The following is a 141516-nucleotide window of genomic DNA, read 5'->3' as shown; positions in this document are numbered from 1 at the left end:
AACCTGTCTCTTAGGGCTCTTCAGAACAGGCTGTCAGAGCTAGTGAGACAGACGCCTCAGTGGCTGGAGCACTGGCTGCCCCTGCAGGCACCAGGCAGGTATGTGGTCTCCCTCTGACACGACACAGAAGCCACAGAAAGCAGTAGCCAGCACATTTCTGCACAGGCACCATGTCGCTGTGGGGGAGGGCATCCCCAGCCAGCCCCGGCTGCTCTCCTGCTTTTCTGATCCAGTCACATTACATCTCCTTCCTGTATTTGCACCAGGCAAATCGCTGTAATAAGAGTGCATGGCCAGCCTGGTCTATATAGAGAGCTCCAGGCCAGCCAGCACTTCATACCGAGACCCTGCCTTAAAACAAAAACAAAATATAATGGCTCAGTGGTTAGGAGCACTGGCTACTCTTTCAGAGAACTTGGGTTTGAGCCCAGCACCAACACAGTAGCTGGCAGCCACCTGTAAGGCCAACGCCCCTTTGGGCCTCTGTAGTCCGCCAAGCACACAGTGCACACTCCATACCGGCAAACCATCCCTAAGTCAAAGTTAAAACTAAGGAAGCCACCTTGGCGAGCATTCAGTATAGAGACCCACAAATGTCAATAAAGCTAAAACAAAGAGTCCTAACTGGTGACCAGGCGGTGACAGGCTGTGGGGACTGCAGCAGGCACAGGCCGGCATTACCTCTGCTGATCTCCAAGTCCACAGGGTACTCGATGTTCTTGACGAGCTTCTGGCATCCGCCCGTCTTCTCATAGACGAAGCGCTTCAGGTGGAGCACAAGGACAGGGGGAAGCTTCTCCAGAGTCACTCTACGGCTGACTTCAACCTGGGACAAAGTAGCCTGGGTCACAGGCCCGCCTGGCTGCAGCAGCCCCCCTGTGGGCTTCCACAGCAACTCCCAACAGCTCCCCAGCCATGCCTGTACCCCCATGGACCCCTGTAAGGAGCCCATCTGTGGCCTCCAAGCGAAGTCTTTGGCTATGTGGCGACACAATGGCCGGAAAGACAAGCTGAGTGCAGAACGGCTGGAGCTGGCATGACCAGCCTGCGTCCCTTTAGTGCTTTCAAGGCTCCTGAATCTTTTAAAACATCCTAAAGCAGCACCAACAATGAAACTTAATGCAGTGTAAGTCGGAAGATTGCGGACGGCCCTGCTGCAGGATGAGTCTCTCTGCCCACCTGCAACTGTTCCCGGCTACGCCTGGTGTTAGGGTTTCTTTTGGTTTTCTCCACCAAATGTATCTTCAGTTGCTCACTCCTTACTTGACCCTGTAGCCTCTGCACTCCACTGTTCACAGCTTTCCAGTACCACGAACTCTTCAGAAAAGCGCCACCCTAACTACCCAGCATTCATCCTGCCTTGTGACCTCAATGCCAGTCTGCAAAAGACCTGAGAGACAAGACGGCCTCCCCGCAGAGCAGAAGAGCAGGCCACTGAGAGCCAGACAACAGCCTCTCCACAACAACAAGGCCAGCTCCTAACTGTCCAGGACGGGACACTCAAGACTTTATCCTCGTCATCACACTGAATAGTCGCCTGACTGTCCCTAATGATCAATGCTTTTGCAACACAGACGTGCCTGGAACTCCCTTCACATCCTAACTCTTCTGCTGGAGGTAGGCTGGCTGCAGACACCAGGTGGACTGAGGAAAGGAGACACGGAGCAGGGTCAAGGGCAGAAGGGAGATAATTCCCTCAGTCACGAGAGCCAGAGCTGCAGAGCAGCTGGGGGGCCATATGGTTCAACCGCTCCTTCCTGACAACCCGGGGCTTCTCAGTAAAGCAACTGCGTGAGAGGCGGACTCAAGTCAGCGTCCAAGCATCTAGAAGGCTCCTGGTCAGCTGTGCGGGAGCATACCTCCTGCTTGGTCTTGGTGGTGTAGCCCTGGACAGACTCTCTTGCCACCAAGCTTTCCAAGGCATCCTGGACTGTGCGAATCTTGTCGGACTGGATGTCCAACTGCAGTGTGAAAAATGGCTGCAGCGTGGCAGATTCTTTGGAACTCTGCTGGTAAACCACAGACCTAAAAATGCAACGGAAAACACAGAAGAGTAAGAGGCCACTGTCTGTCATTTTCCCTTAAGATTAACTGACAGAGAAGGAATCAATACTCAAGTACGTTTACTCAGTATCACAGGACCAGGGACAACAGAACAGCCAAAACCACCCTGAATTTAAAAATAACTCCGCTGACTACCAGACCCTGTGATTAGCAATTGATCTGCACATTCTCCCGGCTTGGCTGAGGGGCTTCGACTTCCAAACTCTTCACTTGCACAGCAGAGCACAGCACGCACCAGCTAACAAACTCAAGCAGAGTGGGATGGGGAGTGTTTAACTAAGTGTCACAGCCTGTTCTAGTGAAATGGGGACGTGGGGGGATCCCCAGGGGAGCAGGACTTTTAAGGCTGCTCTCCTGCTATAAAAACATCAGGAGGAGGAAGGGTAACAAGCTAAGGATAAAAACCACGTTAGCGATCCGGGAAGAGAGGTGAGCAGCCTCGCAGCTAAGGCACTCAACCTTGTTTTCTTACTTTTTTTAATTCATCTTTCTTTTCCTCAGTTCTGAATAAAAACCATAAGTATGTCTCATCTCTCACTTAACCTCATCCAGGGAACGTTCTGAGACTCAACAAAGCAGCCTGAGTCCTAGTTTATGAGCAAAGCAGAGCTGTGGGAGGAAACTCCAACTTAAAGGGACAGATAGGCACCCAGCCGAGACCCTTTCAGAGTCCAATGCCCCAGCCTTCCTCCAGAGTGCCAGGCAATGACTGACACTCCTAGGGTTCCCAAAAGGAAGTTGAACAGCATCAATGAAATTAAAGCAGGGTGGGGTGGCGCACTCCTCCGATCCCAGCCCTGGGGCAGTAGAGGCGGACAGATCTCTGAGTTCAAGGTCAGCCTTGTCTACAGAGTGAGTTCCAGGACAACCAGAGCTACACAGAGGAACCATCTTAAAAAAAAAAAAAAAAAAAAGTAAGTGCAGAAATCAAGACCCTCTTGACTCCAAAACCTTTCATTCATCAGAAAAGGACCACCCCCTCCCCCCAAAAAAGGGTCTCTCTAGGGAAACTAAAAACTGCAGAAAGACAGTGACTTGGGGCCGTCCCTGGTCAGAATGAAGACTCTAATTCTGTCTGAAATGCAGTTCAAGTCATCAGGTCATCCGAAGTCCTCATTAGCTGGGTGCTCAGAAGGCTGAAGCAGGAGGACTGCCATGAGTTTAGGCCAACACGGGCAGTAGAGACCTTGCCTTAGATAAACAAAACAAAACTGGAAAGAACTCCTTGCCTAGGCCCAGGGTGCTGCTGGGATGGACCGTGCTTGCTGGTGCCCATGATGCTGGGTTCTAACCTCAGCACCTCATAAGCTAGGGTAGGCTGCATGCCCCTGTAATCCCAGCACTTGGGAGGTGGGAGAGCAAGGATGACTAAAATTCTCAAAATCATCCTTGGCTGTGGCCACACCTACCGTTGAGTGTAAGGACAGTCTGGCATACATGAGACCCTGAATAAAATGAAAATAATAATTTCTTATCTCTGCTTTTGTTCTTTGAAAAAACCATGAAGTTGACCAGAAAAACCTCACGGAAGCTACTGAAGCCAGGGCCAGCACAGAGGCTGAGGTGAGAAGGGCAGCCTGGCTTCTTCTCTGCTGTCACCCTTAGGGAAACAGCCCATGTTGCCCCTTAGTGCAGTGTGCTGTGGCAGCCTGTAGTCTGCTGTCCCTCACTGCCCTGACTCCTAACTCGGGGCTGGATGGCAAGAGCAGCAGAGGGTAGCTTCGTTCCTCTGTTGCTCACCGACCTGCCTATTTATTCCTCCACCGTGGCTCGACTCAGGGGGGCTGTGTCTGCCAAGATGAGTCACAGTGGCGACGTGTAGGCAGGGATTCCTAGACCATACCAGATCCATTAGCCCCATGAAGAACACCAGAGGAAAAGGGGGCCTGTGCCATGTCAGCGTGGCTCAGCTGGGTCCTCAGCCCTCCCCATGGGGGCCACAGAAGCAAAGAGAAGCTTCTGAGGCAGGGAGTGCAGACTCTGCTGAAAGGAGCTCAGTCTGCTACTGAGTGGACTCACTCATTTGGCACTGGATGCCTGAGAAGAGACTGGTTTCCAATACAGCATCCAGGAGATCGCACCCATTGAAGCCCACTGACTCATCTTTAGACGATAACTCGGGGCTTCTGAAGTAACTCTAAAGTCTTTCAGAAGGATGTCATGAACGAGCAGAAAGCTGTCTGAAGGACCCCAGGTCACATGTCCTCCTGGGCCAGTGTCTCCCTCCGATCCTGTCACATTCTAGCTCATGAGGCTCTGGCCTCTATTCCGTCTCACCCATTCAGTTATTTCCTAGATAAACAGTCTATGTGTCCATCAAAAAGCACATGGATAAAGCCACTTAGGTGGGAATATGTAACGGAATATTACTCAGTCTTGGAAGAGGAGATCCTAACATTCGTCAGAACAGGGATGGACTTGGAAGACATCATACTAAATGAACAGAGCTGGACACAGGACAGCCATGTGTGCTCACGCTGCTATAGATTTAAAAGCAAAGTCACCACAGTGATGTGGGGGAAGAAAACAGGAGGTCCAGGACACAGGGCACAAAGCATCAGCCCTCGGGGTACGCGGGTATACGGAGGTGGGGGGAGGGGCAGAGCACGGCTGCTTTCATCTGACAGGGAGAGGGGCACCATGGAAGCGGGGTTTCTGTGCTGACCAGTTTTCCATGGCCAACACTCCACTACCTGTGTGCATAACATCCTTCTATAGACTTTAACACATGCACTTAATAAAAAGTACAGTGATACAATGCCTCCAGTCGGACAGGAGTCTCTGTTACCAGAACAATCAAGTCAGTTTGGCTTCCTGACTTCAAGTGATGGGCCAGCACCCTTGGGGGCACTGAGGCACACAGCCCCTGAGAGCCAGGCCTGAGGAAGAGCGAATGAAAGCCAGGCAAAGCAGATGGCAGGAGGAAGGATACAGACACTCACACTCTCTCTCTCTCTCTCACACACACACACACACACACACACACACACACACACACACACACACACACCTTGAGAACATGGAAAAGCACAAACCTGATGTGTCCACCGAAAATGCCAGTGATAGGCGTCTGAACGAAATCCGCCTGCCGGGTGACAGACGTCTTGTTCTTGGGACCCACTTGCTCCCACTCGTCCTCACTGCCCTCGCCTGTGTCTTCCAGCTCCTCATCCTCTATCAAGTGGCTTCCGGGCCCATTAGAAACAGAGTGCTCTGAAAAGAAGAGGATCTGCTGAGTCAGCTTTCCTCAGAAACAAAATATCCAAGCAAGTGCAATTCTGTGAGAACTGGCTAAACAGATTCATGAGGATCCGCTGAGAGGCTCAGCCGGCGAAGCCATGCTCTCCAGACCTGACAGGTGAGTTTGATTCCTGGGACCACATGAAGAAGAGAACTGACTCCTCCTACAAACTGTCCTGACCTTGTCACCCTCTCCAGTATACGTACGTATACATACATACGTGTACACACATACGTGTACACACACACACACACACACACACACACACACACTCTAAAAGAACCAAAATAACAACAACAAAAATGCAAAAAGCAAACAAACACCCCAAAACCAAAACAGGTTGTCAAGCAGTGGTGGCCCATACCTTTAATCCTAGCACTTGGGAGGCAGAGGCTGGCAGATCTGTGAGTTCAAGGCCAGCCTGGTCTACAGAGTGAGTTCCAGGACAACCAGGGCTAGAGAGAAACCCTGTCTAGAAAACCACACACATAAAAAGATCTAGTTATGCTCTACACTTAAAGTCACGGTAAGCAATTAAAGCAGCCAGCCACTCTGGACACTGGGCTGCAGTGAGCACTGTGTGGTAGCCATGCTCAGACACCAAGCTCTGGAAATGCCAAGTGCGGCAGGGCACAGAGAGTTCTGGGCCAGCCAGAGCATCAGAGAAAGACCTTGTTTCAAAAACCAGAGGCATTCACATTCTTTGGACAACTGGAAAAATTTGAAGACACTCTGTAGTAAAAGTGACACGGGGTGAGACGCTTCATCCTCAGAGGACGCTCTCAGCACAGGACAAAATCTCAACTGCTTCCTCCAACTTCCCACCCCTAAGACAAGCGGGTACCCCGGAGTGAGCCTGTGCCCACAGGGCCTCCAGCCCTGTGTTGTGTTTTCCTGTGTCGCCGCTGGCATTTGAATGTGAAATGACCAAGGGCTCTGGAGCTCAACACTTGGTGGCACTGTCTAGGAAGGAAGGATATGGAGCCTTTAGTAGTAGAGGCTGGGGAAGTACATTACAGGGGGCTTGGTTCTGAGGGCTTAGGGCCTGGCTCTATTCTCTGTCCCCCCTCTGCTCCCCGTGTGTGGGTGAAATGTGGTCATTTAGCTTGCCACAATGCCATCCACTGCAAGGGGTGCTACCCCTCCGGAACCCAAGCCAGAGCAAACCCTTCCACGGCCTCAACCTCTCTCTCAAGTAAAAACTGGAGCAAAGCTGCACGAGGGGATACAGCTCAGGAATCCGAGCCTCTTTCTCACTACTGTGCTGGGTAACGGGAAGTAGCTGCTTATCTACGTAGCTAAGTGCTATCGGTGTATGCGTGTGTGTGTGTGCGCGCATGCCTGTGCACGGGTGTGAGTGTGTGCGCGCGCCCGTGTAGCATGGACACGCGACCTTTAAGCCGCTCTCAGGCAAACAGTCTCACACAGAAGAACCTACTTTCGTGCGTGGGTGAGAGAAGCTTCTTCAGGCTCAGCATCTCCTCGTGGAGTCCATTGAGGATGAAGCCTAGGTACTCCTCGGCGTCCTCCTGTCGGCCCTGAGGACAGACATGGTCACATTAATTCCAAATGGCTGGAGTGAGGCCCGTAGAAGCCCCAGAACCTACACCTCTGACGAACGTTCCAGACCAGCGCATGCAAAAATGTTCTGTCCTTTATTTTTGTAGCTGAATTCCTAAGCATAGAAATTACTTTAGTTTTAAAAAAAAAAAAGGCCAGGCACAGTTGTTCTCAGCATTTGGGAAGCAGAGGCAGAGGAATCTCTGTGAGTTCCAGGTCAGCCTGGGCTACATAGTTAGTTCTAGCCCAGTCAGGGCTGCAAAGTGAGACACTGTCTCAGGATGGATGGATGGATGGATGGATGGATGGATGGATGGATGGATGGATGGATGGATAGATGGGTGATTTTTTAAATGCTTTAAAAATACACCATAAATAAGACATTGAAGGCCACTTCCCAACACAACCTGAGTCACCATCCGCACTCACACTGTCATCCCTCACAGCATTCACACTCTGGGCAGGAACCACGGGAGAGGACCCAAGCCCTGAGTACAGGGCTCCAAGTACTCAGCTGACCTAGACACTCTCTCCACCCGCAAAGCCATCTGGGGCATTGTAAGGCCTCCTGGCTCGCCTGCTGACCTGCCCTTAATAACTTGTATTTTAGGAAAAAACAAGAGGCAATAGCCAAGCTGACGGAATCGTCTCTGTGGCCTGAGCGTGACTAAGGTGAAGGCTGACTCCAGGACTGGGAATCTCCCCCCTGCCCAAGAGCAGCACAGCATTGAGGAACAGACTGAGAAGCCAGGCTCTGCTCACTAGTGGTGGATTCACAGGCTGGCAGAGCTGGTGAAACTCAATCCTTGGTACTCAATGCCATTAAATGTAGGCAATCAGAGCACACTAAGCCACCCAGTGACTCCACCTAGTCCTTACACCAACAAGTTACAGCACGGAGCACACGCAAACAACGGTGCCTCAGGCTCATCTGCAACTTGCTCTGTAGCCCAGGCTGGGCTTGAATTCAGAGATCCTCTTGCCTTAGCCCCCTATGCTCCAGAACTCCCAGCATGTGCCCTCTCCCAGATCTGGGAGCAGTTTCTATCGCTACCACAGAGCACCCCAGACCTTTTCAGACAGGCTCGACTTGATGACTGTCAGGAGTCGATAAATGTATGTGGGTTCAAAGGCAGCTCCTGGGCGGATATCTCTCACGATTTTATCCCCAAGAGCTGCAAGAAAAACAGAATATTTGGTAACTAAAAAGACAGCATAAGGGAGAACAAAGCCACCCAAACTCCCAGCACACGGGGAAAACACCTAGATTTAAATAGACACTTTCTTTCCAATGAAGACCCGGGTTCCTCCACCCACGCTCCCACTGACAAGGTGTCCCAGCTGTGCACGCCCACTCACCTTGGCGGGGTTTGGGAGGTACTGGCATATTAGTAAACTCGTTCATGAGCCGAACACTAAGTGGAGAAAGAGTGAAGCAGAGCACACGTTAGAGGCGGGCCTGGGCACGGCAGCACATTAACCAGCCAATGTAACAGCACCCAGGGGCTCTTATATTAAAGTCTACACATATTATTTCCAATGGCATTTTAAGTTGCTAAATGGTACAAGGAAGGTTTCCTACTGAATCTGAAGGATAGAGAAGCACACTCTCCAGTTACAGCCCAGTTTAACTTCCATAGAAAATCCCAACAGCATCTTCCTTTAAAGGAGAATTCCAGAGGCTGGAGGAGTGGCTTGGTGGTTCAGAGCACTCACTGCTCTTGCGAGGGGCTAGGGTTCAGTTCTCAACACCCAGCGGCAGCTCACAACTAGCTGTAACTCCAGGTCCAGGAGATCCAAAGTCTTCTGACCGCCATGGGCACTGCACACGTGCGGGGCACTTACATATATGCAGGCACAACACTCATACACATCCACTTAAAAGCAGGGCGGGCAGATATTCGAGCAGTCATCTGTAGCAAGTCAGGAACTGAGAGCTGGGCTCAGCCCCGGGAGCACGTACTTGGCCAAGCTGCTCCAGTTCCCATCACCACAGGCAAAGCCCCCAACCACCGACACATGTGAGCACCTTACTTACAAGCTATCTATCATGGGCGTGGACGTGCACGGCCTTTGCACTTTTGAGTACAGAGGAATGAACTTCATCAGGTGATACATCGGAGGGCAAGCCACCAATGCCTGCAGGGTCTAAATGTCGCAGTAAGGAAGTGTAAAGGAAATGAAACAGACACAGCAAACTTTTCTAAAGGCACATAAACGAGATAAGCCAAGGACACCCGACTACTTGGATATGTAAACACAAAGAGGATAAACCAAATAAGACAGCTGCTCACTAATAAACTAACGGCCATGTAAGGTTCCTGTCGGCCGGCATGACGTTCATGAACTTAGCTGAGCAAAATGCTCCCATGAGTTAGAGCAGAGCCCCCAGTTCTCCGTGGTCATTCTGTCCTACTGTCTACGACCACTCCAATGAGAACAGAACATGCCCAATTCTGTCCCTCACAAGTCAACAGATCAATCCTCGGACAGGGGGCGGAGGGGCTCCAGAGTACCACCGACTATGAGGTAGGCAGACCAAGTCATGGCCCAGTCTCCGTGTTCAGAGTCCAGGCCAGCAGCCCTATGGACACTGCAGTAGGTCAAATACACCCGGAGAGGAGAGCTTGTGTGGTGACCGGGCAGGGGTAGGCAGCCAGGAAGGATACGGCATTAATGTAGCACCAGTTTCCTTTATTGATCAGCCCACGGGGTTGCAATGACACTGGCTTATGTACTAGGGTTACAGTCTCCAATAACTCTGTAAGAGTGAAGAAGAAGCAAACGAAGACATTAGCAACACTGCGGCCAGCAGCACCAGAATCCATGAGACTCCTTCAGGAGAGCGCGTCCTCCGAAGCCCTTCACTTGGCTCAGCACCAGCTTTGAGACTAAACGGATTGTCTTTTCTAGATACATTTTCCTCTGAATGTTTACTTATCTTCTCAGCTTGCTAGGAAACTCCAGGACAGAAACACTGACACAACCGCTAGCAGAGAGCAGATGTGGAAGACACTGGCTTCCCCACCAAGACTGACAGCATGCCCCACCAGCAGCAAATCTCCCGGGTACCAGTTTCAAAGAACCGTGGACATGAGTGTGCCTCCCGGGCTCACAGGAGACCCAGCAGATCACAGTAGGCGCTCGATGGCCATATAGTAAGTGACAGTGGCTCCTGCTGGTCACGGTTCCCACTGGAGGTGAGAGCCCATCAAAGGTGAGATTGGCGATTCATTTGTTCTGCACACTAACTCCACATTCCATTCAGAAGCGGGGTCTCTCTCCTAACACTCACCCCTGAAACCACTCTTTCCAGTTTTAAGAAAACCATGAGCTGTGGAAGCACAGTGAGTGATTTTATAAGGCTCGTCCTTTGAGAAAATAAACCATTTTAGGCTCCAGAACGCATCCAGTGAGAGTAGTGTCAAGCTTGCTATCCTCTAAGTAAAAGGCATATAGATCATCCTCCACCAATCCTGGAGCTGCCTGTTATCATTCAACTCCATAGTAACTTTGCCAAAAAGGCGCCCATATTACAGATGAGAAAACTTAGTCCCAGCCCTGGGCCAGATGCAGCTGTGGATCCCTGGCTGGCTCTTTCCTCTCCACTGCGCAGTGGGCTCTAATGCAACTTCTCGTCACAGACTACTGAGGTGGCTATGCAGTTCCGGGCACTTGCTGCCAGACCTGATGATCTGACTTACAGCCCCTAGTGGTGGAAACAGGACCAACTTTCAGTATCTGACCTGACAAGCACAACACATTCATACACACAAACATGCTTGCAAGCACAGAGGGAACAAATAAATCCAAGGAAGCAATGTTCTTAAATATCTTTTCTGTAAGGAGGCGCTCGCTTCCCCCCTCCCACTTGTTCTTGGGCTACACACAGATCCACAGTACAGCCATGATCCCAGTGACCTCCAAACACACGCACGCACGCACGCACGCACGCACACCCTCAGAACAATGCCACAGGTCACAGCGGCAATCAATTGTAAGCTATTACATGATTAGAAGCTTGGTCTTCCAGCCATAGCTGACCTCTGGATGAACAGCTAATGTGCCCTGTGTGTACAGAAGGCTACAACTAGCCCTGCCCTAGGCCAGCTCACAGACAAGTAACAAAGGGCTCACTGTCCCAGCTGACAGCGCCCACCACACACTGCAAGTTCAGTTGAAGAGGGTCTGGGGAGTGTGCTTCACGCAGTCGAGGTCTGCAGACATACCGAGAGAGCAGCTACAGATGGGACAAAGTACACACGTCAGAAGACAGGCAGTGAGGGGAAGGTCTGTCTGCCAGGAGGAACAGACAGGATTGCATGAACACTGTGAATCCTGACTTACACATAGGCTTCGGCATACCACATTCCTAATACCCCCACGGTCATGGTGCCCTGTGTACAGAGTGCAAAGTACACACTAATGTTATCGATATGAAGCCAGGGGTCTGGGTTAAGAGTGGAAGCTAGTGCACACTGCTCAGTGGGAGGCCTGGCCCAGAACTTAGGGCCACATGGGGGTTGGGGGTGGGGGGATTCTGTCTTCCTGCTGGTGTGAGAGGCAAAGCCTTCTTGGGTTGGCTGAAGGTGGAAGGAATGGGATGCCATGACATTCACACCTGCTTTGGCACAGGCACTGGAGGAAGTGGGAAAAACCAACAGGGGACAGGCATAGAGATCCACCTGAACCTTCCCTCCTCTTATACCCACTGTTCTGAGCAGCCTCAACTATGAACAGCGCGCGGGGGGTGGGGTGGGGGGGCGGCAAAGAAGAGGGCGCAAACCCAGAGGCCTGAGTTCAAATCCCCACGTCAGAAAAGTGAACCAGGGGGTTGGGGGTTTAGCTCAGTGGTAGAGCGCTTGCCTAGCAAGCACAAGGCCCTGGGTTTGGTCCCCAGCTCCGAAAAAGAAAAAAAAAGTGAACCAGGAAATCCACATTTTTAAAGAGCGGGAGAAGCACGTGATGATGCTCGCCTGTAATCCCAGCGCTGGGGAGGCAGAGGCCAGTGGGTATCAGGAGTTCATGATCACTACACGGCAAGTTAGTTCCAGGGCTACAGAGAGAGAGCCTGCTTCAAACAAATCCCAGCATTCCTATGGAGACCACAGGCTGAGATGAGCATTTCCCCAGACCCGTGGGCACCTGACCTGGGCAGAGTGTGTAGTGAAGCAGCAGACATGAAAGACACTGCGTTAAAAACAAAATAGGTCCAGCTCCCCAAAACCTGACCTCTGACCCCACCAGATAGGTGCCTCTAGCAAGCATGCACACAACCCGTCCACACATACACTAAAGAAAACACGCCATATGACTCGTGTTCTCTGTGTACCGCATCAGTGTAAAGAACCCGGCGCCACGTATGACAGAGCTAATTCCTTTTCAAGAAGGGACCTGGGTAAGCTGGCTGTGCTAAGCCCTAGAACAAGCTTCTGTGGACCAGAGCGACCTCAGCAGCCTGGGGGTTCCTACAGTCGGCAGAGCCCTGCAGACCTGAGACTGCAATCCATCTGAACCAACTACGATCGTTCCTTTCCAATGAAGAAACCGCATGTTAAGAGCTGGTTTCTACATGGTCCTTCCCTGGAAGAGTCAGCAGGTCAAAAAGCAGTTCCCATTTTCCTCCCAAGATAGCAAGCCTGTCTCTTAGCGCCACCCAGTGGTTTGTCCAACACCTGCAGGCAAGCAGACCTGGACTACAGGACAATGCGTGCAGCAGACAGTGCTCAGGGGCAGGGTAAGTCTTTAAAAAGACAGGCATAGAAGAGATACTTCGATTTTTTCTTCTTCCCTAAAGATTATCCTATTCTCTTGGGGCTAGGGAAATGGCTCAGCACCTTAGGGCCTCATGTTCTAAGTTCTTTGAAAACAAGACCCTAACGCTGGTACTTCAAGAGGACTCTCCATGCCTTTGTCTGGGGCCCCAGTCCTGCTGGCTGCCTGTGGGGGTCCCCACAGCAGTCAGTCTTGAGCATCCTGCAAGCTCATTTACTCTGAGGGTGATGTGCGTTCCTCTCCAGCCAGCAGATACCAGTTCCACGACTCTTGTGTTCCCTTCCACTGTCCTCCTGACTCAGTTGCCCCACTATGGCCAGTATAGGTGGGCAGCAGTGGGCACGCCTTCAGTCCAGCACACGACAGACGGAGGCAGAGGCAGGAGGATCTCTGAATTTGAGGCCAGCCTGGTCTATAGAGAGTTCCAGGACAGCTAAGGCCACACAAAGAAACACTGTCTTGAGTCCATCACCCCCAAAAGGCCAATACGTCTTTTGCTGTTAGGAATTCCCTGGCTGGCACAGACGTCAGAGAAAGCCACCTCTAGATTAGGTTGCCTCCCAGCATCTCCCAGAATGTCCTTGTCTCTGACCCTAATGACAGCTACAGGTCACAGCTTGTTGACATGTATGATGGAGATTCAAACTCAGATCCTCTGGCTTGCAAAACAAGTGCTCTCGCATACTGAGCCATCTCCCAGTCCTGCAACAAATATATTCTAGAAGAAATATATCCCATATCTATTCAAGAAATCAGACAGGGGATGGAGCAACCAGCACTGGGGAGGCTAGCAGGAAAACTTTACAATTGTGAAAAGCAGGAGACAAAGTAAAACTGAAAAAAAAAAAAAAAGTGGGCTGGAGAGATGGCTCAGAGGCTAAGTGCACTTGTTGCTCTTGTAGATGTGGGTTCAATTCCCAGCACCCACATGGCGCACATGCAGGCAAAACACACATAAAATAAAATAAGTTTTTAATTAAAATTAAAAAAAAGAAGAAAAAAAAAGTGCTGGGGTGGGGTGTGCAGAAGGAGATCGTTTCCTCGAAAGCTACAATCCTCAGCAGGTGACACCGCCAGCTACCACCCCAGAGCCGGTGAGACTTCCAACACCCACAGGGTTTACAACAGACTGCAACTCTAGTGTGAGGGGATTTCTTCTGGTATCTGCTGGAACAAGCGCACAGTGTTGCCTAGACATACATGAAGGCAAAAGACCCATATACATAAAAAGTTAAAATAATAAATAATGTTCTCCACAGAGCGAGTTCAGTGGTGCACCTGGTGATCCCAGCACTCAGGAGGTAGAGCAGGGAAGAAGCCGCTCTGAAGGTAGCTTGGGCTAAAACAAGTACAAGACCAGCCTGGGCTGCTTTGACAAGATGCTGTACCAACTACAAACACGGCATACAGAGAAGCCCAAAATAATAAAAATAAAAATTTCATCAACTTTCTCATTCGAAGGGACCCCAGAACACTAAAATACTCAGAACAGTATCATCGCACATACAGAATAAAGTGCTGCCACCTCTGTTTCGGCTTCTTTGAGACAGCACTGCTACTGAAGCCGGCTTGGCTTCAAACTGCCACTCCCTGCCTCAGCCTCCCGAGAGGCGCAATCACACGTCCTGTGTCTCCGACGTGATTAAAAGCCTCTATTTGTCAACCCCAACCATCACGAGGATCTGCCCCTTACATCTGCGGGAGCGCTGAGCACTCCAAGGGCTCACTGCAGCCGTCTCAGGAGCTGGGACCCGAGGACCCGCTTCTGCACCCGCATCCAGTGCCTGCCTGACTCCTACCCTTACTTTGGTGCTATAATTCTGACATAATTACGATAATATATGATATGATGTAATAAATAATGTACAATATTGAATGATGAAACCCATCACTGAACCCACAATCACTAAGGGAGATAAAGAGGGGGCGGCATATTTCTAGAGCACCTTTTTCTGTAGATACACAGTGAGTGGAAGAACTGAGGAGGCTCATCAGACCTGAGGGACAGCCTGGCTACAGCACAGGGCAGGTTTGTCACACATGACCACACTATAGCACTAACATGGACATGAAGTCTGTCTGTCAACAAAGTCGTAAGAGACATGGGCTTTCCCTGCTTACATAAAGGCATGGCCTCTCCTCCATCTTCCTCCCTACACCTGCTATTTGACTACTGGGCAACGTTGTTAGCACACACAAGTCCTTCACTGCTTGTTTCCATACAGGTCGGCTACTACCCGCTGGCACCAACAGACTGCTCCCCTGCCCACTCAGCCTGTCAGTTAACTGTACCTGCAATCTTTATGGCTACGGGGTCCTCTGACACGGGAACAAGCCCTTCTTTGACTTCCATCTGTTTTTCAGAGGCCAGGGGGGACGGGACAGGGGGGGAACACTTAGTTTCCACATACGCCACGGGTGAGGAGGAAGAAGGCTTAGAATCATGAAAGAGGCTAGCCCAGGACTTTGCAGGTTGGCTAATGGAAATGGCGCCAGAGACAGAGAGCGCACTTTCGGCAGGAGGTGACTGGCTCTCAGGCTTCGCAGGGTCCAAGTCTGCACTCTCATCAGTGTGCAGCTCTACCCCATTGGCAGCAGCAGTGCCCTCGCCCAAGGATTCAAGTATTTTTCCATTAGCAACTGCGAGGTTCTCAGTAGTGTCGGCGCCAGCGTTGGGCTGCGTCACAGCTGTCCTTAGCAGGTTGTCTGTAGGGAGGCAGGGCTGCTCAAAGTCAGTTTCACGGCAGCCCTCAGGCAGTCCTGCAGTCCTGGCATCACCACCTAGTGTCCTGGGGAAAGGACTATCAGGGACAGGGTCACTGATTAAGTCCATGGGGTTCTGAGGGCTGTCACAAGTCCTGGGCATGACTGAAGGAAGCATGTCCACCATGAACTCAGGATCCTCCACACCCTCGCTGTTCGTGCCCACTGACGTGGCATGGCCGTTGACAAGGGCGGCCGGGGAAGCACCCTCTTCACTACCATCTTTCAGATAACTGTAGTACCCAGGGGGCCGCTTCTTCTTCTTCTTCCGCTCCCTCTGACCAAGACCACCAGCGCCACTGTCATTCTCCAAGGTCTCGGCCTCTGCGTTAGAGCTGCTTTCCAGAGCCAAGGCTGAGGCCGGGTACTGATCAATGGAGCTGTAGGTCTCGTCTTTTTCTATGTCATCAGGGGTCTTCTTGGAAGTTGGACAACCAAGGATAAATTCAGGTGCCTGAGGGTTCAAGGTGCTTGAAATACTGTAGCTAGGGGCTCTCTGCAGACCATCACTGGGTTCGATGACTTCGTCTACACCAAACTCAATCCTCTGATGTTCTTGTCCTGCTGAGAAGAGATGATCAGTCAGTGCCTGTCCAAGCTACATAGTATCCAAACCATGGTCCCTTTGGGAGGTGATACTTGGTTTTATTGTCTAACAGGGCTATGACAGGCTTTAGCCTAATTTGTTGAAAACCACATGTATAAAACAAGACCGCATTGGGTGTATAAAAATAGAAGCCTATCCTTATCCTTGGAGATCTGGGTAACTAAGAAAGAGTTTAAAAAACAGAGGGTAGAAATTAAATTAAAAATTACTGGGGCATGTTGTTCCAGGCCTGGAGTGGCGGAGGTAGAATTAGGAATTCAAGGTCACCCTCTATTCCATGGTGGCCTCTGGCAGCTTCGCTGCACAAAATCAACACATAAGCATTCAGTGGCTTAGAAATGTTCCTCAGACACTAGCTCAGCGCAGACAGCACACTTGTCTGGAGTCACTTGCATCTTGATTTGTTTGTTTGTTTAAGTAAGAAGAGACAGGCAGCCAAAGGGGGAGAGGGAGGGAGGGAGGGAGAGAGGGAGAGAGGGAGAGAGGGAGAGAGGCAGAGATAGATGATAAATGATAGATAGATGGATGGATGGATGGATGGATGGATAGATAGATGCTGGCCCACACCTATAATCCCAGCATGCAAAGCTGAGGTATAAGAAGCCCAAGTCCCAGCCTGGACTACATAGGAGATCTCGCCCCTCCTCGAAATCCTCATGCCCCTCTATGCCTGGGCAGAGGAAATGTGGGCTCTGATGGGAGGCAGACAAGAAGAAGGTTCTTAGTCATTCAGATACATGATGAAGGGCCACAGCATTCTAAATAGACATCAGGCAGTGACAGACATTCAGAAATGGATGTGGTCCCTGTCAATCACTTCTGGGCCGTCTCAAGGGAGGCAGACTATGGAAGCCGCTAGAGCAGTGGTTCAACCTTCCTGATGCTGTGACCTTCAATACAGTTCCTCATACTGGGTTTATCCCCAAATGTAAAATTATTTTGGTGCAACTTCATAACTGCAATTTTGTTACTGTTTTAAATCACAGTGTAAATAGCTGGTGTGACCTGTGCGGTTGTCACTCAACCCCATACAGGGCCCCGACCCACAGGTTGAGAACTACTGCTCTAAAGAGAGAAAACAAAAACTACAGATTTTAGAAGAAAAGAGACTTTAAGTGGTTGTGCCAACTAACTGTGCAAACGGGCACTAAGAGCCTGGATGTCTCACCACAGGGGAATGACTGACCACCACAGGATGAGCATAGACATGCACAAGGCACACACATGCCCAGGGACCCACATGTGGAGTTGGACAGCAGCAGATTAAAGAGCAGTTCCCTTCGACAACTGTGTTCACTTTGTTAACTGTACCAAGCGTGCCCCGTCCCTTCAGATGTCCCATCACAGTCAACTGCACGCTGCTAGCATTCATTCCCTCTCACTTTCGGAGATGGTGGCTGCCTTAGTCTTTTCTAGTTCATACACCAGCCTGAGCTATAATTAAGTCCCTATCACAGGTCTGACATGCTAGCTCAGCATGGAATCTAATCCCTGGTTCTTTAAAACAAAACAAACCTTTTTTTCTTGAAAGCCAAGAAGCTGAAACAATCCTAACTATCATTTGGGCCTGCGATGACTGCATAGCTGAGAAGTGTGAAACCCACCTCAGCAACAAACACTGCTGCACCGTGATAAACACCAACTGCCCTCTGCCATCAGTCAAACAGGGCTCACGCCAGAGACCAGGCAGTGGAACAGACATGAACACCAACTGCTACAACAGCTCCACAGGCCCTGGACCTGGCACAGCCATGTAGAGAGCGACACCCACACCAGGGCCTGCTGAACTACAGACTGGAGCACCTCTCTCCTGACCACAACTCACCATGCCCAGGGTTCAGGAGCATGGCACAAAGTTGAAAGCACACTGTTGGGGCTGGAGAGATGGCTCAGCGGTTAAGAGCACTGACTGCTCTTCCAAAGGACCTGAGTTCAATTCCCAGCAACCACATGGTGGCTCACAACCATCTGTAATGGGATCCGATGCCCTCTTCTGGTCTGTTCAAAGACAGTGACAGTGCACTCACATACATGGAATAAATAAATAAATCTTTAAAAAAAAAAAAAAAAGCAAGCAAGCACGCACTGTCGATCTGAGTGTCTGGGTGGTTGGCATGAATACACTTGGCCCACAGGGCAGGGCCCTGTGGAGTAGGTGCAGCCTTGGTAGAGGAAGTCTGTCACGGCAGATGTGGGCTTTTGAGGCCTCCTAGCTGCTTGCACAACAGTCTTGTCCTGCCTGCTTCAGAACAACTACAGAACTCTCAGCTTCCCAGCGCCGTGCCTGCCTGGACGCTGCCCTGCTTCCCACCATGATGATTACGGACTGAACCCCAGAACCTGTTCTGTAAGCCTGCCCCAATTAAATGTTGTCCTTATAAGAGCTGCCTTGGTCATGGTGTCTCTTTCCGAAATGGAAACTCTACGACAGTAGTTAGGTGAGCAGAAGCTTCAAGCTCCAGTGAAATGCTGACTGCAGCTTGATATTGTGGTTCCAGGGAGGCTGAGCTAAGATCACCAACCTAAGCTGCTAAGCTACAGAGAAGATGGGACACGGCATGGACAGATCAGGGAAACAGCTCAGCTGTCCAACGACCTCAGTCCAATCCCCACCTCTGACCTCCACATACAAAGGACACACTAATATCCTCGCACATCATAGTCTTCCCCCAAATAAATGAATTAATAAAAGGTTAGGTTAAAAAAAGGTGACCCAATGGAGGCCATGCTGACAGCCTCCCTGCCCACCCAGTACATGTGGCCCGGCTCACCGTCCAGAAGTTCCTCTTCAGCCTGAATGCCACACTGAGTCCCACTGTATGGAGGGAGCTGCAAAGAGAAACCAGAAGACAAATCTGAACAAATAACAGAGTCCACAGCATCAACTCGACACGTCCTTTACGCCCATGACAGCAACGTCTATGGCATCCCTTTCCCAGAAACACACAGGTTCTCTAAAGTCGGAATCAGGCAGTGCAGGAACGCTTCAATTATTTGCTGCAAATACCTAGTGTGTGATCCGCCAGGCTGCCGTGAAACCCTTCCTGCCCTTGGCTGTCTTCTTTTTTTTTTTTTTTTTTCCGGTGCTGGGGACCGAACCCAGGGCCTTGCGCTTGCTAGGCAAGTGCTCTACCGCTGAGCTAAATCCCCAACCCTTGGCTGTCTTCTTACTACAGTGTCCCAAGCAAATGAGTTAATGGTTTAAAGTCACCTTCCTTGTTAGGAAAGAAGGAAGGAAGGGAGGGAGGGAGGAAACATAGGTCTGGCCACTTTGTGAAAACCTGGAAAGTATTGAGCCTCTCAAATACGTCTTCCTACAATTTCACTTAATTCCATATTTATTTAGGTTTTAGGGTTGTCTGAGAAGTGAGTCAGCTGACAGAACAAAGCCCCGAACACCACCGTGCTGCAGCATCTGTCTGGTCACTGAAGTCCAGGACAAAGTACACCAGCTTCAGGTGGCTCTAGCTGGTGCCCATGACAACCACTGTGACTGTGGCCTCCTAGGCTCATGTCTCCAATGAACCCTACCCAACGGATACAGCAGTCATAGCGAGGTAAGTCTACTTCCCCAAGATAAAGTGCTAGGATCTCTCCCCAGATGGCAACAGCAAACAGCAGGAAAAGACACAGGCACAGTGGCTGGAAGGAGCCCAACCACTCAGGACCTGGCAGCCCAGGACTTAGCACCTTGACACACAGAGAAACTCTTCCCCACGCCATCGCTGACAGCACACTGAAGCAGTGTGGTGCAGCAACATCAACCAAGTCCTGTCTCTAGGTCACAAAAGAAGGGGAAGACACCCTTACAGAGAGAATGTCTGCTCTGCAAATGAAACTAGGGAGGCCACTGAGAAATGTATATAATCCGGATGCCTAAAAAGGTGTTATAAATCAAATCCATTCACACAAGCGAGCATCACCATAACTGGGAAAGAAACCTTCTGATTGCAGAAGGGACAGCCTAGGTGGACGAACAATGGTGCCCACACCCACTGGGAAGGTAAAGCACCCAGGAATCCACACTGCCTCACTGTCAAAGTTTCACATCAGTGTGGTTAACATCTTCACTTGTAATGTGCAGAGATGGCTCTCTGCGAAGTAGAAAAGGCAGACAGGTTCAGGACAGAGACAGAGAGGATAATCCCCTGGGACCTCAGTGGAAGGTCAGATCAACACAAGCCACCAAGACCCCCCACCATCAGACTTTGTAAAGCAAGCGGCTAAGCAGCTCTTCTCAAAACTGCCAGCCAGCCTCCAGCAAAACATGTTAATGGCACCAGCCACGTACACAACTGGCCAAGGGCTCCTAACACTCCTGGTCAAGACCTCAGGAAGGGGTTCCTGAGACAGCAGAGTAGGAAGTCAGGCTAAATGTTCTCATCACTGGGGCAATATGACAATTTCATTTAAGTGTCTTTTACATTTTCATTTAACCACTACTTGGGGTTTGAGGGTCAGATCTCTCATGACACCATGTGGGTCCTGAAGACTGAAGTTCTCAGAGCCATCTCTCCCGCCTTACGACCATTTTCAGTGAGGATATTTAAGGCATTTTACTTTGGGGTCTGGTGAGATGGCTCAGCAGATAAAAAGGTTACTGAACAAGTCTAGCAACCCGAGTTTAGTCCCTGCAACTGACTTCACAAAGTAGTCCTGTTTGGTCTCCACAAGTGGACTCCCATCACGCCCGCCCTCGTGCACACAGACATTCACCTGCATCTGCTTGGGACAAAAGTGTGTACCTGTACCACCAGCCCAGCACACACTGGTTTATTTACTTTAGACTGGCTAGATGGCTACCATCCCTGGCACTCACACAGCAGAAGAAAGCCAGCAAGTTGCCTTCTATGTCCACACACACTCAGACACACACACACATAATTAAAATTAAATGTTACAGCTGGTTGTAGTGGTGCACTTTAATCCCAGCATTTGGGAGGCAGAGGCAGGTGGCTCTCTATGAGTTCAAGGCCAACCTGATCTACTTAAGTTCCTAGTCACAGTGACCTTCATAAACAAGGTGGGAGAGGGATCTGTGGGGTAGAAGGCCATAGATGTGAGACACCACAACAGACTCCCTCAGAAACCCATTAAGCCAACCAGGATGACCCTAGAAATAAACACACACAAATACACTGTCGCAAACATGTGTGTGTGATAGACTGTGCTATGCAGTGAAAGTCAGAAGATGGGCCAGAGAGCGGCTCGGCACTCACTGCTCTTACAGAGGCCCGAGTTTAGTTCCCAGCACTCACAACACTGGCTCACAAGCACCCCTAACTCTAGTTCCAGGGTCTGCTGTCTCTTGCAACCTCTATGGACACCAGGCATGCAAGTTACATACATAACAGGCACAGTTCTCTTACACATAAAACAAATAGTCTTTAAAGTAATTAACAAATAATAACAAAAACAAAGAATGTCCGAGCATAAGCGCGGAGAACACACGGGCTGCACAGCACTCAACACGCCCAGTGGACAGAACGCTGTCCACCCATCCACCCAGCAGTGCTACCGCTGGGGAAGCGGCAGGAACAGAGAGGGGTCGTGTGTGTGTGTGTGTGTGTGTGTGTGTGTGTGTGTGTGTGTGTGTGTGTATGAGAGAGTGTGTGTGAGTAAATCTGTTGTGTGTGAGAGAGAATGTGAGAGAGAGAGAGTGTGTGTGTGTGTGAGTGTGTGTGTGAGAGAGAGTGAGAGTGAGAGTGAGAGAGAGAGAGAGAGAGAGAGAGTATACTTACTTCTTTGAAGTCTAAAGCAAATAAATACAAGAGCCAGCGAGCCGGCCCAGCACACTCCTGGTGTAATCTATACTCATCTATGAGTAAGAACTCTTAACTAAAATAAAAATGAACTGTCAATCACCTCTACAAATACGTTCATGACAATTTTTCTTACCTCGACTGAAGAGCGGGGAGTCACAAAAAACTGATTGAATTCATCAGGGCTGAAATCGCCAAAAATATACTGAAAACAATAAGAACACTTGATTACATATAATATACACATGACTTATCTTTTTAAAGCCACATATTTTATAGTGTTTGTCTTCAAAAACATTTATACTAGAATTTTTCACATCCTTTTCAAGTAAGAGACACAGGGCTTTTCCTCTGTAAGCGAAGGTTCCCAGGGCAGGCGGTATTTTCCCATGACATACAAGAAAAACTTCAACCAGCTTTTTCTGTAAATTGTCCAAGAACAAGGTTGAAAAACCTTTTGAAGCGAGCCAAGTGTGGTCCCTGAGCATGTAGGTTCCTGCCTTTGGGGAACTTCCTGGTTCACCTTCTCACCTCCCTTTAGCTTCCTGCAGAGTCAGGTTACCGACTACTTCCATTTCTTTTTTCCCCACCAAAGGATAGGAAAATTCACGGGGAAATGTCGGCAACCCTAACATTAGGAGACAATGTGTCGTTTATTATAACCACAGACCAGAACAGGACTCAGACACCGTCTTCTAGCTTCATAGTGCTGGATGTGACTTCACTCACAGATCTAGTACAGCACAGGTGACTCCTCATGGCTGCCAGCTCTGAGGAGTTTCCAAGAAGTCTGCCACTAACAAGTGTCACTATGAAATGTCCACAGCATTCATTTGTTCATTCATTCATTCATTCATTCATTCAGTCACTCACTCACTCATGTTAGTCAGTCAGTCAGTCCATTGGCAGCCGGCAGGCAGGCAGCCAGCCAGCAACATACATGTTAAGACTCAGGACTGGGTCCTGAAGACAAGCAGAGCTGTAACTTCAGTTCTATTGCAGCTTAAAATCTAGCTCAAAGTGGCTTTGACTTGCAGGAAGTTTACAATCTTGCCTTGTATAACTAAGTAGGTAGATATTATTCTTACTATGCAAAAAGCACTTTTGGGAAGAGTAACAAGGAGACCACCCTGAGCTACTGAGCTGCGTCTACTAAAACCACAGCAAACCCTGAGGACAAAACTGTCCCCTCATGTAGTGCACACATATCCTGGACCAAGTCTACAAGAAGACAGTGGACTGCTGTCATGGTGGAAACACTGAGATTCCACATGGTTTAGTTTTCTCATGAAATGCTTTAGAACAGCCTCTTACCCACTGCAACATTAGCCAACTGCTCACAGCATGAGAAAGCTTACATTAATATCACTCACAGCACAGTATGTGAAAATGAAACAGAAGAACCACAGTAAGAACTATTTTCTCAGAGAACAGAATGAATGGTGTGAAAACCAGACTAAATTCAAATTAATTGTTAAAAATCTCAACTGGTGTTTAGTGGCAAGCAGGCGGTTTTGAAAATTCAAGAAAAAATGCTAAGCTCTTATTTCCACCGAATTGCATCCCATCAATTTTTTACTCAAATGTACAAAGTATACTTAACATTCTTGAGGGCCATGGATGCAGTGGATAGTTGTAAAGCGCACACAAGTCTGGGTTGAATGTCATCATTGGTTAGGACATCCTGACATCTATGTGAAGTTTGTAAATCCCATTAAATGAACTATGGTGACAGACAGGGATGGATACAGAAGTAGAAGTCCATGAACCTCAGACACTAAAGAGACCACAATTCAATCTCAAGGGGAGCAACTCTCAGAAAGCCATCCCACGCCCACCTCCCCATGGATCCTCAGGAGTAGGGAGGACTATAGACTCACAATGGACGAAAGGTATGTATGGATGAGAATCAAATCAATGTGACGTGTTCAAGCTATGGGTGTCTAAGTTGCCTGATGTGGTGCTGGGAGCTAAGCCCAGAACAGTGGCAAGAGCGCTAACCACTGAACCACCTCTCTAGCTCAGAAACGTTCATTTAAACTACACTTAGAAACACATTTTCTAATTTGTTCACATACAGTCAACTTTTTTAAAGGGCTGGTTAATTCGGTAAGGGCTAAATCTTGGGAAATGTGCAAACAGAGAAGGAGGAACCAGGTTCACGTGCCTTCCAGTCTGGATCGCAGAATTCGGGCTCCTTCCTGGAGGAAGGACTGGGTGGAGAACCCAGTGAGAATCTCTCCTGGTACTTACACTTAGTTCACTATTTGTCCTGGGCCACTTGAAAAAGTCTGCTAGAGTGTTTTTCTTACAAATTTATTTGCCTTTAATCCAGGCCTGTTAAAGACAGACAAGAAGACAGCCACGTAAAGCTGAACAAAGAAGCCCCACCCACCCACACCCACACCCACGTGATGAGAAATAAAAATGCACACAGAGTTTAGAAACTCTGGACCCATAACTTATCCAGGTCTGACCGAGATCTATAGAGGGGGACAGCTGGAGGGGAGTGTTATCAGGGTGTATTATTTTAAATCATGTTCTATTCAACAAACTGACTAGGAGCTGGAGAGATGGTTCCGCGGCTAAGACCGGCTACTCCTGAAGAGAACCTAGGTTCAATTCCCAATGTCTGCATGATGTCCCACGACTGTCTGTCTCCAGTTTCATTACATTCTTCTGGCCTCCATGGGCACCAGGCATGCACAGACATACATGCAGGCAAAATAGAAACTAATTATAAGATGTCAGTATAGGGCTGAGAAGCAGAGGCAGGTGGATCTCTAGGAGTTTGAGGTCAGCCTACAGTCACTACAGAGTGACTTCTAGTACAGCCAAGGATGTGTGGAGACCACATCTCAAAAATCAAAATACAAAGAAAAAAAAATATGGTATAAAGAACAGATTTCAGGGGGCTGGGGATTTAGCTCAGTGGTAGAGCGCTTACCTAGGAAGCACAAGGCCCTGGGTTCGGTCCCCAGCTCCGAAAAAAAGAACAAAAAAAAAAAAAAAAAAAAAAAAAAAAGAACAGATTTCAGGCTGGAGAGATGGCTCAGTGGTGAAGAGCACTGACTGCTCTTCCAGAGGTCCTGAGTTCAAATCCCAGCAACCACATGGCCGCTCACAACCATCTGTAGTGGGATCCGATGCCCTCTTCTGGCCTGCAGGCATATATGCTATATACATAATAAATAAATCTTTAAAAAAAAAAAAAGGGCTGGGGATTTAGCTCAGTGGTAGAGCGCTTACCTAGGAAGCGCAAGGCCCTGGGTTCGGTCCCCAGCTCCGAAAAAAAGAACCAAAAAAAAAAAAAAAAGAAAAGAAAGAAAAGAAAAGAAAGAAAAGAAAAGAACGGGAAGAAAGACAAAGACAAGGCATCCTGCTCAAAAGCGGTCTCTTCCCATGGAAGGTGGGAAAATGGCCTAGGCTCACCTGCAGGAGTGCAGACCAGTATTGCAGGACTGAGGACTGCCACTGCTGCGTGACACTAGGGGGCGCTGGAGCACAGCATTCTCAGACCCTAAGCTTCCAAAGATTTCATCTCTAGAAATCCAACTGAATATGTCTGCTACCCTAAATGAATGCTCCTTACCTTTTGAAAAGGCTCCTGGTGATATGAGAAGCGGCTCTGAAATAAGTAGTCAGCTAATGCTTTGCTCTGTTCAGTAATTCTCATTTCAAGGGAGATAGGTAAGCACTTAGTCTCCCACTGCAGTGCACATCTATGGGAGCAGGCTGAAGGACCTTGTCACAGCCAACACAGGAGACAAATGCCACCAGCCTTTCTACCTAGGAGGTCTGGGCCATCCTTTGAAGCAACAGATGCTATGAGGGAGCAAAACCTTCCTTCTCTCTGCAGAGGATGAGCTCACTCACAAAGCTCCAGACTCCTCAGCAACCACAAGAGCTCCTGGGTCTGACTAGGTGGGACTGGGGTGGTTTGCCTGGCATTTGTGAGACTCTATCCTGTGCCAAGCATGGCAAACACAAAACAACACAAGCAAAACCAAGAAAGGAGGGAAGCATGGACCTGGACGCATCACACCAATACCTAGCTGCTCAACACTAAAGTGTAAGAGAAGCCAGCATTGAAAAGGGGAAGTAAACCGGGCACAGAGACACACCCAGCACTGGGAGACAGAGGTAGACAGGTCTGAGATGCCTGCCTGGTGTACAAAGAGAAACCTTGTCTCAAAACAAACAGATAAATGAGGGAGGTTGGAGAGATGATTCAACTGTTAAAAGCATTGATTCTTCCAAAGGACCCAGGTTCAATTCCCAGCATCCACATGGCAGCTCACACGTGTCTATAGTAACTCCAGTTCCAGGGCTTCTGACACCCTCACACAGATATACATGCAGACGAAAACCAATGAACATAATAAAAATTATAAAAGTTATATTAAAAAAGTCAGCTGGGGGCTGGGGAGATGGCTCGGCGGTTGGGGGCGCTGGCTGCTCTTCCGGGGGTCCTGAGTTCGGGTCCCAGCAGCCACGTGGTGGCTCACAACCACCTGTGGTGGGATCTGGTGCCCTCTTCTGGCACACAGCCACATATGCAGGCAGAATACTGTATACATAATGGATAGATCTTTAAAAAAAAAAAAAAAAAAAAAAGTCAGCTGGACAACAGAGTGGCTCACACTCAGGAGGCAGAAGGTGGATCTGAGTTTGAGGCCAGTCTGGTTTACAGAGGAAACTCCAGGACAAACCAGGGCTAGACAGGAAAAAGCCTCTTAGAGAAGAGGAAGAAGATGCTAAGCCCCACCCTAACCAAGCAGCCATTTGCCAACAGATACCCACTGGGGAAGGGGAAGTCACTTTCTCCATGGAGTGTCATTGTGTCTGTCAACTACAGTCCATCTTCAGGCCTGTGCCCAGGCAGACTTGGCCACCATAGAACAAGCTCTGACTGTTTGGTTGATTGTGTTTTTGTCTTACTAGCTTTTTGTTTGGGGGTGGGAGAAAAGGAGAGAACATGATGTAGGGTAGGTAGAGGATTGGGGAGATTCTGGGAGGAGAAAAACATCAAAATAGACTGTATGAGAAAAATAAAAACTAAACCTGAAGAAGTCAGACAGTAAGTAAGGCTACTGCCTGAAGCTCCACTCTCATGGCGTGTGGGAATAGGCAGGCAGGCTTCTCCGGGGAAGGAAGGGAGTAGCACAGAGAAAACTGTAGGCTTCTAGGGGACAGCGGACTGTTCAGAATTGAGCATGGTGGTGGCTGTATGTATTCCTTAGGAAGAGTGTCATACCACTGTCCCACACAGTGCTGTGGTAATGAGCCCCAGACTGAGGTGTAAAGCATTGGTTGCTACAGTTCAAGGTCGATGCTAACTGACTTCAATAACAGTCACACTACACAAACCACACTCTGCAGAGTGGTGTGATGGCTTGGGGATACCTGAAGGTGACACTACTCAGGCCATGCAAACCAGGAGTCTCACTGATATCACAGTATTCACACCGTTATATCATACAGCTCCTCATGATGAACTGTGTGAGACTGAGGATACTTGATACTGAAGACTCAGGACATCACAACCCTCAATGGCTGTGCAATGTCATTTCCCTGACTGAGCTGCAGTAATCCTGCTTTGCTTCCCTGGGAAGAGCTCAGGGCACCAGAGAACAAAGCCATTAGCATTACAGAGCCTCTCGGAAAGTGGTGTTTCAGTTCGTTGTCTACTTTACTTTGTCTGCATATTTTATTCCTACTAAAGTCTTGTCAGGCTTTCAGCAGGCTGGCTACTTTCATTGAAAATTTGAGCTAAGTTGTTGCTACAGATGCAATCTCAGAATTAGAAGCCATGATTCATTTAACAAAAGCTCACTGTTAGCAGTCCTGTCTGCGGCACAGCAATGGATGCTCGCTCATAAAGTACACTCATCAGCCTAGAACTGCTAACAAACGCAACTGGACAGAGCAGGAAGCAAGTCCCACCTACTTTCCTATTGCCAAAGACACCTTAGGCCAGTCTTTAGAGAAAGGGGGAATGAGACACATGTATAAAAGGACAGCAGGTGCAGTCCCAGGACAGGGCTGAAGCTGCGCACTCACCAGCAGATGCTACTTGCCTCGGACAGTGGGAGCTCTGGGACAGAAAGTATTCTCTAACTCTTGAGAGTTACGGGCACATGTACGATACAGGACTATAGCTCACACAGGGCTGTCTGCCACTTCACTGTAACGGCCTGCTCTCCTTGAAATCCCTACAGCCCTAGGCCAAGACCTCACCAACTAACTACTGTTTTAATTCTGCACAAGCAGAAGCTTGCAGGTGGCCTACAGGAATCCCCATTGATGGAACTGCTAGAACCAAACCAACAAAGCCTCAACAGTTGAAGGTCAACAGCCAGGAAGGACGTCCCATCAATAAACCTGCAGGCCACTGGCTTCCCCAAAGGTTGGTTTAAACACTCCCAAGAATCTAGAACAGCTGATTAAGAAGCACACACATCTTCCCACCTTAAGAAGGCCAGTATAGAATCTCCCCAGTAGGTAGGGCTGGCAAAGGCTTCAGCAGGTAAGGTGCTTACTGCCAAGCCAGACAACCTGAGTTCAATCTTAACTTTCTAATGAGGGAAAGAGCCGGCTCTCAACGTTGTCCTTTGACCACCCTGCTACAAAATAAGTAACTGTTTAAAAAAGAGAGAGAAAGAAAAAATTTTACACTATACAGAAAGAAACCCTGTCTCAAAAACAAAAATGAAGTTTCTAGGAGCTTCAGAAATGGCTAAGTAGTTAAGATCACTGGCTATTCTTCCTCCAAAAACCCAGGTTCAATTCCTACCACCCACATGTGTCTCCCAAGACAACCACCTGTAACTCCATTCCAGGGAACTGGATTGCCCTCTTCTGACCTCAGAGAGTACAAAGCACACATAAGTTTCTTATTTGTTTTGTTTCTGTAGAAAATGTAACCTGAAGCCTCAGGAAGTCTCTGGAGGGAGTACATGAGGTGAGGATCCATGAAGCTAAAACAAATCCAATGGCCCTCAGTGCTGTCTCCTGCACAGAGAGGCAGGAAACCGGCCCCTTAGACTTGGAGCACACAGGCCAGGTCTGTATCAACTCCATCAGTGCCTGGAGTGAATGGAGTCCAGCCCTCATTCCAGCTTTTAGACACACTGAGCTGATTGATTGGTTCTAACTTACTTGGGTTCAGAATCTCTCAATGGGGGTAATCCCAGGGCCTGAGTGGAACCTATACTACTGTCAGCCCAGACTGAGAAGAGTGGGGAAGACTAAAGGGAAACAGAGGTAAGAACTACTTCTCTGTGGAGTTATCTGGCCCACTTATTCAATGGATGGTTGGACGACAGAGTCTTGAGCCCTCTTGACCATTAGCAAAGGTAGGAGAAAAGGACGAGCTAAGGAGACAGAAGGCTGGTGCTGAGGACACAGCACAGTAGAGTGCTTGCATAGCATGCAGGAAGTCCTGGGTTCCATCCTTAGCACCACAGAGCAGGGCAGCACTGCCTACACAACCTGAATCCCAGCACTACAGAAGTGGAGGAAAATCAAAAGCTCAGTCACTCACTCTCAGGTACAGCTCTGAGCCACCTGGGCTACAAGAGTCCCTACCTCAAACAACACCACACAATCTGGAACAGAGACAAGGACAGTAAAGACGTGTACACACAATGGCCATCCTTCAGCCACCAGGAGAACAAAGCTGTCATTTGCAGACAGACGACTCTGCTGGAGATCATATAAAGCAGCCTCAGAATGACGACAAAACATGATTTAAAGACCAAACCTGGGGGGCTGGAGAGATGGCTCGGCAGTTAAGAGAACTTTGCTCTTCCAGAGGTCCTGAGTTCAATTCCCAGCAACCACATGGTGGCTCACAACCATCTGTAATAGGATCTGATGCACTCTTCTGTCATGCAGGCATACAGGCAAATAGCATTCATGTGTATGGATAAATCTTTAAAAACAAACCTGGGAGAGATGGCTGTTCTAAGATAGCACTTGCTGCTTTTGCACAGGACCTGGGTTCAATTTCCACCACTCACATGGTGGCTCATAACTTTTCATAATTCCAGTTCCAGGGAATCTGAAGCCCTCCGTGGGAGTGGGGCTCATGCACACATGTGGGCAAAACATCCACACATCTAAAAGGAAGCCTTCAAAACAGAGGCTCATCAGCCCATCAAGGCAAGAACCAGCCCACTCACCTACCATGCTCCCTTCACTCGCACACACCATCCCCTGGGAAGGCCAGGTCTCCCCAGTGAGCTCAACAATGGACTCAACCCCCCAGGGAAGGGTCTAGCCAAGTCTGGAGACAATAGTTAAGATTCAAAATGGCTCTGCAATTAGCAGGCACAGATGCTGGGGATATAAACCATAATAGGCTGCAACAAGAGGAACCACTCAGGAAGTAGAGGAACCCAAAGCGCCAGCCTGTGAGAGCCCGGAGACATCCTGAGGAGGCTCATCCAGTGCCAGGAGCTACCCAGGCCCTACTGCTATCACCCAGAGCTGTGTCCAATTCTGGGGATTCCAGTCCAGTGGCTTCAAATTCAAGCAGTGCTCAGGTAACAGTATGAGCCTGAGGGCCTAACTCGGGATCCGAGGCAGCCCCTAGCCACTGTCTGGGGGACACCTATAGCCACAACAAATGAGCCCCAACAAAAGCAAGAGACAGAACACAAAGCTGAGTAAATGTTTGCTGAAAGGTATCAGTTACATAATGACCCACAAATAAAACTGATTCCACACTGAGGACCCAGCACACAGACCTTCACAGTGGCAAGACCGCAGGCTCCTCAGGGCCGGTTCTGCCTACTGCAAAGTGGACAGCAGCTCTGAGAGAGCAAGGCTGTGTTTTGTTGACTTCACATCACAGACAGGGGCATTAAAGCACACTTCGTGGCAGGGCATGGTGGTACTTGCCTTATACCTGGCACGTGAGACAAAGCAGGTGCATCTGTCAAGTTTTAGGGTTTTGATTTTTTTTCTTTTCCAGACAGGGTTTCTGTCCTGGAACTTACTCTGGCTGGCCTGGAATTCAAAAATCCACCTGCCTCTGCCTCTACTGTGCTAGGACTAAAACCATGCACTTCTATTGAGTTAGTGACTCTGAATCTCTGTGAGTTTGAGGCCAGCCTGATCTACATGGTGAGTTCTAGGACAGCCAGAGCTGCAAAGGGGAGGGGAGGGGGAGACACAGGGACTAATATAGAAACCTTCCTTTGCATTGTATTAGGATCAGAAGTAAATGTGCCAGTCTGGAAAAGTTAAGAGTTAAAAGGGTGAAGAGATGGCTCAGTAGTTAAGAGCGCTGACTGTGCGTCCAGAGGTCCTGAGTTCAAATCCCAGAAACCACATAGTGGCTCACAACCATCTGTGATGGGATCTGATGTCCTCTTCTGGTGTGTCTGAAGACAGCTAAGTGTACTCACATACATAAAATAAACAAATAAATCTTTAAAAAAGATTAACTCTAGAGAAGACAGAAACACTTCTGGTTAAGGGCTACAGAGCTGGTTCAGCAGTTAAGTGCACTGACTGCTTTTCCAGTGTACCAGGGTTCAATCCCCAGCCCACAAGGTGGATCACAACCCTGTAACTCAGCCCCATGGTATCACCTCCTCTGGCCTCTACTAGCAAGGTATGCACGTGATACACACATACATGCAAGGCAAACAGCCACACATATAAAGAAAAAAAGGGGGGGGATGTTTAAAAAGAAAAAAAGAAATGTTTCATGTTAATTAGCAGACTCTTCTCTAGCCACTCAGGCAGATGACTCACCACTCTCCCCAAACCATGTAGGGTCTGTCCTTTAGGGCACTATAGAAGAGGTAACAGACCAACAAGAACTTAACTGAGAAGTGCCTCTTGTACAGTATAAAGTGAAACACAGGACTACAGTGGAATATGTAGTTGGAGAAGTGGCTTAGCTGTTAAGAGCACTGGCTACTTTTCCAGAAGACCCAGCTTCAATTTCCAGCATGCACAAGGTTTTGTCCCCCAACTGTTTGTAACTCCAGTTTCATAGGATCCAATGCCCTCTCTTTTCTCTATGGGAACTAGGCATACAAAATCCATACACACAAAATAAAAATTTTTACTGAATTTCAGAATATTTTAGAATAGTTTCAAAATTATTTGTTCCAAATACAGGACACACTATAATCCTAAAGTGTGACGCCTGATGGGGAGGTGAGGTTAGGAGGAGCCTGTCATCAAAACACATACAACATATAGACCCAGACACACACACAGTGAGAGCCAGCTTCAGTCCCTAACCCCAGTGTTTGGGCAACAAAGCGCATTCTAAATCCAGTGTGCTGTCCAGGTTACCAACTCAGAGAACCTGTCACCTGTCTCTAAATCAAACCAAAGCAAAAAGGTCTAACCATACAGATGACAAACTGAAGATGAAAGATTAGTGAAAAAACCTTTATTGTTATTTTAAATTCCCCATCTCCTTTGCAGGGAATAAATGGCTCACAAAATAGCATGTCTTTGTTTTATAAGTAAAAATAAAATCAGAAAGGACTGGACTGTTAGCACATTACTACTGCACAGTAACTCCTGCACGCACACGTGTACGCCCACCTTTATCTCACCCCTTCTCTCTACCTCTCATTTGAGAATCACTGTAAGAGTCCCTCAGTGATCATCAGGTCCTGGCCTAGTGTCTATAAAGGCAATTCTACAAAGTAGAAAAACTCAAACTAGGAAGCCAAAGGCCTGCTTTTAAGTCCCTCACACTGACTTATCAGCCTCTTGACCTGGAGGGCCTGCCTCTTCTGTGGTGTGTGTGGAGCAGTGATAACAGTATGTGACAGCTGACACAGGCTACACAGAGCACAGTGCCCAGTCACTACAATGTCCTTCAAAGTCAATATACTCCTTCCTGTCCACTGTTCACCCACCTAGGAAGCCTAGTTTGGGTCTTAAAGAATGACGGCCTCAGCACCTCTCTAAAGGAAGTTGTTACTTAAAATACCAAAAGGTTATATGGGAGATATCTTCTCAGTTTTGATGTGATCCTTAAACTAAACTACTCTTTAAAAAAAAGTCTGCCAAGGGGTTGGGATTTAGCTCAGTGGTAGAGCACTTACCTAGGAAGCGCAAGGCCCTGGGTTCGGTCCCCAGCTCCGAAAAAAAGAACCAAAAAAAAAAAAAAAAGTCTGCCAAGTGTGGTGGCACAGGCCTTTAGTCCCATTACTTGGGAAGCAGAAGCAGAAGGATCTGAGTTTGAGGTCAGCCTGACCTATAGAGCAAATTCCAGGACAGCCAAGGCTACACAGAAAAACCCTATATGCAGAAGAGGGGAGGTGTTAAAAAATTTAAATATATCAAGATATGGGCTAGGGTTGTAGCTCTGGGGTACTCACTTGCTTCAGTGCAGAAAGAAATGCCATTTACATTGTGTTTTAAAGGGGATATGGCTCAGTGGTTAAAGGCACTGGCTGCTCTGGCAAAGGACCCAGGTTCCCAGCATCCTCAATGGTGGCTCACAGACATCTCTATCTAACTCCAGTTCCAGGGAAGCCAATACAGTGTTTGGGTCACAAACACATGCAGGCAAACACTCACACTCATGAGGGACAGGGGGGTTAGAATGGGCAGATGTCACAGAACCTAGAATGAAGCTACCTTTCCAACTCTTTTCCCTACCACACAGCTTTGATGGGTTCACTGTAAAGAAAAGATGTTGCACCCTGGCCTTGTGGCTACAATTAGTGGACACTAAAGAGGTCAGAAGCATGTATTTTAATGTTAAGTCCTGGACCAGGAAGACAGCTCAGCTATGCAGCTGCTGTATAGCCAAGATCTGGGCTCACTTCTGTAATTCACATACTAATTTCATCTCTGGAGCCCACAGAAGTGGAAGGAGCCAGGCAGTGGAGGCACATACCTTTAATCCCAGCATTCCAGAGGCAGGTGCATCTCAAGTAGGGCCTGTTCTACACAGTGAGTTCCAGGACAGGACAACCAGAGGTACAGAGAAACCTACTGAAAACAACTAACCCCAGAGTCAACCTCTAGCTTACACACACACAACCAAACATTCCTCACGGTCCCTGGATTTACTTCCCTGAGACAAGCTGCCCAATACAGGCGAGATGCAAGAGACAGAAATACTAGAAAGCTTCTTGGCAGCTGCGAGGATACCAATAAATCCATGAACTAATGGGTCCCAACCATTAGCTCAGGAAAAGCGGTGGAGTCAAGGTGGACACCTTCTGTCCTAGCAAGGGCACCAGCGTGGGAGTGTGAGAGCTCAGTAGTGCAGCCCCAGATGCTCATCCAAAGGTGACTGCCGGATTCTAATGGAGCATTAAATGCTCTTTGGCAGCCTAGGTGACAAGGTCCACGTCTTGCAAAATGTAATCCATATATTACCTCAGCCTTACTCTGTGTATTTTTTTTAATTTTTTTAAGACTTTATTACAGATGGTTGTGAGCCACCATGTGGTTGCTGGGATTTGAACTCAGGACCTCTGGAAGAGCAGTAAGTGCTCTTAACCACTGAGCCATCTCTCCAGCCCCACTCTGTGTATTTTTTAAGATCAATTTTGCAGGGTGCACACCTCTAATCACAGCATTCAGGAGACTGGGACGTGACTGCTACAAGTTCCTGGCCAGCAGCTGTGACACAGCAAGACTTCACTCAGCCTTCCAAATTCTGTCTCTGTGAACAGAGCTGTACCAACTATGTCCCACCCAGCCAAAAGACCCGATTAAGCACTCAGGGTGCCAATCTTCGTCAGCAGCTTCTTCCCTCAAGCCTGGCTACCCACTGAAACCAGCGTACAGTACAGCTATTGCAGCTTAGTATTTTCCTGAGTCTAACTCTCATGGAGCATGTAGATGCCAAGTGACATACACAGAAAGCTCTGGGCTGTAGCCACGGAATCACATAAACCAGCACGGTGGCACATTACTGTGATCTCAGCACTGGGGAGGAGGTAGAAGCAAGAGGTTCGTAAGTCATCCTTGGCTATGTGGCTAAATAGCAAGTTTGAAGGTAGCCTTAAGTCAGTCAGTCAGCCTTCCTCCCACCCCCACCGTCTCTCTCTCTCTCTCTCACACACACACAAATTTTGGTTTTGTTTTTTTGGGTTTTTTTTGTTGTTTTTTTTTTGTTTTTTTTTGTTTTTTTTTTTTGTTTTTTGAGAGAGAGAGGGCTTCTCTGTGTAGCCCTGGCTGACCTGGAACTCAAGAGATCTACCTGCCTCCGCCTCCTAAGTGCTAGGATTAAAAGACGGACCTCACCACTATCCAACAAAGTTTTTAAAAGAGCATTTTGAAGCCATGAAGGGGTGTGGGGAGGGGATAAAAACATTTCTTTTTAAAGAGCATCTCAAGCTAAGCTCACCAGCCAGGGCACTAAGGCAGAGAAGCACCCGAATGTTCTTCAGTTTCCACATGTACACGGTATGCACCTACACACAGGAGCAGCTCCATTCCTACAGTGTTCTCCACTCTCTGGCAAGCATGAAAGACAAGTTCCAGGAAGAGGTCCTTCCTTCCCCCATCTGTCCCCACAGCCTGCCTGCCTGCCCTGTTCCCAGGAGAGAAGAGCTGCTCCTTATTCCCCAGGTCTTCAGATGAAACACAGCATCAAGCTGAAGTTCCCCACTATCAAAATAACCAGCTACCATCTAAAGAGCTGCATTTATTTACTATAAACCACATTTTCTGATCTTTGAAACAAAATAAATAAACCTGCCACGTGGGCTACCCTTTTGTTCCAATTTATGTTCTTTTTTAAATTTCAGACAGTATCTTGCCATATAGCCCAGGCTGGCTCAAATTCCTACCCATGTTCAGCCTCCCATGTGCTGGGGTAACAGATGTGGGCCACCATGGTTGTCCCACACTTGTTCTTCTCTCTTCCAACCTTATGAATATGGGTGTTTTATTGATATGTGCATTCAGTGCCCCAAAAAAATGCCAGGGAAAGGTGCCAAATATTCTGGGAATGGAGTGACAGACAAGGATGTGAGCTGCCATGTGAGATCAAACCCAGGTCCTCTGCAAGAGCAGCAAGAGCCATCTCTCCAGCAGGCAGCTCTTAATCCAGCCTGCCCAGACAGGATGGTCACACAAGGCCTTTTGAAGCTCGCTTCCACAGACAGAAAAACTGCAGTCCAAGCACATGCAAGTCTTAGAAATGAACAGCGCCCTGCTGAAGTGGCACTAAAAGACAAATGACACTAATCCAACATCCCATGGCCAGCAAATTCCACCTCAGACGCATGTGTCTGGTCTGCAGCAGTGGCTCTTCATGTGTGCCAGTCAACTGCAGTGCACTGGCCTAATTACTAACTCAAAAGCAAGCTCTGCTAGCCACTTCCCAAACACACTGGTAAATTCTCAATGAGAAGTGTCTCCTAACCCCTTCCAGTGCATCCTGAAAGTTTGATCCATTGCTCAAAAGTGCTCACACAACTATAATGTGCAAAACTACAACGACTTGATAACACCTCATCCAAGTGAAGGACAGCTTTTCCCCGTTCTTGACAATCTAGTCTGCATGAGGCAGTCACCAAATTATGGCATCTTTCTCCTTTAATTTTCCTGTGTACACCACTGTTCAAATCATACTACCTCCACGTAACATAAATTGAAATACCTAGTATAATGTTAGCCCTAGAGAAGAATCCAGAATCGTATCTGTCCACTGACTTTCAGTGCTGAGTTCCCAACAAGGTGAGTTGAAAGGACAGGAGGGTAAGTCTCTAAACACAACTGAGGCATTCAGAGGACTGCAAGCTCCTGACTTCTCATAGCATATATAGTCTCAGGATTGACCTAAATGTTTTGCTGTTGTTACGTACAAAAAAAGTATCTTCAAATACCCCGTAACCACCTCAACACTGTTTAGTTCAGTTGCACAAGCCCTGTAAGATTCTCATCTGGTAGCAGAGGAAGGTAGCTCAGGAGACCGAAGTAGGAAGTGTGAGCTGCTGTATCAGTTCCACAAGCTACGTAATGAAACACTGTTTCAAAAAAAGTATCTTTAAGAATTACCCCAATCTAGTTATCAGTTACAAATGCACTTCCAAGTCAGTATAACACTCTGCCATGTGCTAGAAACTGTATCCAAGAACTCCCAGCATGTAAAATGTAAAATGTGGGGGTCTATGAATAACAGAAACCAACAGTGCACCACCCAACCTGTACAGAACCACACTGTGGACCCAACGCCAAGTTTTCAACTATAAAGTGAGCTGGGAGCTTCAGATTAATCTGCTCAGCTCACTGAGCCAGTTCTAACAGCAGGAATGCCAGATCCACTTCCACCTCAGGTGAGAGCTCCTTCTCTAAACTGGTTTAGCTGGTGGACAGGAACGCCCTGCAGAGTCTTCCAAGTTCACAGTTGCCCTTCAATCCACAAAACAGGGTTCAAGCAAACAATCCAAAACATGGAAATGAAATAGTTAACCTGTAACCTCTGAAAGTCCACTGAAAACTGACCCTTAACTGTAAACCTGCGGGCAGTTACTTCAACAAAACCCTAGAGCATTTAGGCTCCTCCCTAAAATCCCCATCCCTGAGAGGCTGAGGCAGGAAAACTCACTCTAAAGCTAACCTGGACTATATGGTAACCCTGTCTCCGAAAGCGATCAAAACAAAAGCTACGGACTGCATTCGTCATGGAGTCTGGCCGAAGGTAAACTGCTAATACCTCATGACTGAATTAACTAATTCATTGTTAAAATACTTAGAACTCAAAAGATTCAATAGTGAAATCCTATTTCTCCTCCTCCTCCCTCCTCTGGGGAGAGGGGGGAGGGCTGAAACTTGCAATGTAGCTTAGGGATGACCTTCGACTTCTGATCCTCCTGCCTCCACCTCTCCCAAGCAGGGATTACAAGTGTGCTCCACCTTCCATGGCTATTCCTCAACTAGTCCTTTTTTTTTTTCTCTTTTTCTTTTTTCAGAGCTGAGGACGGAACCCAGAACCTTATCCCCAACCCTCAACTAGTCCTTTAAAAACAAAACAGGTCCCCAGCTCCGAAAAAAACAAAACAAAACAAAACAAAACAGGACTCCAAGCTATCACCACCTCTTCTCCCTTCTTCCACTCGCTAGCTGACCCACGGCACTGCTAACGCTAGGCGATGCAATGCCAGGACAACAGACCCCAGTGAAATCACTTAAAAGGCATCACCTCTTCCACCAACTGGACACTGTTACTGGCACTTGAGAAAGCGAACCATGCTTAAGCATGCTTTCTTTCACCTCAAAACACAAACAAACACACACACACACACACAGACAGAGACAGAGATTGATTTACATTATACCTCAGTTCAGAATGAACTGTACAGACTAATTCCAACAATAAACCAAGGTAGTCAACTAGATTTTTTTTTTTTTTTTTGTTTGAGACAGGGTTTCTGTGTAGCCCTGGCTATTTTAGAACTCTGTAGACCAGGATGGCCTCAAACTCAGAGATCTGCTTGCCTCTGCTTCCCTAGTGCTGGGACTAAAGGTGTTTTTGAGTTGAGCAAGTCTATGAAGAGGGGCTGGACAGATGGCTCCAGAATTTAAGGCAGTTGCTCTAGCAGAAAACTGGGGCTCCATTCCCATCACAACTCGGAGGCTGACAACCATTCTAATTCCAGTTCCAGGAGATCTAACTTCTAACTCTTCTCACTTCAATGAGCACCAGGATGCAAGCAAAGCATTCATTCACATAAAATAAAAATAAATAAAAAGCTCTGGATAGAGTCAGATATGGTGGTGAATGCTCCCATGTATTAACCAGGGCTGCATAGTGAAGACCTGACTAAAACTTAAAAACTAATTAAAACTCGGGTTGATACATTTGTCAAAATATATTATTCAACGAATACAAACAGTCTGCCTATTGAAAAAAAAAAAAAAACCTACACCAAATACAAAAGCGCATTTACAAATGGAGGGGAAAGGTCAAACAGGCAAAGTTCAGATTTGATCTATGAAACCGAAGATCTTTAAGAAAACGTAAGTTTCTCCTAGGATCTAACCTTTTATTAAAAAGTTTCGAGGTTTAAATCCCATATTGCAACAGTTACTAAAATAACCTTTCGAAAGCACGTGGTGGCTCAAGCCTGCAACCCACCAGGCTGGGACAGGAAAAAAAAAAAAAATCTTTAATTAGAAGCAATCGTGGACTACAGAGAAAGACCCTGCTCGAAAATAAAAAGATGATCAGTCTTCAAAGGTGGCCTAACCAGATCGACCTCGCCTGCCTATACATACACCTATTATCCTCGGAAAGGCAATGATTTTCCTCATTAGTTTCCCGAGTCATTTTACTTCTCAACCTGGGAGAGGATTATAAAAAGACACAGCGATTTCGAGTGTAGGGGCTGAGACCTCAACAGACGCCGGCTCTAAAGCAGCCCGGAGAAGCGGCACCACGTGCTGACTTCTCACTCCTCCTAAGTGGGTCTCAGGAGAGGGTCGTCTGCAGGAGCAGCTCCAGCACAGAAAGCGCAGCAAGCGCTCCAGACTGCCGGGCCCCTACCTAGCCCAGGCTCGGACTCCGTGCAAAAGGTGTCAGTCCCGGGCGAGACAGAGTGTGCCGCCCCAGTGGTTCCCAGTTTTCCTTGCAACAGAATTCCTGAGGCGAGGGCCAGGTCCCCGCGGCGCCGCAGCACACCAGCCACCCGCGCCGCTGGGCCAGAGCGTCGCCCGGGACTCCCCGGCTGCTGGCCCGGCACGCGGAGGCCTTCCCTGCGGCCTCGGGCGTTCTCGGGGTGGCTCGGGCGTTCTCGGGGCGGCTCGGACGCTCTCGAGGCAGTTCGGGCGGCCTCGGACGCTGGGGAGCGCGGCGCTAAGGGGCGCGGCGCGGGCCTAGGCCGGCAGCGTGCCGGCGCCTCCCCCACCGCTCGCCCGCCGCGCACCTCGCGCCCGTCGCCCCTATGCCGTCCCGTGGCCCAGACCTCCCGCCCAGGACGCGGCCCGCGCTACCTGTGGGTTGTGGAGGGCCATGGCGGCCCGTCTCAATGAGGTTCGGAGCTCCTCCGGCTTTTCACGCCGCGTCCCCCGTCGCCGCCATCTTCTCGCCGCACAGACACACTCGCATCGGCCGCCGCGCCTGCGCACTGACTGCACCGCGGGAGAGCCAGGCGACGTTCTGCGCCTGCGCGCGACAGGTGGGCGTGCGCCCGGGCCGGCGACCCTTCCGCTCACAACGCGCGGAGGCTGGCCGCTCCGGGTGAGGGCGTGAGGATTGAACTGGCCACGCACCCCGGGGCTGCAAGGTGGAGTCCGGGAGTGGTAACTGCGCAGTGCCCGCCTGAGCTCCGCCCTGGGATCGCCACTGGAGATCCCCCACGGATCCTTTACCTTCTGGAGCGCGCTCTTCCGACCGTTCATTCATTCATTCCTTCACTCTTCATTCTCTTAACTAGCTTTGCCTGGCATTGGGAAAAAAATTTTTGTTTCTTTGTAAAACATAAAAAAAAAAACGTTGAGGAGCTAGTGAGATGACTCAGCGGGTAACGGAGCCTGCCTCCTGTACCCTTGAGGACCAAATGAGTTTCATCCTCGGGATCCACATGACGCAAAGGGAAAACCAATTACAAACTGTCTTCTGACATACAAAGGGCACACACAAAATAAACAATTTTAGAAAGAACTCGTTGATCCGGAATTGTTCTCATGTGATTTCAGTATATAGGCGGTAGAAGTAGAAAGGTCATCCATGAATTGCAGACCAATCTACATAGTAAGTTCCAGGCCACACAGAGCTGAGTAAGGAAGGTGGCTCTGAGTAAGGGAGGGGTAGATATTCGTGTTGCTGACTTAGCACATTCTGCAAAGGGTAAGGTAAATGTTACCTATTGCATACACGCAGGTGCATACACATAGGAAAGCTGTTGACCCAACCATATACGCAAAAATCCCTTGCTAAACCTCCTACTCCCAGCTCTGCAGACCAGGCTGGCTTTGAATTCCGAGATCTACCTACCTTTGCTTCCTCAGTCCTGGGATTAAAAGTGTGCACCACCACTGCCTGGCCAGGAAAGGATTTTATGACAAGCCCGCGTGGGGCAAAGTCGGCAAGTTTATTAAGTAGAGATGAAACAGAATACACGGGACGGACTGAGTTTAGGATTTAGAGACAAGGAGGAAAAGGATAGTGTTCCGAGTGTGGGCATGGTTGCTCCAGAGAGTTGCCCTTAGGTGTCTTGGGTTTCGCTTTTCCTTTTGCTTTGACACAACTCTCTCATGTTGCAAAGGTTGGCTTCAAACTTTATAGAGAGGGGTTGGGGATTTAGCTCAGTGGTAGAGTGCTTGCCTAGCAAGCATAAGGCCCTGTCTCGATCCCCAGCTCCGAAAAGAAAAAACAAACAAACAAACAAACAAACAAACTTTATAGAGAGCCAAGGATGAACTGAAACTCCCGAATGAGCTGGTTCGATGGTTTCTCCTAAGAAATTTCTTTTGGGCCGGCTTGGCTGCACACGCCAGTAATCTACAATGGATGAAGCAGAGGCAGGCAGGTCTCTGGTGAATTGCAAACCTGAATGGCTCAGAGAGCAAGACTTTGTCTCAGAAAACGATAATTTGCTTTTAATAATAATAAAATTTCAATAAAATAATAATTTAATAATAAATAATGGTTAATAACAGTAATCTATAAAATTGATTTTAAATATTATTTAATAATTGATAATATTATTTATTAATAATAAATTATTTATTAATATTTAATTTAATAATAATTTACAATGAAAGCAATTCGGGTGGTTTTATAAAGTTGGTAGCTTAGATGGAGATACTGGACTAGGTTGGTGGCACATGCCTTTAATTTCTGGAGATAGAGAGGCAGGCAGATCTCTTTGAGGCCACCCTGGTCTACAGAACAAGTTCCAAAGCAGCCAGGGTTACACAGAGGAGAAACCCTGTCTCAGAAAAACCAAGGGAAGGAGGGGTGGGGGGATGGGAGTGCTGATAAGGTTAAGCTCACGGTCACAAACATCATGGCTCAAACTAGGAATGTTTTATTGCATTTAGCATCACTGGTGTCCTGAGGAAAACCACCTTTAACCCTACAGGCAGCCTTGGCTTTATCAGTCTCAGTTTTGTGACTCTCAGCCAACAGGAAGTGCAGACTAGATCCCCAGGAGTCAGGTTTCTCACACCCCTACCATCTTAACTTTCTCATTTCTCCTGCCTCAGTAGGAGCCCACAGTGGCCCCACACAGTGCTTACTTAACAGCCTGCATGGAGTTTCAAACCAGTCTACTTGGTTGTTTAAACTTGGAGAGGCTCCCTAACCTTTCTGTAGATCTTCCATATCTGATGTGGTTAACCCCTTCCTAAAATCAGGAAGACAGCACAGCCGAGTCCCTACATAGCTGGAGCCGTCTCCTAGCCAATGAAACCCTTGCAGCTGGAATGATGGTGAGGGATGTGAACAGGGTCATTCCAAGTTGGTCCCAGGGTCTCTACAAGGAAATGTAGGCAAAGACAAGAGACCAACAGACAAGTGGAGGAAGACAGGGCTGAGTCTCCTTGTTAGAGCATTTGAGCAGCATTTATAAAGCACCACCTACGCTGGGCATGGTGGTGCCCACCCTGTGATCCCTATACTCCAGAGGTAGAGACAGAAGAATCAGGAGGAGTTCAAGGTTATACCGAGCTACAGAGTGAGCTAGAGGCCAGCCTGGGCTATGTGAGGTGAGGCCCTGTCTGGGAGGTCAGATGTGGAAGGTATGCAGCTAGCCTCTGAAGCCAGTTGGGCCACAAACCCTGTGGAAGATATAAAGCCCTGCCCATCTTCTATTCCGAAGAACAGTAAAGGGAATGATTTGTGTTTTTCTAAGCGAGTAAATTAAGTGCAATCCACCACAGCTGTGATAAAATAACTCGGAGCAATATGCCTACCCACAAATAATAGATGTTCCAGTGGAGTGTGGCCTCTGGTGTTTTTTTTTTAACCCCAACCCCACGAGACTTCCCAGAATCCCCTTGAGCTGATGTTTTCCAGAGGGCCACGAGGAACTACACTTCCTACTATGGATATGTGTGTAGCCTGGCACATGCCCAAGGGGACAGAGCATTTCTTCAGGCCTGCCTACTTAAGGAGATCATTTTTGGAACTCTGATCCATGTAGAGGTGTACCACAGTGGTGTGACCTTGAGTGGGTTTCTAAGTAATCTGGACCTCAGTCTTTCCAATCTGTAGAACGGGAACAATAATAACTCCCTAGGCTACAGTAAAGGTGAATGACAAAGTTTGGACAAATGTGTCAGTGGTTAAAAACACTGACTACTCTTGCAGAGGATTCAAGTTTAAGTCCTAGCACCTGTCACAACCCTCTGTAACTCCACTCTAATGCCCTCTTCCGACCTCCATGGGCACTAGGCAAGCACCCGGTGCACTGATATACATGCAGGCAAAATACCCATATATATGCAATTTAAATAAAACTAACAAAAAAATTTTCTAAGACAGGGTCTCCAGGAACTTGATCTGTAAATCAGACTGACTTTGAACTCACAGAGATCTACCTACCTTAAAGGCATGCGCCACCACCACCCAGCACACACACACACACACAGACACACACACACACACACACACACACACACACACACACACTAATGTTTTAAGTGAATAACAAGATAACATATGCAAAAGACTTAGCCTGGCCTACATTAGAATAGCAGTTCTCAGGTTGGGGATTTAGCTCAGCGGTAGAGCGCTTGCCTAGCAAACACAAGGCCCTGAATTCGGTCCCCAGCTCCGAAAAAAAGAAAAAAAAAAAAAAAAAAAAAAAAAGAATAGCAGTTCTCAACCTGTGGGTCTCCACCCCTTTGGGAGGTCAAAGGACCCTTTCATAGGGGTCAGATAACACGTGTCCTACATATCAGATATTTACATTGTGATTCATAACAGTAGCAAAATTAAAGTTATAAAATAGCAATGAGAATAACTTTATGGCTGGAAGTCACCACACCATGAGGAATCATATCAAAGGACCACAGCCTTAGGAAGGTTGAGAACCACTGACTTAGGAACTTAGTAATTGCTGAAAGTTATCATCGTTCCCAGAGTCCTTGGGCAGGAAGATAACATTTTCCCAGAAGGGGCTTGATGCCTTTGACTCTACTGTCAATGATAAAATTCAAGCTTTTGAAGTGAAACTGGAATCATGGGAAATGGGTGGCTACCAGGCTGGCCTGATAGCTTCCCAGTCCTTGAAGACTCTCTCTCTGGCCACAGTGGCAATAGAAGCGAATGTGACAAAATGAAAAATAGGGGAGGATGGAAAGTTTGACCACTTGGAAGGCACTGACATGACCAGTGCAGCAGTGTGTTCTACACAAGTCCATAAAACTGCAATCTTGGCCAGTGAGAGGGCTCAAAAGCCAAGGGTGCTTGCCACCAAGACTGATGACCAGAGTTTGATGACAATGTTTGGAGAAATGCATCAGTGGTTAAAAGCACTGGCTCTGTGAGTTCAAGGCCACCCTGGTCTACAGATGTAGTTCTAGGACAGCCAGGGCTATAGGAAGAAACCGTCTTGGAAAATGGCGGAAGGAAAGAAGTGACAGATTGACCAGTTGTCCTTTGACTTCCACACTCAAACTTTAGTGTGAGTATATAAATTTGATAAATATTAAATAAAGGTTCGTTTTGTTTTGTTTTTTAAGCCATGCACATGGTGTGGGTCTGTTGACATGGGCCTTTAATCCCAGTATTAGGAGGCAGAGGCAGAGGCAGAGGCAGAGGCAGAGGCAGAGGCAGAGGCAGAGGCAGAGGCAGAGGCAGAGGCAGAGGCAGAGGCAGAGGCAGAGGCAGAGGCAGAGGCAGAGGCGCAGAGGCAGAGGCAGAGGCAGAGGCAGAGGCAGAGGCAGAAGGATGTCTGTGAGCTCTAGGCCAGTAAAGAGTTACATAGGGAGGTCTTGTCTCGAAACACAAACAACCACAACAAATAAATAAATAATAGTGATACAAGACACACGCCTGGACGCCTAGTATTCAGGACATTGAGGCAGGAGAATCAGGAGGCATTCAAAGCCAGCTTAGTTACATACCGAGTTCGAGGCCAGTCTGGAATTGAGACTTTGCCTCCAAAAACAAACAAACAAACAAACAAACAAACAAAGGCAAAAGCCTCCAAAGTAAATAATTATCACAAGTCCGGTATTGGTAGTGGTGCACACCTTTAATTCCAACACTCTGGAAGCAGAGGTAGGAGGGACTCTGAGTTCGAGGCCAGCACTGGCTACATAGGGAGTTCCAGGACAGCCAGAGCTACAGAGAATGTTAAATGCAAGTGTATCGGAAAACTACTCTCAAGCCACGTTCATTGGCCCCAAGGACCCGGGTCAGGAAAGTCACCGTTGGAATTGTTGTGGGGGCAGGGCTCATGCATAGAGAGGAAAGAGAAGGAGAGACCAAAATGTTTGGATTAGTTAAGGAAGAACCTCTGGGAGAAGGGCAGCCCAACACCTGGGCTGGGAAGTTCAGGGTTGGGGGCAGTGTATGCCAGATAGGAACTGAGGGATGCTGGGAGAACCTGGAGACCAGGTCTGCTTTGCACCTCAGTCCGTTGTCCCAGGGTCTGAAATCAAACGCAGAACAAGTAAAGACATAAATATCACATTTTCTTTCTTCGAGCTCGCTACACATGTTAATGCCCTCGGAGTCCAGAAGAGAGCCAGAGGGTATTGGGTTCCCGGGAGCTGGGGCTACCCATGGTTATGAACCTCCTGAGTGGGTCCTGGGAATTCAACTCAGGTCCTCTGAAAGAGCAGCAAGCGCTCTTAACCGCTGAGCCCACTCTCCAGCCCCCTCTCCCCCAACAGTTTTCATTTTAATACCAAAAACAGAAGCGGATCTAGCTCACCAAACCAAAGCACTTCAGAGCTTGTCTATGTCATCTACGTGAGCGTGTCTATGTGTTTTTGTAGCGCTTACAGATGAGACTCAAACTCAAGGCCTCTGGCTACGCTACGCAAGCTTTTTCCCTATCAGCTCCATCTGCAGGCCTTCGGATCCAGTTTTGAGCACAGGAAGAGCCTTTAATCTCAACATTCCAGATGCAGGGACAAGTGGATCTCTGAGATTTGGAGGCCAGCCTTATCTGCATAGCCTAATCCAGGTCACATCCCTAGACGAGCCTAAGGCTATGTCGGGGGGGGGGGGTGTGGGGGGTGTCAGCGCTTATCCTACCCAAGGACTACAGGGTGGTGGCTGCGGCTCTCGGGTCCTTCCTATGGACTTTTTTTTTTTTTTTTTTTTTTGGAGCTGGGCAAGTGCTCTACCGCTGAGCTAAATCCCCAACCCCTGTGTGTGTGCATTTTACAAGTGGATTTTCTGCTCTTGCACTGGAGTCAAGCTCCCAGAAGCCAGCTACATAATCTCGTGTCCCAGATGTCCCCTGTGCCTAGGCCAGCTCAAGGTGCATGGGGGCTTCTCAGTGAACATTTGTTGAAAGAACAGACAACCTTACTGTGCTCCCACAAAACCGGGTGAAGTGGACGCTGCTGCTGTTTTCCACATGCTCTAGGGCATGCCGTGTGCTTCTTGGATTACAATTTTGAAAACCATTTGCTGGGCTTGCTGGACCGGGGAGCTAGCTCAGTGTGTTGACAGTGCTTCCTGTCTAAGCCCAATGACCTGAATTTGGATCCTCAGAATTCACGTGTAAGTGAGGTCCAATGAATGGCCCAGGTGTGTAATGCGAGCCCTCCTGTGACAAGATCAGAAGCAAAGACAGGAAAGTACCCTGTAATCTTGTTGGCTAGCTAGCCCAGGAGATTGGAAATAAGATAATAACAAATTCAAGAGACTAAGGAAAAAGACATTTCCTACACAGTTCAGCAGAAAGGGACATCAGCATACAGAAGAGGCAAAAATAGTTCCATGGTGACTTGGCCCAAGACAATGGTATTTAAAGATCTCTGCCACTTCCACCCCACCCCCACCCCTGCCCCAATCAGAATGGAAAGAAGGCTTCATGGTTAAAAGCACTGGCTGTTCTTGCAGAGGACCTGAGTTCAATTCTCAGCACCCAAAAGGTGACTCATAATCTCTAACTCCAGTCCCACCCTCTTCTGGCCTCTGTGGTAACTGAATGAATGCAGTACACAGATACACATGCCAACACTCATACACAATAAATAATTTAAAAAAAAAAATAAAGAAGGGCTGGAGAGATGGCTCAGCGGTTAAGAGTACTGACTGCTCTTCCAGAGGTCCCGAGTTCAATTCCCAGCAACCACATGGTGGCTCACAACCATCTGTAATGGGATCTGATGCCCTCTTCTGGTGTATCTGAAGACAGCTACAGTGTACTTATATATAATAAATGAATAAATCTTTTTAAAAAAATAAAAATAAAGACCCTTGATGAGGATAAATTACTGCCCTCTCCTTCTACAGGTGAGCATTTGTCTCCTCAAATTCTTCACCTCTTGGGTTTCAGACAGTCTTATCTAATGAATCGTTTAGGGCTTGAGGCTGCCCATTTTCTTACGGCTCAGTCACATAGAGGAAAAAAATTTTTTTTAGTTCCATTGAGACAAGGTATGGTGGTTTGAATAGATACAACTCCCATATACTCATGTATTTGAATGCTCGGCCCATAGGGAATGGCACTATCAGGAGATTTGGTCTTGTTAGAATAGGTGTGGTTGGGCTGGAGAGATGGGTCAGTGGTTGGGAGCACTGGTTGCTCTTCCAGAGGTCCTGAGTTCAGGTCCTGGTAACCACGTGGTGGCTCACAACCATCTGTAATGGGATCCGATGACCTCTTCTGGTGTGTCTGGGGACAGCTGCAGTGTATTTACAAATAATGGATGAATGGATCTTTGGAAAGAAAAAAAAAAGAATAGGTGTGGCCTTGTTAGAGGGAGTATGTCATGACAGAGGCAGGCTTTGAGGTCATATATGTTCAAGTTATGCCCAGTGTGGCAGACAGTCTCCTTCTGTTGCCTATGGATCAAGATGTAGAACCATGTCATGCTTCCTGATATGAGGATTATGGACTAAACTTCTAAAACTGTAAGCCAGTCCCAATTAAACGTTTCCCTTTATAAGAGTTGCTGTGGCCATGGTCTCTCTCCACAGCAGTGGAAACCCTACCTAAGACAGAAGTTGGTGCCAGGGGCTGGGATAGTGCTGTGCTCCGCTTGGTATGCTTTTGTTTGGAGGAACGTGGATTTTGGAACTTTGGGTTAGGAGATCGGTGGAATGCTGTAAGCACTGTTAATGGGCCAGCCTAGTAGAACCATGGAAGACAGTGGTGTTGAGGGTGATTGAACTGTGGGGGCCTGGCTCAAGAGGTCTTTCTTTCTTTCTTTTTAAAGATTTATTTATTATATGTAAGTATACTGTCGCTGTCTTCAGACACACCAGAAGAGGGCATCAGATCCCATTACAGATGGTTGTGAGCCACCATGTGGTTGCTTGGGATTGAACTCAGGACCTCAGGAAGAGCAGTCAGTGCTCTTAACCAGTGAGCCATCTCTCCAGCCCAAGAGGTTTCTAAGGAGAATTTTAGAATGTTGCCTAGAGATTGTTCTTGTGATATTTTTTTTTCTTTTTTCTTTTTTTCGGAGCTGGGGACTGAACCCAGGGCCTTGCGCTTGCTAGGCAAGCGCTCTACCACTGAGCTAAATCCCCAACCCCGTTCTTGTGATATTTTGGTGAAAACCGTGGTCACTTTTTGCCCTTGTCTCAACAGTCTGCCTGAGGCTAAGGTGAAGAAATTTAGGTTCATTGTATTGGCAAAGGCAGTCTCTAAACAGCCTAGCATGGACTCTGTCCTGTGGTTCAGTCTTATGAGGAGTGTTTGGATAAAACAGAGCAAGCTGAGCAAGGAAAAACTCTCAGAGTGTGGTTCAAGTATTAAAAGGGGAATGGAGGGAAAGTGGGATGGAGTTAAATCCTGTGTTTAAGGAGACAAACAGACAGAAGATATTAAATGGAATTAAGCCAGTGGTGACCCTAGGCAAGATCCCACTCAGCTAAGAGTCTACCTTGAGAAAAAGAGTCAAAGTCATGGTACACTCCTTTAATCCTAGCACTCTGAAGACAGAGTCATGCAGATCTCTGATTTCAAGGCCAATCTGGCCTATAGAGCAAGCTCCAGAACAGCTAAGCTTAGACGGTGAAGGAAACCATCAAAACCAGAAGATTGGTGAGGACGGAATTGAACACACGAGCGCCATGTTCCAACCCCAACAAGCCAGAACTTAGCTTCGACCATGTGGTTCTGACTTTGGAGTGAAGGGTAGAAGAAATGGGCTATGGGATATCCCTCTGTGACTCAAAAATGTTGCTATGGTCAAGGGTGTGTCAGGGGTGTCCCTGCATGGAGGCCCAGAGAGGCCATTGCATGAGGCTGTGAAGGTGATTGCCTTGGAGACCCCCAAGATGTTAGAGATGCCAGAGCTGTGGGATACCTGCTGAGGAAAGCTGCTAACAGGGATTAGGACCAGCCCAAGAGAAAGCAGTGTGTCGCAGTCAGCAAAGTTGAAAGGAATTGGAGATCTAGAGAACATTTTGCCGTGACATGTGGAGATCGTAGAATTTGGAGTTTGTCCAGTTGACTGTCCTTCTTGCTTTGGTCCAGCATTTCCTCACTATGATCCCTTATCTACATTTTGCAATGGTATTGTATATCCTTGCTCATTCTGTGTTGGAAGCATGTGATATGTTTTGCAGGAATCTCAGAAGAGACTTTGAACTTGGACTGTTAAACAATGTTGGGACTGTGATAGATTACGGGGACTTTTGAGATTGGACTAAATATATTTTGCATTATGCTATGGCTGCAAGCCTGTGGCAGCCACAGAGTAGAATGTGGTTTGAATAGATATACCCTACATAGACTCAGGTGTTTGAATGTTTGGCCCACAGGGAGTGGCACTATTAGGAGGTGTGGCCTTGTGAGGAAAAGCATGTCATTAGGGGTGGGCTTTGAGGTCATATGTGCCCCACAGACAGTCCCCTTCTCAGGTTGTTTTCCAGCACCAGGTCTGCCTGGATGCTGCCATGATAACGGACTGAACCTCTGAAACTGTAAGGCAGCCCCAGTTAAATGTTTTCTTTTATAAGAGCCACCATGGTCATGGTGTCTCTTCACAGCACTGGAAATCCGAAGACACAGGCTCTTATTATACAGCTCTGGCTGTCCTGGAACTCACTCTGTAGACCAGGCTGGCCTTGAGTTTACAGAGATCCACCTGTGTCTCTGCTTCCTCAGTGCTGGGATTGAAGGTGTGCCCCACCACTGCCTGGATTAGAGGAAAACTTAACCTTCCATCTCTCTCTTTTTTAAAGATTTATTTATTTATTATATATAAGTACACTGTCGCTGTCTTCAGCCACACCAGAAGAGGGCATCAGATCCCATTATAGATGGTTGTGAGCCACCACGTGGTTGCTGAGATTTGAACTCAGGACCTCTGGAAGAGCAGTCAGTGCTCTTAACCACTGAGCCATCTCTCCAGCCCCTTAACCTTCCAACTCTTTTTTTTTTTTTTTTGGTTCTTTTTTTCGGAGCTGGGGACCGAACCCAGGGCCTTGCGCTTCCTAGGTAAGCGCTCTACCACTGAGCTAAATCCCCAGCCCCTAACCTTCCAACTCTTAAGAGTCCTGAAACAAGCTGGCACTAGGAGAGAGGAGCCTAGTGTCTCTTGTTTATCTGTTACTGGTGAACTCCAAATGCATCCCATACTGAAAATGGACCGCAACAATCTCTCTCTCACAGTAGTGTGCAGCGACAATTCAGTCTGTCATAATTTTGGAGACGGAAGTACAAAACCCAGGACTACGCTCCCTCTAGAGGCTTTGAAGAACATCTGGTACACTCTCTGGTGTTACTAACGACACACCTAAGACAGATCTGGGGGATGAAGTCCAGGAGACAACTTCAGGTGTATCCTGAAGTCTCCTGGTGGCACCAGGAAGGGGCAGTGTGCCAGCTTGGGTCTCTCTTCCTCTTCCTAGAAACCAACCAGTTTCCAGACTTACCTCCAGATACCCTTGGCAGAGGAGTTGGGGACTGACTTCCCATCCCAAGAAAACGAGTCACACCAGATAGTAGCAACAGGCCCATGACTCATCTTTCTTTCAGTTTCCAGGTCATGTGCAATCCTTCCAAGGTCATGGCAGGCCTTGGTGTATCTTATCCTGTCACCCCAACCTCTGTGCCTGCTGCCCCATGACCTTTTCCTGTTTGGCTCTGAGTCTGTACCACTGAAGTGAACACAGAAGCATTTCCGATCCAAAGTGGAATCAAGTCGCAGGCTGCCGCCGATTTATCTGCTCAAACGTGTCTGTCATTTGAAATGTGTGCTGGTTTTTGTTTTTCTTTACTGAGAGGGTATCTCATTTGATCCTCCTGCCTCAGCTTCCTATAATATTTTGTCTTTAAGCATCAATGTTGAGCACAGCTCAGTAACCTGCCCTAGGAGGTATGAAAGGGACAGATGAAGGTGTTACCTTGTGTCCAGTGTCTGGATTGGGTGTTTCTTGGCATTTTATACAAAGGATTGAAGAAGCCCAGAGATTGCAAACTGTCAAGAGATTATCCAAAGGCAATCAGTAGGGATCAGATGCTGCAAGAGACCTTGAGGACGTGTACTCCAGTGTCTTGGTCATTGCTTGATCTAAATGTTTTTTTTTTAAAGATTTATTTATTATGTATACAGCGTTGCACCTGAATGTACATGTGCAGGCCAGAAGAGGTCACCAAATTTCATTATAGATGGTTGTGAGCCACCATGTGGTTGCTGGGAATTGAACTCAGGACCTGGATGAGCAGACAGTGCTCTTAACCGCTGAGCCATCTCTCCAGCCCCTAAATGTTTTAATATAATTATACTTCTAAAAAAATCAAGATGGGGGGTTGGGGATTTGGCTCAGTGGTAGAGCGCTTGCCTAGCAAGCGCAAGGCCCTGGGTTCGGTCCCCAGCTCCGAAAAAAAAAAAAAGAAAAGAAAAAAAAATCAAGATGGGAGTAAGGAGGGGCTGGATATGATTCACGGGTTATGGGCACTTGTTCTTGCAGAGGAACCCAATCCCAGCACCCACAGCTCACAACTGTCTCTCGCTCCAGTTCCAGGGCATCTGATGCCCTATTCGGGCACCAGGCATGCATGTGATGCAAAGACGTAGATGCAAGTAAAACACTTTACACATAAAATAATTCTAAAAAGCTATTTTAAATGTTTGTGATGTATGTGTGCATATGGTATATGTGTGTATATGTGTGTATGTGTGTGTGTGGTAATATATGGGTATGCATGTGTGTGTGGTATGTATGAAGTGTATATGTGTATATATGCATATGTGTGTATATGTGCATATGTGTATATGGATGTGTATGTGTGTAGTATGTATGTTGTGTGTATGTGTATGTATATGTGCATGTATGTATATGTTATATGTGTCTATATATGTGTGTAAATATATGTGCATGTGTGTATATGTGCATATGCATGTATGTATGTGCATGTGTGTATGTGCATGTGTATATGTGCAGGTGTGTGTATATGTGCATGTGTGTATGTGCATGTGGCGTGTATGTGTGGTGTGTGTGTAGTGTGTATGTGTGTGGTGGGTGGATGTGGTTTATAAGTGTGTATATGTGCATGCATGTATGTGCATGTGGGGGGTGTGTGTGTGAGTGTGTGTGTGTATGTGTGTGATGTAGGTGTGGTATATGTGTGTGGTGTATGTTTGTGTGTGTGTGTAGAAAGAACACATACATGAAAGTCAAAGGACAGGGGGAGGGGTTAGGGGGATGTTGGCCTGGAAACTGGGAAAGGGAATAACAATTGAAATGTAAATAAGAAACACCCAAGTTAATAAAGATGGAGAAAAAAAAAAGTCAAAGGACAGCTCATAGGAGTAGCTTTTCTCTTTCTCCATGCCCCTCTGGGGAATTGAACTCAGGTCATCAGGTTTGGCTGCGAGCACCTTTATTTGCTGAGCCATCTGCCAACTCTTGAGGTTTCCCTTTAGGGAGGCTTGGAGAAGTGTAAAGAAAGGCAAATGTTTAGTTTTCCATTTTATTTCTTTATTTTATGTATATGGATATTTTGCTGGTACGTAAGTGTACCGAGGATATGCCCACATATGTCAGAAGAGAGCATCAGACCCCTGGACCTGGAATGACACATGGCTGTGAGCCACTATGTGGGTGCTGGAAATTCAACCTATGAACTCTGTAGGAGCAGGCAGGTCTCACCCCCACCCCCCAAGACGCATATAATGGTCCATATCCAAAACAGAAGTGGCTTAAGTCAGCGAGGCCCAGCTATAGGTGAATGGGAGGTACCAGGCCCTGCTGGCACATGCCAATCCACCCCTACCTAGCTTAGAGTAGGAAATTATTAACAGTCAGGCTTGCCTAACGCAGATATGACAAGGTCATGAGCCTGGGAAGCTTAAAATGAAACAGGGTCTAAAAGGCAGGGATGAACCCATGCTTTGCTGAGAAATGGACAAGCTTAGGTGGTGTTGGCACGTAAGGCTCCATCCTTGATTACCCAGACGATGAAGAAAGGGGGGAGGGGCCTGCATTCCACCATAAAGACTATTTTCTGAGGGGGAAAGAGAAATGGCTCAGTGGCGTGTTTTTTTTTTTTTTTAAGATTTATTTATTTCATGTATATAAATACATTGTAGCTGCCTTCAGATGCACCAGAAAAGGGCATCAGATCCCTATTACAGATGGTTGTGAGCCACCATGTGGTTGCTGGGATTTGAACTCAGAACCTCTGGAAGGGTTGCCGGTGCTCTAAGCACTGAGCCATCTCTCCAGCCCTGGCTGCTCTTGCGGATGTTTCAGGTTGGGTTCCCCGCACCCTGGTGGTGCCTCACAACCGTTTGCTAACTCTAGTTTCAGGGGATCTAGTTCTGGCCTCTCTGGTGCATGAGGTTCCCTGACATAACATGCAGGCAAGACGCTCAAACATATCAGACAAGTAAATGTATAAATAAATAAATAAATAAATAAATAAATAAATAAATAACTTAATTAATTAGTTAATTAAAAAAAAAACAAAACACCTCTTTTCTGTCCTCACTCAACATGTCTGTCATTTGTCTGGGCTGGCATCTAGCATTGCAGGAGGGTAAAATCAACTGTCACAGCTTTAGGCTTGGAGTCCCTTGAATTTGTTATGAGTGGGGGCCTTGGCTCCTTCATGGGGGCTTCCTTTTATGCGTATCCAGAGGAGGAGTTGTTTACCAAGGGGTGTTGACCAGGAAGTTCTTTTTAGTTTGACAAGTGTGGATTATATAAGCTATTACCTAACTGGGCAGGTCCCTGCCTGCAATGCTCAGTCATGCATGGGCACAAGATGGTAAATTGGTTTTTTTTTCCCCCTAAAATTCACTCAGAGCATAAGAATACATGTTGAAGCAGCCAGTGAGATGGCTCTGTGGGTAAAGGATCCTGTCTCCGACTTCGATGACCTGAGTTGGTTCCCCAAGACCCACATGGTGGAAGGAAAAATGACTCAAGCAAGCGGTTCTTTGACCTCCACGTGTGTGCCACGGCATGCACCCAGCCCACCCCCACTTCACACACACCATCATCTGCATGCATATAATGAACAGGTTAACATGTATTTTTCTTTAATGACATGGTCTCATGTAGCCCAGGCTGGCCTTGAACTCGTGGTCCTCCCGTCTCCATGCCCTGAGTGCTGGGATAAAGGGAGGAGCACCCCAAACCTAGCACTGGGATTCCGGTTTGAACTCTGCGCCATTGGTTCAGTCTAAGGCCCTGGCAAAGTTGCTATTTTTCTATAACTTGATTGCCTAAGCAGTGAGGGAAGTCCAAACGTCCTGTCTGCTTCCTATGGTACGGATGGAGAGGAACCAACTGGTGAGCGAAACAATAGGGTTTAACTTGTAATTAATATGTAACGAGTGGCGTTATTGGCAGACACGGGGTCTCCCAGCCTGCCCTGGATGTGACACTGCAGTTTAGTGCTTTTTCGTTCTCTCTCTCTCTCTCTCTCTCTCTCTCTCTCTCTCTCTCTCTCTCTCTTTTCTTTTTCAGAGTGTGTCAGAGTGGGCAGGGTTTCTCTGGCTGTCCTGGAACCAGGCTGGCCTGGAACCTAGAGACCCAACTGTCCCCCGAGCGGTGGGATTAAAGGTGTGTGCTACCACTGCCTGGCACTTTCGTTGATCCAGTCACATCTACAACCCCTTTCCTTTCCCCACTCATAAAACATTTTCCATCGATTTTAATCTAACACAAGATTTCCTTTTCTGCCAGACAGACAGCCTCAGGGCAGAGGGGTGACGGATACTCTTAATCTTCTCTAGACAATGAAAATGAAAACAGTTTTCTTTTCCCAAGGAAAGATGGTTTATCAGTGGGGGTCTTGGAGAAAAACAGTAACAAAACAAGAATCCGTGTCTCAGGTACAACCGTTTCCTTTTTCTTTTTCTCTCTCAGACAGGATCTGGATTGGTAAAACAGGCTGGCCTCCACACCCACTCTTCTGCTGGAGCCTCCTAATGGCTGAGAGTAAACAAAGCAAATACCCCACCCCAGCCCCACCAAGGAAGAAGAAAGAAGAAACCTATCTCTTCTCCCAGTTTAATTGTGAGGAGCACATGCTGGGAGCAGTAATCCAAGCTTCCTCAACTCCAGGTCAGAGCGTGAAAAATGTCCCAGGAACCCAACCTTGCTGCTACACCCAGGACAATCCCTTATTTTTTATTCGAGACAGGGCTTACTGAATGGCCCAGTCAGACACTGGCATCCTCCTGCCTCAGCTTCCAGAGGGCTGGGATTACAGAGTGTATCTTTACATCGTCAAAGTGAAGGGCTTCAACAGGATGTTTTGTTTTGTTTTGGTCTGCTTTGCTTTGTCTTGAGACAGGATCTCTCTCTGTACTCCTGGCTGTCCTGGAACTTGCTATGTAGACCAGACTTGCCTTGAACTCAAAAGAGATCTGCCAGCCTCTACCACCGAAGTACCCGGATTAAAGGAGTATGTCACTATTACCCGGGATTTTCAAAATTGTGTGTTGCTGATTACAAGGCAGGGTCTCTTGTAATCTAGGGCCTCAAACTATGTGGCTGAGTACGACCTTGAACTTCTGATCCCGCTGCCTCCCAAGTACTGAATGACAGGCACGGTATTCCACCCGGCATCGTTAATGTTAACACTACTATAATTGAAGCTAATAGGACACTGAGAACTTTTCTCACTCTGTTTTTGGCCCAGAATGAAACCTTGTATAATTTCTGTCCCTTGGGTTTTCAGTAAACTCTTTAGACCAGCAGTCAACCTTACTCTCGGTAAAAGACCCCACTGTGCCTCTAGGAGGAGAAGGTGCAGCCTTCCAGAGTGAACCATCTCAGGTAGACGCTGCAGAGAGGCAGGAACTGGAGAGGACAGGAGGACACAGAGGTCATGGGACAGACGTGGTGTCAGAGAGGAAATGTGATCCTTGCAGTACAGTTCTGATTCGCTGGGCTAGGGGAGGAGGGTGACCTTAAAGGAACCCCTCAACTCTTTCCCCAGCTTCATCTTCCCGTGCCCTTGGACTGTCTGGGGAGGGAAAGAGGACACAAGAGGCAACCCTGACCATGGTCATGTCTGCAGGACAGGAGCCTCGTCTCTTCTGTTCCATTCCACATCCCTTCCAGCAAAGGAGCAGGGAAGGCTGTCACACAGTGGCTGGTGGCAGGTCCTCTGGCTTCTGTTAAATGTTCCTTCTGTGTGTGTGTGTGTGTGTGTGTGTGTGTGTGTGTGTGTGTGTGTGTTTAATGAATAATCCTGTGTATACGTGTGGGGGTGCCCATCCCTGTGAGAACATGGAGAGACTAGAAGGGAGAGCGTCATATAACCCTCTCTAGTGCCGCTGACATTCCTTAGAGACAAAGTCTCTTCCTGAATCTCGAATTCACATTTTCTCAGCTAGGCTGAAGCCCCAAACTCTCAAAGCTCTCCCTATCTCTCTCTGCCCGTCTCAGAGCTGGGGTTAAAGGTGGGCACGAGATACCTGGTTGCCATGTGGGAGCCAGGATCTAAGTGGGTGCAGGAAGGACATCTCTCCGTTTCTTTGCCTTTTTAATAAAGATTCTTTTTCTTTATTTTATGTATATGAGTCCCACTGAGCCATCGCTCCAGCCCCATTCCTTTGCTATAAAAAAAAATACATTGTTATTATTATTTTGAGACAGGATGTCTCTATATAGCCCTGACTGTCCTGAAGCTTACTATGCAGACAGGGCTGGCCGTGAGTTCACAGAGATCTGACTGCCTCTGCCTCCTGAGTGGAGTGTTAGAATTAAGGGCAGGGGCTTGGGGGAGCTGGAGAGTGGCTTAGGGCTTAAGAGCACATTCTGCTCTTCCAGAGGACCTGGGTTTGACTCCCACATTAGGCAGGTCACAGATTGTCTGTAACTCCAGCTCCAGGAGATCTGAACCCTCTGGCCTCTCTAGGCACAGTGCTGCTGTGTACACACTTACATATAGGTACACACATGGTGCTGTGTACATATCAACACACAGGTATAAACATAATTACACATGATAGTGACTAAGTCATTTTTTAAAGGCATACTTCACCACATCTAGTGCTTTTGTTTAAAGATTTATTTATTTGTTTTATGTATATGAGTACACAGTAGCTGTCCTCAGACACACCAGAAGAGGGCATCAGATCCCATTACAGATGGTTGTGAGCCACCATGTGGTTGCTGGGATTTGAACTCAGGACCTCTGGAAGAGCAGTCAATGCTCTTAACCACTGAGCCATCTCTCCAGTCCCACATTTTTTTTTCTTTTCTTTTTTTTCTGGAGCTGGGGACCAAACCCAGGGCCTTGCGCTTGCTAGGCAAGTGCCCTACCGCTGAGGTAAATCCCCAATCTCCAGCCCCACATTTTTTATAATGTTTTCTCACACTGGGCATTCAATCTCAGTTCCTGAAGCATGCTTGACAATTGTTTTGCCACTGGGCTACAGCCCCTCCTCAGTCTCCTTTTACTATTTTGATTTTTTTTTTTTTTTTTTTTCCGGAGCTGGGGACCGAACCCAGGGCCTTGCGCTTCCTAGGCAAGCGCTCTACCACTGAGCTAAATCCCCAACCCCTCCTTTTACTATTTTGAGACAGGGTCTCATTAAGTTCTCCAGGCTGACCTTGAACTCACCCTCCGGCCTCTACAACTGGAGATCTTCCTGCCTTGGGATGACAGGCTGTGGCACACCTCACCTGCAGCTTTGCGGTGCCAAGAAGACTGTCTGGCATGTTGAGGAGAACACTCATTGTGACAGCCAATGCATGGCATTTTCTGAGCTTCCCTGGTAGCTTGTGTGTGCTGAGAAGTTAATCAGAGGGGCCAGGACAATCTTTCTGGGGCCTCAGGACAGAGAAACATCTTTTTTCTTTTAAAGATTTATTTATTTATTATATATAAGTACACCGAGGCTGCCTTCAGACACACCAGAAGAGGGCATCAGATCCCATTACAGATGGTCGTGAACCAACGTGTGGGTGCTTGAAATTGAACTCAGGACCTCTGGAAGAGCAGTCAGTGCTCTTAACTGCTGGGCCAGCTCTCCAGCCCAGGCGAACATCTTTTAACTAACTGGTTTGTGACATGGATTGTTTCATGCCTATTTAAAATATGTCCTTTAATGAAAGTTTTAAAACATAATAAAGGCATAATTACCATTTGATGAGTCATCTTTGTGCTGTGCCTGGTCTGCAACTAAATAAAGGCAATTTGCATGCGATCTACTGGTGCTGTTGGCACCGTATGTTTGGTCATACAAAGGCTGAGATTCTGGGCAGATTTTTCCCTCGTGGGAGAGCAAACTCCTGCTGCCTGTCAGTTGACCTGCTGTTGACCAGCTCGATGAGGTAGGGCATTGGCACTCCATCTTACCGAAAAAAAGAATCTAGTTTCATTGAGTTCGTTTTTGGTGGTGTTATCTTGACACAAAGTAGTCCAGACTAACATGAAACTGGTTATGTGGACCAGGCTGGCTTTGTACTTACAGAGATCCACCTGCCCCTTCCTCCTAGGTGCTAGGATTCCAGCCACCAAGCTGGGCTTCTTCACTTCAGGGTGCTTATGAATATTAATGAGCATCTTCCGGCCCTGGCCTCCTCCAGAGACAAATGGAGCCATGTGCTTTGCTCTGTGCTGAGGACTGTGGCATCAGCAGGATGGGAGTGGAGCACATCAAAGGCTCCTGAGCCTCTCTCAACCTCCTTTCCTGCTACTTGGCAACTCTGTGCCTACTGAGCTGCCTCTGGGGCACCCAGGACAGTGGCGGGCTAGCATCCATGGGCAAGCATTTCTCTATGCTAGACACAAGTCACCAGGGGACACAGGGACACTGCTCCTGCCCACAGATAGAAGCCAATTCCCAGGCCTCCTCTCTCTCTCTCTTCAGGGTCGAAGCTTAACTTCCTCTGGCCCTAACCATCAAGCCAATGGGCACATATGTAAAATCACAGTCACACAAATCATACCCACCATCCACGATCCCAGAGGGCATCTAAAATCTCCAAGAGGCACCAAGCCCTACACATGCTTTGATTTTGCCCTCATAAGAGACTATGAAGCGGTCTAATTGATAAACTAGGCGTGGGAAAACCGTCAATGACAGTAATGAATAGTGAAGTAGGAAAATTATAAAATACACTAGAAGTTTCTTGAAACTTTGCAAAGACGGGTGTGGTGGTGCTGTGGCCCAGCCAAGTGGACCCACCAAATAAACTCTCACAGAAGCATCAAGCCAAACAGGAAGCGAAATCTGCAAAATCGAAAGCTTGACCTTGAAAGTGGGAAGGTCTGAAGCAGGTATTGATTCTAAGCAGTCAGCTGACCATTCGTCTTCAGTCTGTGGCAGCTTTCTAGGTGACAACGACTGGGTCTTAGACACACACACACACACACACACACAGAGAGAGAGAGAGAGAGAGAGAGACAGACAGACAGACAGACAGACAGACATTAGGTAATGTGTCTGACTGTGGCCATGAATGCAGTGCCTACAGTGGCCAGAAGAGGGCGTCAGATGATTTTTTTTTTTTTTTTTTTTTTTTTTTTTTAAAACCCGCTAGAACTGGAGGTAGCAGCCGGAGTCTCCTGGCTTCCGGTATTACTGATGGGATGAAATACTAGTTCCTGGTATTAAAGAATGGAAAGAGGAGGGTTGTGGTGGGACCCAGGGCCAAAAGAGCATGACAAATCTCAATAAAGCCAGGCATGGGGGCTGGAGAGTTGGCTCAGAGGCTAAGAGCACTTGTGGCAAAGGGCCAGGGCTTGGCTCTTAGCACCACTCAAGCGCTAGCACCTGTGTACAGGCGCACATGAATGCAAACATTTGTACACTTAAGATAATAAAAATAGGGGTTGGCGAGATGGCTCAGTGGTTAAAAGCACTAAACTGCTCTTCCAGAGGTCCTGAGTTCAAATCCCAGCAACCACATGGTGGCTCCCATCCATCTGTAATGGGACCTGGCGCCCTCTTCTGGTGTGACTGAAGACAGCAATGGCATACTCATATACATAAAATAAGTTCTTAAAAAAAAAGATAATAAAAATAAACCTTAAAAAAACCCAGGCTGGGGACTGGAGAGATGGCTCAGTGGTTAAGAGCACCAACTGCTCTTCCAGAGGTCCTGAGTTCAAATTTCAGCAACCACATGGTGGCTCACAGCCGTCTGTAATGGGATCCAATGCCCTCTTCTGGTGTGTCTGAAGACAGCTGCAGTGTACTTATATATAATAAATAAATAAATCTTTTTTGGTGCCAGAGAGATGGTTCAGTGGTTAGCCATTGTCGCTCTTCTGAAAGACATGTCCAGGCTCTCAGTACCTACTCCAGGGGAATTCGATGCCCTCTTCTGGCCTCTGTAGATACTGCACTCAATGCACACAATCATAGAAACACACAATAAATAAATAAATAAATAAATAAATAAATAAATAAATAAATAAATAAATAAATGAATGAATGAATGAATAGCTTAAAGCTGGGCAGTGGTGGCACACACCCTTAATCCAAGCAATCAGAGACAGTGGTAGTTGGATCTCTGAGTTCCAGGACAGCCAGGGCTACACAGAGCAGTTAAGAGCACTGACTGGGGGTTGGGGATTTAGCTCAGTGGTAGAGTGCTTGCCTAGCAAGCGCAAGGCCCTGGGTTCGGTCCCCAGCTCAAAAACAAACAAAAAACAAACAAACAAACAAAAAACCCAAAAACAACAACAACAACAAAAACAAAAACAAAAAAAGAGCACTGACTGCTGCTCTCCCAGAGATCCTGAGTTCAAATCCCAGCAACCACATGGGTGGCTCACAACCATCTATAATGGGATCCAATGCTTTTTTTCTGGTGTGTCTGAAGACAGCTATAGTGTACTCACATATATAAAATAAGTAAATTAAAAAAAAACGAATGAATGAATCAAAAATGTATGGTAGTCCACACCGGTAATCTCAGCACTTGGGAGGCTGAGGCAGGACTACTGGAAGTTGGAGGTCTGTGGAGGCTAGGTACTGAGTGATCGCTAGGCCATCCTGGGCTATAGTCTCACAGAATTGAAACAGGAGCTAGGCTTTGAGCTGTGAGCAGGAGTGAAGAACAGAGACTGGGGACCAGGTCTCTTAAATGCTAGCTGGGAGCACAAAAGCACACAGAAGTCAGAACTGTATTTTTAGCCCCTTTGGATAACTGATGAGCCTACGCAAGGGCGGGGAGATGAATCACAGGCAGGGCAGCCTGGTAAACTCATCTGTGGACCAAAGCCAGAGCCTGCCGGAGATTAGCTCAAAGGGCCCGGGGCCAGACCCCAGGGCTTCCTGCTGTGTCAACAGGAAAGGGCAGCAGAGACAAGTCTTCCTCCTGAGGCAGCAGGTGTGCGCCCCTGAGGTCACTGCAGACTCAAGCCCAGACGCGCCAGCTACCACAGCAGCCCGGGCTTACCTGGTAGAAGACGAAGGTCTGGACTTTGACCGGAACAAACCAGGCACAGTTGTTGGCTGTTGGCTGGGTATCCAGGAAGGGCTGTGGGTAGAGAAAGGTTCCCTTTCCGATCTGTCCCAGGAGTGGCTGAGGGCCAGAGAGTGTCTCCAGCCCAAGAAGATCCAGATCCAGAACTGAGGATTGCTGCTCCTCGTGGCCATCCGGAAGGTGTCACAAGGCAACCACACAAGCTTCCATTTAAATTTTCATTTATTTATTTATTTTTGGGGAGGGGCGCATGCTGATGTGTTTATAAAAAGATAAAGAGAGGATATGTCCCCGGTCCCTGGTTTCGGGACCAATGTGTTTTAAAAGATGAGGGTGTAGGGTGTGTGTGTGTGTGTGTGTGTGTGTGTGTGTGTGTGGCCGGGATATGTTCTATAGAACATATATGTTTTCCCCTGGGGAAAGGGGGTGCCTCAGTGAGTCCATGCTGAGGCGTCCTTTCCCTCTGAGAGACCAGGCACACGATGGTATAGTATAGAATAGTTTATTCAGGGCATAGGGAGGGAGTTAAAGAGGGTAGTAGGGCAGAGCGAGAGCGAGAGAGTGAGATCGCGCGCGAGAAGACGAGAAGAGAAGAGAAGGAGAGGAGTAGAGGCCGGCCATGAGCACATGGAGAGAAGGAGGGAGGCACATGGGGAGAGAAGGGACAGAGGGGGAAGAGGGTAAGAGCGAGAGCGAGAGCGAGAGCGAGAGCGAGGAGGGAGAGCGAGGAGGGAGGGGCAAGGAGCCCCTTTTATAGTTTCAGGCATACCTGGCTGTTGCCAGGTAACTGTGGGGGTGGAGCTTAGACAGAATGCTAGCACACACCATTGTGTGCCTGTGAGGTTACAAGGACAACTTACACAGTTGCTTCTCTTACCACCACGACTTCTGGGGATCACCAAACTTAGGTTCTTAGCTTGGCAACAAGAGCCCTTACCCTGAGCCATCTTGCTGGTCCCTAGTGTTGGTATTCGTCTAAACTCCACCCCCACAGCCACCTGGCAGCAGCCAGGTATGCTCCGCCCCACGGTTGCCTGGCAACAGCCAGCTGTGCATGACTATAAAGGGGGCTGCTTGCTCCCTCCTCTCCCTCTTACTCCCCTCTTGCTCTCTCTTGGCCTCTCTGTCCCTGTCCCTTCTCTCTCCATCTCCCCACCCCCTTCCATCCACACATTCATGGCCGGCCTTTCCTCTCCTCTCCTCTCATTAAACCTCTCCACATGGAGCCATGTTGGCTTGGTGTGTTCTGTCAGGGCATGAGATTTAAACACCATCACCCAGCCTTTTCATTTTAACCTCTCGTTAGAAATAAACCTTTAGGGTGGGCGAGATGGATCAGCGGTTAAGAGCGGTTAAGACTGCTCTTCCAGAGGACCCAGGTTCAATTCCCAGCGCCCATGTGGCAGCTCGCACCTGTGCCGTAACTCTAGTTCCAGAGGCTCTGACATCTTCACACGGACATGCAGGTAGGCAAAACACCAATGCCCATGGAATTTGTTTTTTAAAAAAAGAAAAGAAAATTAAAATAAATTAATCTTTAAGAAAAAAAAAAACCCTCAAGTCCTGGCTTGCAACCTGTAGCTCTTTGAAGCCAACAGGATGAGAAGAATCAGGGGCAAATTTGCTTTAATTAGTTTAGTTCTGTAAATGGCTTTATTGAGATATAATTCGCATGTTATTTAATGTGCTCTTTTAGTGTATAACTCTGTGTGTGTGTGTGTGTGTGTGTGTGTGTGTGTGTATGTGGTGTTTCTCTGTGTAGCCCCAGCTGTCCTGGAGTTTGCTCTAAAGAGCAGGCTGGCTTCGAACTCAGAGATCCGCCTGCCTCTGCCTCCCGATAACGAGATTAAAGGCGTGCACCCCCACACCTGCTGTCAGCTGTTTTCTCTGTGAGATGAGGGCTGTGCTTGAGTCAACCTCTTTCCCATTGCCAGGTAATACAGGAATTCCCTGCTTGTGGCTTTAGCACCACCGTCCAGCCAGAAATGCCACCCTATTACCCCTGTATCTTGCTATCTTAAGTGGACATCGGGGCCACCCGAAGTCGTGTTAAAACAGTTTGCTGTGTTTTTCTTTTCTTTTTTTTTTTTTCGGAGCTGGGGACCGAACCCAGGGCCTTGCGCTTGCTAAAGCGCTCTACCGCTGAGCTAAATCCCCAACCCCAGTTTGCTGTGTTTTTAATTTTGTGTGTCTAGGATAACAATGTTGGCCCACAGCCCACAGGGTGAGAACCACAGCTTCAAAGGATCAATTTGCAACAGGCCTTGTGCACCCTGGGCAAAGGATCTACTTCTGAGCTCTGTCAGTAGCTCACACATTACTTCTTTCTGACACACAGCCTCTCAGAGTCTGGGCGCAGGTCCCCGTATGAACACATCTGAAGGGCAGAGTCATGCCAAGCATCTGGGGCAGTTCCTGCTGCAGTGCAAGGGTGGATACAGCATCCTCTGCTCTCTTGCTACCTTGGGGAGTGACCTCCAGGTTTGGGACAGGTTGACCTGGAGAACACTGACATTCCTTCCAGCAGGAAGAACCTGGATGCCCCAGGAGCGGTACAGAGTGACAATGTCTGATTCTCAGGCTGGAATCCAAAAGTCACGAAGCCTCTGCTCATTACACTGGGGACCTGCACTGGTTGTCATGGAAGTCGCACATCACGTCATCTTATGGAGAGATAGAGGCCAGGATACCAAGGATGAGGGGAAGAGTGTGTGCGGAGAAACCCAAGCCATTGAGTTTTCCTAACCTGAAGGAGACACAGCAGTCTTTGTGCCCACAGATAAGCAAGAGGGAGACCTAGAATGTGAAACACACAGGGCTGCTCCTTCAAGGGAAGGGATACATAGCTTGTTATCCGGCCAGAAGGCCAGGAGCAAATATGTTTAGTAGCCTGGTGACCTTTGTACTATGTGTGTGGCCAGAGACCACACAGGACCTCCCCTCTGATCCTTACCCTAAGCCTGTTTTTCTTAGCCAACCCATACAGTCTGTCGTGATTGGTGGTGTTTGTTTGATGAGACAAGGTTTCTCTGTGTAGCCCGGGCTGTCCTGAAACTTGCTCTGTAGACCAGGCTGGCCTCAGATTCAGAGATCCACCTGCCTCTGCCTTTGCCTCCTGAGTGCTGGGACTGAAGGCATGGGCCACCAGCCACCACTTCCCCACTTATAGAAGGTGTCACATGTACTTTACAAAGAGTGTCGACGACGTGGTCACATCCGTTCGATCTTTATTTAGCTGACTTTGTCCCTCAAGGAGATTTACTTAAGCTTTACTGTGCACACGGGAATTGAGTTAATTATCACCAGGAGAGTTTTCACCAAATTGTGCTGTGCCTAAATTTGCCTAAAATAAAGTACTCAGGGGTCAAACTCCAGAAGTTTGGACCAACACCAGCTACCGAGTTGTGTTGAACTGAACTGCTTTCTTGCCTCCCAGGCAGTGCTGCTCTGCTGGCTGTGGAGGTCGCAGAGACCCCAGCACTAGCTAGCTTTCAGGACACCCCACCCTCACCCAACCCCATGGAGTGGGTGATTCCGTGATTGGGCGGGCCTTGGGTGAGAGCAGCTTTGTTGAGCTGATACTCATCTTTTTCCACCTCACAGACCAAGGTCACTCAGCTTGGCTGTGACAGACGTTGTCACTCCACAAAAGGCAAAGCCTCCTCCTCTCCTCTCCTCTCCTCTCCTCTCCTCTCCTCTCCTCTCCTCTCCTCTCCTCTCATCACATCTCATCTCAGAGGCTCTCACACCAAGACGACAGACCACTGCCAAGGGTGTCACATTCACAAAACTGGGCTTTGGACGGATGACTTGGAAACACTGAGGGGAGGACTTTGTGATTGGCAGTTAATGTCCTACCTCGTGTGGCTCCAGGCTTCCAGGTGTGGGGTGTGCTCTCTGGAAACTGATTAGCTGAAGGTCCCATTGGTGACTGGCTTGTTTACAGGTGGCTTCTTTAAACCCTGCATGCAGGGGGCCAACCTCAGCACCCCCGCAGGCTCCAAGGGGAGAGGAGCCTCCTGCCTCAGACTCAAACAAAAGCCATTTTTTTTCTTTTTTTTTTAATTTATTCATTTATTATATATAAGTACACTGTAGCTGTCTTCAGATACACCAGAAGAGGGCATCGGATCTCTTTACAGATGGTTGTGAGCCACCATGTGGTTGCTGGGAATTGAACTCAGGACCTCTGGAAGAGCAGTTTGCTAGCATTTCATGCACTGTAGTGAAGGGCTATGCCTCTGAGCTATACCCCAGCCACGGTCTTTCTGATCAAGGGTCTTTCTGCACACCTAGCTTTGTCCTTACCAAATTACCTCAACTGACACATACGTCAGATCTCAGGGACTTGGTTTGGCAATCAAAGATCTGAATCACACTCCTGGGTAAGCACGGTCATTAGAAGCACAGTTGAAGGGGGACTGAAACACCCAGCTTCTCACTGTGTTCAAAGGAAGCCCGGTTCGTTTTCCAGTCACATGTGTTCCACAGGCAGGGGTTCAGCCCCGTAAGAGGAGATAGAAACACAGACGGTGTAATAACCACGAGGCACACCCTGGCAGGCAAGTTGTTTTAATGTATGCCAGAGCTCCGTATGGAATTCGAAACAGAAGCAACAGGCAGAACATTAACCAAGGAGGCGAGACAGGAAAACTCTGAACGCCGTAAAATGAAAATTACAAACACAAAAGCTACACATTAAGAAGTATATACTGACTGGGGCCCTGCTGTTGATGGCTGCCATCAAACCTAAGGACCGCGCTTCCTGGGTCAACCCAGGTGCACGCTATTATGTTTATCCGATGCCTTTAGTATCAATTTATCATTAATTCACTAGTAAGTTGAGACAGGGTGTCCTGTAGCCAAGGCTGGCCTCAAACTTGCCATGTAGTCCAGGATGATCTTGAACTTCTGATCCTCCTGCCTCCACCTCCCAAGTGCGGAGACCACAGGTTCAGGCCACATGCTCAGTTTAATGTGATGCTGGGGATGGAACCCATGAGGTTTCTGCATTCGAGGGGAAGCACTTTCCTGACTGAGCCCTCCTCCCAGCCCCATTCATTCCCTGCTGTTAACTGAGACAACTGAGGGACAGTTTAAGGCACTTAGCTCCCCTCTGAGGCCACAGATTCTAGTCACATTAAATACAGACACCGTAGACCTGGAGGTCACAGGTCAGAGGCTATAGAGTGCAGGAGCAGGATGCCATGGTAACAGCTGTGGAGTTAGGCACTCCTTACCGGATAGGCAGACAGGAAGAGACTAGGACCCCAGCCACACATGTGTTAGAGAAATGACCCATATAAAACATTACATGTGGACCGGCTTCAGGTAACTCTTGCACTCTGCCCTCCTGGAACATCAGTCCTACCTCTTCGTGAACTCACAAGACTCCATTTGTGTTAGAGTGTTCACATGGTAGGGAGTGATGGAAGACAGTCACACCACGAGAGGTACGCAGGGACAACAGAGCATCCATTACCTAGACAAACCAAGGTGCTGAGCCTAAGCGAAGACCCAGGGGACCCCAACGGGCATCCTACAAAAATGGGGATTAGCAAATTGTATGAAAAGGTATCAAAACAGTTTTTTAAAAAACGCTAAAAAGCCCGTTTAGCAGAGGCAGGTCGGGGGGTTTCCTAGGAGGCTGACTAGCACTATGCCTATCCTGGGGACCAGGGGCCCCCCACAGAGCACAGCAGCAGCTGTCCCTGCAGGGGAGAGACCCTAGGCTAAGGCCCAACACCACACCATAGAGACCAGGGTAAGGAAAGACAATCGGTGAGTCTCAAAGAGGGAGGAAGGGGTGACAGGCACCATTTATTTCTTTTCTTTTCTTTCTTTCTTTCTTCCCCCCCCCCCCCCCCCCCCGGAGCTGGGCCTTGCACTTGCTAGGCAAGCACTCTACCACTGAGCTAAATCCCCAGCCCCGAACCATTTATTTCTAGCACTAAAGAGTTCCTCCTGGCTTGAGGGCTCATACATAGGTCAGTGCATCTAAACTTGCAGTCAGGGCACTGGACCATGAGAGAAGAGAGGGCTCCTCTTCGGTCTAAAACGCCATCCAAATTAGCTGCTGGGGCCTCATCTAAGTCTGTCCAGGTTACCTTGTAATTAGGGACCAGGAAAGGATGACCGCATTGCTTAGAACGAGTAGTTCTTCTACCTACCCAGGGGTCTTGGAGTGTGAAATGGAACAAACTGTCAGACAATCATGTCTATGTGGGAGGTAGAGTCAACTCAGGGTCTCACCATGTTGCCCAAGCTGGCCTGGGGCTTCCTGGCTTAGGGGACCCTCTGACCTCAGCCTTTCCAGTGACTGGGTGGCAGGCATGTGCCACAGCAGCTGGCTGTGCTGTGTGAGGCCAAACACCAGGAGGACCAGGCAGGCAAGCACAGCCGAGCTCCTGCGCTCCTGCCATCTCTTATGGCAATTCCTGCCTCACTCAAACAGGGCTCCAAACCAAAACCTTACAACAAATAGAAGGGAAAACTGTAGCTCTTCATAAACAAGACGATGCAAAGTCCGATTCAAAGCTGCGGTGCCATGTTTGTCCTAACAGCCCCGTGCTTGCGTCATCTGGAGGCTGTCCGTCCTTGTGGAAACCTGTTCCCTTTCATTCATGCATAGAATTTTCAGGGTAACAAAAACCTGGCCAGGGACCACTGCTGGGCTCCAAGGCTTTCCACGGATCCCACCAAGCTCCAAACCCGTTCTCAGCAGAAAAAGCAGTCCACAGTGAAACTTGCAGTCCGGCCCTCCCTTCAAAGGAAGGCTGCCAGCTGCTGCAGCGGCAGCTTCCTAGCCCGGAAGTTACTAACCGCATTAATACGCCAGAGGGATGCTGTGGCTAACCCACAAGGCACCAAGCGGGGTGGAGGTCACATCTTGCCATGTCTGGGGTAGACCCCAGCAGTGAACAATGGATGAGCTGTTTAGGCACAGACCGGTGGCTTTCTTCTCCCCAGTGTCAAAGCTATCCTACTCTGAAAGGACTCACTATGTGCTTTCCCCAGACTGCTCCACTCCGGCTGAACCTCCTTCTGTGTCCATGATCCGTGGAGAACAGGCCACACTTCCACTACACCTTCTGAAAGGTTCTCAAGTGACAGTTCGTCTTGGAACAGGGATGGGTACACTGTACTGGAGTTCAGTATTCAGGCGGGAAGAGGGGGTGGAGCTTCAAAGCCCAAGTGTGGAAAATGGTGGGATGATGGAGGTGGCCGGTTAGTGCAGGACTTCCCAGAGCCTTTAATACACAGAAGGGCATCTGTCTGCACGCCTTGCAGAAGCGTTCAACTGGCCGTGAGCCCTTAGGGACTTCTACGTGCAGGAGCTGACTGGATATGCAGGCTGCTTAACACGGTAGTGATGAAGGCCAGGGACTCATTTCTCAGATTAGTCTCCCCTTTCCCAGATCGCTGCAGAAGCAGACTGACCGGATGCACAGTGAACCCCAGATCAGGAGGGAAGGAAGGAAGCACAGGAAAGTGAACTGAGAATCTGAGTATGGAGCAAATCCTTACAACGCCAGCACATCAGAGGCAGAGGCAGGAGGATCAAATGTTTAAGGCCAGCCTGGTCTACAGAATGAGTTTCAGGACAGGAAGGGCCACACAGAGGAACCCTGTCCTGAAAACAAAACGAACAAACAAACAAACGAGATGAGGTGTGGACAGACGAAAGCACCAAAGAGTCTGACTGGGGTATAGGTGATCCCAGCACTCAGGAGGCTGAGGCAGGAGGATCACCATGAGTTTAATGGTAGCTTGGGCTACAGCCTGTGACCCTATTTCAAAGAAAGAAGGAGGGGCTGGGGATTTAGCTCAGTGGTAGAGCGCTTACCTAGGAAGCGCAAGGCCCTGGGTTCAGTCCCCAGCTCCGGAAAAAAAAAAAAAAAAAAAGAACCAAAAAAAAAAAAAGAAAGAAAGAAGGAAAGAAGTTTAGAAGCGGCGTCTTCGCAGGATGGTAGAACCATTTAGCAGCAGTCAGCAGAGCCAAGATGGCTGCTCAAAGTGGGGAAGGAAGTAAGCCACTTTGGGAGGGGGGACCAGAGTGCTCACTTAGGCTCCTGGGGGCCGGGCCAGCCTAGAGGGATTGGGGAGCTCGCTGGGATAATGACAGGAAGTGGGCAGTTCACACTACAGAATAATGTACACCTCCCAGCCGTTTTCCCTGCCACTTTTCCTCTTATACAGAATCCACAAAGATTACCAGCCAGGGGAGATGGCACTGTGTAGAACAGAATCGGCTGCTGCTGAATTTTCAGCAACTCAATCAAGAGTCCTGAGGTCTCACCTGCCCGTCCAGGGAGCTTGGGGTCCCCACGTCTTTAAATGTACAACAGACATAGTTGCCTGTGACAATTGAACGCAGAATACAGCTGATGCTCACACCTCAAGTGCCTGGACTGGCCTCTTCCTGACCCTCAGCACATCATGGGTGTCTATATGAGAGTTTGCCAAGTTTGGGGAGGCCCAGACCTCGGAGGGAGACCCTGAGTTTTATTGCAAACATTTCCATTATAACCCGTGAGCCGGCTATGGTTGGCAGGGACAGACGTGGGAACCTGTGGGAGCATGTGGCCTAGGTAGGGGGTCCGTGGGGACACGAGAGCCCTGATGTAAGTATTCAAACAAGGTAATGTGTGAAACTGTGAAGAATGTTTAATTGTTATTGACCATGGTAGCATAGAAAGACCAGGAATGAAAAAAGGGTACAAAAGCTGCTGGAGGTGACTGCCGTGGAGATTGTGAGCGCCTCGGGTCGGTCACTGACCTCGGTCCTGGCGTTTGTCTTTGTTCTTCTTCTTCTTTTCCTCCAGCCTGGGGTTGAGGGCGCACACACAGGCTGACACACCTGCAATGGCGTTGGGGAGATCGGGCCCCCGGCTCCACCTGTTGGCCTCACGGTCATACACTTGCACAGCCCTGGAGAAGGCCGTGCTCTCCCAGCTGTAGCCCCCCAGGATATAGATGCGGCCCTGCCACACGGCCACGCCTGACTCACTGTTGGCCTGCAGCAGTGGCGCCACGCGAGTCCACTGGTTGCACTGTGGGCTGTAGGCCTCCACGCCCAGCACGTCAAAGCGCTCCATGGACTCCATGTGGTCGTCGCTGCCCCCGATGGAATAGATGCTGTCACCCAGGCTGCACATGCTGTGCCAGCCCCGAGCTGTTGTCATGGGCCGCCTCTCCTCCCACACATCGGTCCGGTGGTCGTAACACAGCAGGTTCTTTCTGTATGGGCCAATCTGGTAGTCATGGCCCCCTGAGATGTACACAAAGTCTTTGTAGATGGTGCCTGCGTGGCCATAGGTGAACCTGCAGAGAGACCGGAGGACAAAAGAGCTCAGGGGAAGGGAATTTACTTCAATGGACAAGGGGTACAGAATGCAGGTGAGCAAGCAACCCCTGCACTTCCTGTGCTGTTTTCTGTAAGCCTGACTCCTTTAAACATTATCAAAGTGGGGAAAAAAGACAGAGAAGAATGTGTACCCGGGCCTGCGATCACGCCTTGAATCTTAGCACTGAGCAAGGAGATCTCTGTGAGTTCCAGGCCAGCCAAGGCTACACGGTGAGACCTGTGCCAGAGAGGGCTGGCAAGATGGCTCAGTGGGTAGAGGTTGCTCCCAAGCCTGACAACCTGAGTTTGATCCTTAGACCCCCTGGTGGGAGAAGAGACCAACTCCTGTGAGTTGTCCTCTGACCACATGTGTGCTGTGGCACCTGAATGTGCTCATCTAACGTACACACGCAGTAAGTGACCCCAAAGTAAAGCTCAGGGGTAAGAACATGCAGCCCGTTCCCTGTTGCTTAGTTGGGAATCAGGGCAGGAGAAGGCTGGGATGGCGTTCACAGGAAGAGCCCAGGGCGGGTAGAGGAGAAAGGTCAGCCTGGTCCTTAGCTCAGATGGGGTTTGTGCAGACCCTGCTATGGCGATGACTGGGGAAAGCCGGATAGGAAAGTAATTAACGTGGGTCATGTGCACACTGCTGATGTCACCGTGGGTCGAGGCCACCTTAGGAATAATTCCACCCCTACACAATTGTCCCAAGAAGGTGGGGGTGCTGGTACCTGCTCTTAGCATGACTACCAGCTTCACTTCATCCAATAAATAACGAAATGGCACCCACCGGGGGAGCCCATCGACAGGCAACCACTTACACAGCTGACCACCTGCTTATGGTCACTCTCTGGCTACCTCTCCACTCACCTGACGTCTATGGGTGCCCAGGGCCCAGTCACAGTGACATCTGCTCACCAACAGTGTCCAGGAATTACCCCCCTGGTTTCCAGAATTCATATTTCTTAAAATATATTTGGTTCTTGGTTTTTCTTTCTTTTCTTTTTTTTTTTAAAGATTTATTTATTTATTTTATATATAAGTACACTGTAGCTATCTTCAGACATACCAGAAGAGGGCATTGGATCTCATTACAGATGGCTGTGAGCCACCATGTGGTTGCTGGGATTTGAACTCAGGACCTCTGGAAGAGCAGTCAGTGCTCTTAACCACTGAGCCATCTCTCTAGTCCCTAGAATCCCTATTTATTGATTTGAGGCAAAGTCTCAGTGTGTAGCCCGGTGTGGTCTTAAACTCAATCTCCTGCCTCAGCTCCCTGGGCATGAGCCCTTGTACCAGGCTCAATGGTGACTCTTTTATTATTATTTTTTTAAACATTTATTACGTATAAGTACATTGTAGCTATCTTCAGACACACCAGAAGAGGGCATCAGATCTCATTACCGATGGTTGTGAGCCACCATGTGGGTCAGGACCTCTGGAACTCAGGACCTCTGGAAGAGCAATCAGTGCTCTTAACCACTAAGCCATCTCTCCAGCCCTCAATGGTGACTGAAACACAGGGGTTCACTCCAACCCCACCCTTTTAACTCTAGGGGACCTGGTCCCCTAGATACCTAGTATATCCCACAGCCAGACTGGCTCAGAGTCTGGGTTCAGGCACAGCATGGGGGTGGTAATCAGATGGTGTGCGGGGTTGACAGATCCTGATGCAGCCCACATTCAGTGACCCAATACTCAGGCCTGGGAAGGGGAGGGTGCACCACTATCTTAGGCTGATGGAGGCCACAGGAGAATGTCATAGAGAGATGGTGTCTAATTTTCCCCAGGCTGTCCTGTGGTACCCACTCTGCAGGTGAGCAAAGGAAACCAGGGTGGAGGGAAGCTCCTGTCTCTCTGAACTCATGCCTATACCCTGCCGGGCCTTCCTGTGAGGCACTTACCATCCCATATCAACACCCACTTTCTGAAGCCCAGGACCCCAGTCATTTCAGAAACTGGGGGATGCTTGTCTTGGTGGCAAGGCCTGCAAACTGCCCTCAGCCCCTCATGGCCTATTTGGCTATGAAGAAGCTAAGACATTTATGAAAACAGAAATCAAGACTAAACTTTATCCCATGACAACCTCAGCTTCCAGCAGCGGTCTTAAGCTCTCGTCACCTTGGCAAGCCAGCCACATAGGTCCAGGAGTTGGTCTTGGGGCTGTAGGTCTCTACAGAAGACAGGGCTCCATTCTCGTTCCGGCCCCCGACAGCCACCAGCATGTCTTCGATGGAGGCTAGGTAGAAATCCACACGGCGCTGGTTCATGGACGCCACCTGTGAGGGTGAGACACCTGAAGCTTCCCTTCCCAAGCCTCAGAACCATGTTTCTCAACTGTGTCCACAGAGTGAATGGCCCAGGAGGGCTAGACAGTGTCCAGACGTGCTGGGCAGAGGGATCTGGACTGGAGGAAAGAGGGGCTGGTAGGAATTCTGAGAACCCCTGACACTTCCACTCAAAGCTCTAAGAGATATATGGGGACATGCCTCTTCAAACTGGGTTAGCCACATGGTCAGCCTTGTGGCCTGGCATTGTGTAAGAAACGAATACATTTCTAAAACAAACGAACAAAACAGAGACTGGAGAGATGGCTCAGCTGTTGAGAGCAATTTGTTCTTACGGAGGATCCAGGTTTGATTCCCAGCACCCACATGGCAGCTCACAACTGTTTATCACTCTGACTCCATGGGATCCGATGTGCTCTTCTGACCTCCTCGGATGTCAGGAGGGCATGTGGTGCTCAGACATACAGGCAGGCATGGCGCTCACAATACATAACATTAAATAAATCTGTGTAAAATTAAAACATTTCAACAAAAGTCACTTTTCCCCTCTCCCCAGGATTCTAGCATGCCGGCCAACACTCTACCACTGTAGCACAATCCAGCTGGAAAAAAAGATTTAAAAAACTAATGCTGACCCACTGGTTACCATCCATGTTAACTGAGGAGAGAGTGACACTTAGCAGTCAGTCAGCATATAGAAGCTCTAGCCTTGATAACACAGGAGACCACAGGCCCAGCCCCTGCCACCAGCTGTTCAGGCGGGACTCCAAAGCCAGGCTTCCCAAAGGTTATGGTTTGTATATGCTGGGCCCAGGGAGTGGCATTATTAGGAGGTGTGGCCCTGTTGGAGTGGGTGTGGCCCTGTTGGAGTGGGTGTATCACTGGATGTGTGGGCTTTCAGACTCTCATCCTAGCTGCCTAGAAACCAGTATTCTGCTAACAGCCTTCAGATGAAGACGTAGAACTCTCAGTTCCTCCGGCACCTGGATGCTGCCCTGCTCCCACCTTGATGATAATGGATTGAACCTGTAAGCCAGCCCCAATTAAATGTTGTCCTTATAAGAGCTGCTTTGGTCACGGTGTCTCTTCACAGCAGTAAAACCCTAAAACAGGCCCCACTTAGCTTTTAGGGTTTTTTTTTAATGGGTTATTATCGTGTATGTGGTGGGGGGGAGCATGCATGCCATGCGTGGACGTTGTCAGAGGGCAACTCTGAGTTGATTCTCTCCTTCCATTTATGTGGGTTCCAAGAACCAACCTTCCATGACTAGCCTCTTTACTTGCTAAGCCATCTTGCGGGCCCAGGTTAGAGAACTGAGAGGTCACTGGGGATCCATTTGTGACAAGGTCTCAATCTATGGTCCAGGATGACCTGGAATCACTATGGGATGCAATTTGGCCTCAGACTTGTAGTGCTCCTCCTGCTTTAGCATCCTAAATCCTGGGGTTACAGGTGTGAGCCACCACACCAGGTTGGCGATGAGTTTAGCAAACTCCTGGGGTTACTGGTCACATAGAGGTCGGACCATGAAGATGGATTCTGGTGGGTGGCAGTCTAGAGTGGTGATCATACGTGTATGCCAATCAATGCCAATCAACTCTGGCTACGAGGCCACAAGCATGTCCAGAGGTGAAGTGTGAAACTGTGGAGAGGTCAAGTCACCAGCCTGAAACTTCTGAGCCTTCACTAGCTCAGGATGATGGGCTCAGATATTTGATTGTTTAGTTCCCAGCAGGTGAACTGTTTGGGAAGGATTAGGAGGTGTGGCTTTGTTGGAAGAGGTGTGTCCCTGGGGGTTGGTGAGCTGTGTGGTTTCAAAAGCCCATTCAGGGCCCAGTCTCTGTACCTGCTACCTGTGGATAAAAATGGAAAGCCCTTAGGTACTGCTCTGGCACCAGGCCTGTCTGCTTTTGGCCGTGATGGTAAAGGAATCTAACTCTGATGCTGTAAGCGAGGCCCCATTAAGACCCTTAATAAGAAAATTATTTATTTTACATTACACCTATGGGTGTTTTGCCTGCCTGTATGGATGTATGTACCTTGTGTTCATGGAGGTCAAAAGAAGACATCAGATCTCCTGGAAGTGGAGTCATCGATGTTTATGAGCAATCACGTGGGTGCCAGGACTTGAACTCTGGTCCTCTGCAAGAGTAACACATGCTCTAAACTATCTGAGCCGTGCCTCCAGCCCTAAATGCTTTCTTTTATAAGAGTTGCCTTGGTCATGATGTCTCTTCACAGCAGTAGACACTCAACCAGGGTGCACTAACAGGGCTCAATGCTTGCCCTAGGTTGCACTGAGCTCTGTTGTTTCCTGAAAATTACTCCCCAGATCTCCCCACAAGAGAATCCCAGCAGAGGCTCTGAGGCCTGGGGCTTAGAGCAGCCATTGACACTTAGTAACTGTTAGCTATAATTAGTAAGATTCAAAATGTGCACGGGTACATTTCATGCTCTCAGTGACCACTTAGGGCCAGTAGCCATTGTGTTGGACACAGGGCAGACCCAGAATGCTCCCACAAAGGCAGAAGGTTCCATCTAAGAATGCTGCTTTGGACAACAGCCAGCCCTTCAGATGGTGGCTGCTTGGCCTTCTCTGACCCGGGTCTAGGTTCAGGGAGGGCAGCAATGATATGGCCCAACACTCTATCATCATGCCTCTCTCAGAAGCAGGGCAGTCATGCAGGCCTGGCACCAGGAAGCCACAGTGAGGTTAGAGAGCTACAAAGAGGCCTCAAGAGTAATGAGTTAATTTGCTTTAATCTCACCTTGATCCACTGTTTACGGCGGGGGTCATACCTATAAAGAAGGTTGGAGGCCGCGTTCCCTCCGTTGTCTCTCGAGAAGCTGCCACCAGCCACGAAGATGAAGCCCCCCAGCACGGCAACGCAGTGGTGGCTCCGGCGGGCCGGTAGGGATGTCTCCTTCACCCACTGCTCGTTCTTGGTGTCCAGGTAGCAGGTGTCATCGCTCAGCTCCAGACACCGCTCAGAGACCTCACCACCTACGAAGAGCAAGCACTCCTCCGAACGCAGGAGCGTTCGCTTCGTCTGCAGGACTGGCTGGGCCACCAGGCTGTTGTGGTAGTGCATGGCCTCCTCCACAAAGCCCTCGCCGTTGGCCTCACTGGGCAGCAGCGAGCACATGGCCAGCTTCACCCGCTGTAGCAGGATGTCCTCGGGGAAGAGCGGGAAGCGGATGTTCTCCAGCACGCGACAGGTGTGCACCTCGCGCTCCGGCTGCTGCGTGAGCCACTGTAGAGCTGCCTGCAGCAGGTCGTATTCCCACGTGTGCTGTACCTGGCCACTGCTCAGGTAGATACACAGCTTCTGCACAGAGACGGTTTGCAGGAAATCAGGCGTGAAGGACAGCGTGCTGAAGTGGTTCAGTACGAAGCTATCGATGAAGGCATCGAGTCGCTTGAGGCTGTAGATGGACGCCAGCTCCTGCAGGTATAGATAGTTGTCCTCGCTCACCTCCTGCTCCAGGTACTCGCAGCAGAAGTCCACCACTGTCCAGATCTGCAGCAAGTGCGCGGTCTCCAGGATGTAGTCGATGTTGCTGCCGTCCAGCTCCAGCTCGCTGCTGTAGAGGAAATCCACCACAGCCTTGAGCCCCACGTAGGAGGTGCCCACCAGCTCCACCTCCTTCTGGAAAGCTTCGCGCATGCCCAGTGTGAACATGGAGTTGAAGTAGTCGCTGCACACGGCCAGAAGGTTGCGGTGAGCCGGCACTTGCTGCTCTTCGACCACGAGGACCACATCACAGAAGAGGCCATGCAGCCGCTGCTCGTTCAGCCGCTGCAACACCGTGGTGGAGTGGCCAGGCCAGTGGTACACCTGCACAAGAAGGTGTGTCAGGGAGAGGAGCACTGGTCTGTCACCCATGGCCTGCCGCGACTGACTGCAGTCAGACCCCAGAGGTCGAGATACAATTGTGATAAGAAGGAACACGAGCTCCGGAAGTAAACCCCAGAGCGTCACAGAGCTTCTGAGAACATGTGTCTCCTTCCTTCTTTCCCTCCCTCCTGAAATAAGTTTTGGAAATTTGGCTGGGCATGATAGCACCTGCCTATAATCCTAGCACTCAAGAGGCAGAGGCTGGTGGGCCTCTGTGAGGTCAAGACCAGTCTGGTCTACCTTGAAATTTCTAGGCCAGCCAGGACTACACAGAGAGACACTGTCTCAAATACAAGCGAGTAACACAGGTATTAGCCTGTGTGCACACTGAGGACAGTGTGAATGTGGAGGGGAGAAGACAGCTTTCTCTCATAAAACTCAGGTGCAGCATAAAACCCAGGTTGTCTGGCCAACTTGAACAATAATGGATTCTATATGTTGAGCCTTCTAGCCAGCCCCACTATATATATTTCCTAGAAATTGCTTAGCAAATCTCTGTGAGTTCAAGGCCAGCTTGGTCTACAGAGGGAGTTTTGGGACAGCCAGGGCTATTACACAGAGAAACCCTATCTTGAAAAACCAACAACAACAAGAAACTGTCTGCTTGTTTTCTGTCTTCTTCCTTTATAACCAGGAGTCTAAGAGCTTACTTTTTTTTTTTTTTCTTTTTTTTGGAGCTGGGGACCGAACCCAGGGCCTTGCGCTTGAAGAGCTTACTTTTTTCTTTTCCTTTTTCTCTGTTGGGACAGATTTTTTTAAAAATGTTTTCCCATCAGAAAAGTGGCATTCCCTAGAGAAAAGCCCCTAAATCCAGATGGATCCGCTCTGCCTTCTATGGCTGTGTGGTCTTAGGTTAGCCATGGATCCTCTCTCACTCTGACTATTTATAATCTAGAGTTAGGGATCAGTCCATGGGACAGCCCAGCAGGCACTTGAGAAGCTTTGTCTGTACTTGAGGCCCTGAGAGGAGGCAGCTTTCTCTGTCTTACAAAAGGCTGAATTCAGTCTTGGTAACCCGTCTCCCCTATCCACTGCCTAGTCTTAGGAGCTCATGGCCGTCACCACTTATCCGATGCATGTTCTTGGGTCCTAGGCTGAGAACCCAGGGACACAGCTGCAGGAATGCTGTACTTGTCAGGGTTCATTTTGTGCTGTCCACAAGACAGAAGCATGTGAGAGAGCAGGAGAAGGGAGAGGATAGAGAAATGAGAAAAGGGGAAAGGAAGAGGAGGAGGACAAGAAAACTTGACATAAGGAAAAACAGACTTTTCAAAACATAAATAGCTGGTTCGTTAACAGAACACCTACTGAGGATGGTTAGCCTGAGACTGAGTGTGGAGGGAACAGGAAAGTGGGAAGACAGGCTGATAGTGTCTGCTGGCCCTTACCTCCCTGAGGAACTAAGTCTTCTCTGCACCAGTTCTGTGGCAGGGCTCTAACTATGTATCTATCTATCTAAGTATCTGTATCTATGTATCTACTATGTACACATCTATATATCCATCCATCCATCCATCCATCCATCCATCCATCTATCCATCCATTCATCTACCCAAGCATCCATCCATCCATCCATGCACCCACTCACCTATCCATCCATCCATCCATTCACCCACCCACCCACCCATCCATCCTTCTACCCATCCATCCATCCTTCTACCCATCCATTCATCCATCCACCCACCCACCCATCCATCCATCTACCCACACACCCACCCATCCATCCATCCACCCATCCATCCATCCATCCATCCACCCATCCATCCATCCACCTACCCATCTGTATCTATGTATCTATTTATCTATTTATGTATCTACCTATCCACCTATCCATCTATCTATTGGGAAGCAGTGTCTTATGTATCCCAGGCTAGCCTCAAATTCACTATGTAACTGAGGATGACTCTGAACATCTGGACTTCCTGAGATTGTAAGTGAATGCTAGAATTTCAGATGTACATCACCCCATGCAGTACTGGGGTTGGGTGAAGGGCTTCATGCATGGTAGAAAAGCATCATAATAACCTAAACACATAGCAGATCCTTTCCTATCTTCCCTTTTGAATCTGCTCTTTAGCACAGCCAGTGCCTACCTCCCACCCCTGGCAGATGCCCTTGTAACTGAATTTCTTTACCTCCTCACTCTCCTATGTCTGATCACTCTGTCCACTTTATGGGAAGGTCACTTGCTCTTTCCCACAAGCTGAAGAAGATGACAGGTCTTCCCCAAGATCACCTCCCTCTTGGCTTAGTGGGTTAGGCCCTCCTGCTTGTTCTTCTGTGACAGAATGGCTGCTGTCAGCCCCAGCCCCACCTGTGTGGCTCTTTTTTCTGTCTACTCTCTTACAGGGAGGCCTGTTTGGCCTTAAGCAGGAACAGTCTGGGCTCTTTCAGATACTAGTCTGGAGGCTCTCCCAGAGAAGGAAGGACATTGGGATAAACCATGGCCACATGTGACAGGGTGCCATAAAGGCTCAGTGTATGCCGATGGCTGTGAGCTGGTGAGCTGCTGGGTGGGTGGGTGGATGGGGGAACTTGATTGATGTGGGCTCCATATTACCAACTATGGTTCCTGGGTCTCAGCAGTTTGCCATAGCATTATGACACAGCTGTAGATTGTACCTTTAAACACACCCACCACTCCCAACTTCAAGGAGATACCAGTAACAGAGTCTCAGCACATCGGGGAATTGGTTCACCCTATTCAGCATTTCTTGACAGTATAAATCTTATATAACAACAACAACAACAACAACAACAACAACAACAACAATAATAATAATAATCAGCTCTGGCTGTCCTTTTTCAGTAGCCCAGACTGGCCTTGAACTCAAGTTCACTTGTCTCTGCTTCCTTGATGCTGGGATTAAAGGCATGTGCTACCATATGTGGCTCAATACGATCAAATGTCAGGGGTGGGGGGACCTTAAGTGGTCAGGAGTGAGAACAGAGTACAGCAGGTATAAGAAGATGTCTACTGGACTGGAGAGATGGCTCAGAGGTCAAGAGCACTGTCTGCTCATCCAGAGGTCCTGAGTTCAATTCCCAGCAACCACATGGTGGCTCACAACCATCTATAATGAGATCTGGTGCCCTCTTCTGGCCTGCACGTGTACATGCAGGTGCAATGCTGTATACATAATAAATAAATCTAAAAAAAAAAAAAAAAAAAAAAGATGTCTACTGAGATCGAATCTGATACCACTGCAAGGCAGCCCACTTTAGCGTGGTTCAGAGGACAACGACTTTCCCACAGCAGGCTCCCATGGTGAACAGACTCCATCACCAAACAGGGGTGCAGGAGCACCCTACCTCGACATGCTGGTCACTCCCAAGCCTCAAGAGGTCTTCAACTGTTTGAAAGGAGCCAGACACAAAATGAGTGCTCATGGGTAAATCCAGTGGGACCGGGAAGGAGGCAGGAGGATGGCTGTGAGTGTGGCCACTAGCAGCATTTGGTCATGTTCTTTCTTCTTGCTTAGAAGCTCGTTACACGGGCATGCCCGATGCCCAAACTACAGAGCACATCTATGATTTAGGCAACTTCTTTGATTTTGTTTTTGTTTTCCAGACAGGGTTTCTATATAGTCCTGGCTGTTCTGGAACTCACTGTGTAGACCAGGCTGGCCTCGAACTCACAGTGATCCACCTGCCTCTTGTCTTCATGCCTCAGTCTCTCTCTCTTTTTTTTTTTTTTTTTCCTTTTTTTTTTTTTTTCTTTTTTTTCGGAGCTGGGGACCGAAACCAGGGCCTTGCGCTTCCTAGGCAAGCTCTACCACTGAGCTAAATCCCCAACCCCCATGCCTCAGCTGGGCATTCTCCCTGGGTTCTTTCCTGGCTTCTGACCATGATTCTAACGGGCTGGTAGCCACAGACCAGCGAGCCCACATTTGTTCACTCTTGAGGTCCCGGGGAGTTGGATGCAACAGGGAAGAAATCCTTACGGTCAGGAAGATGAGTTCTACTTTAAAGTCAGAGGCTGTGCTCTCCATGAGGTTCATCCGATTGGTTGGTAAGGCCCACACGAACGCTGAGGAGCTCTGGGCACCCAGAGCTCCTCGGCAAACCCGCATGTGGCCACAGTAAAAGAGATATCAGCCAGAATGAAGAAATCGGAATTGTTGCCCTGGGTGGGGAGGGACTGCTCACGTACCTTTGAAGACTCGCTGATTTTGTATGGCCGAGACACTCGCATCTGCTTGCTGGCCTCCATTGTGACTGGTGTCAGACCTACGATGAGAATGGCATTCCTGAATGTGCAGCATCAACTCCAGGTTTACTGTTTGCTGCGGGGCCCCTGCTGGCAGGCACCGCTGTCAGTGAACAAAGAAGAAACCAAGAAACCATCCCGTGGAGGAGGGTGAGAGAGAACAGAACACTGTGTGCGGAAAGTCAGGTCGGAACTGCTGGGTGTAAGAATTCGCAAAGGGAATCAAAAGAGCAGGAAGAGAGAGACCTCAAACACAGGAGCGAGCGCATGATATTAATCTGAATGGTGTCTCAAGACCTGGTGCACGGGACAGCACATACTAATCTAGTTTTTGTTTGTTTTCTTTTGTTTTTTTTTAAAGATTTATTTATTCATTTATTATATATAAGTACACTGTAGCTGTCTTCAGACACACCAGAAAAGGGCATCAGATCTCATTACAGATGGTTGTGAGCCACCATATGGTTGCTGGGAATTGAACTCAGGACCTCTGGAAGAACAGTCAGTGCTCTTAACCACTGAGCCATCTCTCCAGCCCCCTTCTTTTGTTTTTGAAACAGGGTTTCTCTGTGCTTGTCTGGCTGTCCTGGAACTTGCTCTGTAGACCAGGCTGACCTTGAACTTTCAGAGGTCTACCTGCCTCGGTCTCCCGAGTGCTGGAATTAAAAGTGTGCAAACGCCACCAGGCTTAAAATAAGTTGCTTGATTTGGGGACTGTGAGACAGGGGACAGCCCGGTTGCTTTTTTTTAGGACTTTAGGTATCTGTATGACTATCAGAGCTCCTGGAACTCTGAGCCCATTTTATCGCCTTGGCTGAGGGTTGGGGGCAACCTCCTTTCCTTATATTTAATTCATGTCCTTTTTTTTTTAAAAAAGATTTATTTGTTTATTATATATAAGTACACTGTAGTTGTCTTCAGACACACCAGAAGAGGACATCAGATCTCATTACAGATGGCTGTGAGCCACCATGTGGTTGCTGGGATTTGAACTCAGGACCTCTGGAAGAGCAGTCAGTGCTCTTAACCACTGAGTCATCTCTCCAGCCCCAATTCATGTCCTTTTATCATCTAAAGTCTGGCACACATCACAGTGTTCAGTCTGTGTCTCATGTTCAAGTTTTCGCCTTTAAATTAAATTAAATTAATTTATTTTGTGAAAGTCTGGAAGAGTTAGTTCTTTTTTCTCTTCCCATCTTCCGGACCCAGGGATTGAACTCAAGTCGTTAGGCTTGGCAGCAGACACCTTTATCCACTAAGCCATCTCAGTGGCCCAACACCCTCCGTTTGATCTTTAATCCAAAGTCTACCTTTTGGGCTATGGCAGAGTTTTTGTGACAGTCATTAGTATGGAGCCTGGACTACAGTGTGGACCTAAGCTGATTTCCTATGCCATCTCACTTAATTCCTCCCACACATGGGAGTTTAGTGGCAACTGTCCTTATAGCTGAGGACATTTCAAATTGTCATAACACTAGTTAATGACACCAAACTTGGGTCCTTCACCTCTGCAGGAAACAAGGCCCAGACATGGCCAGTGTCACACTTTCAGATTCTCAAGAGCAAGCGTAGGGTGAGAGACAATTATGATGGATGGGTACAGACTCTGCTCTGCGTGCTGTCCTCGGGGGCTTCTGTGAGTCTTCATTAATTGTCTCCCATGTAACTCCACGAGACCATCCCCATCCTGTCCTGGATTCAAAACCCAAGTGGTCACAATGGTGCGAAACAAACCACACAGCAGCCAGCAGTCAGGAGAATGTGCAGGGCCTCCCGTTCCTCTGCAATCCACAGTTGTCCTCTCTGGTCACAGGAGGGAGACCACAGGGAGAAACCTCCCCTGAGGCCTATGCTTTGACACAAAAACAAGGAAACCTGCTGTGATGACCTTTCTGATCAAATCTATAGACTTGACACACGATGTTTCTACCCACAGTAAAGTGTCAAGGATCTTGTGAATATCTGGGAGTCAGGTTTCCGAGGACTTGGAAACCTAGGAGGACACTGGCAGGGGACCCTCATTTAGGACTAAACCTGTTGGGCTAAATTCAGAGAAAATCTGCTCAGAAATTCCCTTCCCCTATATGTTGGGGGGGGAGCAACGTGAGGGGGATGACGACACACTGCAAACAGCCTGAAGTTAACACCTGCAAGTTCCCTACCTACAACTCCTTGAAATAATCTCCCCTCAAACACCCCCCCCCCCAAAAAAGAGCCCAACCTTTCTAGAAGGTTGGAAAGTGCAGCCTGGTCTAGTAGTTAACAGCCTGTGGAGGGGAGTCTGTCTTTTCCTGTCTCAATTCTTTACCCCCTTTTCTTAGAAAAACCAACATGGCCTGGGCTTTCAAGACGAATTTCCCCCCCAGTTCGGCCGAGCCCACAGGAAGAATCTTGTTACCTATTGAACAAAGAGTCTTTGCTAAAGCAGGACAATGTGTTAAGTCAGCACGGTTCTGAGATAAATGGGGAGAGCCAGGGGGCTCCAGAGTTCCCATGGAGGGAGAAATCGGGACATTCCATTCTGTTCGACTCTCCCTGGGAAAGAAGACACAACTGAATCTTTTCCAGAAAACTAGCAACTTTGTGACTAAGCTGTATCGGTGCAGGAACTCTTCGGGCTGCTGGGGGCCCAGAGAGAAAGAAAAACCTTTCCGCTATTAAACAGCGTCTACTTACTGCATACCCCGCTTCCCCCCACCGTCCAGTTCACCTTGGCGGTCTGAGAATGGGCACCATTGTTCCCACAGTGATAAAACCACACCGTGGGTAGACAGGTGGCTGAGGGGCTCACCCAAGGTCACAGACAGGAAAACATAGATACCCTCTCTGCCCATCTACTTAGGGCGGCCAGCCAGGTCTCTGGTTCCTCGCTGTCTGAAAGCTTTCCTTTCTAGGCCAAGGGATCTAGAGAGAGTTCTCCAGTGCCAGGCTTGCCTTAGTCTCCCGGACCACGTCTGTGGCGCCTAGCTGCGTCCTGGACTACGTGCAAGCAGGTGAGGTGAAGGTATGGGGGGTCCCCTACCCAGGGTCCCCGGGAGCCAGCGCGCAACCCAGGCTGCACTCACCGTCCCGGGTCCCGCCCCGAAGGTGCTGAGGCGCTGAGGCGCTGAGGGAGGCGTGGGCCGCACCTGTGCACCCGCGAGCCCGGATCGCACCCGCTTGCGAGCCGCTACCAGAGCAGCGCACGCTGCGGGGCTACCGGGCCCGCCCGAAGCGCAGCCATCCCTCTGTAAGGAAGTGCGAGCCTACTGTGTCAATGGCGGCTAGGGGGCGGGGCCGGCAGGCGGGAGAGAGGCGGGGTCTGCAGGATAAAGGGCGGAGCCTCGTTTGAGGGGCAGGCCTGTGAAGGCGGAGCGCCGCTTTAGGGGCGGGGCTTGAGGAGGCCGGGAGGCAGGGGCGTGGCCTTAGGGGCGGGGTCTGTGGATAGAGAGGAGCTGAGCTGGTCAATGTATGGAAGAGGCAGCCAGGGGTCCCATACTGGGGCACCTTGCTGGACCCCAGATGTCCCCTAGGCAGGCCAGGCACGTGCAGCAGAAGCTTACTGGGCTCAGGTTATGAGGTGGCGCCGTGGGACAAATTTCTGGGTGGGTTGAGGGCTCTGGGATGGCTATACCCTCCACAGTTTCCCTCAGGAGCGGCTTTTGCTCACCTATGTGTAAAAAGGCCTTTGTTGACTACTCTGCTGGTAGCCATACCTCCCTCCTACATCCTGTGTGGCTCACTTTTTGCTTCTCCATACCTTTATCCCAATCTTTTATTATTACTTGTTTTCCAAGCTCAGGAGATTAAGCCCAGGGTCTCACCTACCATTCCCCTCAACTTTGACCTAGTCGACTCATTATATTTTACATAATTCTTTCTTTCCTTCTCTTCACATCCTCTCTTCTGTATGCCTCTCTGTCCCTCTCTCTCCATCCTTCTCCCTCTCCATCTCTCCCTCTCCCTCCTTCTCCTCTCTCCCTTCTCCCCTCTCCCTTCCTCCCCTTTTCCCTCCTTCTCCCTCCTTCTCCCTCCTTCTCCCCCCTCCCTCTTTCTGTCTTGCTCTTTCCTTTCTTCTCCACTGGAAGCCCTCCAGCACACGTTATGATCCTTGCTGGGCTCCTACATAGCCTCTCAGTAAACATTTGTTGCTCTTAGATCTGTTAATTCACCTATCGATTATCAAACTGCACTCATGTTATAGTCTGGAAGAACCTGGAAGAGGTTCCTCTAGACACAAAAGGGCACTCCCAACTGCATTTGATGGCACATAGCTGTCATCTCAGCCACTGGGAGGCTGAAGCAGGGAGATGAAGAGTTCAAGGCCAGCCTGGGCTACATAGAGAGACTGTCTCCGAAAAGCAAACCACTTGAAAACAAAATACCTAATAAAATGTCAAACAGGAAAATGGAGAGCTAAGAAGCATAGTAGCGGATGCCGGGGGTGAGGGAGTTGGGACAGTTAACGAAGGAAAATTAGGGATGTTTTGGGGAGACATGATAAAACAGTTTTGAAATGAGAGTATTGTTCATTGTATGCCCTCGAGAATATAAAATTATGTCTGTTCACCTATTATCTATTAATATATACCTAGAGTTTTTTTTTTTCTTTTTCTTTTTTTTTTCGGAGCTGGGGACCGAACCCAGGGCCTTGCGCTTGCTAGGCAAGCGCTCTACCACTGAGCTAAATCCCCAACCCCATACCTAGAGTTTTAAAGAGATTTTAGGGTAGATTAAGCTGATGTCCAACTCAGTTCTACTGATTCAGCCCATTGCCGTAGACAACCTAAGTAAAGCTATTTTAATAATGTGTACCTTCACACTAGTACCTGAGGTATCGGGTTTGGAAAACCAAACTAGAAGATGCACAGCCCTGAGGTTGGGGCTGGGGGGGGCAGTGGTCAGGCCTTGGACAAACCTGGAATTCCACAGGTGACCTCGGCCTGTAAGGCTAGCCTAGCCTCCTCCTGTGTCCCTAGGAATACGGAGTGAACTGACTTCACTTTCTGCCTTCGATAACATTCTGTCTCAATTACAATAGTAGTGAATGCTGGCTGACCACAATGGATCACACCTGCAATCCTAGCGTTCAGGAAGCAGAGGCAGGAGGATCACCATAAATCTGAGGTAGGGCCTCGTTATCTGGCCAAGATTGGCGGGAATTCTTGGCCCTCCTGTCTCAGCCTCCTAAATTCTGGAATTATATCATTTCTAAACAACAAAAACAATGCCATTGCTGGTTACAATGTGCGGGTTCCAAACTTGAAGCCCTCTATGTCTCAAATACTGCTCTAAGCTCAGTATGCACAAGAAATCATTCCGTCTCCTTGACCCTGGGAGGAAGGCACCTCTTCCCTTCCTGTTTACAGATTCTCAGAAGGTGAGGCCCGGAGAAGGAAAATCCGAGATATCTTACCTTTCAGAAGCTGACCTCTAATGCTAGGTAGTCAGCTCTAGAGCTCTCAGCCTAGCCTGGCCCCTGCTACCACAGTACCTCATAGTGACACAGCCTCCCCACAGAGAGCTCAGAAAACAGACAGGAACAAGGAAGGGGAAATATCAGCTACCAATCGGGAACAGTTATAGACATTTGAGGACACAAGGTCCACCAGGTATAGTGGTGCCCAGCTTTAATCCCAGCACTTGGAGAGGGAGAGGCAAGGTTATTGCTGTTGAGTTCAAGGCCAGCCTGGTCTACATAGTGAGTTCTAGGATAGCCAGGGCTACATAGAGGAAACCCTTTCTCACAAAAAAGAAAAAAGAAAAGAAAAGAAAAAACAAAACAAACACCAAGATACATGGCCTAAATCTTTATGTGTAAATCTATGCAAATTAGATCACATGACTTGGCTTTTTGGTAGCTTTTCCTCTCTTTTGACAACATGAGGCTTTCTCATTCAGTAACGTCTTTCCAGTAGCATGATTCTCATGGAAACGTCTGGTCCTGCTGTTGTGAAGATTATACGTTGGGCTTCCCCTATTGGTGGCTGTGCAGCTGGCGTCCCTATTATAAATTACACGGACGTGAATACTACTTGCTCCTTCTCGTGTACCCCCCCAAAGGAGGGTCTTTGTGGATGCTCCCAACAAGGACTTCACGCTGTCACCTCGGAGATGCAGCATGAAGCTGTGGCATAAAACAGGGCAATGCCGGGTTGGGGATTTAGCTCAGTGGTAGAGCACTTGCCTAGCAAGCGCAAGGCCCTGGGTTCGGTTCCCAGCTCCGGAAAAAAAAAAAAAAAAGTAAAAAAACAGGGCAATGCCTTTCCTTCCTCTGGGGTCTGCCCTGAACCAATCTAGATCAACACAGGTTCTGCTGTGTGTGTGTGTGTGTGTGTGTGTGTGTGTGTGTGTGTGTGTGTGTGTATGTGTGTGTGTTTTGTTTTTGATATAGGGTCTTACTGTGTAGCTCTGGCTATCCTGAAACTCACTATGTAGATAGACCAGGCTCACTGCAAACTAACTCTCTGCCTCTGCCTCTGCCTCTGCCTCTGCCCCTGCCCCTGCCCCTGCCCCTGCCCCTGCCCCTGCCCCTGCCCCTGCCCCTGCCCCTGCCCCTGCCCCTGCCCCCTCTGTCTCTGCCTCTGCCTCTGCCTCTCCCTCTCCCTCCCAAGTCCTAAAATTAAAGCCTTGAACTACTATACCTGGTTCCAGTCACAGGTGTTGAAGTCACTATTTCATTCCCAATTCCCTGGGACACAGGGAGAAAGAATCAGGATCACTTGCTGACTGTCACAGACCACCATGCACCACGCTGAGTAATTCGTTAGGCAGTAAGTGCCTGCGGTTACCCATCAGGCGATAATGATTAGTGGGAATGAGGGACTTCCTTGGCCAGAACTCCGTATTACCTGCTCCACCATCCGGACCATCATGCTTTGCATACCCGGGATAAATGCAAGGCAAAGTGACTTCAAATGTTAAACCAGTTTGGGACCTTTCTGAACACAGGGCCTGTGTAACCCCTAAAAACCAGAGACCCACACGACTGGCCCCAGAGCCCAGTTTGGATTGCCAGCAAAGAGGCCCACTCTAATGAGGTCTGTGTTATTTCTATGCCTAACCCCTCTGCTCAGAAATAGAGGTCGGGGCTGTAGATGTGCCTCAGAAGCAGAGTACATTCTTCAGAACAGCATAAAAACATTAGGCAAAAAAATAAATAAATAGAGAAAGGAAAGAAAAGGAGAACCAAAGGACAGTTGAAGTGGGCTGGGCTCCGGGAGGCAAAAGCGGGGCCCAGAAGGTGGGGCGAGCTCTCTAAACACTAGATTGTGCTTACTAAAGGTTTGTTCCTGGCCTGTCCTTTCTTCCAAGGGCTGAATAATCTAGATAGTTGACACTCTGCACAAAAGAGCACGCTTGCACAAAAGGCTGGCCAAGTGCAATCGAGTCGTTGTTGGGAATCCTTGGCCAGGACATCTCTGTAAGTTTATAACTGTGAGGCTAGAAGCCCAGAATGCCTTTGAGGGGTGAGGTTTGCCTGTGAATGGGGCCACATATATGTCAGTATACAGACAGGCCTATCCTTGGTGGGGTGGGGGTGAGGTGGGGGGTCCCCTCATCTCTGAGAGAAAAGGAGCCTTTTTTTTTTTTTTTTTTTTCGGAGCTGGGGACCGAACCCAGGGCCTTGCACTCGCTAGGCAAGCGCTCTACCGCTGAGCTAAATCCCCAACCCCGAGACTTTTTTTTTTTTTAAAAAGAAAAGATTTATTTTATGTATGTGAGTACACTGTGGCTGTCTTCAGACACACTAGAAGAGGGCATCGGATCCCAGTACAGATGGTTGTGAGCCACCATGTGGGTGCTGGGAATTGAACTCAGGACATCTGGAAGAGCAGTTAGTGCTCTAACCGCTGAGCCATCGCTTCAGCCCCCCCCCCCCCCGAAAGAAGACTTTTATGTGGGTTTTTTTTTTTTTCGGAGCTGGGGACCGAACCCAGGGCCTTGCACTTGCTAGGCAAGCGCTCTACCACTGAGCTAAATCCCCAACCCCTTATGTTGGTTTTTTTTTTTTATCCCTCCTTCCAGTCTCTCCCTCAACATATTTCCTCCAGTCCCCCCAGGATAAGTCCTGTCAAGGCTGTGCCCTTACTTGTGAGCTGCATAAGCTATTTTACCATGGCATCCCTGGACTGCAACCCTGAGGTTCTGAGTCCTCAAGCCTCAGCCTTTTATTCACAGAAAGGGAAAGTCAGAGTACGGTGGAGTTTCTCCACCTCCAACCTGCTCCTCTTGGTCCAGTGAATTCACGCTTTCATCGAACTGTGTGTGATATAGTTGTTGACTTTAGCTGATGGTACAAAACACTCAACAGAACACACAAGCACTCCGGTTTAAGCCCTGATCCCCGACTAAGTTGTTATAGTCTGGAGTGGACACTCTCTGACCATTTACACTCAGACCATCATTTGCTTTAAGTATTGCTAAGAGATCTTTAGGACCTGAGAGACCTCAGCCTCAAGGACTACGCAGGTTATGAAGTTTGGGGTGGGGGAGTAGTTTACAGGGATCATTGAGAGTCCTGAGAATATGTGTCAGTGAAGCCTAACGCTCAGTTCCAAGAGTCCCACTGCTACCTTAGAACTGGGGGAAAGTGCAGGGATCGATTAGCAATGTCTGCCCTAGAGTCAGAATAGAAAGTGGAGACCTGTGTGCTACATACTTACTGTCCAAAGTGGAGAAACAGTAGGGAGTTATTAGCAATAGCAGATCAGCTAAGCAGAGTAGCAAACGCCTGTAATCTCATCCCTTGAGAGGCTGAGGCAAAAGCCTGAATTCCAGGCTGGCTCGGGCCTCCTACGAAATAATAATAGGGGGTAACATTTATTAAGCACATCAACTGTGCTAGCATGTGTTCATGTCTTCTACTTCTGTCCTCAAAGTAACCCTTTGTCCTTCCTCTAAAAGGTCTGTCCAGGGGGCTTTTGTGTCATTTGATGCTGTACCCCAGGCTCCTAAAATACTTCCTGGCCATGCAGGCACTTAAACATTGGCTGAGGAGCAAGCGGATTTCCATTTTGCAGGCGAGGAAACTGAGAGCCTAGAACAGTAAGTGGCTTGCTCCAAGTTAGGCAGCTGCTGAGTGCTACTTCAGGTCATCATGCCATATAGAACTTTCTGGAAGGATGGAAGTGTTCTGGATTCTGCACCCTCCCATATGACAGCTACTAGTCACCTGTGGTTGCTAAGGACTTAAAAGGTGGTTAGTGTGCGGAAATCTGAATTTATAATTTTACATAAGTCTTAACTAATTAAAGGTGACATTAGAAATAGCCACCTGTGGCTGATGGCAGCTGCTCTGAATAGCACAGCCAGGGGCTTAAGAGTTTGATCCCCGAAGACTAATGCCAGGTTCCAGAATGTAAAGTGCATGCAAGGTCAAGGTTTTCCTGGGGCTTCGTGGGCAGAGAGGGGTCATTAGTGAAGGAAAGTTCTAGCAAGTGCTTTTGCTGTCCTTATGCCATAGCAGTCTGGGAGGGATTTTTATCCAGGTTGTGAATGGCTGTGATGGGGGATCTGGCTACTGATGACAACCTGCTGAGCTGGGACAGAGTTCAAAGACTGCAACCTTGAGGTCCCGAGTCCTCAAGCCTTAGCCTTTTATTGCCTAAGAGAAAGAGAAACTCAGTCGGGTGCAGTGCCTCACAGGTGAGTCAGGCTGTGGGCACTACCACTGGGTGAGGGACCTTAGTGGTACCATGTTAGAGTTGGGGTATGCACTCACTATGCACATAGCAGCCCCCGCTCCTGCTGCAGGCCTCTGACCCGGCTGGTTGCCGTCTTCCTACCCTCCCATCAAGTTAAAGGCCCAAGTTAAAGCTTTCTTCTTGTCCCTCTTTAGAAGAAGCAAATATGTGGCTAATACCTTGTCCGCTGCTGGGTAGCTGTTCCTTTGCTGGCCTGTTGGGTGTGGTACTCTGGCTGGTTTCTCTTCAGGCCTCGTGGAGCCTGGGGCGCTCTTCTCTCTTCTTCCGGAAGGAACGGACCGCGTCCCAGCTGGGCAATCTGTACAGGGCGAAAATGGCCGACTGCTGCCAGCCTTGGATCTGAAGCTGGGGGAGTCAGATGCTGAGAACTGTTGCAATAGGAGGAGATAAGGGAGGACGGAGGCTGGCCCTGCCCCCTGGGAACCGAAGGAGGCAAGTACATAGGGTTCCGAGGAGTCTCCCTCACGCATGAGCAGCGGCCCATCCTCAATCGCCGTGCCCACCATGTACAGCCTGACCCCTTGATTTATCTGTCCTAGCTCCACTTCTCTCCAGGTCAACCCCACAGGCTGTCCTGTCTGAATCTCCTGGCATATACTTCTGTCAGTTTATTTCTTCAGTTACTTACTCAATATACCAGGCCTAAATGATCATTGCTTAAAGACAGGTCCGCTTTACTTTATTTATTTATTTTTTATTATATATGAGTACACTGTAGTTATCTTCAGACACACCAGAAGAGGGCACCGGATCCCACTACAGATGGTTGTGAGCCACCATGTAGTTGCTGGGAATTGAACTCAGGACCTCTGGGAGAGCAGTCAGTGCTTTTTTGTTTGTTTGTTTGTTTGTTTGGTTTGGTTTGTTTGTTTGTTTTTTGATTCAGTAAAGTTTTATTTTCCCAAATGTGCAGCTGATTGAACCTGTTCATGCATCTTGACCAGCAGCTGGGGCGTCACCACCCTTTGTGTTTCTGGTGTCAACTACTTGGGCTCTGTGCTTTGAAACCAGCTTACTAAGTCCCTCACTAAGTAGCTCCCGAGGGGCTGCCCCGGCATGGACCCTCGAATCCCCAGTCTCTTGGAGGCCACAGCTGGAGTCACAGACTATAGTTGGGGACTTCCTTACAAGGTTTGTCGTAAGTAGCTTTGTCAAACAGGATGAGGTTGTTCAGCTTGTCCTAAACTTTGCCTTTGGACCACTTCTTTTTGGCCTCACCACCAGATTTATTTACTGGGTCTTTGTCTTTTTTGGCTGACTTTCCAGGATCCTTCTTCTTGTCGTCTCTGGGCGGCATGGCGAAGCTCAGAGAGGAGTGTGAGCCACTGCAGCCTCACTAAGATGTTAGGGGGGGAAGAAAGGAACGCAGTCAGTGCTCTTAACCGCCGAGCCATCTCTCCAGCCCTGGTTGGCTTTACTTAAGTCTTGCTCTGCCACTTGGCAGCTAGCCCTGTGACTCTGGGTCAGCTACACAGAGAAAAAGTTTCCTGAGGCAGGGGTCTCTAGCTCAGGCTGCCTTCCCCCTTGCTATGTGGCTGAAGACAACCTTGAACTTCTGATCAGCCCCCCATGACGGTTCTTGATGACAAAGGCAGTCCTTGCTTGTCTGAATTGTTGATTCATGATGAAGACGGTGCATACAACTTACTCAGGGGTGGACCAAAGATTAAATTAAATACCTTTGAGAGGAAGGGATGTCTGGGAAGGGAAGCTTATTGGCTGATCCCTTGTGGTGGCCCATCTAGATACCTCATTAGTGAGAAGAACTCTGGGCTCTAAGCTATCTGACTAGCTGTCACAGTGGTCACATGCTCCGGGACAGGAGCCAGGTCAGGAGCAAATTCAAACGCCTACCGTTCTCAATTTTGATTGTTGGGGTTTCTTTCTTTCTTTCTTTTTTAAGATTTATTTATTTTTATATGAGTACACCGTAGCTGTCAGACACACCAGAAGAGGACATCGGATCCCAGATGGTTGTGAGCCACCGTGTGGTTGCTGGGAATTGAACTCAGGACCTCTGGAAGAGCAGCCAGTGCTCTTAACCTCTGAGCCATCTCTCCAGCCCCTTGTTGGGGTTTCTTAATCTGCCCACCTTCCTAGGTTTTTGTCTGGTGACACATGGTTCCACTTGTCCCACACATGGCTATAGGAAAAATGAGACAGAGAAGCAGACAAACTAGAGTTCAACAGGCTCAGACTGCTTTATCTGAACCGTGAGGGGTCCTAACCCTCTCTCAGGATGAGTGCACCAGGAGCAGGGTGTTTTTGAGACGGTGGTATATTGTGTCTGTTGGTCCGTCAGACTGGGGCCAAGTTATTCTTTACAGCTAGGGGTTACTGCTCAGTACAACGTGACTTAATTCCTCCTCCTCTGGGGCTGTTACTTAGCCATGGTGAGACTCTGTTTTTAAACAAACAAACAAATACAGCTTCCACTTTGAAGTTTCCAGTATCATTTCCCATAACCCTCAGCAGGCTGGAAGCTGCTTCCTGTCCCAGTCCTAGCAGATCCTGGGTTCTAGCCACACACCTGCCTCTTCTTTTCTCTGACTTAATTAGAACCAAGGAGAATGGCCTCCTAGCCTCACAGCCTGGGTGGCCTCAGCCCTTTAAGGCAGCCTGCAGCCGGGGGCTGAGGTCAGGGGACCCTGGGCCCTTTCTTTCCTATTGCTCCACTCTTTTGGTGACTTATGTACAGGCTGAGGCTGGCCTCTGGTGGAGGCACCTTTTTGCTGGGAGTCTGACCCCCCACCGTACCTTCATTCCTTCACCTGAGCCCCCTTGAGCAGGCCCTGGGGTTAGGGCTCAAATTCAGTTAATCTGGAATGTACAGGACACACTGACCCGGCTGTGTGGGGCTGGTGTCAGATAGGGAAGGGAAAGGAAATTATCTTAATGTGCTCAAGTCAAGCAGTCCCGGCTGAGGGACACTGGCAACTCTTGGGGACAGGGTGGAAGAGTTACAACACTGGCCTGCCAGTCCTTCTGGGATTGGGGGACAGCTGCTCCCACGTGTTCAGCAGTTGGCACTTGCTGGACTTCAAGTCCACTAGGAAGCAGGCAGGCTCACCCTCTATGGTTTGGGTTGGCGAAAATGCAGCAGGGAGATAAGACCCAAAGGACATGAGTGGAATATCCCACCTTACCCCAACTCACCCCAACTTTATCTGCATTTCAATGTCCTACCTCAGTTTCTACCGATCTAGGGCAGTCTGAGCGGCCAAAGAGGACTCTAGCCTAGTAATTTAGTCACATGATCCAGGTTTAACCAACCATAGCAACCGAGTCCTAGGCTCGTGTGCGCCTAGTTAGACGAGGACAGTGGATTCCCAGGAACCGGAGTTACAGTGTTGGGTTCAGGATGAAAGCCGAGAAAACTCACTCACTTCAGATACAGAAGCATAAAAATAGAAGTTTCATTTTCTGAGTGCTCAGGGAGGCGGCCAGTTAGGGATCTGAACTGCACCCCCAAAGAGAGACTGTACAGCGTTTTTATTGGATGGGAGAGCAAAGCAAGGGGATCAGGGTGCATTGACCAATCATATTTTGACACAAGGGGTTAAGCAAGGAAGTTAACGTTGATGACTGGACCTTATCCGGGTCACCTGGTTTCAGGGTCCTGAGTCAGCTTTTGCAGTCAAGTCCCCTCCAGGACGCTGACCTGGAATTTAGGATAATAAGGGAACAAGGAGAGGGAGAGCTGCACACGGTCAATTACGTCAAGAGGAGTAGCACAGGTATGACTTGTGTGCCCTAGTGTGGATGATGGGATAGCAGCATCTTCCCTCTATATATCCCTTAGTGGTTAACAGACCAGCATGAAGCGTGTGAACGAGCAGGACAGGAGTTGGTTCTGGGGCCTGGGAACATGGACTCAGTTTTGACCCTGTCAGCAAGGTGGAACTCGTTCTTGAGATGGCTGAGTGCAGGAGATGACCTCCTAACAACAGTGACTGAGAACTGCTGTGAGGGTGCTCCTAACTACTGACCCATCTCTCCAGTCCCTGACCTTAGGGACTGCATTAACTTTTCATGACCACACATACCCCACTTCAAGTACTGTGCACCACAAGCCTCATACTTTAACCTTATGTTTTTCTCTCCAATGATTTCCATTTTGGGTCATTTCTCTCCCTGTAGGTCAAAACTGTATTTTAATCTCTCAAAATTTCTTATTTGAAAATATTTCTCCTTTCTTTTATACTTAAAAACATTTAGTTTTATTATATTTAGACATCTGTGTGTTTGTCTGTGTGAATATATGACATGTATGTGTAGTGTTCACTGAGGTCAGAAGAGGGCCCAGAATCCACTGGGGTTGGAGTTACTGGCGGTCGTGAGCTACTGTGTCTATGCTGGGAACCAAGCTTAGAAGAGTAGCAAGCGCTCTCTTTTGTTTGTTTGTTTTTTGAGACATGGTTTCTCAGTGTAGCCTTGTCTGTCTTGGAACTTGCTCTGTAGACCTGGCTGGCCTCAGACTTAAGAGATCCACCTGCCTCTGCCTTCAGAATGCTGGGATTGGGGGTTGGGGATTTAGCTCAGTGGTAGAGCGCTTGCCTAGCAAGCACAAGGCCCTGGGTTCGGTCCCCAGCTCCGGGGAAAAAAAAAAAAAAAGAAGAAGAAGAAAAAGAATGCTGGGATTGAAGGTGTGTGCCCCCACTGCCAGGCTGCAGCAAGCACTTGATAACGCAACCTGCTTCCATCTTGAGCTTGAAAGACATCTTATAGTATAAAGACAAAATAGGGTCATTTCTGTTTCTCAAGGATCGGGCTAGGCCCCACCTGTAACCTTAACTACAAATGCTTCTGTACCACCTGCTCCAGATAACCTCAGCCATGTCTTTATTTCAAAAGGTTATTATAAATGACCACATTGTTCCCAGCACCTTGCAACTATGTCTTTGTTTCGGAAGATAATTGTGACCCACTAAAGTTATATTTAGGTTCTGCCTTTGTGATCCCACATATCTATCTGCCTGTCAAATCCCTCGTTTGGAACCCCCCTACTCCCGAACTAAAAAAACCCTGTCTTCCCTCATGTCCAGTGCTGATGTCTTGAGAGAACTCCCATAAACACAAGTTTTTTTTTTTAAAAAGCTTGCTTTAATGAATTTGGCCATGACTTGCGTTGGTGGTCTTTCTCCTCAACCACTGAGCCATCTCTCCAGCTCCTGAAACCCTTATTTGTAAGGATGCCACCTAGCTGATTTCTCTTCACTGACCCTCTAGGGCCACAAATGTGTCCCCTTGTGTGAGATACTAGCAGCTGCCATTGATGTACCAAACCTTTCCTCCTCACATTGGCTGAACATCTACAGATCTAGACTCAGGGTTGGCTGCCAGGCCTGTGGCGGCAGCTGTGCTCATGGCTGTCTCTCATTAACTAATTAAATAATTCATAACTGTTGAAGCAGAGGGGTAAAAGCCAGTTCACATCTCTATGAAGACAGGAGAAACTCAGAAGGTGAGTAACTAAGAGAAAACACCCGGAGCCAGGAGGGTGGGTGGAGGGAGGGGAGCTGAGACTCTCTGGATGAATCTGCTGGTGGCATCCACTGTCACCAGGATCGATGAAAGCAGATGCTTAAGCTGAGGTAGTGACACAGGACCTGACATCTTAGTTACAGGGGTGGGTGGGTGAGGGGTGAGGCAGGGGGATTACAAACTCAATGCCACTTAAAGAGACAATGAAAATCATAACAAAAAAAGCCTTGGATTCAGATCAGGGGTAGAGTGTTTGCCTGGCATGTGAGAGGCCAGAGTTACCGCTGTAAAAAATGCTAAAGAATGTTCTTTATAACAGGACAAATAACACAGGGTATACAATTATCTCCAAAATAGGACTGGAGATTTAAATTTTATTTATCTAGGTTTTTGTTGTTGTTGTTGTTGTTGTTGTTTTACTATACAGATGTATAGGTGTCTTTGTTTGTTTGAAGCAGCGTTTCATGTAGCCTAGGCTACCCTCAAACTTGCTATGCAGCTTAAGATAACCCTGAGTACCTGATCTTCCTGTCTCTTTTTCTCCAGTGCTGGGATAACACCTGGACTTTCCTTAATGTCAGACAGTGACAGGCAGGTTCAGCCTGGGAGGAACGTGGGGCTTCTCAAAGGGAAAGGCATCTTTTTTTTTTTTTTTAAACATTTATTTATTTATTATGTACACATCACACAGCTTTCTGCCTGCATGTATGCCTACAAGCCAGAAGAGGGCACCAGACCTGATTGTAGATGGTTGTGAGCCACCATGTGGTTGCTGGGAATTGAACTCAGGACCTCTGGAAGAGCAGACAGTGCTCTTAACCTCTGAGCCATCTCTCCAGCCCGAAAGGCATCTTTTTTAAAAAGTAGAAAAACCCGGCTGATGACAGAAGACTTTCCAAGTGACAGGGCTTCTTTGTCACAGCAAAAGCAGACGCTAGGCCTGGAGAAATGGCTCAGCTGTTAAGAGCACTGGCTGCTCTTCCAGAGGATCTGGGTTCAATTCCCATCACCCACATGGCAGCTCACAACTGTCCGTAACTTCAGTTACAGGAGATCTGACACCCCCACACCTGTACATATAGAATAAAGTTAAATAAATTTTAAAAAGTGGAAGCTATTGGAGAAGTGAACCTATCACTGGGTCAAGAAAGAACTTATTCTAGCACTTCTTGCTTTAGGGAATCACTACCTCATGGAGGAGTACCTTTGCTCCCGCCAGCCTAACTCTCCCAATGAGGTCACTTGAAGATTATCGGACATGGAAATGGGAGAGTTGAGGAAGGGCTCTCTCTACAGCCAGGATGTAGTCTTCAGTTCCCATGGTAGAGTAGACTTTTTGAGATAGGGTCTTACTTTAACCCAGGCTAGACTATGACACACTGTGTAGCTGGCACTTGCCTTGAACTTGCGACCCTCTTACCTCTCCCTGCCTCCTGGGTTCTGAGATTGTAGCTATGAGCTAAGCTACCCTGTCTGTCTTTAAGACACATGGGAGGCAGAGGCAGGTGGATCTCTGTGAGTTTGAGGTCAGCCTGGTCTACAGAGTAAGTTCCAGGACAGCCAGGGATATACAGAGAAACCCTATCTGGAAAAAGCAAAAAAAAAAAAGTATAAAAAAATTAATTGAGAGGCTGGAGAGATGACTCAGTGGTTAAGAGCACTGACTGCTCTTCCAGAGGACCTGAGTTCAAATTCCAGCAACCACATGGTGGCTCACAGCCATCTGTAATGGGATCCGATGCCCTCTTCTGGTGTGTCTGAAGACAGCGACAGTGTGTGCTCATACAAGTAAAATAAATAAAAAAGATTTTATTCTAAATGGTGCGTGCAAGTGAGTAAGAGTGCATGTACGCGCATGTATGTGTGTGTGTGCCTGCATGTGTGTATATGTGGCTATGCACATGTGAGAGTGTGTGTGAGCACATGCATGTGTGTGTACGTGGCTGTGCATGTGTGAGAGTGTGAGCATGTGTGCATGCATGTGTGTGTGTGCCTGTGTGTGCATGCATGCGTGTATATGTGGCTATGCACATGTGAGAGTGTGAGCATGTGTGCATGCATGTGTGTGTACATGGCTGTGCACCTGTGAGAGTGTGAGCGTATGCGTGTGCAATGCTGAGGTTTGGTCTGCTGGCTGCTATCTATTATAATGGCAATACTAGCCCGGAACCAGGAAATCCACAGGTACACCAAATGATGCTTCTATGTAACCTTGCTCCTTAATTGAAAACTATTGTTTGAATAAAGATGCCTGCAGCCTATAGCAGGGCAGAAGAGAGGTAGGCGGGGCTTCAGTTGCCAGGCTCCGAGGTCTGAAGAGGAGCACAAGGAGGGAAGAGGAGAGAGAAGAGGATGGATAAGAGATCATGAGAACTGGCCCTGAGGGCTGGCCCTTCAGTCAGAGTATGAGCTGCCCAGACAGAATGTGGCAAGGGTTATCTCAGGGTTACCGAGGGAAGTAGACAAAATAGCTTATAGGGGTGATATCTGCCCAGCTCTGGTGTTCTTAAGTCTCACTATAACTATAAAGGTTTTGTGTCTTTTATTTGGGAGCTATATAATCAAAGGCGGGGTAGAATCCTCGATTAATTTTTAACTGCAACTGGGTAACAGTGCCCACAGAGGCCAGAAGAGGGCGTCAGGTTCCTAGGAGCTGGAATTAAAGGCTGTAAAGAACTGTTTAACTGTTGGATGGGGACTGAACTGTGGTCCTCTGAAGAGCTCTTAACCACTGAGCCATCTTTCCAGCCCCCTCCCCCCAGTTGTTTTTTTTTTAAGATTTATTCATTTAGTACACACACACACACACACACACACACACACACACACACACACACTGTAGCTGTCTTCATATACACCAGAAGAGGGCATCAAATCTCTTTATAGATGGTTGTGAGCCACCATGTGGTTGCTGGGAATTGAACTCAGGACCTCTGGAAGAGTAGTCGGGTGCTCTTAACAGCTGAGCCATCTCTCCAGCCCCCGAAAAGACATTTTTTTTTTGTTCTTTTTTTCGGAGCTGGGGATCGAACCCAGGGCCTTGCGCTTCCTAGACAAGCGCTCTACCGCTGAGCTAAATCCCCAACCTCCCCCCCAGTTGTTTTTAAACTAACAAATTATGATCATTAAGACAGAAAAACAACCAGGCAAAGGACAAATCCTAGTTCTATGGAGTAGCTTGAGGTTTTACAGAGAAAAGAATGAAGCTTGGTGTTTTACGAGCACATCCCTCTAGAGTTAAGCACAACTTTCTAATGTTTTTACTCATACTCTGTTCTTGGTGCAGCCAAATGTTCATGTTGTTTTCAAAGTTCCTATTATTTTCTAACAAAACAAAACGAACCCCCTATCTCCTGCTCAGGTCTGACCATCTCACAGCCGGCTGAGCCTCCAATATTGTGGAATCCCAGGGGTCACCCCAGTGTGCCCCTCTTAGGTATCGTGAGAATGTGCTGGCCGCAGGTAGGACTTGGCCACCTCAGATTTTACTAGATCTATGTAGAGGCGGTGAGGGAAACCTCCAAGACAGGCTTCCAAGCTAATGCCAAGGAGACTTCCCGAAGCTGCACGAGAGTTGTGAGAAAAGAATATGTCCCCGCCTGAAGTACAAAGGACGGCATCTTCAAACCAAAGTCAAGGGGCCACCGGCTACAGTGATTGAAACCATCCTCACTTCAGAAGAGAAGCCAAACCAAACCGAGACACCTCTCTTGTTCATAGTTGATGATGCCAATAAATGAACATATGGTTTCCTCTGAAAAACATTTATGTGCACATGGGAGGAGGGACACACTTCAGGGAGAACACTATTTATTCGTTTTTTTTTAAAATTCAAAGTTATCTGAAATGGGCCTGCCAGATGGCTCAGCCAGTAAGGGGGCTTGCAGCCAAGCCTGAAGACCTGAGTTTGATCCCCAGCACCCACATGGTGGAAGAAGAGAACTGATGCTCATCCGTTGTCCTCTGACCTCCAGATATGCACACTGGAGCACGCCCACATGCCTTCCACCCATGCACACATAAAATAAACATTTTAAAGATTTATTTATTTATATGAGTACACTGTAACTGTCTTCAGACACACCAGAAGAGGGCATCAGATCCTATTACAGATGGTTGTGAGCCACCATGTGGTTGCTGGGAACTGAACTCAAGACCTCAGGAGCAGTCAGTGCTCTTAACCGCTAAGCCATCTCTCCAGCCCTCCCCCTCCCCCCCCAACACCGTTTTTAAAATAAACATTTTAAATGTCATGAAACGATGCCAAAGCAAGCTCGGGGCTGATGCCTGTGCAGCCCTTACCAGCAAGAAACCTTGACCTTTGTGCAACCCTTGGGCTTGCATCCTGGGCTTCTGGGAATGTAAGTACCATCGCCAACTGTCAGGAGCTCCAAGACTGTACCTTCTGTTCCCACTTAGGCGGTTTAATCTTTCCAACATTCCTGAGAGCCTCTTTGTAAAGCCTTGACAATGGGTGAGATCAGCTCATGCTATAAATAGGCCTGCCTATAAATAGCCCTTCCCAGGGAGGCACCTGTCTCCAGGTGCAGCCACTTGCCAGGGGGAGGGAGAGCTGACTGTTTGCTATGCCACCAACCTGGCAGTTCAGCTGAGAGACTTTTCCCCTTCAATTTTTAGCCCCAAGGAAAACTAGTCTGTCAGGTTTCTACAAGAGTGGAAATACAGTGGCCGAATATGATGGATTTTGCTGTTTTTTTTTTTTTTTTTTGGTTCTTTTTTTCGGAGCTGGGGACCGAACCCAGGGCCTTGCACTTCCTAGGTAAGCGCTCTACCACTGAGCTAAATCCCCAGCCCCTATAAATATTTTTTAAAGATTTATTTACTTATTATATAAGTATGCTGTCACTGTCTTCAGACACACCAGAAGAGGGCATCAGATCCCATTACAGATGGTTGTGGGCCACCATGTGGTTGCTGGGATTTGAACTCAGGACCTCTGGAAGAGCAGTCAGCGCTCTTAACCTCTGAGCCATCTCTCCAGCCCAAAGATTGTGTTTTAAATGTGTGTGTGTCTGCATGAGTTTATGAATACCATGTGTGCAGATGTCCAGGGAGGTCGGGGGGGGGCCGGAAACCCCAACATTGGAGTTATGAATTATTGTGTACCATAAAATGGGCACTGAGTATCATACATGGATCCTCTGAAAGATCGACCAGTGCTCTTAACCACTGAACCATCTCTCCAGCCCTTGACTTTTGTGTTTGTTTTGAGACAGAGTCTCAGGTAGCTCAGTCTGGTCTTAAACTGGCTGTGTAGCCAAGGATCCTGATTCTCCATTCTCTGCCTCTTGGGTGCTAGAATGACCTTTCTTATCTAGGTGAATAGGACATTCTGGAAAACTCAGTCCAGAATAAAACTCCAAGCCCAGGTAGCCCAGCTGCCTGACTCAGTCTCATGATCTCCAACCTCTGCTTCCTGATGAGGTGCAGTCTCAGTGCATGCACACCTGTAATTCCCTATAATCCAAGTACTCAGGAAGCTGAGACAGAAGGATTTCAAGTTCAAGGCCAGCCTGGGCTAAATAATGAGAGTCTGTGACAAAACAAAACCTGCTCTGGAGAATGGCTTCCACTCTCATCGGGCTGATACAAGGACAGAGCCACTCTGAGAATTAACTGAGAAGCAGGTGTGAACAGCCAGGCATTTAATCCTAACAGAGCACACTTGTCGTCCTAGTACCTGGGGCAGAGGCAGCCAGACCTGGAGTTGAGGCCAGCCGGGGCTGTAAGAGACCCTGTCTCTAAAAACTAAGATATAAAAGATATAAAAGGGTAGGTATGATGGAAACACACTGTACTTGTGTGTGACATCCTCTAAGGAAAATATGTAAGGGGCTCGAGAGACGGCTCAGCGGTAAGAGCACTGGCTGCTCTTCCTAAAGAATTCCCAGCAACTGCAGGGTGGCTCATAACCATCTGTATTGGGATCTGATGCCCTCTTCTGGTGTGTCTGAAGACAGCTACTACATTAAATAATAAAAAAAAAAGTAAGAAAAAGAAAAATATGTAAGAGAAGAAGCCAGAGCTGATGGAAAACAGCCCCACAGAACTTAACAGGTTGTCAGGCGCTCCACGCAGGATCACAGGGCGGTGCCAGACAATGAACACACAGGACGGTGATACCATTACTGTTGATGCTGTGTGACGCTGTCAAAAACAGAATCTCGATTGGGTTTCTTCCTCTCTCTTTTCTCTTAAGAGATTTATTTACTTTCTTTGTGTGAATACCCTGTAGCTGTCTTCAGATACACCAGAAGAGGGCGCCAGATCTCATTACCGATGTTTGTGAGCCACCATGTTGTGGTTGCTGGGAATTGAACTCAGGACCTCTGGAAGAGCAGTCAGTGCTTTTAACCGCTGAGTCATCTCTCCATTCCCCCAGCCCCCGCAACTTTTTTTTTTAAAAAAGGTTTGCAATTGCCTTTCATACATTACCACATATATTGCTTCTCTCATGTGGGCAGGAAGAAGAGAAGAGGCTGTGAAGGAACTTCCAGAAATTAGTCTCCAGTCTGCAGCCACTGTCCATCTCTTGGGACAATTAACAGGTCCTGGCAAGGCCTTTGAAGCTGGAGGTGTGTGTGTCCCAGCAGTACAGGATGTGTATGTCTGTCTGGGATTCCTGTGGCTCTTGAAGATGGGCATCTCTAGTGACCTAGATAGACAAAGCCCTGCTGGTGCACCTGGCATTCTTCTAGGGGCAGTCAGACAAAATGTAAGATCAGAGAAAGACTTGAGAGAGTGACCAGTGGAGGCTATGAAACAGAAGGTGGTGGAATAGGCGGTAGATGGAGAGTTTCAGAAGTGCCTTGGTAACACAGGGCTGCTGGTGAAAGCCAGGAGGAGGGGGAACGTTTGACGTCCTGGTGAGAATCAGCTGTGCTGACTTAGGGCTCATATGTGCTATGCAGAAGTGTGTGTGTGTGTGTGTGTGTGTGTGTGTGTGTGCGCGTGCATGTGTTGCATTTTGCCGTCGAGGTCATAGGACGACTTGCAGGAGTCTATTTTCTCCTCTATGTGGATCCCAGATTTGAACTCAGGTAGTGGGATGTAGTACTAAGTAACTTTACGCACCAAGCCATATATATCAATGGGCCATTATTTGATTTTTGTCAGAAGATCTTTACTCTGTAGCCCTGGCTGCCCCAGAACTTACTCTGTAGATTCAGCTGACCTGAAATATCTGTCGATTTTTCTGCCTCTTTTTCAGGGGTCCTGTGGTGCAGGTGCGGGCCCCCACGCCCAGCCAGACCACTCTCTGTGTTGTGATATTCCGTGGATTCCAACTGAGGGCAAGGATTACAACACAGCACATCGGATATGTAGTTGTTTACTGGTGTTTTCTTAGCTGAGTAGGCAGACAGGATTTGTACTCAGAATCAAGGTTCCCTGACCAACAAACCTTTTTACATGTTCATGCCAGTAGAGGGCGCCCTCAGCAAGGAGCAGAAAGAAGAGTTGCGGGTCCTGGGGAGTTACTTCCGGTTACCGTCTTAGGTGATTGACACCATGGTGCCGGGAATGCAGATCGAGAAGGTGTAAGGTTGACTTCGCTTTATTGGTAGTAATTGATATCTTCCTTCCTTCCTCCTTTTTCTTCCTTTCCTTTGTTTTTGAGGCAGGCAGGATTTGCTATGTAGGTCTGACTAGCCTGGAACTCACTGTGTAGTGTTGACTGAGCTACAACTCGGACATCAGTCTGCCTTCTCTGTTTTGGGATTAGAGACCATGCACCACCATGCTTGGGTCTTGGGTAGTAATTTCATATGAATAAACGATATATTCACACGGTTCGATCCCCGTACAGCTCACCAATGTTAGGATCAATGTTGGGGTTTAAATCTCAGCCCGCGCCTGGACGAAGCACGGCAAGCCAACATGGTTCCTCGTGGAGAGGCTTAATAGAGAGAAGAAGAGTAGAAGAGAGGAAAGGAGGCCGGCCATGTGCACGCGGAGGGAAGCGGGGATGGGGAGAGAAGTGACAGGGAAGAGGGCACGGGAAGAGGAAGAGCAAGAGAAAGCAAGAGAGGAGTAAGAGGGAGAGGAGGGGGTAAGCTGCCCCCTTTATAGTCAGGCACAGCTGGCTGTTGCCAAGCAACTGTGGGGGTGGAGCTTAGACAGAATACCAACAATGGTGGCGCAAGTCTCTAAGCCCAGCACTCGGGAGGCAGAGGCAGGCAGATCTCTTGAGTTTGAGGCCACCCTGGCCTAGAGAGTGAGTTCTAAGGCAGCCAGAGCTACACAGAGAAACCCTGTCTCGGAAAAAACAACAACAACAACAACAAAAAAAACAAACCAAAAAACACCGAAAACCATACACACAAAAAAACCCCAAAGCCCAACTCTAATCAACTAATCAGTCAAACAACAGGGGCGAGAGAGACGGTTCGGTGGTTAGAGCACTTGCCGCTTTCAAGAGGACCCGAGTTCAGTTCTCAGCACTCAGGTCAGGCAGCTCACAATCTCTTGTCGCTTCCCTTCCAGGGGGTGTGATGCCCGAAATCTCTGGAATTTTTTCATGTCTTTCAGGGTCATCTGAAGGCCTGGCCTGGTGGCACACACCTGCATTTGGGAGGTGGAGTGTGGAGTATCAGGAGTTCAGGGCTATCCTCTGCTACATAGTAAATTGGAAGCCAGCTTGGGCTACATGAGACCCTATCTGAAAAACAAAACAAGACAAAGACAAAACAAAACAAAATTAAAAACCAAAGACAACACACACACACACACACACACACACACACACACACACACACCCCACATGAACGAACCGAAGGGGAAATAATTTATTCAGTGAAGTGCTTGCCAGAGAAGCATGGAGTCCTGAGTGGCTCTAATATCTTCCAGTGCTGGGGAGGTTAGAGCCCGGTTGGGCCCCTGGGGTTGAATGGCCTGCCAGACTTGGTGACCTCCAGACCAGTGAGAGACTCTGACTGGAAAGACAAGTCCTCTGAATCATACACTCATAAGGGAGGAACACACACAGATAAACACACACACAGACACAAATAGCCACTGGGCCAGACCATCCCACACTTGACCATTCTCTGGGATTAGAGTGGCAGTTTTCATGGATTTGTTATCTTTCATTTTGAGGAAGGTGGTGCTTTTTATTGAACAACAGGTGTGTACCACTACGATTTTTATTTACTCTAGTGTGCGTGCATGCAGATGCCTACAGAGGTTAGAAGAGGACATCGGCTTCCCCTGGAGCTGTAATTACAGACACGGGTACTGAGAAAGAATCTAAAGTCCTCTGGAAGAAGATGAACCATCTCTCCTCCTCTGAGACAGAGTCGTATTTTGTAGCCTTCCCTTTTCAGTTTCTGTCTATGATCCGTTTTAGTTAATAGCAAACCAACACTGACCTCTTCTGATGCCGGCCCCGGCTGATATACATCATTTCAGTTAAAGCTGAAGACACCCCGGCCGGCCATGTTATTCTTACCATGGGGAGAGAGCTAAGAACTCTTGCAAAGGTTTCAGGGCTTTCCTATGGCTTGGAGCTGAAAATTACACTCTGTGTAATTCTAGAGCTGGGCCTCCAGAGCCAGCCTTTCACGGGGCCTGTAGGGTAGATAGTGGAAGAGTAGTGAATGAATGACCCAATAAGGGAGTTAAGGATGCCGTTCCCCACCCCACCCCGGCCAGCACCTCACCTGACTGCAGATAACCAGGCTACAAAGTCAACAGTGATTCCCAGTCTGCCCCTTTCCAAATGAAATGCTTCCTTCTTTCCACCTCTTCCCCTTCCAAATCCGAAGAGCAAACACTGGGTTAGGGGGCCAGCCTTGGCCAGCCTGACTCATCTGAGTGCTGACTTAAGTTATCCTTCTGGAGGGGAGGGGAAGGGGTGGAGAGCTCTGCAGCTCAGCTCACTGTGTGGAGGGAACGAGGGAGGAATAGAAAATAGGAAGATGAGAGAAGATGGAGAGGAAGAAGGGTAGAAGGGGAGGAGGCCTTAGGGAGGAGGAAGAAGGGGCTTGGGGTGGGATAAATAGAGATGAGAAGAAAGGAGAACACGGAAGAGGCTGAGAGAAGAGGATTGCAACGCGTAAGGGAAGGAGAGGAATGGAGGAGAGAGGAAAGGAGGAAGGAGAGCGAGATCGAAGAACACAGAAGGTGGTGGAAGAAGAGAGAGGCTGGGGGCCCATGGAGTGGGGAGGGAAGAAGACGGAGGAAGGGAAGATGAAGAGGAAGGGCCCCTCCTCCAGCCCTCCGCCGAGTTGCGCAATCCACATAGACTGGGATTGGCCACCGGGTGTGCAAGACGCTCCGCCCCCGCCCGCGCGACCAATGGGAACAGAGGGGCGTGGCCTTCATGGGAGTGGAGTCCCGGCGCGCGCTCCGGCTCTGCAGTAACCGCGGGCCCCTCTCCGAGGACCTTAGCTTGCAATTGCGAGCGGCCACCACCCCCTGCTCACTCTCGGAGCCCGCTCGACCCTCGCAGCGGATCAGGGACGCATTCACTGGTTCCGGCAGTGTCCTCGCGGCGGCCATGGCCACGAAGATCGACAAGGAGGCGTGTCGCGCGGCGTACAACTTAGTGCGGGACGACGGCTCGTCGGTCATCTGGTGAGCAACGCCGCGGGGCTGGGGATGCCAGTACCGACCTGCTTCGTGCCGCTCGCCGCCGCTGCTCACCTATGTTTCTTTTCTTCCTCCAACCCAAAGGGTGACTTTTAAATACGACGGTGCCACCATTGTCCCCGGCGATCAGGGAGCGGATTACCAGCACTTCATCCAGCAGTGCACAGGTAGGACGACCTGAGACCTTTTGGGAGAGGGTGGCCACCCAGGGCAGCGAGGTGCTGGGTATCCAAGCAGCAACAGATATAGGCTGGGGGTTTTGTTTGTTTGCTTGCTTGTTTTTGTCTTTGTGTTTTTGGAGATAGGGGTGACCTCCAACTGGCCATCCTCCTGCCACAACCATCTAGTACAGATATGGTGGGTGTGCACAACCAGGCAAAGCTCCGGTCTGAGCTTTCTAAAGTCTTGACTGTATCCCTCCCCCACCCTGCCCCCAACCCCTGTGGACATCACTATCAAGTGACCCGAGGAGATTCTTCCCCTGGCTGGGTCAGCTTCTTCCGCTCCCTGTGGTTCACTGGGTTTCCAGGTCAGAACTGGCAGTTCAAACTCCACCCTCTCTGATTGGTCAGTGAACAATAAACGCCGAAGCCCCTGGGGGCTGCAAGCTAAAGGCCGAACCCAGGGCCCCACCCTCCTTTCTCCCATCTTTGTCCTTATCTGCCTCTGTACAAGCCTTTAATTTGAAGAGTAAAGGGGCACGTACTAAGAGCGAATGCCCGATGTTGCTTATATGGGGCCTGGATAAAATGAAGCTGACTTGTGAGGTCCCAGCAGCGGAGTCACTGGCCCCTGGCTGGGGTGGGGCATGGGTGATAGCTTCAGGAGCTGAAGGGCTCCAATGGTTTGGTGTGGAGGAATCATACAGATGTGTGACTTAATAAAAGCATCCCACAGAACCCTAAGTTCCCCTGGGGTGTGTGGACCATGAAAGAACACAGGGCCTGAATGGCCGCAGCCCCTGGTAGCAGCAGGCTCAGCACAGTTGGTAATGAGATCCCTAAAGGAGCCGGTGTTCACAGCAGCTCAGCATATTCTGGAAACAGAGGCAGGAGGAGGAGAGTTGGAGGCCAGCTGGGCTGGCTGGGCGTCCCCCTTGCCTTCCCGAAAAAGCCTTGAAAGAGATTGAAGTAGGAGATCCTGGGCCTGCTGTCTCCTGTTGTCTTTAGCTTTGGAACTAATGTCAAACAAAAGCAGGCCACCTAGAAGCTAGGGTGTAGACTCCCGGGGCTGGCTGTGGGTTAGAATCCCTCGGGGGCTGCTTTCCAGCTGGGTGGGTTGGGGCCAGGTCCCTGTGGGGGTCACAGTTCCTCACCTGATCTCCTGTAGTGCTGTGAGATTGATTGGTCCCAAGTGTGTATGTAAGTGTTCAGGACAGTGCTGGTCAGAGTCATTGGTGACAAACAGACCCCCCCCCCCCAAAAAAAATCAATCCAGGATCATGTGACTTCTTTTCCAACTGCTTTCTTCCTCTTTCCCCCACCCCAAGTATGGGAAATGGAACATAGGGCCTTGGATATGTTGGCCACATGCTCTACCACTGAGGTACATTTCTTAAAAAATTAAACCACTTTGTTTTGAGATAAGTTCACTCTCAGTCCGGGCAGTCCTTGAACTTGAGGTCTTCCTGCTTCTGCTTCCTGGTTTGTGCCACCCAACTCTTTAATTGCTTTCTGGCTGTGTAGCTAAGCCTGCCCGAAACTCCTGGTCCTCCCTGCCTCTGCCTCCAAAATGCTGGGATTATAGGCGTGCATTACCTTGCCCGGCGGCCTAACTTTCTTAATTGAGTCGTCGGTTAGCATTCAGTTCATCTCGAATGGCATTTCACTTTGTGCTGTGTGGTACTAAGATGGGTGTGAGAGTGTGTGTTCGTGTGTTAAGTGTTCTCCCAGCTAAAATGTCTCCTGGGAGTTGCCGCTAGACTCTGTATTCATTGCTTCTGTAAATAATTCACTTTAAAACATCGCCGGCGTAAAGCGCGATGCTCTGGAGTCAGTGAGCAGACTTTGGCTCCGGTCCGGTCCGGAGCAGGATCTCAGCTGCTCTGACTGCAGCAAATGCTTCCAAAGTGGGACAAGTGCAGGCTCAACTTTCCCCGAAGTTAGTGCACCATCAGCAGGATTGGCCGGAGTCTCTGGGGCTGGGTGCCGCAGGTCCGCTGCTTTCCCTCCTCACTTGGGAACCCATCCCCAGCCCTCCTGCCTCTGTGACTGTTTTCTCATCGATGCTGGAGAAGGTGAGGGAGCTGAAGGCCAAGCCTCCTGCTGATAGATTCCCAACTGATGCTCCTGCTGCCGCACATCCGGCCTGGATGCCGCTTGGGGGGACACTTCCTTCCTCTGGTGGGCTGTGGTTTTCTGCTCATTGCTAACCCTCTACAGGGATGGCGATCGTCTGGCGTATGAGCTAAAAATGCTCTTCGGGCTGCTTGTTGGTCCTTGTGAATGGACTGCGAGATCTGAGGCTGCAGCTGCAGTCTGTCTGCTCTCTCTTCCCAGCCATCTGGTGGACGATGTACAGATGGCTCTACTTTGCCACGTCTGCTCTCTGTCCCTCCCCTGCTGAGGCCTCCTGAGCCAGGGACCCCACCCTCAGAAATCTTCTCCGTACTCGTACCTATCACTGTACCTGACCCGTGTGTGCGCCAGCCATGCTTCCGCTGGGTTGTTTCATTCTGAAGATTGCAAACCAAGGCCCAGAGAGGTTAAGTGACACCTTAAGAAGAAGAGAGCTAGAACTGGACTCTGGAATCCATTGCTCTTGGCCCCAAGGAAGTGGTTTAGGGTCTTGTTCTTTGTGAGATGGTTTGTAGACTAGATTTGCTTACTGTGGTGTACGGAGAGCCCTAATTCCCTGTCAGCTGTCTTGGCAGGCCCTAGAAGAAAGGCTTTTTTCCTGTATTTCCAAGTACCTCAGAGATTTGTAGAGTCCCACCCCGCCTTTCCTGTGGAATTATTTCTTCTTAGAATTACAAAATTAATAGCGGAGTGACTATATAAATATTCGTTAACCAAGTTACTTTTTTATTCCTGTAGCTTTTCATCCTGAGATTCTCAGTGGGTGCTTAGCCCGGCGCTTAGCCCAGCTCACAGTAGATCCGCCTAGATCCAGCCTGCGATGGCCTCCTGTGGCACTAACCTTAGCCTGGGTCTGTTTGCAGGAGCTGCTTAGTCCATGAGGAGAAGTGGTTGCCATGGTGCTGAGGGGTGCAGGCTGTGGCAATGTTCTGAGTTCAGATTCATGTTCCGGAGGCAGGCGAGCTGCCCATCTGTTGACCCTTCTGCCACAGTGCAGACAGCAGGAGTGTGTGCTTAGGGCATAATACGTTCCTCCGATGCCACTGAGTAGGACTAGCATTTTATTTGGGGATGGAGGTCCCGTGGAAACAGGGTACATGCCGGAAGTGGGGGAAGTAGCTGAGCTGGGGGCTACAGGGACCCCAGAGAGCCACTCGGAGTCAGAAAGCAGCATAGCTCAGCCCACAGAGGTGGAGGGACCATTTGCCAAGCAGAGGGGGTGCACCCATCCATATGACAACTATAGAAGTGGGGCTCATAGGTCTGGCATGGGTGACAAGGCAGAGACTCCAGCTGTTAGGAGTTTTTGTACTGTGCAGGCAGCTCAAGAGTCTGTGTGTGCACGCACATGTATGTATGAGAACATGTGTATGTGCACCCATGTGTGTGTAGTAAAGAGATCAGTGTTGATGTTTCCTTGATACCTCTTTACTCTGTTTTAAAATGTGCGTGTGTGTTTTCCCGTGCATGCATGTGCCATGGTGCCCATGTGGGGACCCATGGACAGTTTGTGGGAGTCAGTTCTGTCCTGCCACCTGGGTTCCAGGGATCAAATGCAGGTGGTCAATCTTGGGAACAGGTACTGCCATCCGCTGAGCCATTTTGCTAGCTTGCCAACAGCCAGTGCACATCAGGGCTCACTAGCATGCAGCCGTACCCAGCTTTTATGAGAGCGCTGGCAATCCAGACTAGCTCCCCAGGCTTGTGCAACAACCCCATTATCAACGGGGCCACCCAACCGCAGAAGGTTCCTCTAGGATAGTCGGGAGACTCAGTACAAAGAGGAGGTGAAAACCATTCAGAAATGTGTCCACCCTGCCATTGTTCTGTCCTTGGTCCTATTCATTTGTTCTGTGCACCAGTGGCTACTCTGTAGACTTACTCTGAGAACTGAGGCGGTATGTCACAGCAAAGACATCCTATGCTCGGCAGATGTTTCATGGTCTCCCAGAGGATTAGTCATATGACCATGGACCTAGTCTTTGTCTCTATTCTTGAAACATTTCTCTATATGTATTTTCTGATCCAAAATAGGACCGCCTTAGGCCTGTCGGACCACCTACCTTGCCTTCTAGGGCTGAGTTCCGTCTTTACTACCTTTTATTTTGTTTTGTTTCTTTTTCTTGTGTCGCCTTTAAAGGGGCTATAAAATATACTCTGTTAACTGCAACATTGTCTAACCAGGTCCTCTCCTGATGGACCCAAAGTCTTTGCTGGAAGCAGTTTTCTTTTGGAAAGAACCCAGGCTTCTGGGAAGGCATCCAGTGTTCTGGTGTAGATTTTAGAGCTTGTGGGGAAGGGCACAGATGAAGGATCCAATCTTTGCTCTAACCGAAGCCTGGCTCTGCTGTGTGACCTTGGCAGGTCTCCCAGAGTCTCTGTTTCTGTATCTGTGAGATGAGGATGGCTATAAAGTGACAGTATACGGAATCACTACCTGGCCTAAAGTAGGTGCTCAATGTGTGTACAGCGCCACCATAGCTGACTTGGGGAGGTACCTGGCCTAGGCAGGCTGAAGTAAACTGGATGTGTGGGGTGATCCCTGGAGAAGGGCATGCTGGGAGACTGACAGCAGTGAAGTTTGGTTGGCAGAGGTGCCAGGTGAATGTGATACTCCCATGATGCTCTGGTCAGCCCACAGCCGAGTAGCCTGAAGTCATTTTGACTAAGGACATTGATCTTTGGGGGGAATGGCTCTCAGATGGCACATGACCCAGACTTGGCTAATCCTAGCAAGCCATCCCCTATCACGATGTTTAGCCCAAAGTTGGAGTCTCACATGATCCCTGAAGCTGATCAGGCTTGCTTCTGAGACTGGGACTTTGGACAGAGCTGTTGGGAAAGAGTCTTTTAATCTTTCTCTGGGATTAAACCCCGAGAGAAAGAAGGCTTGGAGTCACAGGACCCTTCTGCCTGTGACAGAAACTGCGGGCAGCTCAGACAAAGGTCAGGGTTGGCGATCAGTTGGTAAGGCTTACACCTGATCCAGCCATGTTTAAAGCTGTCCCTATAGATTGTTGACTTCCCTGAGCCATTTAATTTCTTTCTCTTTCCTTTTGAGACAAGGTCTTGAAACTGTAGCCCAGGTTGGCCTGGAACTCACTATGTATCCCAGACTGGCCTTGTAGCTTAAGATAATCCCCCTGAATGCCATGATTAAGGTATAAGCCACCATAACTGGTGGATTATTACTTTATTTACCTTCAAGGGTGTTGAGTAGCTTGGATACTGTTTGGTCTCCACTGATGCTTTCCCTGCATTCTGATGCTGAGTACATGGCTTTGTGTCAGCCCTTTGGCTTTATAGCTTGGTGAAGTTTTTCTTGCCTTTGGGTTTGTGGTCATTTTTGCAGGTATAGACTGGCAGGTTTCTATCTTTCTCATGAGTAGCCAGTGCTCCTCTCTTTAGAACAGCTTCATTAATCTCCACCCTCCTGCCCCCACCGCACACAGACACACAGACACAGACACATACACACATACACACACACACACACACACACACACACACACACACACACAACCCAAGCCTCTCCCTTTGCAATTTAATTTCCTCTTTGCTTTTATTTTTACTTTTATTATTTTAAGACAGTCTCACTGTTAAGTCCTGGACGGCCTGGAACTTGCTAGGTACGCCAGGCTGCCTTAAAGTCATAGCAATCCACCTGCCTTTGTCTGCAGGGATTAAAGGCATGAGCTGCCACAGTGTCCAGCCCCTTTTCTTTCCTTTTCTTTTTCTTTCCTTCTTCCTTCCTTCCTTTCTTTCTTTCTTTCTTTTTTTTTTTAAATTATTATACTTACCTGTTCTGGTGTACCAGAGACTTTGGTCTTCAGAAAAGCTCTCTGCCTCCTCCCTTCATACTGCACCCTCCTCCTATACTGTCCCTATGCTCTATCCCCTCTATTCCCCGACCCCTCCCCACTTCCTATATACCCTCCCCCTCTACCCCTGCCTTATTCTTCCACCCTTCCACCTCCCTCCACTATGTTCTCCCTCCATTGTCCCTTCCCTCCACTGTCCCCTCTCTCCACTGTCCCATCCCTCCACTGTGCCCTCCCTTCACACTATCCCTTCCCTTCACTATCCCCTCCCTCTACTGTCCCCTTCCTCAACTGTCCCTTCCCTCCACTGTCCCTCCCTCCACTGTCCCATCCATCCACTACCCCCTTCCTCCACACAGTCCCCTCCCTCCACTGTCCCCTCTCTCCACTGCCCCCCTCCTCTCTCCTCTTCCTCTACAGTGTCCCCTCCCTCCACTGTCCCCTCCCTCCACTGTCCCCTTCCTCCTCACTGTCCCCTCCCTCCACTGTCCTCTCATCCACTGTATCCTCCCTCCACTGTACCCTCCCTCCACACTGTCCCTTCCTTTCACTGTCCCCTCCCTTCACTGTCCCCTCTCTCCACTGTCCCCTCCCTCCACTGTCCTCTTCCTCTACACTGTCACTTCCCTCCACTGTCCCTTCTTTTCACTGTCCCCTCCCTCCAACATCCCACTCCTCCACTGTACTCTTCCTCTACACAGTCCCCTCCCTCCACTGTCCCAACCCTCCACTGTCCCCTCATCCACCATCCCCTCCCTCCACTGTCTCATCCCTCCACTGTCCCCTCATCCACTGTCCCCTCCCTCTACTGTCTCATCCCTCCACTGTCCCACTCATCCACTGTCCCCTCATACGCTGTACCCTCCCTCCACTGTCCCCTCCCTCCACTGTTCCCTCTCTCCACTGTCCCCTCCCTCCTCACTGTCCCCTCCCTCCACTGTCCCCTCCCTCCATTGTCCCTTCCCTCCACTGTCCCCTTCCTCCACTGTCCCCTCCACTGTCCCTTCCCTCCACTGTCCCCTTCCTCCACACTATTCCCTCCCTCTATACTGTCCCCTTCCTCCACCCTGTCCCCTTCCTCCACACTGTCCCCTCCCTCCACACTGTCCTGCCCCTCCACTATTCCCTTCCTCCACACTGTCCCCTCCCTGCACTGTCCCTTTCCTCCACTGCCCCTCCCTCCACACTGTCTTCTCCCTCCACTGTCCCCTTCCTCCACACTGTCCCCTCCCTGCACTGTCCCTTCCCTCCACTGCCCCCTCCCTCCACACTGTCTTCTCCCTCCACTGTCCCCTTCCTCCACACTGTCCCCTCCCTCTACTGTCCCCTCCCTCCTCTTGCTGGGGCCTCAAACTCTCTCTTCCTTCTGCCTTTCCTCCTGCCTGTCAGTCTGAAAAGCCTCAGGGCTCTGCCCTTCCTGCTGCCCTTGTTTCTCATTTACTAAGTCTGAATAAGGCCTTTGGGCTGACTTGGGCACTGTTCTTGACCCTGTGACCTGGTCCCTCAGCCAGGGGTGATTGAGTTCACTTTGGGATCCCCACCCCCAACTCCTAACAGTACTTTTATGGCTTTTGTGCAGAAGGCCCCTGTGCTGGAAATGACGAGGACTGCCCCCTTGCTGCACCCGGTCCTCCCCTTCTTCAGGCCTGTGGGCAGTCTTCCTCCATTTTACTTTCTAGGAGGGCTTCTCTACACTAGTTAAGGCCTCTACTCAGATGTAACCCTTGTCCCCATGGAGTTGCCATGTGTATAACAAACATGTGAGTGGATGTGCAGGCATACGGGTATGTGTGTGTGTAAGAGAGACAAGGAGACACACACACACACACACACACACACACACACACACACACACACAGAGAGAGAGAGAGAGAGAGAGAGAGAGAGTTCATGGTTCTTGGTAGCTAGGGTCTAACCACACATCCCCCCACCCCCATGAGTGGGTTGCTCCCTTGACTGGTCTGAGTCATGGTTTCTCCTGTAAGTGCTGGCTCTCCAGCCTTCTGTTTCCACTTCCAGAAGGAAATCCATGCTGCCTGCCCTCCAATCTGAGGACTATTCTATGTGAGCTGTGTGACCTTGGCAAGTCACCTAGCTTCTCTGTGCCCCATTGTGCCCCTGGGAAGAGCTAGCCCCTGCTCAGGCAGATCTAAACCAGCAGCCTCACCCACCTTCTGTCTGCCCAGCCTATTTTCTCCTGGGCACTGTTTTTGCTTAGGGTCCTCCTCAAGCTGACCCTGGGGCCTGGGCCTGGGTGCAGGCCAGGGGATTGGAGGTGGGGGTAGACCCAGGAAGCAGGAAGGAGGGTGTGGGCTGGGTGAGGCAAGAGGGCAGAGAAGCAGTTAAGGGAACTCATGCCAGCCTGTGAGGCTGTAGAGAACAGGATGCCATTCTGCTGGGACCCTTGAAGATTTAGTAGGGGGTTGGAGCACACGGCTACCAGTTTCTGTCCCCACTGCATTGGTTAAGGGGTGTCTGCAGACTTCAGGGCTGCATCTCAGATGAGTCAAGCAGTCAGAGATTTCATAGATAGGCCACAAGCAGAAGCCACGTGGTTCGGTGGCCAGCTCTCCTTAGAGCATGTGGCAGTATACAAAGCCACGCCCACACACGCTGTCCTATCCCTGCTAGGATCTGAGCCGGGGTTAGAGCTGGTGATGTGAGGCTGTGCTAGGAGCACTTGGCAGTGCGTAAACACACCCCACTATTATCTAGGTGGTCCCTGAAGGCTCAGCCTGCACAGGAAGTCCCGCTGCCCCCTCTGAAGCAGTAGTTCCGCCATCAGTACAGAGCAAATAGCCCTTGTCAATAGCCCTGAGCACATGGCTGCTTTGGCCTCGCGCCAGGCGTCTTCCTGCAAGCCTGTGTGCGTCCCAGAGTGCCTCTCCTCCTGACTTGTGTGTGCTCAATTCTCGGAGGTGGCCAGCAGCCTCAGAGCATCCGTCCCCAGAGGCCTGTTTCCGAGAGCGGAATTTTTTATTGCCTTTTAATATTTATGTCGTGGATGCGCTTCGGAAGTAACTTGTAGTAGATCTGGTGGGAGGGGGAACAATACTGGGGCTTGAACCCAGGGACTCTTGCATGCAGGGACGCGCCACCGTAGAGCTGCAGCCCCAACCGTCTTCTTCCTCTTTTCATTTCGAGATAGAGTCTTGCCAAGTTACCCAGGATGATTTGAAGTTAGATCCTCTAGCCTCACCCTTCCTAGTAACTGGATTGACAGGCCTGCCCTGGAGGGTCCTGATTCTTTATTACTTATTTTTATTGAGGCAGGGTCCGAGCAGCCCTGGCTGGCCTGGGACTCACGATCCTTGTACCACTTGTCAGACTCTGATGATGTCTCCGCTCTGCTGGGCTCTCATCTGTCCTCATGAACTTACTGTCGTTTGATTCTGTCTTCCGTCATTTCTACTCATCCTTGCCAATAACGAGCAAGTTGATAGTTATTAATAAGGACAGTGGTTAATGGTGACCTTCCTGTGTGAGCCCTTGACTTTTGTCCTTTTCTTTCCCCTTCAAAGCCAGCAGTGTCTGTGTAGCCCTTTCTCACGACAGCCCCTGGTCCTCACTCTCCTACCTTCCCATTTCTCCATTCAGGAATTTGTAGTGGGGCTGGAGAGATGGCTCAGTGGTTAAGAGCACTGACTGCTCTTCCAGAGGTCCTGAGTTCAATTCCCAGCAACCACGTGGTAGCTCACAACCCTCTGTAATGGATTCTGGTCTATCTGAAAACAGCTACAGTATACTCATATATATTAAATAAATAAAATCTTACCAAAAAAAAAAAGGAATTTGTAGTGGCCTTTAGCCAAGGCAAGCGCGCGGTGGGGGGGGTCATCCCTCATTCAAACCTCCACCAGGTGACATCTATAAAGTCCCCTCTGCCATGTGAAGTTGCTGCCACAGGACCCAGCTCAAGAAGAGGGGTCATGTTGGGGGTTCTCCAGTCTGCATACATTTAAGTTTTCCCTGTGGCCTACTTGTGTGTTCCCAGGATGGGTTCTGTGTGTTCAGAGACCTGTGTCCCTGGCACTGGCTGCTCTGTGGCTCTAGGTTTGCCCTCCAGCATCCAGCCTACCACCTTCCTGCCTGTTGGCTCTGCAGCCTCTGCTCCCTGGTAGCCATGGTTACCACAGGCGGTCTCATTACCATCTCACCAGCTCCTCCCCTCCTTCCCTCCTTCCTTCCTTCTTTCCTTCCTTTCCTCCTTCCTTCCTTCTTTTTTTCACCATAATCTGTCTCTGTAGCAAAGAGTGGCCTTAAGGCCATAATCCTCCTGCCTCAGCCCCCAGAGTGTTGTGTGTGATATAGGTATGAACGGTTACACTAAGCTTATCCAGTCACTTTCAAAACTTGCTATGTGTCAGGCTAACCCAAGGGCTTGTTTTTGTCACCTGAGTCTGCTGAGGACAGCAGACTGTTGCTCTCTGGAGATTGGGAGGGGACTTTTCTCCATCTCCTTGGCTAGAGCAGTCAGTCCCTCCTGTGTGTGTAATCTTGCTCAGTGAAACACAGGAAGGGAGCATGGCCCCCACCTCACAGCCTCATCCAGGCCAGCAGCTGTGTATGAATTCCTTATCCTCTCCGTGCCCTTTGGTTAAAGGTCAGTGTGCAAATGCTGTCGGCTACTAGGTGGCCCCTGAGCTTTCTCGACATCTCCTGCTTGTGTAAGTCACACTGACAGTGCCCAGAAGGAATCACACCTCCCGCTGCACTGAGCTGCTGACGCCGAGGACTGAAAGCTCCCCAGACCACAGAGGTGACTGTTCAAGGCTCTTTCTGAGAGCGTGCCGTGTGCCAGGCACCATCTGGGCTCTGGGATTGATAGGAACAAGATGTAGTCTTCCAGGCTGCATCTGTGGCTCTGTGGTAGAGTGCTTGTGTAGCTCTCAGGAACGCCTGGGTTCAGTCCTCATCGAGATATGAACTGGACATAGCGGGGCAGGTTGTGAACTGATCATCCAGTCGCTTGGGAGGTGGAGGGAGGAGAATCAGGAGATCAAGGTCATCCTTGACTGCGTGGTTCCGAGGCCAGTCTGGGCTACGGGAGACCATGAGACCTCGGGGCCAACTTAGCCTTTAAGTCTTAGATCCAAGGGGGGGATGTCATCCATGAAGCCTTCCTTGATCACAGCCTCCAGTAAAAGCTAACTTCCTTCCTTCTTCGGTGTCTAGTCACGCCTGAATAACAAGCGTTTGGGGGTTTGGTGTCATTGTGCTCACAGAGGGTAGTGATCGAGTAGGGTATTTAACAGTCTCTGAATCACTAGTTGACGGTGCGCTTGTACGGACTTAGTAGTGCTGTAAAGAGCAAATCAGTGCTGATCCGGCAGTCACACCCCACACGCCACACTGCCCTGAGGGATGTCTGGTTCAGACATGACTGATTAGAGCAAACACCTGTGCTGTGTCCGGGGCAGCCTGGGGCTGTCTGTGTCATTTGGGTCTCCGGGTCCGCCTATTCTCTCTGGAGCTCCATCTCCAGAGCCTGCCGAAGTCGTCTTCGTTTCTACTGCATTTTCTCATGTTCTTTCCTGTCCGACTGGGTCGCCGGCGTTTGGTGAGACCTCAGCGAGAATGGTTTGGGCTGCTGCTGCTGTGCGGTGGTGGTTGTGGGAAGCCAGCACATTATAAGCGATGTGATCACAGACACAGAACCTTACCCGCGGATGCCTGTGTGCTGAGATCACCCGGGAGATTCAGCCTCCCAGCCCCCTGAGAAAATAAGTCATTGTGGATGGAGTCTTCAGTTCTGGGCTTGTGGGCTTTCTTCATGGAGTCCAGAATTATTGCTGTCCTTCGTCTATGGTTCTGGGATTGAGTTTAGGGCCTTGCTCACCCCTGGTTCTGAGCCACGTACATCCCACTTCTGTTTTTACTTTTTATTTTCCAGTTGAGTCCTTTTAGGTCGACCAGATGGGCCTTGGACTCGCCATCCTCCTGTCTCTACCCAGGGAGGTAGCTCCATTGGTAGAATAATTTCTTAGCGTGCGCACAGTAAGCCAGGTGGGTACATGTCGTAATCCGGGGACTTAGGAGGTAGAGGCAGGGGGATCAGAAGTTCAGGATTATTCTAGGCTACCTATGAGTTTCAACCCAACGTGAAACTCTTAGGTTAAAAAAAAGAGAGACACGGGGTTGGGGATTTAGCTCAGTGGTAGAGCGCTTGCCTAGCAAACACAAGGCCCTGGGTTCAGTCCCCAGCTCCGGAAAAAAGAAAAAAAGAAAAAAAAAGAAAAAAAGAAAAAAAAAGAAAAAAAGAAAAAAAGAGAGACAGATGCTTGGGGTAAGAGGGAGCTGATGCATTCATTTGTTTTGCCCTGGAAAACCAGGGGCTGTGTAATGAACAGAGGCCATTTGTTACCTAACCTTTCTCTTGCAATTTCAAATCAGCCTGAGGCTCCCACCTTTTGGCCCCATCCATCCATCCATCCATCCATTCATCCATCCATTCATTTTTCTTGTGCTAGGATGGAGCCCACAGAACATAGTGAGGGCCAAGGGAGGAGAGGGGAGGCGTACACTGCTGTCACGAGTGTGGTTATGCCAGCCTCCTTCCCCTGTGTTGGAAAGACAGCCTCACCCCCTCTGGGGCCCTCTGCATAGCCCTACAGGATCCAGGATGCAATGACTGTGCCCAGCTGCCTCCGGACTTTGACAGGATGTCAACTTTTTTTTTTCCTGCTTCCTCCCAGCTTCCTGGAGATATAGCCCCCGACCTCCAGCCTGTAACCCCTTCCTTCAGCCTCTCTTCCCCCTGCAGCCCTCCTTTCCAGCCTGTCCCACCCCCACCCCTCAGCCTGCAGCCCTCCCCTCCAGCCTGCAGCCCTTCCCGTAGCCCTTCCCTCTAGCCTGTAACCCTCCTCACAACTCTCCCCCTGCCACAGTCCTCCCCTCCAGCCTGTCCTGTTCTGTCCTTGTTGTTCCCGTGTCCCGCCCACTCCCCACCTACAGCCCCCTCCCCTTGCGAAAATGGCTGCTCAGCTCTTTGGTGTGGGAGTGTTTCCCCTGTCTGAGCTTTGTTTGCACTTCTCCAAAGCTGTGAGGAAGGTCATAAGCTGATCCTGGGCTCTGGGCCTGTGTCCTGCTTTTCCTTTCTCCTTTTGTCATACTCTGAAGTTCAGCTTCAGGGCAGAAATAGAAAAAAAAAATTCTCTTTTCCCCTACTTTCTGTCGGCCCACGGTTTATTTATACATTGCCTGTGGTGTCCCTGGCACAGGGACACGAGGACTGGACAGATGGACGAACTGCTTAAAAGATTCCATTTGTGGTAGGTCACTCCTGCAGTGAGTGACAGCACCCGGAAGGCTGAGGCAGGAGCATTGTTGCCCGTTTGAGACCAGTTTGGGATATGCAGTGAGCTCCAGGCTAGCCCTGGATCAAAGCGTTTTGAGAGCCTCTTCTGTCTCAGCTTTCTTTTTGCTTGTTCGAGTTTCTGCTTACTCCACATCCCGGCCTGTGTCGTGCGTGACAAGGAAGTCACTGAAAGCTCACTGAATGTTAAGTGCCACGTGGCAGCTCTTTGGTCCCTGGGCCTGCCCTGAAGTGTCCTTTCAGTGTGGATGCCGTATTGGGGAACACTGTGATAGGAGGGGGAGGGGATGAGCCCCAACATAAGGGTCCACTGAGGTTTTTGAATTTGGGTGGGAAAAGGCAGAACAACTCACACGGTCAGCATGGCAGGGACTCTGTGCTGGTATTTCTTTGGGGGACATCACTGAAGCAGCCTGTCCTGGTGGCTTTGTAGATTGCAGAGAATTCTCACTTCCCCTCTGTTATCTGTCTGTTTCCCATCCCTGCTGTGGTCACTCCTCCTTGGCTCACACTCTGCCTCCCACCTCCCTATTGCTGTCCTTGTCCGGCATCCCCCGCCCGGACCCCAGATGGCTTTCCTCTTTACTCCTGCTAGGGACTCCCTCCATGCCTCATCTCCTAAGCCCTTCCGCCTTCCTAGACTAGAAGGGAGCAGAGGGCATGTTTAGGGACAAAGCAGAAGAAAGGTGGTATAGGCTGTTATGAAGAGAGGGGCATGAGAGGAACCCAGGCTGAGGCAGAAGGGCCCTGGTGGAGCACCACTCAGGCAGTACTCTGAGCACGCCCACTGGCTCCCTACTATTGTTTATGGGGTGCTCAGTAGATGGAGATCTGGAGCTTTGCAAGCAGAAGCTTGTAGTGGGCGTCCCACCTGCTCCCACAGCTTTCATAGAGATCGCCTATGAGGATGCAGGAGTTAAGGATTTCTGGGTGGGGTTGTATTAACCCCGTGGCTCTCATGAGGAAAGCTCACTGGATGGGGGGGCGGATGTTGTTAGAGATCCTGAATTGGAGATAGAGAGCCCTGTATAGGCACCCCAGACCTGGCATGCATGGGGAAGGCACAGAACTGTGTCAGTCTTCCTGCATGGGCCTGGCCTCGTCTTACCCTTGGTGATGTCCCCCATGGGGATTCGATTGGGTTTGTAATACACACCCCAGTCCTTGGGATAAGGCTTCCTGACATGTTAGGTGAGCAGGGAGTTAGACAAGCAAGTTTGGATGCCTTGACACTGCTTAAGGGGGCCTCCTTTTCTGCTGTGGCTTTTGAGGAGTTCGGCAGAGGGTAAGTCTGAGGGATAGCCTTGTCACCTTGATGGTTATGCCTCTGGTCCTGCAGAGGGTCATGTAGAAAAGGGGGACCAGGGGCCTGGAGAGATGGCTCAGCGATTAAGAGCACTGACTGCTCTTCCAGAGGCCCTGAGTTCAAATCCCAGCAACCACATGGTGGCTCACAACCATCTGTAATGGGATCTGATGCCCTCTCCTGGTGTGTCTGAAGACAGCTACAGTGTGCTTAGATACTTATAATAAATACATAAATCTTTAAAAAAGAATGAAAGAAAGGAAAGGGGGACCAGACCCTTCAAGAAGCTCAGCCTGATCACTTCCTTAAAATGAAGTGGTGCGGGACAAGAGGAAGGGGTGGGGCTGGACTCAGGACTTCTGCTTTTCTGTGCCGGAGCCCTCTACACATCTCATTGCTGCACTGGATCCCCTTCCTCCCCACCTTGCCTTATTCTTTCCACAGTGGCTCTCAAGCTTTGGCTCATCAGAGTCACCCCAAAGGCTTTGTCACTCCCACCAAGCTCCCCTCCTCAGCTACCTCCTGGGGTTTCCAGACAAGCGGAGCTCATGTCCTTTGGAGGGTCATGTGTGTTGAAAGGCAGGCGAGGGCCAGGCACTTAATTGAGAACCAGACTTCATCAAGAAAGCAACTTCTAAGTCACTGGATCTCAACCCATGGGTCACGACCCTTTTGTGGATCAAACCACCCTTTCACAGGTGGCCTAAGACCATCGAAAATCAGATTATTTATATTACAGTTCATAGCAGCAAAATTACGGTTATAAAGTAGCAATAGCTATGATTTTATGGTTGGGGGGGTCACCACAACACGAGGGGGTCACAGCATTAGGAAGTTTGGGAAGTGCTATTCTAGTTTCTGGCTACCCAAATCCTACTGGGGACAGAGTATCACCAAGGAGGACGGCCACAGGCCCAGGTGCCAGCCCTCTGACAAGTTTTCCACCTTAGCGTGGGTGCGCATGTACACACGTGTGCGAGCGTGGAGAAGTCCCCTCTGCTTGTCAGCCACTCCCTCGCTCCTGTTCTGTCTGAGAAGAGGGTGGCTTAGGGTGTCTGCTGAGGTAGCTTTGCTCCCTCGTTTTTTGAAGAGAGCAGTGGGAATGGACTTCCTGAGAGGGCTGCCTGCTCTCCCGTGCTGTCAGGACAGCCGTGACAGCCTCGGACTTCGATGCAGCGGTAAAAATGGTGCACGCGCCTTGTGTCCGTGCTCAGCTGACATTCTGTCTAGCCAGGTCTCCAGCGTCCGGCGCTCGTAAGTGCTGTCCCTCCAGATTTCTGAAAATGTGTCTGTCAGCAGTCTTCTTGAGCAAACTGCAGCCATCTAGATAAACACCCAGCCAGCCACTCCATATGTGACTTGCCTGCCTCCCTCCCCCATGGTTGTTTAAATGAAGTCAGCATGAGGTTCTGGAAGGTTCCCAAAGCCTGTAGGGGTGTCTGTGACTTACTCTCTATGCACCAACTAGTCCTTAGGATACAAGTTTTTACTGGGTGACTGCTAGAGACTCTTCAAAGGAAATCTAGGGGCTGACAAGATGGCTCAGTGGGTAAAGGTGATTGCCGCACAAGTATGACAACCTAAGTTCAGTCCCCGGAACCTACATAAAGGTAGAAAAAGGGAATGAACTCCATTTATTCTCTGATTTCTACACCCTGCATCACTTACATGCACTCAAAATAAGAAATATAACTAAATAAAAATGTAAAAAAATAACCATGTTCTTTTAGGTTTAACCCAAATCATATCTGAGTACACACTCAAACATTTCAGTGCTGGCCTGAGTGGATGGTGCTGTCTGGGGCGAGTATCTGAAACCAGTGAGGGGTAGACTTTGAGAGGGCCATCTTTTGAAAGTCCCTGGTGGCACAGGAAAGCTGACCAACAGTCAGGGAGGGAGAGCTGACGCCTCTGGCCGGCTCTCCACTTGGCTGGATGAAGGATGAGGTCAGGGCTCCAGCCACTGTCCCACACAAAGCCTTTGGCAAGGACCCACAGTTGCTAGGCCCAAGACTCCATGCTGACACAGCAGAACTGGGAAGCCATCACCGTGGAAACGGACACTGGCTGGGTTTTGTGTGAAGGCTGGTAGGGAAGTGACTGGGGATGGGTGCCTCTCTCCCCTAGGGGTCAAGGATGAAATTCTGTCAAACATTTCAGTGCTAGCTATTGGACACAGTGCTTATAAAACACTGCCCAAGGCCCACCCTATTCATGCTGGGAAATGCACTCAGCTACTGGTGGCCCTTGGTGTCCATCTGTGCCATGCAACAACCTTCATCTGATGCACAGAAGTAAGGAACTGCTACCATTTTGGAAGCCCTGGGAAGGCAGAGACAGGGGGATCCTTTGGACTTACTGACTGGACAGCCTAGCATACTTGGTGGGTTTCAGTCCAGTGAGAGATCGTGTCTCAAATAAACGAAGTAGATAGTACCCGAAGGGTAGTGCCGTGGTTGTTTTCTGACTACACACACACGCAGACACACACACACACACACACACACACACACACACACACACACACACACAGATGAGCCCTGAGAACACAGTGACTTAACTCTGTCGCCACGGGGCATGTGTGACACCTTGTCATGTTACTCATGTACCTATCTAGATCAGTGATCTCGAGAATCCAGAGACAGAGGCAGGTTACGGGTTGCTGGGGGCTGCGTGAGCCTGGAAGCTGAGCTGTTCTTGGGTCTGGGTTTCCTTTGTGGATGACAAGAATGCTCAAGAATTAGGCTATGGTTGGTGATGGTTGCACAGTTGTGTCCTTTAAAACCATGCGTGTGCGCATGCCCAAGCACACTTTTTTTAATCCAGTGACATTTTTATAAGTTCCCAACTGTCATAACATTTAGATTTTGAAGAAAAGAATTTTAGAATGTAGAATATCTCTACAATAAATGTGCTGGCAAGGCAAGAGAGCTCAGTGGGTAAGGGGGCTTGCCACCGGGCCCAACAACCTGAGTTCAACCCCTGGTACCGACATGGTGAACAAAGAGAACGCACTTTGCAAAATTGTCCTCTGGTTCGGTCCCCAGCTCCGAAAAAAAGAAAAAAAAAATTGTCCTCTGACCTCTGAACATGTAACATGGCCTTCATGGATGTCCCACTGCCGCTGGCCGCCCGGTGGATTGGTGGTTCTGTCCCGGGGGGACAGCTGAAAGTGTATAGAGTTTGCTTGGCAGAACTTAGGGGTTCTCTTGTGTCTGGTGGCGGCGGCCAGAGGTATTGTACGAAACGCTATAATTCATGGAACACTGGATACGTACTTGTATCTGCCTTCTTTTTTTTTTTTTTTTTTTTGGTTCTTTTTTTTCGGAGCTGGGGACCGAACCCAGGGCCTTGCGCTTCCTAGGCAAGCGCTCTACCGCTGAGCTAAATCCCCAACCCCTTGTATCTGCCTTCTTTATGAGCACACCTGTGGCTCATGGCCTTTCCCAGGGACATGGCGTCAGGGAGTCCTTACCGAGCACCACACTGTCTTTGTCTTGGCCACAGATGACGTCCGGCTGTTCGCCTTCGTGCGCTTCACCACCGGCGACGCCATGAGCAAAAGGTCCAAGTTTGCCCTCATCACGTGGATCGGAGAGGACGTGAGTGGGCTGCAGCGTGCCAAGACGGGGACAGACAAGACGCTGGTGAAGGAGGTGGTCCAGGTAACGCTCTGCTGCCTGTCAGCAAGGGGCGCCATCCAGATGGGGTAGGGGGTGTGGGGTGGACTCGAGAATCTTAACATTGTTCAGGGTGCCGGCCAGGGCCAGAACTCTGCTGTCTTGATGGTTACACGCCGGAACACAGCAGCTGGACAGCCAGCTTGGCACAGCCAGAGGCTCGCAGACAAGGTGACCAGAATGGAGACTCATTGTGGATGGGTCCCAGCGGGGGCCGTGGGGACCTAAGGGAGAGGATGTGACCTTTCCCCGTTCCTGTGGTAGGGACGATGTTCACCCATGCTCGGGGCACCTGATGACTGACGGTGGCGGGGTGTGTTGTCACAGTTAGGTAACTTAAGTAAGGCAGCAGTAGCCCCACAGCGCCACAGACAGCCAGGTTGGTTGTTTGCGGGTGTGGGTGAGGAGCCAGCTCAGGAAAGGGAAATCTGAATTCATACAGAAAAGCAAGGCGAGTGTGTGAGTTCCCAAAATGTCTTGCCAGAGGCCTTGCTTCTTTTAGCTTATCCGAACTGCTGTTCAAGTCACCAGAGTAGGTGTGGCCAGCCCTTCAGTCTGGCTGTTACCCAGGGGCAAGTGACCTGGGCAAAGCAAAATGGTGGGGCGGGAGAGATGGTTCAGTGGTTAGGGGCATTGGCTGCATTCCCAGAGGGACCGTGTGTGCTTCCCACAGTCCTGTGAAGCTGCAGCTCTCAAGGGATCTGATGCCCTCTTCTGGACTCCATGGTGAGCACTGCGTACATGTGGTACACAGACATACATGTAGGCAGAACACCCATACTCATGTAATAAAACAAAGACAAAATTCTCCTGGCTCCCTGGCTGACACACTGGCTGCCTTAAAAATTTTTTTTTTTTTTTTTTTTTTTTTTGCGACAAGGTGTCTTAGTTGGGGCTACTATTGCTGTGATGAGTGACCAGACAGCAAGTCAGGGAGGAAAGGATTTATTCAGCTTATGCTTGCTTCCACGGCACTGTTTATCACTGCCAGAAATCAGGACGAATTCAAACAAGCAGGAACCTAGAGGCAGGAACTGATGCAAAGGCCATGGAGGGGTGCTGCTTACTGGCTTGCGCCTCATAACTTACTCAGCCTGCTTTCTTACAGAACCCAGAACAACCAGCCTAGGGGATGGCACCACCCACAGTGGGCTGGACTCTTCCCCATTGATCACTAATTAAGAAAATGTTCTACAGTCTTGTCTCCAGCCTGATCCTTTTTTTTTTTTAAAGATTTATTTATTTATCTTATGTATGTGAGTACATTGTTGTTTTCAGACACAGCAGGAAAGGCCATCAGATTCCAATACAGATGGTTGTGAGCCACCATGTGGTTGCTGGGATTTGAACTCAGGACCTCTGGAAGAGCAGTCAGTGCTCTTAACCTCTGAGCCATCTCTCCAGCCCTGCAGCCTGATCTTATTAGAGGCATTTTCTCAATTGAGGCTCCCCCATTTCTGATGACTCTAGCTTGTATCAAGCTGTCATACCACTAGCCAGCACACAGGGTCTCTCTGTTATGGAGGTCTGGCTTCTTCCTGGAACTCACTGTGTAGATCAGACTGACCTGGAACTCACAGAGTTCCTTCTAAGTTCTGGGATTGAAGGTGGTGGCTGGCCATACACTGCTTTTTCTTTTTCTTTTTCCTTTGAGTTCTGAGGGTCAATCTGAGGTGCTTTGCCAAGCACCTTACTGCCTGAGTAGCTCGCAGGCCCTATCTGTAGAAACCCTAGGAGGGGTTCCAGGGCTTATAAGCATGGTAGTCAGCTTCACTGGATTTAAAGTAGGTTTTTATTGAATCCTGTCTCATGTGCATGTGTGTAGTATGTGTGTGTGCGCGTGTTCATCTGTGTGTGTATATGTGTATGTGTGTATATGTGTGTGGTGTGTGTATATGTGCATATGTGTGCGCATGTGTGTATGTGGTGTGTGTATGTGTGTATATGCGTGCATGTGTGTATGTGCATGCCTGTGTGTGTATGTGTGGTGTGTGTATGTATATGTGTGTGTATCTGTGCATGAGTGTGTGTATGTGTGTGGTGTGTGTGTGTGTGCCTGTGTGTGTATGTGTGGTGTGTATATGTATATGTGTGTGTATCTGTGCATGTGTGTGTGTATGTGTGTGGTGTGTGTATGTGTGTGCCTGTGTGTGTATGTGTGGTGTGTGTATGTATATGTGTGTGTATCTGTGCATGTGTATGTGTATGTGTGTGGTGTGTGTATGTGTGGTGTGTGTATGTATATGTGTGTGTATCTGTGCATGTGTGTGTGTATATGTGTGGTGTGTGTATGTGTGTGCCTGTGTGTGTATGTGTGGTGTGTGTATGTATATGTGTGTGTATCTGTGCATGTGTGTGTATGTGTGTGGTGTGTGTGTGCCTGTGTGTGTATGTGTGGTGTGTGTATGTATATGTGTGTGTATCTGTGCATGTGTGTGTGTATGTGTGTGGTGTGTGTGTGTGTACCTGTGTGTGTATGTGTGGTGTGTGTATGTATATGTGTGTGTATCTGTGCATGTGTGTGTGTATGTGTGTGGTGTGTGTATGTGTGTGCCTGTGTGTGTATGTGTGGTGTGTGTGTGTATTGTGTGTGTGTATGTATACGTGTGTGTATCTGTGCATGTGTGTGTGTATGTGTGGTGTGTATGTGTGTGCCTGTGTGTGTATGTGTGTGGTGTGTGTATGTGTGTGTATGTGTGTGTATGTGTGGTGTGTGTATGTATATGTGTGTGTATCTGTGCATGTGTGTGTGTATGTGTGTGGTGTGTGTATGTGTGGTGTGTGTATGTATATGTGTGTGTATCTGTGCATGTGTGTGTGTATGTGTGTGGTGTGTGTATGTGTGTGCCTGTGTGTGTGTGTATGTGTGTGTATGTGTGGTGTGTGTATGTATATGTGTGTGTATCTGTGCATGTGTGTGTGTATGTGTGTGGTGTGTGTATGTGTGGTGTGTGTATGTATATGTGTATGTATCTGTGCATGTGTGTGTGTATGTGTGTGGTGTGTGTGTGCCTGTGTGTGTATGTGTGGTGTGTGTATGTATATGTGTGTGTATCTGTGCATGTGTGTGTATGTGTGTGGTGTGTGTGTGTGTGCCTGTGTGTGTGTGTATTGTGTGTGTATGTATATGTGTGTGTATCTGTGCATGTGTGTGGTGTGTGTATGTGTGTGCCTGTGTGTGTATGTGTGGTGTGTGTATGTATATGTGTGTATCTGTGCATGTGTGTGTATGTGTGTGCCTCTGTATGTGTGTGTATTGTGTGTGTGTATGTATATGTGTGTGTATCTGTGCATGTGTGTGTGTATGTGTGGTGTGTATGTGTGTGCCTGTGTGTGTATGTGTGTGGTGTGTGTATGTGTGTGTATGTGTGTGTATGTGTGGTGTGTGTATGTATATGTGTGTGTATCTGTGCATGTGTGTGTGTATGTGTGTGGTGTGTGTATGTGTGTGTGTATGTGTGTGCCTGTGTGTGTATGTGTGTGTGTGTACATATATCACCGAGAACACATAGATAACATTATAAAGTCACTTCTCCTTCCATCTTTCTTTGGCTTCCAGGGACAAATCCAAGTCACCAGGCTTGCACCACCAGCCCCTTCACCAACCGAGCCATTGATTGTCCCCACTGTTATCTTACTCTAATTTAATTTTGTAGACATAGGGTAACCCAGCCTGACCTTAAACTTAGGGTGATTCTCCTGCCTCTGTTTTTCAAGCGCTGACAAGTGGGCCACCACTCGTGGCTAGACCGTTCATCTAGTAGCTTCTTCTGTGCTTGTGATTTTGCCGTGCCCTCTGCCACCGAGCTGCAGTCCCCACTGGGGCTTTCTGTGAGCCTAGCACTGGCTGCGGTGGCCAAGCAGACCCATTAGAAGGGGTAACCCAGGGTTGGGTTCTCTGGTGCAGCCTTCGTGGACAGAATACTAGTTCCTGGTTGCGGATTTGCAGGCTCAGAGAAGTGCAGGCCAGCTCTCCACAGAGCAGGGTGAGGGCATCAGGGACTCATGTCTGGATCCAGGCTTCATTAGGCTCCCTGTCTTCTCCTGGTTCTGTTTCTCTCTGGATTTGGCCACCCTCGGCCCAACAGAAGGAATCTCCAGGCTGATTCTTCAAGATCAGGACCCCAGAAGAGTCTCCCAGAGGCCTGCTATCTCTATGGTAGTCAGTTCCGTAAAAGACTCCCGACCGCCATCTTGGGGCAGGAGTGGGCGTTATGATTTGGGGCTACAATGAGGTTCCAGTTCAGGGGCTTGCTGGGGAGTAAGGTTAGCTGGGGCCATTCAAATGAGAAGCCGGGATTCCTGGGCAGGTGGGGCTGTATGCCTGTAACCCCAGCATCTGGGTGTGGAGGCAGGAGGACTAGGTATTGAGGCCTGTCTGGAATTAGAAGTCAGAAAGTTCAATGAAGGGTCTGTGTTCAGAGGTGAGCCCTCCATGACTGGGAAAACCAGACAGATGTCCTGTTCTCCACCAACCACAGGGCAGCAGAGGCTGCAGGAAGCCCAGCCGTTCTAGGGACACTGCCCTGAGTTGGGGAATGTGCTGAGCAGACAGCTCTCCTGGCTGAGGTTGCCCTGCCACACTGTTGTCTGCCGGTGCCTGGGAGAGCACACCCACTCTTTGTTCTGGTGCCTCTGTAGGCTTGTAAGGACAATGTGGTGGCCAGCAGGGGAGACTACCCGGTGCCATGGCAAACTGCCTCGCATCAGAGCGGGATCAGGCAGGCCTTGCAAAATGCTCTAACTGGCATGCTCTCTTTCTAAAACATTTGTATTTGTGTATTATTGAGTTTAAAATATTATGTATATGTGCACAATGTGTGTGTGTGTGTGTGTGTGTGTGTGTGTGTGTGTGTGTGTGTGTGTGGTGCATGTGGAAGTCAGAGAACAATAATGGCATCTCATTCTTTTCAGGCGTTTGGGATGGAAATCCAGTTACAGTTGGCTGCAAGCTCCTTTCCCTGCCAAGCCATATTACCCACCTCAGGGAGACCTTTTTTTTTTTTTTTTTAATTCTTTTTTTTTGGAGGGAGACCTTTTTGAGGGTGGGGTTTCACCTAGAATGCACTAGGGAGCCTGAGAAAGCTTTAAGCTGGGGAGAGAGACTGGCTTTGCTCAGAGAGAGGCCCCACATAAACCAAGCTGCTTCAGCCAATCGGGCCATTCTGGGGCTAACTGTGGCTTGCTGTCCCCCTCCAGACTCCAGACCCTCTGCCAGCCCCTGGCTAGCCTGCCTGCTTGGCTGTGATGCTTTCAAGGTACATAGCACAGAACCATGGAACACCCCTGAAGGTGGCCCAGATACCCCGGCCATGTGCTCGAGAAGGGGGGCTTTGCCTACCCCCTTTCTGGCACCTCTCCATTCTTCCGTCTTCTGGTTATTTGGCTCTGTACAGTCCCTTTCAGAGCGGACTTACACCACACACAGTTTGCGTGTGCGGCCCCTGGTCACAGCAGCCAGGCACTGTTTGGCGAGTGCCCACCACAGACAGGAGTCTAATGCTGGCCTGGCCGTGTGCAGTCTTTCTCGTGTAGGCCTCAGCCCGCCTTGGCCAGGAGCTCACACAGATCCTCATGTCTTTGGTCCCTCACCCCCTTGGATCTCTGTTTCCTCATCTGAGCAGTGGGATGCCAGCCTGACACATAGAAACAGGGAAGTAAGAAATAAGAGTCCGATAGGGTGAGCGCACTACCGTAGATATATACCTCCTTTCTTCAGAGAGTGTCTCATGTTGCCCAGATGTATTGAACTCACTTATATGTAGCTGAGGTGACCTTGAACCCCTGAAATCCCTGCCTACAAGGCCTAAGTGTCCAGGTGATACTTGTGCGCCGCTGTGCCCTGCTGGGGTGGAACCCAGGGCTTTCCGGATGCTAAGCAAGCTCTCTACCAACTGAGCGAGCCCCTGTTTACTTATGTATTCAGGTGTTTTTTTTTTTTTTTGGTTCTTTTTTTTCGGAGCTGGGGACCGAACCCAGGGCCTTGCGCTTCCTAGGCAAGCGCTCTACCACTGAGCTAAATCCCCAACCCCATGTATTCAGGTTTTTGGTTGAATTATGGACACCGCCTGGTATTTGCTGAGACTGAACATCTTTTGAGGCTAAGTGTTGTCATTTTAAAACAATTCTGTTTACTGATTCTTTGGAGGAAACTCCCAAACATGCACGTGGCTAGGAACAAGAAATTCTATGCCTAGTTTTTTCCTCTTTCTCTTTCTCTTTCTGGAGATTAAACCTAAGGTCTCCTACATGAAGGGTGAGTGTTCCCTTGTGTGGCTAGTTACCCAGCCACGGGCAGCTTCGATTAAACACTAGTTAAGGATCCAGCCTGGGTTTGACCTCTGACCTGTCAGCTAACCAATAGGTAGGGGCTGCTTGGAGCGCTGGGTTAAGGATGCTAAGGTTGAATCTTGACAGAGAAAGTGCCACGATTGATTTGTAATGTCTGCATGATTGATTTGTGATGTCTGCCGTGGACACAGGAGTAGAGAGTGGAGTATGTTTCCTTCTCCATTGCCCTCCCAGAACTAGATAGAGTCAGAGGTCAGGCCAGGCGGGGTCAGGGCTTTGGTGAATGTCTGGGAGGCAGAGCAGCAGGTCCCAAGCACTTTTCCTATAAGTACAGAGGGATGGTATGGAATCAGCTGCTCAAGGGCTGGCTCACAGCAGGATCTCGGGACATCTGTCTGCTTGCATTCTGTTTCTTGTACATCACAATGTGCCCTCCTGTGTGTGCCTTTGGTTTTCTCCCTGAGTAGGAAGGTGACTTGCACCTTCGTATCCAAGTCTGTCAACCACTTGGCCTGCTGATCCGTTTGTTTCCTTCATCCTTTTTTGATGAGTCATGCCTGCCTTAAGAACCTGCTCTTTTTGAGTAAATTATACCTTGCTGGTCGGGTTTTAAGGACTCGGTCTTTCAGACACAGAATAGGTGTAGGAGGTCACAGAGTGGGCGGGAAGGCTAGCAGTGCACTTCTGTTTCTTTCTGCACAGCCTCCTGCAAGGTTGCCTTTTCTCCTGGAAAGAAGGGCTGTCAGGGGCTGATTGCTTTTATTCAGAATTCAGAGGTCTTTGGCTTAAAATTCTTGGGGAATTCCACTTGGAGAAAGGCACTTGATTGCTACCAGCGGGTGTCTTGTCCACTCAGCCCGTGCATGTGGGAGAGAGTCTACACCCTGCACAGCGGACATTTTCATGGGTCCCAGATGGGCCCAGAGAAAGCATGGAGCCTCAACATGGAGCTGCGCTGTGATCCTGTGTTGCTTGCCCATGGATTCTGGTGTCCATAGTGGGACTTTGTCCTGTTCTTTGTCTCTGTGCTCCAAGGACTTAGGCAGATGCTTGGATGACTGGGGTGGATTCTTCTAGAGGACCCTTTTCTCTCCCTCTCCTCTTTGAGAGGAATGAAGAGTAGGGGCTACTGGAGAGAACCACAACACTGGAATTTGGCCTCTTGGGGTATAGGCTAGCGATTGCCTTAGTGAGTGTTAAGCCAGCACAGGTTTCGGGGTGCAGTGAGGGGCGTTACTCTGCTCGTCTTTGGGTGTAGAGGAAGCCACCTCTCTCCTCTCACAGGTTTTCTCCTCCTCTGAGGCAATCCTCTAGCCCGGCTTTGGATGCTGCTACTGGGTGTTTAGAGATAGCCAGCACCTTCCATGTTTACCCAGGAAGCCCTGGGACTGCCCTTCTTTGCAAATGAACATTGGGGAAGAGAAAGAGTCCTGGACATTGAACCCTAAGCTTCACTGCAGGCTTGAGGCCGAAGGGAAGCTCCGTCACTTACAAATCTCAGCTGAGGGCCAGTCAGCACTTGCCCAGTGCTGGGCACACCCAGCAAGTATGCAGGGTCTGCATGCTCTGAAGCCCTCATTACAGCCCCAGCATGTGGTACTGTTTCTGTTCCTGTCTGCAGAGGAGGAACTGAAGCTCTGGTGGGCCAGGCTGCCGGAGAGCATGGGGCAGCTTAGACTAAACCCCATTCCCAGCGCATTTTAGCAAGAAAGCTGGGTTTAAGCCATGCAGTCAGGAACCCTTTAAAAAAAAAGAGCTTGGGATTGGGGAATATATCTCAGTGGGTCCTCAGCACCACATAAATCTGGCTTTGTAGCATACACCTGTAAGCATAGCATCAGAGAGGTGGAAGGTCAGAAGCTTAGGGTCATCCCTGGCTACCAGCAAGTTTAAAGCCAGCCTGGGTTTCATGAGAAGAAACCATTTAAAATCAAGGGTAAGAGAATATTTATATATATATCTTAATCTAGCCCTGCAAATAGGGTCATGCGTGTATGCCTGCGAGCATGCATGCATGCGTGTGTTGTGTGTGTACACAGTGTATGTCTCTCATGTGGGTGTGTGTGTGTGTGTGTGTGTGTGTGTGTGTGTGTGTGTATGGGGGTGCATGCACAGACCTACTTCTGCCCTATCCTTCACTGGGGTCACTTTCTCAAGGAGAGCAGCCTGGGGTCCACTTTGCATCTGAGAAAGGTTGTAGGGACAAAACCTGCCCCCAGTCACCTTTTCAGGCTGTTCTGATGGAAACCTGAAGATGCCAGACTTGGACATGGCTAAAGGAACCACTTCCTTCGGACAATGCCAATGGGCAAAACATGGAAAGTCCCTGTCTAGAAATCTTAGGGGGATGCCAGGGTCTTGGAGAAAACCCAGAAAGCCTCAGGTGACAGTGCCCAGAAGGGCAGCCTTGGGCTGCTGATATGCGACTCTTGGGGTGGAGGAGGAAGTGCAGGGCCTAACCCGGGGCTCTTCGATGTAAGACCTGAAGATACTCAGTTCCCCATCTGGTCCTCTGTCAACAGAGGTGGTCGGCAGAGTTCAGTGGGCCTTGATCCACAGGTTCCGTCCTCTGCCTTGCCCCAGGACAGTTACAGATGGGTGACTTTTGAACATCTCCAGCTTCCCTCATAAGTGCCTGTGAAGCTATCACCAAAGCCAACACCCTCACATCCCTGCCACGCCCTGCTGTCCCCGAGCAGGCCAACTGGGACAGGAGACTCTCCTGGGTGGCCACTAGGCTTTCAGAATAGATCGGGTTCTCCCAGTCACCAGCAACTACTGTGCACTGTGACACACTGATGGCCACGTGAGAGCCAGGGACTGTGAGGGAACTTGGCGGAATTTCAGAGTGACCACAATGTCACCTGTGTCTCTTTACGTAAGGCTGCATGTGTGGCATCAAGATAGCTCTCAGTAAGGTCTGGCCTGGGTCCTGCTCCCTGCCTCTCCTTGCGGCTGTTAGGGGTGTGTGTGTGTGTGTGTGTGTGTGTGTGTGTGTGTGTGTGTGTGTGCTCGAATGTGGGTAGGGGTGAGTATGATGGGAGGTAACCTGTTAGCACAGATAGCCTCTTGGTGACCAGCACCCAGGGACACAGGTGAGCAGCTCCTTGGCGTTGCTCCTGGGTCAGGCTTTAGCTGCCCGCTGGTGTTGCCTGGTTTCTGCCCCTTTTACTTACATACCAGGAAGGTGGCTCCCCTGTGTCACTGGGGACTCTCTAGTGTCACCCTTAGATCCGAAGCTGATTGCTCAGTAGGAGTAGAGGCAGAGGGCAAGGGGTCATCTCAAATAGGTCTTGAGGTTGGTACCTGCCTTAGGGTTTGGTGGAAACACCATGACCAAAAATCAAGTCAGGAGGGAACGGGCTTGTTTTGCTAAGATTTCCACTTCATAGTTCATCACCGAAGGAAGTCAGGACAGGAAGTCAAACAGGGCAGGAACCTGGCGGGCAGGGGTTGATACTGAACCCATGGAGGGGTGCTGCTTGCCGGTATGGCTTGCTCAGCCTGTTTTCTTATAGAACCCCAGGGGCTTGCACCACACAGGATGGGCTGAGCCCTCCCCCATCAAACACTAAGAAAATGTCCTCCGGGCTTCCCTACAGTCTGATCTTAATTTTCTCAATCGAGGTTCCCTCCTCTCAGATGACTCTAGCGTGTGTCAAGTTGACATAAAACTAGTCAGCATGGTGCCCGTCCAAGCCGTGCATTTTGGGACATTTTATAGACTCCACATCCTACAGGGGAAGAGTAGACCACTTGTGCCAAGCCTTCTGTTGGGGCAGTGGCCTCTTTGCCTGCCAGAGTTGCTATCAAAAGATGCTGCCTCTTCTGCTTCCCCAGATGAGAAGGAACCGCCCTTGGAATAGCAGGAAAGAGAATCCTTCAACGTTGCCTCCACAGGTCACTCGAGCCCATAAATGGGCTTGGAGGGAAGTGGGTAAACTCGTTTAGAAGGTTGTATAGGAAGGGCTGGATCATAGGAGGTATGAGGAGATCCAGAAGGTTGCTGGAGTAGGATATGGTGTAGGGGTAGGTGAGTGGGCAAGGGTGTTAGCTAAAGGCTGGGTGTGACTGCCATTGGTCCCACCACATGACGTGTCAGAGTCCTCACTGAGGACTGAGGAGTAGGACTGATTCCAGTCAGCCTGGGGAGATTCGAGTCTGCAGATGGACAGGAAGTGCCTCCTCCAGCATCTGTCTGCACACATCTGACTTCAGCTGCACAGTGTGGTCTCTTTTGGAGTGAGGAGAACAGGTCCAGATTCATCAGCCACGAGGCTGCAGTCTGGCTGATTGTTGAGACATCAGCCCGAAGCTTTAGCTTAGCGTAGATCCAGGATCTGGCTTGGTACCATGGGTGTGGCTTGAGCGCCAGTGGCTTCAGAAGTGCTAACTGCCCTCCTAGGAGGGAAAAACCGCTCAACCCAGATGGGGACTCCTGATTCTGTGTTCTAACTCTGGAGTTCCCCAGAACGGCTGACCTGGGGGTGGGGGCTGGAACATGGAATCCGCACCCCCCACACTGCTTCTCCACAGTAATAACCCCTGGAGGACCCGTCTCGGGCAACAATAAAAAACCCTATCTGCAGGCAAAGTTGTCTTCTGTGGCAACAGAGAGGAGAGAATGAATGTTCAGTGTGGCCGACCCCACATGGCTGCTGTTCTGTAAACTTTGGAAACTTGGAAGCATTCGCTTCATGGCGATTTGGTTTTAAACATGCCTCAGGGTTTGAGGTATCTTTTTTTTTTATGGTTTGAGACGATGAATGTGTGTGTGTGTGCGTGTGTGTGTGTGTGTGCGTGCGCGTGCTGTATCTGTGGCAGAATGTAGACGATTTTGCCCGTTTACATTTCGTTGCGCCGTTCACTAGTCTGGTCTCCTTTTCCCGAGACGGAATACATCTATTAATTTTGTGAGGGGATTTTGCACACACCACTGCAGCATGCAGCGTCAGGATAACGTGCAGGGACTGGCCTCTCCTTTCACGGTGTGGGGATCTGAGATCATCAGGCTGTGAGGCAAAGGGCCTGTACCTTCTGAGCCATCTCTCCACCCAGTCTTGAATTTCTGATCCTCCTGTCTCTGGGATTACAGGCCTGCACCAACACGCCTGGTTTAGAAAGTGCTGGGGCTTGAACCCAGGGCTCTGTGTGCTAGGCACGCATGCCCTCTGCCAGCTGAGCCACACGCGGCCCATTTGTTTTGTTGAGACAGAGTTTGGCTGTGTAACACAGACTGGCTTCAAACTCATGGGCTGTCAGTCTCCAGTGTTCTGACTGGCTTCAAACTCATGGGCTGTCAGTCTCCAGCGTTCTGGGCTTACTTACTACACTGCCTGGCTATAGTGTGACCTGCCCAGCTCTTGTGGTTTTAGTGGAGCCGCACCCAACCCTTAACACTTCCCTTTAGATTTTTCAGTCTTTATCTCGTCTTCCTAAACTCTCATTCCTGACAAAGACTTCGGGTTCTTTTTTTACATTGCCATATATGGCTGTCAGCAAGCGGAGGACTTTGAACTTCCTCTCAGGCTTCTTGCTCCATTGACTTCCTTGCTGGGGCACCCTTGCCCCTCCCCTGTGCCGCTAGCTGCTCACTTGGCTGGGAGTTGAGACACAAGTCAACTCTCTATTCTCTTTTCTGACCGGGGCCACTGCCTTCCTTTGTCTGGGTCACACGCATACACTTAGCAGTGCTGGCCATAGGGCTGCTGGGAGTGGTCTTTCCACTTGGGGCTGCAGAAGGCGGTCTCAGCTCTCCCCCCAGCGGCCTTATCTTAACCAGGTAAAAGGCTAATGTATGGAGGGTGGATTCAGTCAGATTGTGTGAGGCTGCCTCTCTTGGCAAATATTAACCCCTCCTCCATACCCAGCCATGTCTTGGTGGCCTTGCTCATGGTATCAAGGAAGCTGAGAACTTGGATCTTTCTGGTACCGTGACAACTTTGCTTATATTGTATTTTATTGATGTGAAACCCATTTAATGTAAAATTAACCATTTTAACCACCTAGTTCCAAAGATATTTGCTCCCCTTGCTTTATATCTACATATAGTAGTTGGGAGTAAGGGGGGCAGTACTGGGGCTTGAACCTGGGACCCCCTGACTGCTAAGGTAAGCACTGAACTGAGCCACATACTCAGCCTGAGGGAGTAGTCGCAGGTCTATGACCTTGGGCAGGCAATGCGGTCTTCAGACTTTGTCTTGTTTGTAAAATAAAAATACTCTTGAATGTCTTTGAGGATTTTTTTTCTTTTAACAATGTCCTTTTGAAAAAAATATTTATTTTCTTTACATACATGAGTACACTGTAGCTGTCTTCAGACGCATCAGAAGAGGATTCCATTACAGATGGTTGTGAGCCACCATGTGGTTGCTGGGAATTGAACTCAGGACCTCTGGAAGAGCAGTTGGTGCTCTTAACCGCTGAGCCATCTCTCCAGCCCCATCTTTTGGTTTTGCAAGACCGGGTTTCTTTGTGTAGCCCTGGTTGTCCTGGAACTCGCTCTGTAGACCAGGCTGGCCTGGAATCACAGAGACCCCACCTGCCTTTGCCTCCTGAATGCTGGGACTAAAGACATATGCCACCACCTCCTGGTGTCTTTTGGAATTTTAAAAGTTGCCATCGGGCAGAGCTACTGTAGTCCACATGCAGAGAGAGCTGGTCTTCTGACCCTTCCTGGTTTGCAGTCACCTCCAAGAACTGTGCAGTCTTACCACGATCCGTTTTAGATGACATCTGTCATTTCCTGTTTTGTCTCCCGCCCCTGGTCACCTCTGGTCTGCTTTCTCTGTGGATTTGCCTTTTTTGGACATTTCCTGTCGTTGGAACCAGACAGTGGGTGGCTCTTCTTGCCTGCCTGGTTTTGTTCATGTTTAAGGGTTCGTTCACCCATGTTGGAGCAGGCATTGGAATTTCACTGCTGACTAATTAATGTGTCACCGTGTGGGACATCTATGCTTTGAGGGGCTAGCTCTCCTGGGTGCTTGGCTGCTGGTGAATCTGGTGAATCAGGTGAATCATGCAACTGCGAAGTCGGGGATGAGCTTCTCTATGTGCCCAGGTGATTCTGTTTCTCTCAGGCAGAGAGAGCTTCCGGTCGGTGTCCAGTCCCAGGGTCATAGTTGCAGTCTTCCACATTTTGATGCGTTGTGGCTTTGTCTCCGTACCACAGTGCAGTGTGTGTGTGTGTGTGTGTGTGTGTGTGTGTGTGTGTGTGTGTGCTTGCACCTCTTATTACACAGGTTGGTTGGTCTTGAACCTCTATTATCTAAGGCTGGCTGTGAACTCCCATGCCTCCTGCCTCCACCTCCCACCCCGAGGCCTTTTATGTGGGCAATTTCCCAACCTTTGGACTCGGGCTTCTGGCAGCTTTCTTTATCTTCCCTTGAGCTTTTCTTGGTTTATTGTGCCTCATAATCCACATATAAAATGACATAATTCTCACTGCTCAGTGTTACCTGATAAGAAAACTCCTGCTTCTTTCATTCTCACGTGGGCCAGGCCCTTGGATCGTCTGGTCAAAGCCTCGAGCCCCGAGAAGCGGCTATGGTGACAGTGTGTTCCCCAGCTATAGCACGGCGTGTTTGTGGAATGGACGCTACAAATCCTCTGCACACCTGCCCAAAACTCAACATGGTTAGGAAGGCCCGGGTACCCGCTGGTGGACCGAGTAATGGCCGAACCAGCATGCGAGAGCTGCCTTCTCCCAACCCCGGGTATAGCAGTAACAGGTGTGATAAGCAGCAGCCTCCAGCCAGAGCCTCCTTCCTTCCAGCATTCCCTCCTGAAATCCTATGAGATAGGGTCTCACGGTGCACCTCTCCAGCCTTAGCCTCCTAAGGTGTGTGCCAGCAGTTACAGCCCCTCCTCCCTCCTGCCCCTCTTCTGGAGTTAAACATTGGCCAGCTCCCCACTGCTTTCCTACCTCACACCCTCCCAGGCAGGTTTTCCCAGATGACGAATTTGACAGTTGAAAGGAACTTGCCCTTCAAGATAACACAGCGAGGGAGGACAGTCTAGGGGTCGTGCTTGGGTCCACCCAGTGACATCTCTACCCCCTCGATCTGGGCTTCTGGCACCAGCTCTATCGGCATTTTTTTTTTCATTGCCATCCACTAGGAGTGTCTGGGGTGCTGGGGCTTCCTGCTGCGTTGCCTGGGCAACCCTGGACCTGCCCCCTCCTCCCTCACCGAGACTCTGAGCTCTTCTTTGTCCTTGCAGAATTTTGCCAAGGAGTTTGTGATCAGCGATCGGAAGGAGCTAGAGGAAGACTTCATCAGGAGCGAGCTGAAGAAGGCTGGAGGAGCCAATTACGATGCTCAGTCAGAGTAGCTGCAGCCCCACACCCCAGAGCCATCTGCCTGCTCCACCGAGGAGGAGACTGCCACCTCACGTCACCAGCCCACCGGGGAGGAGAAGCCATGAGAGGCACCAGTGCCACCATTGTGTCCAGCCCCCTCCCTCTCCCCTCTCCCCCTCCCTTCCCTCCTCCCCTCTGTGGCCCCTCTCAGGCTCACAGAGCATCATTCTTTGAGACCCCGCCCCCTTTTTGTTTTAAAGGAAAGTCCTTTTGGTGCCAGGGTCACACACATCATCATATCCCGGGTGCCTCTCTGTCACTAGCCCTTGACCTGGCATTACCCCTGCCTTCAGTGGCTTGCCTGGTCTAAGCTACCCTGGCCTTGAGTTACCTGGTGCCATCCCAGCTTACCCTGGCTGTTTCCTGCTAGCCCCATGCCGGCCACCATGCCAGGCGCTGTGCACACTCCACAGCCTTCATGAGCTCACGCATGCTCCTCAGAACCCGTGGACTTGGCTCCAGGCCCCACCCCTGCCCTGTTCAGAGTGGCCTAAGCTCTAAGTCTGGTAGATACTGCTTGGCAATAACAGATTTAGGTCTGGCGTGGACCGAATATGAAGTGACAAATTTGCCTTAAATCTTGCCTGGCAGTGGCTCCGCCCACGTGGTCTAAACTACCCTTTTGGTGAAGCCCTTCTGAAGCATGAGAGGTCTGAGTCCGGCTGTGGTGAGAGTTTCAGGGTCAACCTCAGGGCCTCAAGGATGACAAAGGATGGAAAGGTCCCCTGCAGACAGGGAGGCTGGCACAGGCCTCAGGGCACCTGGAAGGCAGCTACGGTTGGAATCTTAGTCTGCAAATTCCAAAGATGGCTTCGTTTGCTTTTAAAGAAAGCTGAGGCGGGCTTGGCTCCTCAGGAGCAGGTGAAGACGGTTCTTTTCCTTCCTCCTCGCTCTTACTACTCTGGGGAAGAATGCTGCACCGGGCTGGGCTGTGAGGACCGCCTCTGGCATTCCAACAGTTTACAGAAGTAAATGTGTTTTTCAAGAAAAATGAATTGGGTGGTCTGCTCCCTGTATATATATATGTGTGTGTGTGTGTGTGTGTGTGTGTGTGTGTGTGTGTGTGTGTGTTTGTCCGAATTCAGTGGAGGAACTCCTGGGCCCTGGGCATATGAGGCCAAGAGTTTCCTTCTAGCTCGGGCTGTTCTGAAACCTTTGACATAGGACAGTGGCCTTGAACTCCTAATTCTCACGTGGCCAT

General features: G+C 49.2%; 3 protein-coding genes, 2 long non-coding RNA genes and 1 pseudogene across 13 annotated transcripts in view; 2 read left to right on the top strand and 4 right to left on the bottom strand.

Annotated features, from left to right (window-relative positions):
- The window catches only part of Usp10 (ubiquitin specific peptidase 10), a 41730-nt gene extending 1904 nt beyond the window's left edge, over positions 1-39826 (bottom strand). Inside the window, exons 1-12 of one of the 3 annotated variants that reach the window (NM_001434519.1) lie at positions 39716-39826; positions 21909-21977; positions 18782-18839; positions 14933-15967; positions 9535-9626; positions 8904-9013; positions 8225-8280; positions 7937-8040; positions 6744-6843; positions 5100-5277; positions 1860-2025; positions 682-826 (exon numbers count right to left, since the gene is read on the bottom strand). In NM_001434519.1, coding sequence (NP_001421448.1) covers positions 682-826; positions 1860-2025; positions 5100-5277; positions 6744-6843; positions 7937-8040; positions 8225-8280; positions 8904-9013; positions 9535-9626; positions 14933-15967; positions 18782-18839; positions 21909-21977; positions 39716-39736 — 2134 coding nt within the window. In that variant the 5' untranslated portion in view covers positions 39737-39826. Of the gene's footprint in view, positions 1-681; positions 827-1859; positions 2026-5099; positions 5278-6743; positions 6844-7936; positions 8041-8224; positions 8281-8903; positions 9014-9534; positions 9627-13596; positions 15968-18781; positions 18840-21908; positions 21978-39715 lie in introns of those variants that run through there. The other 2 variants (NM_001034146.2, NM_001434520.1) reach the window with 2 other exon arrangements.
- Positions 39827-62540: 22714 nt separating this feature from the next.
- Positions 62541-65114, top strand: LOC147999486 (uncharacterized). The gene is made up of 2 exons (XR_015644208.1): positions 62541-63187; positions 64060-65114. It is a non-coding gene; the product is annotated as an uncharacterized LOC147999486 (long non-coding RNA).
- Positions 65115-70366: 5252 nt separating this feature from the next.
- Positions 70367-91401, bottom strand: Klhl36 (kelch-like family member 36). Of its 7 annotated transcripts, none has more exons than XR_015643447.1 (6): positions 84531-84720; positions 83071-83317; positions 81409-81485; positions 76156-77195; positions 73189-73346; positions 70367-71045 (listed from the first exon to the last, which is right to left on the bottom strand). XR_015643447.1 is itself a non-coding variant. In XM_087595044.1 (6 exons), exons 2-6 carry the CDS (start codon positions 83111-83113, stop codon positions 70493-70495), a joined length of 1902 nt encoding a protein of 633 aa, XP_087451170.1. In that variant the 5' UTR covers positions 83114-83317; positions 84531-84720; the 3' UTR covers positions 70367-70492. The 7 variants fall into 7 exon arrangements, 4 of the variants coding, with proteins under 4 accessions (XP_087451170.1, XP_087451171.1, NP_001421526.1 ...); XR_015643449.1 differs by having other exon boundaries at positions 83071-83312; XM_087595044.1 differs by having other exon boundaries at positions 76125-77195.
- Positions 91402-92078: 677 nt separating this feature from the next.
- Positions 92079-92448, bottom strand: LOC103694347 (40S ribosomal protein S25 pseudogene; annotated as a pseudogene).
- An 11522-nt stretch (positions 92449-103970) lies between these two features.
- On the bottom strand, positions 103971-106841 carry LOC120098610 (uncharacterized). The gene is made up of 3 exons (XR_015644207.1): positions 106316-106841; positions 106105-106223; positions 103971-105315 (listed from the first exon to the last, which is right to left on the bottom strand). It is a non-coding gene; the product is annotated as an uncharacterized LOC120098610 (long non-coding RNA).
- A 148-nt stretch (positions 106842-106989) lies between these two features.
- On the top strand, positions 106990-141311 carry Cotl1 (coactosin-like F-actin binding protein 1). Its single transcript, NM_001108452.1, has 4 exons — positions 106990-107231; positions 107331-107413; positions 125493-125650; positions 140177-141311. The coding sequence occupies exons 1-4, from the start codon at positions 107155-107157 to the stop codon at positions 140285-140287; spliced, it is 429 nt and encodes a 142-aa protein (NP_001101922.1). The 5' UTR covers positions 106990-107154; the 3' UTR covers positions 140288-141311.
- Positions 141312-141516: the final 205 nt, after the last annotated feature.

Source organism: Rattus norvegicus, chromosome 19, assembly GCF_021556685.1.
Source record: "Rattus norvegicus strain SHRSP/BbbUtx chromosome 19, alternate assembly SHRSP_T2T, whole genome shotgun sequence".
In the NCBI taxonomy this organism is placed as follows: Eukaryota; Metazoa; Chordata; class Mammalia; order Rodentia; family Muridae; genus Rattus; species Rattus norvegicus.
Note: the sequence above shows the minus strand (reverse complement) of the source record. Positions and strands in the feature narration are given on the sequence as shown.

Coding starts and splice junctions, on each gene's coding strand:
- Klhl36 (XM_087595044.1), bottom strand. CDS start 83,113: ATGAAGACTCACAGAAGCCCCCGAGGACAGCACGCAGAGCAGA. Junction 81,486..83,070: donor AGGACAGCACGCAGAGCAGA/GTCTGTACCCAT, acceptor TTCTCATCGTAG/GTCTGACACCAGTCACAATG. Junction 77,196..81,408: donor AAATCAGCGAGTCTTCAAAG/GTACGTGAGCAG, acceptor CTTCTTGTGCAG/GTGTACCACTGGCCTGGCCA.
- Cotl1 (NM_001108452.1), top strand. CDS start 107,155: ATGGCCACGAAGATCGACAAGGAGGCGTGTCGCGCGGCGTACAACTTA. Junction 107,232..107,330: donor GACGGCTCGTCGGTCATCTG/GTGAGCAACGCC, acceptor TCCAACCCAAAG/GGTGACTTTTAAATACGACG. Junction 125,651..140,176: donor TGGTGAAGGAGGTGGTCCAG/GTAACGCTCTGC, acceptor TTGTCCTTGCAG/AATTTTGCCAAGGAGTTTGT.